We start from the raw sequence: 144,179 nt of genomic DNA on the forward strand, positions 1-144,179 counted from the left end.
TCCCACCCAGTACCCCACAGCCGGCAACTCCCAAGGAAAATCACACACAGGACTCCATAAGATTATAAACTGATTGACCCATTAGGTCAGGCTACTTATTAGCTCTTATAACTTATGTTACCCCATTATCCTTATCTACGTTAGCACATGGCTCAGTACCTTTTCCAGCAGGGCAGCTTACATCTTTCCTCTCCGGTGGTCTGGGCAGAACTGGGAGAGGGAGCTTCCTAGAATACTCCCAGTCTCTTTGCTCCACCTCTACTTCCTGTCTGGCTTTCCTGCCTATACTGCCTGCCTGGCCAATCAGCGTTTTATTAAAATATGATTGACAGAATACAGATAATTCTCCCACACCAGGCCACCAGAACTGTCCTGAGGACCCAATGAGAGGGCACTGGCTAAATAACCATTGGGTTTTGTCTAACCACTGACTGTAGACAGTGAGTCCCAGCTCCTCCAAGGGGAGGGAAGAAAGTGGAAAGTCCAGGGACAGCAGCGAGAGGAGGCCTCCGTTCTGTTTGCCCCTCAGCTGGGCATGGTAGGCCCACAGGGAAGGAGAGCTGTCCACTTGACTGGACCATAGTCTCTTCATCTGTCCTGGTGCCCTCAGCAGTGTGGGAGCACTGTCCTGTCAGAGGCCTGTGCTGGGTTACAGCGTCTCTGGGGTGCCCTTGAGAACACCCCTTTCCTGTCTCCGACGCTTACTGGGTACAACCACGACCATTCCTGAGAAGTTTACCAATCTCCCATAGCAGTAGGTGTCCACTCGTGAGAACCAGCCCAGACACAGTCTCACAAGGTTTACGTATTTATTAATTATTATTTATATTACTATTAGTGTGTGTGTGTGTGTGTGTGTGTGTGTGTGTGTGTGTGTGTGTGTATGTACATGCATGTGAAAACCAAAAGACCAGCTTGGTGTCCCGCGCTACCATCTCGCCAGCAAGAACGATGCGGCACACTTAGGATCCTTCTGCAGAAAAGCTTTAATGCGTCTTGAGAGAGAGAGCATAAGCTTACAAAGCGGAGACCCAGAATGAGGGGAACCCATCCCTTATATAGGAAACAGTCCTCGCTTCGGACGTGTCACTCTTGGATTGGTCCGCTGCCCATCAACCCAGATGATGCCTCGGGAGTAGGCAGGGATGCAGCAGTGGAAAGTTACCAAGCACACGCGCATTAGAGTCCCACTGTCTCTGCCTCCCCAAATTAGAGTCCCAAATGTCTCTGGGATTAAAGGCGTGTGCTACAACACCTTGAACTCACAGAGATCTGTCTCTGCCTCCCAGGCATTGGGATTAAAGGTATGTACTGCCACACCCTGAAGTCACAGAGGTCAATCTGCCTCTGCCCCTTAAAGTAATGGAGAATGTGGTTGCGGCCCTCCACAGCTTGGTGTCCTTCCTTAGGCTCTGTCTACTTTGTTTTTGAGGCAGTGGCTTTCCCTGGCCTACAGGTCACAGATTCAGCTAGGCTGGCTAATAACCCCCAGGCATCCATCTGCCTCTGCCTCCCCAGTGCTCAGATTAAAAGCCTGTGCCACCACATCAGTCACCCCTACCCCTGCCTTAGGTTCTGGGAATTGAACTTGGGTCCTCATAACTTATAGGGCAAGCACATTATTGACTGAGCCATCTTCCCTCACCTTCTCATTCTACTGGATAAAATTACAACCCGTAACTCCTGCCTTACCTTTGCTCTTCTCATTGCTGTGCAAAGAAAACTCACTTGCTAGTGGATACACTAAGGTGGGTCTCTGGGGCATAGCTTCTAAACAGAGATGGAGTGCACACACCATCTTCAGAGCTGGCAGGACCTATGGTCAGGCTAGGTGGTTGGACTGGATGATCCAGAGGAAGACTCATGTTCCAAGCATGCTCCACCCTGTTTTGGTTAAGTGCAGGAATGTGCAGTCAGTTATATAAACCAAAGAGCCTTCTTGTTCCCATTTAAAAGTCGACACCTGGCTCTCTTTGCTATCACGCCGTCCTCAGGATGAGCCTGCAGGTCCATCAGAGTCTGTCGTAAACCACCACTATGCCCAACCCTTCTCTCAATCACCTCCTTTTAAAATCTCACATCCTTTGTGAGACACAGATGGATAAAGTACATCTTGTGAACACAGTCCCCATATCATGGGGCACCCACAGCAGCCTTCCTGGGTCGCTCCACAGCGACCGGGAGGAAAGAAGATGAGCGGTTCTGAAAATGTCACTGCTCCTTTGCACAGAGCGAGGGTCAGGCAGGATGTCACTCACCACTGGAAAAATCTTCAGCTCCAGCAGCAGAAAGAAAAGGCTGCCCTGAAAGCTTTTCAGTGGCGGGAAGAGAACCCTCTCGGCAGCGCACAGAGCCCTCCACCCACTCTCCATGCCCCGGGGCAGGACATGTGAAGTCTGTCTTCCCGACTCTCCATGGGGATGTGTGTGCAGGGACTCTCTTAATGATAGCACAAGGCACATATGACAGGCATCTGGCCTGGGGCGAATGTTTGAACAGAGCCATTGGAGAGAAGAAATGCATGTAATGCAGTCTCCCCTGTATTTGAGGAGGACTCAAATTGAATTTGAAGATGGGTGGGGGAGGAGGAGAAGGAGGAGGTGGTGGAGACAGCGAGCTCTTGGTTCACCCAGCTGTGGTGAACAGGTCTCGCGTTTCTCTGGGGAAATAGACAAGGCTGTGGGAGGCCATATGAGTGCCATCTGCGTAGGTGATTCCGACCACTGTCGTTGTCTCCATTCTGGATCTAATTAGATACTGATTTGTCTTTAACAACTTTGGAATACCCTTTATACCCTGAGAGCTCAAAGCAACTTGCCAGGAAATAGCACATAGCTTATGGGGCCCAGAGAAGATGTTTCAGAGCACAGGCCTGGGTTTCTGTGTTATTACATCTTTTTAACTCTGCTTCTAGCCCCGGCCCCATCTACAAATGACAAGTGAGGAAGATATAATTATTGGGGACACCTGTCTGAAGACAAGTCAGTGACGCTCCAGCCCTCTCTATTTTCTGCTGATGTTTGAGTCATAAGTTTAGCCTTTAGTGGCTGAGCCACCTCTCCAGCTTGTGACAGCAAAACCTGGGGTTATTTTCCTGATCCCCAAAAGGTCTCCTGTCTGGTCACAAGTAGCCTTTGAGCCCATACTCTAGAATCTAGCACCTAAAGTCTAGATACTGACTCAGAATGTCATGATGGGCCTAGGGATCTGCATTTTGACAAGGTTCTCTAAGGCTGCTAATGCTGGGAGTAGGAGGCCCATATCCATCAAGACACCACTATCGGGCTGGTGGTATAAGGCTCACCGGAGTGCTTGTCTAGCATGCATGAATCTCTGGGCTCAGTATTTAACACTGTACACTGAGAATGGTAACACATACTTGTGTGCTTGTAATCCTAGCACTTGAGAGGTAGAGACAGGAAGATCAGAAGTTCAAGGTCAAGATTACCCTGAGCTATGAGACTCTGTCTTAAAATACAAAGCATACAGACACACACACACACACACACACACACACACACACACAGAGAGAGAGAGAGAGAGAGAGAGAGAGAGAGAGAGCGCTTTGGCCTCTGCTATACAGGCAATGATGGGTATATGGACCAAATCAGGCCTAATAAATCACCTCCCCTTCTTCTAAAATCTCTCAGGATTCACACCTTGTGGGGGCTGAGAGTTTCCTTGGCAACAGACGACTAATTTAGAAGTCTCTGTGAACAGGTGGGAGACAAGAAGCGACACATAAGCAGGTGCCACGTTAAAACAACAGGGTCCTGACAGACTCAGGTACACACAATGGAGGCGGGAAGTGGGGGTGGGGGGTTGCTCAGACAGAGACAACCTGGCTGCGGGGCCCAGTGTTCTCTTTGGAAGGAAGGAAGCTAATGAACTCTTAAGAGTGGGTTACCAAAGCCTGCCTCTGGAGCTGGCGGAAGAGAGACGTCTGCTTCCTTGTAGGGTTGTGACCGTATGAAAATTTTGGTAACTGAATCGGGAAGCTGCCATGATGTGGACTTCTAGAAGCAGATAGCTCCAGAGAGAACTTATGTCCAGCAAGCCCAGCCTCGCAGGTTCAAGACCTCAGCTCTCAGCAAGTTCTTTGCAAGCCACATGTACACCCTCGTGACAGCTCTGACTTCCTCTCTGGGACCTCTGCTCCAGCCATACTTACTGCCTAGTATAGGCAGTATGTGTGTGTGTGTGTGTGTGTGTGTGTGTGTGTGTGTGTGTGTGTGTGTGTGTGCGTGTGTGTGTGTGCGTGTGTGTGTACAGGTCAGAGAACAATTTCAGTTGTCGTCCTCAGGAACACCTTCTACCTTCTTTGAGACCCTCCATTGTTTCCCATTTGCCTGGAGCTCACCAATTAGGCTAGACCAGGGTGGCCAGCAATCCCTGGGATCCTCCCGTATCTGCCTCCTCAGCACTGGGATTACAAGCTAAATGTGAGAGTTTATGCTTTCTTGGGGTCATACCACCATGCCTAGCATTGTTGTATATGGGTGCTAGGGATCAAACTCGGGTCCTCCTGCTTGTGGGGGCATCACGTTACTGACTGAGCTATCTCTCTCCAGTTCATTGCCTGTGTCTTGAGAGTGTAGCCCTGCTATTGTGCGTAGTACAGTCTTCCTTGTGCTCACATTCCCAAGGCACACTTCGGTCCCCGACTATGCGTGGCATCCCTAACCACGCCAGCAGAATGTGTTCTCCCTTTCATATTTCTTCTGGTACTGTGAGCTGACCTCAATATCCCTTCAGGGCAAAGATGGGAGCTTCAGAGAGTTTGGAGGATCAGAAGCCTCATGGTGAGGCTACAATCGAGGACTGTATGCTGTTCCATCAGTGGTGGCTACAACAGGCACAAAGATTCCCATCTTTCCCACACATCACAACTTAGGGTTGCTTATCCGTGTTCCAGGTCAACTAAAGCCAAATATCTGTGGGGCAACCAAGTCATTTCAGTTATCAGTCAGGTTACTGTGTGTAACTTATGTGTTCCTGTGTGTACCTTGTGTGTTACTGTGTTTACCGTGTGTGTGATGGATAATTTTAATTGTCATCTTGTCAAGATCTGGAGTTACCTAGGAAGAGTCTTTCAGAGGATTTGTCTAGATCAGGTTGGCCTTTGGGCATGTCTATGGGGTATTGTTTTAAACGTTAATTGATGTGGGAAGACTCAGTCCTCTGTGGGTGGCACCATTCTCTAGTCAGGAGACAGGCGGACTGTATGCAGACAGCAAACTGAGCACTGACAGGCATGAATTATCTTTATTTTTACTCTTGACTGTGGTTGTAACTGGTAGCTTCAAGTTCTTGCTTTGCCTTCCCACAACCATGGGTTATAAGGCCTGGAATTATAAGCCACATAAACTCTTTCTCCCTAATTTCTTTTTGTCAGGATATTTTATCACAGCAACATAAACGAAACTAGGACTCTGCTACACACTGCAGATTGAGTCTCTGCAATGGGCTCTTCTTCATCCTAAGCCATGGGAAGGCCACTGGAGAGTGAAGCCACTTTCACTTATTCTAACACCGCACCATTATTCATTGAGTCTTTTCTCACCTCTGCTCATTGACAATGGCCTAACTGGGTGCAGCGAAATTAGACAAATATCCAGAGATGATTGCCAAGGTTGACAAGTACCTATGCAGACATGCCTTCTGAATGATGCTCTTGACAAGCATCAAGCATTTATATGGAACGCAACTGATTGGAGAGTAACTTCAGTGTACCAACACGTCCTGTCGGTCTTGATCAAGTAGAGTCAGCCTCCTAGTGAAAGCCTGGCAGAAGGGCAGGGATGATGGGATGAAGCTCTGTCCCTAAGGTTTAGTTATGGAGGCCCCACTGCAGATCCTTTTTCTGCCATGGGCTCCTCAGGCCTAACCAGAGGTAGAAGAGGTGGAATGGAAATTCTGAGTTATTTAACATGAGTCGCCTCATTCATCTTCCTTAGAGACTGGCTGTTTCCCACTGGCCCTGGCACTGGTTTAGGGCCAGGAGGGTTACTAAGATATCAACTACCAGCTAAGGATGGCTATATAAGCTTCTAAAGAAGTTAGGCTGTCGGCTTCCTACTCCTTGAACATGTTCTGGAAGTAATCAAACCAATTCTTTCTCTGAATATCTGGGAACCTTCCAGAATTCATTGCTCTAAAAGCCTGACTATCCACTGTGAGTGGGCTGACCCACTTTAGGCTGCTCCCTTTCTAAACTGTCCTCCAAATGTCCTTGATGGCTCTACCTCTGGTCAAGGCTGTCCACTGTCACTGGATTTGCTAGAGCCCGGGCCCTGGCAGTCCTAATGAGCCAGGATCAGCTATTTGTCCTCAACAAGCTAATAAAACAAACAGTAGTGAAAAACCTAGGGGTGGGAATCAGATTTATTCCATGTGGTCACACCGAGAAGAGGAACAAAATGAACCGGTGAGTCCCTCCATCTATAGGGTCCTGATTTGAAGTTTTGGTTTAAGTAGATCAAGCGTGCATAGTTCTGCAGTCCTGGTCAAGGTGTGGTACTGCTCACCACCATCATTAGCTCTCAGGCTCTCCGGCACGATGGTCTGGTAAGCTGCTTGATGTCTCGTTCCCATAGATAAGCTCTCCCTTTGACTGGCACCAGGCTCCAGTCTTTTCTTTCTGTCTCCCGGCATGAGATGTCTGGGCGAACTCCAATTTCATGAAATTCATTGTTTCAGTAGTCTGACAATCAAGGGACAAGCACAAGTGTCTCTTTGGGAAATCTTCGTCCCACACCGCAAGGCGCCAGTCCATGCTGCCCTTCCTCTGGTCCTCCCCAGGCTCTGGTCACACCATCACCGTCTTCTCCTGAATACAGCAACCTTCCATGTCACCGCCCCAGAAAGACCAACCCAACCCCCTGCGTGCATGCAGGCCCCACTCCTATCTGTGCCCTGGACCTATCCCTCCCCTTGATCTCCAGCTGAGCTTGTTTTCCCCTCAGTCACAGCCAGGGGAAACGTATGGCTGCCGGAGCTCCTTGACTCGGGATGGTACTAAACCCTGATAAACTCATGGAAAATGAAGTCGCCCCAGTCAACAGCGGGTCTAATACACCTACCCCAGCAAACAGCACAGACTGGCTGCGCGATCTAGATTGTTGGCCCTCATGAGTATGTGCCCAGTTGGAAGCTGCAGTTCATTACTTCTGCAAGTATCGTTAGAGAGTCCTGCGCTGGATATCACTAGGCCGGGAAGGGGTCAGAATTAGTTGTTTCTACTGAACACGCATTGCCATTGCACCATTAGGAGATTGTAAGTCAAGCTCTCAGAAGCCTGGGGCCTCTGTATTTCTCAGGCATAGTCGGGTGCCGTGTGCTCTGGGCTACTGCTTTAGGGATCTGGTTTTATTTAACAAGAGCAGTTTTAGTTCTTAGATCTCATCATCTGCATTTTATTTTCTTTTCTCTGCGTGCACAGGCCTGAGGTTGATTACAGACGTCTTCCTTAATTACGCTCTGTCACATATTGAGACAGGGTCTCTAGCTGAAAGCCAGCTCTCCGAGTTGGCTGGTCTAGTCATCCCGTTTTCTCTGAGATTCCCCTGTCTCTACTTCCCAAGCTCTGCATTTACAAGGCCACCCACTCACTATTTAATTGTGTGCTGGGGATCTGAACCCAGTCCCCAAAATTTCTAGGCAAGCCCTTTATCCTCTGACCCACCCCACCAGTGCCCCAGCCACATTTTGCTAATGAGGAAAGCGGTCATTTTCACAGTTCAGTGATTGGCCAAGGCAGCAGAGCTGGTCAGCTTCAGAGCCCACATGTTCTCTGAGTTTCCAAGTTCTGTTCTTTCACCTGTTTCTAGTGTTTTCAAGACAGAGTTTCTCCTTGTCTGCCTGGTCCATCAGATGTGACGTCAGCTAGCTTAGAATGACTCGCAGCCCCGATTTCGTCATTCTGTTCTCTCGTCAACTTCATCCACCATCTTGGCCCATTTCTTCACCTGTAAAAGGAACAAAAATAAGACCCATCATGCTTAGGCAAGAGGGGGAGTACATCTCCCTGGGTGTGGCTTTTAGGGTGAGGCCTCATTATTCTACCCTCTGTCCCTCGCAGCGCTAGACAGGCTTCAGGGCCAGCACAATAAATACTCACTAAATCTTTGTGTGCCCTCAAAATGGCTCGGCAAGCAAAGATGCTTGTCACCAAGGCTGAAGACCCGAGTTTGATTCCTGGATCCACTTGCTGAAAGGAGAGCACTTACTCCTGATGGTCCTCTGACCTCTACATGTATGCACACATGCATGGCAAGTGCCTCCTACCCCCAACACACACATTAAGTAAACACGTCCAAAATGCCTTTGAAATTCTGTTCAATGAAATGAATCCAATGAGTCAACAGGTTAGAAAAAAAAATGGAAACATCTCCTTTTTGAGGCCAAATTTGATGGAGTGGGTTGTTGCGGTTCCACTCACTTGTAACTGTTTTCTTATTTGCTTTGTTTAGCAAATTCCTTCACAGAGCTCAGGGGAGGGAGCCTGGGGAGTCAAGGGAAGGGTGTGGGAAGATGCAGGAATCGGAGACGAAGCTGAGATTGTTGGTTGAACATATTGCTGTCTGTGTGGAAAGTGTTCGCAGCAGTTACAACTTGGGATGAATATGCATTAGCGGCGGTGCTGCAATTTGCCTGCGCGCGCCACGCTCCACTTGGAGACTTGGCAAGATGGGTAATTATCTCCACATTATGTGCCTTGTCTCTTTCTCTTCTTAATTAAGTAACTAATCTGGTGGAGGAGAGCTCTGTTTGTGTTTGTTTGGCAGGTGCAGCCTCGTGACAGTTGTCTGGAGAAGTTTCTTGGAAATTTATGAGACTTAAAAAAAAACAAAAAAACAAAGAAACCTAACTGCTCAGAGCTGAGCCGACCTGCTGGTGCCTGGAAGGATGAGAGTCAGGCTTGAAGCACTGGGCAAGGTGGTAGCTACCCATCACACCAGGCTGGGTGCCTCCTGCTAGACAGGCTCACCAGGGGTATAACCTTCTAGATTTTTCTTGGGGTTGTAGGAAACATGTTGCTCCAATGTGTAGGCTTTCCTGGCTCCCTGTGGAATAGGAGACTAGAGAGACCAGGCCCAGTGGTCCTTTCTACCATGACTTCTTCGAGAACTCTGCTTTTGAGTATGCTTTTTTTTTATTTTTTTAAATTTCCTTGGTCCTAAAAGCAATCGGTGAAGGAATTGATTAAACAGGCTAAATGCTGACTTCATAATAAATACCGGTCACATGGTTCACAGACACATTTGCTGACAGGAAGGTATTTGGCTGACTAGATTGAATGACCCCATGTCCCTGTCCAGTGACCCAAGAGGTACTGTGTACTGTGTGCAGCAATATAGTTAGTCAGCAGGGTGCATGGATCATCGCTTTGATGGTTCCTTCATGCGGCACAGTGATAAAAGCTGGCTGTCCCAGGAGGGTGCAGGATGGTGCAGCCTTGTGGAGGTCCATAAATTAGTGGCAAAAGAGGCCTTAGCATGGATGACTCTGACTAGCTAATGGATGCTACAAATCCAGGAAGAGCCATTGAAAAGCCTGTCAAGGAAGGACTCCCAGAGGCCCACCCTGTGGATCACAGATGATGTCATCTGACCAAACGTGAGTTCTTGATGAGGACAGGAAGCTGAGGGCTGCTGATCACAAGCAGCTACCCAGCAGCCCTTGCCTTGATCTGTGAATCCTGTTTTAGATCTGAAACAATGGGAGAGACTTGTCCTCTATGTAACAGTGCCTTTCCTAACATGCACTGGATCAAAGAAACAAGCGATCCAACTCCTAGTGCTCAAGTCGGGGAGATAGAGACTTAATACCTTTCCCAAGATGTCTGTATCCAACTTGCCTCAATCATAAGGAACGCGATGCCACCAAGAAGAGCAAACTTGAGAGTGGGCTTCCTCGGGATTCTCTTCTGAGCAGTCTGCCTGGCCACTCCCTTTCACCTCGGTTGTATCATGCCTGAAGGGGACCCAACAACACTGCTCCAGATTCCTCACTAACAGGCCCCCATGTGCGCGAGTGAACGCTGCTGAAGCCACGTGTGCTGACTGAGCACATCAATGGTAAATGAATGCAGGTGTTCAGCTTCCCCTCTGGGCCCTGAAAAGCGTAAGGTCTCACTGTCATCCTCCCCCCCACCCCGCCCACAGTCGAGGCGTGTAGGGACTTAGATGTGGGTTATACGATGTGGGTCACCTCTTTACCGTACCTCAAATTCACTATGCAGCTGTGCTGGTTAGTATGAAATGGCAACTTCCCACAGCCTAGAATCACCTGGGAAGAGTCTCCATTGAGACATTGTCTAAATTAGGTTGGCCTGTGGGCATGTCTGTGGGCGGTTGTCTTGACTGTTAATTGATCCAGCCCACTATGGGCAGCGCTGTTCCCTAGGCAGGAAACTATTGCCTGAGGTTTTCTGTCCTGCCTGGTTCTCACAGTCATTAGGCCCCAAAGAAAATCACACAGAGGTCTACATAAGTTATAATGATTGGCCCATTAGCTCAGGCTTCTTATTAACTCTTTTAACTTATATTAGCCCATTATTCTAGTATATGTTAGCCACATGGCTCGGTACCTTTTTCAGAGGAAAAGGTCACATCTTCCTTATTCGATGTCTGGACAGGACTACAGAGGGAGCTTCCCTCTTCCCAGAATTCTCCTGTTCTCATTGACCCACCTCTACTTCCTGTCTGGTTGTCCCACCTATACTTCCTGCCTGGCTACTGGCCAATTAGCGTTTATTTAAAACATAATTGACAGAATATAGACAATTTCCTGCACCAGAAAGCCCTGAACTGCAAAAATAAAGAACGCTAGCTGAAAGCAAACAAGCTGGTAACATAGGTGCATGTGTTTCTCTCTGCTCTTGACTGGGGAGGTGGTGTAACCAGCTGCTGAAGTTCCTGCCTTTGACGTCCCTGATGTGATAGACTGTGATGGGCAATTATGAGCCAAATAACCCCTCTCCTACCCTGTGTTGCCTTTTCTGAGTATTTTATTACAGCAGTATAAACTAAACTAGAACAGTGGCCTGGGATGGCCTTGATCCACCTGCCTCTGACTCTGGACACTGGGGTTACAGGCGTACACCATCATGCCCCCTTTACCATTGTTGGTCAAAACCAGGCCTTTTGCGAATGCTCGGCAAACTCTACTGACTGACCTACATCCCCAGAACTGCTTGTTTGTTTTAGCAACTTCAGACAAGTCAGAACCCAAAGTGGGAATGGAAATAAATGTCCTTTCAAGTATGTCACAGCACACATGTTCCTACTGAGGCCACAGATGACATGAAGAAACACTCGGGGAAGGACCAGCTGAAAGCTATAGTAGTTTTCTTTGCCTGGGGTCTCTGGCTTCAAGTTCAAAGGAGGCTTCCTTGGGACTACTCCCGTATTTATACCCCCAACTCAAACCCCTTTCACAGATCCATTGGCTGCAGGAGAGAGGGACCTTCTTCTCTGTGCTCTTTGTTTTCTGTAATTGGGCCCAGCCTAATGCTTTGCCTTGGGCTCTGTTGCTGTCCTCCAAACTCCTGCTTGCCTCATGTGCCACACATCACCATGGGAACTCATGCCCACTGTCTTTACTCCCATTCCCATGTTATCCACCCTGACTACTAACCTAAGGGTTTTAGCTTATTGCCTTCAGGATGCCACAACAATGTACTGGGTGGCTGTAGTAACGGCTTATGTGCTCCCAGCTCTGAAGGCTGGAAGTTCCCGATCAGGCTGCCCCGGGGTGAGTTTAATAAGGTTCTCTTTCTGGCTCACAGTGGTCTCTTTTCTTGCTCCTAAGACAGTGACATTATCTCACATCTATCCCTTCTTAGAAAGACTCTAACCCCTCTCATGAGGCTCTACCCTCATGACCTAATTTCCACCCCACCCCCCAAATTTCACCTTCAAATACCATTGCAAGGAAATTACATTTCAGTATATTAACAACGTTGGGAGATGGAGCGGAGACATTTTGTCCCTAGCGACTTTCCATCTCTCAGGGTTTAGTCACAGCTTATCATTCCAGGATGGCTTCCTGGTATTCCTGCATGCATAAGACTTGCCTTCGGTGGCATGAGAAACACAGTTCAAATTAGCTTGTGAGGAAAGAAAATAGGAACAAGTGGTCCTGACTGTGAAAGTTAAGGTTAACCCAGGCACAGTGGGATCCAGGGCAACTCATGGTGACCTTGGGACTTGGTCTTTCTTTCCCCATCTTTGTTTCATTTCAGAAGTCTTTCCTCGTGTGAGGCTAGAAGTGTGCCCCTGCCCCACCCAGAACCCCAAGCCTGATTCCTGCAACTTGAAAACACTATGGGTTGTAGACTTACAAACACACGTTGTGGTCATTTGAATGTAATTGGTCCACATAAGCTCATAGCGAGTGGCACTATGGGGAGGTGTCGCCTTAAAGTGGGTGTGTCCTTGTTGGAGGAAATGTGTCAAAGTGGGGAAGGCTTTGAGGTCTCTTCTGCTTAAGCTTCTCTCAGTGTCACCGTCCACTTCCTGTTGCCTTCTGATCAAGATGTAGCCAACACTGTCTGCCAACATGCCACCATGCTCCCTTGCCATGGTGATAATGGACTGAGCCTCTGAAACTGTAAGCAAGCCACCCCAATTAAATTTTTTTCCTTGCACAAGTTGTGGTGGTCATGGCGTCTCTTCACAGCAATAGAAACAGTAACTAAGACACGTGTGTTGGGGTGGAGCATGGTGGACCGGTCCAAGGATCTAGACAAGGTGTCTTGGTCTCTGCCGTGTTATCTAGGGACATTTGCTGTGAAAGCCTGTGGCAGGGAAGGGTCATAATGAAGTTCCCTTGGCTAACTCAGCCTGGTGACACCTAGAGGTGGTTAAACTCAATTACCTATCGACTGGCTGGGGAGTCAGCTAAGAGGTCCACCTTTGACTGGGTCTGTGAGGGCATGCCCAGGAAAAACCAACACAGGGAAGAGCCCCTCCCTCAGAGTGGGTGGCATCTTCTGATGGGGGTCCAGATAAAAAGAGGACTCTAGGGAAACATGTTCCTTGCCTACCTGCCTTCCCTTGTCTAGCTGAACTTCCCTAGTAAGTTCAGTTTATAGTCTACCCATTTTCTTCCAGCTGCCAGAGGTCCTTCACTGCCACCAGAACCCAGCTTCTTTGCCTGAAGACTGGTGGTTTTCCAGGAATACTCTAGGCCTTCATCATGAGATTGGAACTGCTGAGATATTCAGAGGGTCTTCAGCCTCTCTGGAAGAAGGACAGCCACTATTAGACTACCCAGCCCCTATCCCCTCAGCCAGTCTGCTAAATCCTCTGGAAAATGTATAATCATTCCTTGGCTCTGTTCCTCTGGAGAAGCCTTCCCCTTGGCTGACTGGGCACCCTCTCCACTGCCAGCCCTGTCGTCGACTCATTGACCCTACTGTGTACTTCTGGCCTTCGGGGCTCACTTCTGCCCACAGCAGTAGATGTTAGGAGAAGAGCCAGTGGGGCTCAGCCCACCATGTCCTCTCCCTTTATACCTCCTTCAGGGCAAAGGGCCCGGGCTTTGTCCACACGGACTTTACCCAGTAGGACTGCTGTGGCCCAGATCCTAACAGTTGATATTCCAGTGGGGGAGATGACAAAATATGGCTTACTAGATTTTGTCCATGAATAATTCTAGACACAAAGCTATAATTTGTGTGTCAGTAGCTTAATATTCCCTACTATTTCTTTCCGAATGTCTCTGGAAACAAAGCCTAACCTCCCTCCGGGCAGACAGTTCCTTAGGGCTGACTGGAAAGGTCACTCCAAGAAAGCAGAGAGCCCACATGTTAACGTTTCAAAGCCTCAGCATGCCAAGCATTCACCCTGTTTCCTTGGCCGCCTCACTTGTTCCCAACAGGTGTCTATGGCACTCAGAGCTATGCCCCCAACTGGGTAGAACCCCACTCTCACAGTAAAATGTGGATCCCCTTATTTCGTAAAGGGACCTTATGCTATTAATGCTAATCTCTCTCTCTCTCTCTCTCTCTCTCTCTCCTCCTCCTCCTCCTCCTCCTCCTCCTCCTCCTCCTCCTTCTCTTTCTCCCCTTGTCTTCTTCTTGAGTCTCCGGTGTCCAGGTTGGACTGAAATTCACTATGTACCAGAGGATCTTGAAGTCCTCACATCCAGTGTGCTGGGATGACAGGCATGTCCACTGTGCTGGTTTATACAGTGCTGGGGGTGGAATCTGGGGGCTTCAACCCAGTCTACCTCCATTTCTTCTGTTTTTAAAATTTTATTTTATAAATTGTATTTATTTGTTGGAGAGGAGGGGAAAGTGGGGAGAATGCCATGTCATTTGCAAGGAGGTCAGAGGACATCATTTCTTTGGCTGGCTAGATACCCAATGCTATTCTGGGAAAAACACAACAATGGATCAAAAACATTAATCATGACCCACAATTCAAACAGCCACCCTACGCTGAAAGGCTCTGGGTAACAAGACATACACAAACGTCTGCATGCACCCCCATGAGTTCCCATCAGCCTCTCCTTCTGCCCTGCTTGTCTTCCAGGATGGCTTAGAATGTCCTGTGATTCTCCAGTGTTCTGAGTCATCCCCTTGTCTCCGCTACAGTGGAGCCTACAAAGACCTCTGTCCCCTGAACATTTACCATGTCATTGCTTGACCACATCCATAAATATCGGTGCCCACACTCCTGACTCCGGGATGCCTAAGGAGGAGGCCACCCTGGAAATGCAGACCAGTGAGCATTTGATGTATTTCTTGGGCTACAGATGAGTGAGAATTCTTAATGGAAGTCACTTCCTTAGTGACCCAGGAAATGTGGAGGGGGCAGAAACTCACTACATCTTTTATTTATTCCTTGATACTTGGGAGGGGCTATCATATAGGCAGTCTGCACTTTCTGGTCACTAAAAGACAATCTGGCCCAGGAATTGATTCTGTCTTTGGGCAACTCACAGAAGCTGAGTCTAAACTGCAGACCCATTGTGACTAAAATAAGCAAATGAGGCTGCAGTAATTTCAGTACAGCAAATGGATGATTGCAAGGTGGCGTGGAAAGATGTCGTTTTCCAGGACGAAGGAAGGGCAAAGGTTTGCTGCAGGGTTTCCCAGAGACCAGTCCACAACTGAGCCCTGAGGAAGACTCATTCCAGCTTCCCCAGCAGAATGGGCCAGAAGGAACACCCAACTTGGACAAACAATTTTGACGATTTTATTTTTATTTTTATATATGTGTGTACGTATGCATGCCAGGGTGGATGCATATGCATTTGAGTACCCATGGAGGCCAGAAGAGGACATTAGATCTCCTGGAGTTTGGTGTTATAGGTAGTTATGAGCCATCTGATGTGGGTGACGGGTCCTGAATGCAAGTCCTCTCCAAGAGTAATATGTACTCTTAGCTTCTGAGCCACCTCTTCAGTCTTTGAAGCAACTGTAATGTGGTCTTGGTGGTGGTGGTGGTGGTGGTAGTGGTGGTGTGTGTGTGTGTGTTTGTTTGTGTGTTTGTTTGTGTGTTTGTGTATGTGTGTGTTTATGTGTGTATGTATATGTATGTATGTATATGTGTGTGTTTGTGTGTGTGTGGGTGTATACATATGTATGTGTGTTTGTGTGTGTAGGTGTGTGTTTGTGTGTGTATGTGTGTGTTTGTATGTATATGTATATGTGTGTATGTGTGTTTGTGTGTGTGTAGGTGTTCTACTGTGTGAACACATGTGGAAGTCAGAGGTTGATAGCAGTTCGCTATCCTCATTCACTTCTCCATCTTGCTTTTGAGACAGGGTCTCTCCCTGAGTTAGGAACTCATCATTCTGCTAGAGTGGCTGCCAAGAGAGTCCCCGGAACCTGACTCTCTCTGTCCCCCAGTGCTGGAGTTACAGTGATGTGACGCCATGCCCTCTTTTTCACATGAGTGAGTTTGGGTTCTCAGGACTGTGCCATGAACTTTATCAGATGAGGCATCTTACCAGGCCTGACTTTAATGTTAGGCCTGTACTCCTGCTGTTTAGTTGTGTGACCTTGGAAAGGGTTCTTCCACCTCAGGCTTCTGCCTCTTCATTGGGAAAGTAAGGTTTCATCTTCATTTTCTTGCTTCCAAAATTCCTTCCAGGTTCCAGAGAATCCGGTTCTGTGATCTGCTTGTGATTTCCTCGCCTTGGCGCTTTTGTGAATCTTATAATTGGCTTGTTGTCAGGGAAACCATCCCCCATGCTCACCTGAGCTCGCAGACAAACTAGCCACTAGGTTGCTCAGGTGCCAGGGATTGGGCAAGATGGGATCTACTGAGCCCTGCCTGGTAAACCCCTGCCAGGTAGAGTTTCTAGCGATATGGCTGGGTAGGTCATGCCCTGTGGGGTGGGCTGGGAGAGTAGTCGTTGTCCTGATCAGAGGGAGGCGAATGTGGTCAGGAGGCTGCGGTCAAATCTCTGGTCCGTGACTGTGTGGTCTCAGATGACCTTTTCTGGACTCTGCATCTTCGTGCAGACAAGAAGCACGGTCTCTGGTCCCTTCCCTCTCTTCTGCCATGCCATGCTGGTGAGGGGCTGACGTCTCACATGTAAGGAAACAAGACTTAGTTTTGTCAATGCTGTCTCCAGCAGCAGAGTTCTGAAGACCTTTGACCTTCCTCTCCCCAAGTGACCAAAACAAATAGCATGTGAGGTCAGGAGCTAATTCTCTGAGCCAGGGATGGGGGTGCTCTGGGTCCTTAGCCTGGTACTAATGACTGAACATAATGAAACTTTTAGTTCTGGCTATTTATTTTCTAATATGCTCCCCCGCTATTTTGCTCACCATTAGCTGGCTGATGGGCATGGAATCAGGCACCTCTTCTGGCCCTCAGGCCCCTGCTGATCAGTTCAGAAGTTCCAACCTGTTCTTCTCTAGGCTGCCCGTGTGGATCTGTGGGTGGGAGATAGAAGTTACTTGAGAGCTTAGGAGTTATAAATCCTAGGCTCAACCCAGAGCTCTGAGCCGGGACCTCCTAATGACACCTAGAATTCTGGTGTGTGTGCGCGCGCACGCACATGTGTGGAGGTGGAGATTGGAAGTTGATATTGTGTGTCTTCTTTTATCTATGCATCTAAGTTTTGGATGTAGGGTCTTTCACTGATCTGTCCAGGCTGTCTGGACAAGTCCCAGGGACCCTCTCATCTCTGCCTCCCAGCTCTGAGGCTACAGGCATGTGCTCTACTATTTCTACAGGGTGCTGGGAATCCAAACTCAGATCCTCAAATTTTCATGGCAAGCTTTTTAAACAATGGAACTATCTCTCTAAACCCCAAACTTCTGTATTACATTTATTTTTAATTGTGTGTATGGGGGGTGGGTGTATGTGAGGTGCCTGCAAAGGTTGGAAGGGGTATTGGGTCCCCTGAAGTTGGAGTTACAAGTAGTTGCAAGATGCCTGGTGGGCGTGATGGGAATCCCACTTGGGTCTTCTGGAAGAACAGTGCAGGCACTTTTCCTTCAGAGCCATTTCTCCAACTCCTATGCTTCTGTGCTTTAGTAAGTTTCTCCTCCTCCTCTTTCCCCTTTCTCATACCACCCCCCCCACACACACACACAAGCATACACATACACACTATACAAAAGTTCTGTATAAGCATAGCAGGCTGGCATGGTCTCTCTCTGTCACTAACTGGACTGGCAGGCCACTCTATCAACAGAGTAACCCCTGATATCCCACCTTAGACTTGGAAGTTGGCCTCTGAGACTCTGCCTCTAAGTAGACGGAGATTTGGGGTGTTTTAGGCATGAGCTGACTTCTTTAATTTGTGCGTAGACAGGCAGCTGGATTACAGAGATGGCCTGAAATAGGGGCTGAGAGAGAAGCAGAAGAGAGGACAGAGTGGGGAATTCTGGGGGCTGTGGACCACAGCCTAGCTTCTCTGAAGCAGCAGCTTGCCTGTGGGCTCTGAGAGGGTCCAGTAGATTTGTGAGTACCGAAGAGCAAGTGACTCACATTGTGTGTGTATGTGTGCACATGTCTGCATGTTCCTCTGTGCGTGTGTATGCACGCACGTGCACACGCGTATGTAAGGGTGCATATGCATGTGTATAGAGGCTGAGGACAACCTCTGGTATCATTCCTCGAGAGCCATGCACCTTGTTTTTAAACACAGTGTCTCTCCTTGATCTGTACTTTCTAAGGAGGCAAATCTGGCTGGCAGAGTCCCAGAGGGGCAGCTGTCTCTGCCTCCCCGGCATGGGATTCTAAACAGGTCCAGGATTCTTGTTGTTGTTGACAGGATTTCACTATGTAGCCCTGGCTGACCTAGAATTCATTAAGTAGCTCGTGCTGAACCCAAACTTACAGAAATGCACCTGCCGTTTCCTCTTGAGCACTGGGATTAAAGGCCTTTGGCACTAAACCTGGCAGTAGAGGCTTATTCTTGTTCTGGTTCTTATTCACCGGCTCTGGGAATCAAACTTAGGTTCTCATGGTTGCAAGGCCAGCATTTTACTGACTGAGCCACCCCCGCCTCCAACTCATGACTCACATCTTTTGCTGAGATAAATCTAATTTCTGGTGCTTGCCCCGTAAACACACATGGCCCGCTTGCCCAGCCAGAGCAGGTGGCAACACCGCTTGCCAAGGAGATGCCATGGCCCCAGCTGACACGTTACAGCAGCTCCCAGCCCTTCTTCCCAGTGCGCCCTCCCCCCACCCCAGCATTCTTTACACAGTTTCACCTTAAAGAAAGAGACACTTCGGCCTCTTTACCCAGTGAACCACTGTGGCTTGGACACGCAATTCAGCCCCTCTCAAACATTCCTTGAGAAAACCACGAAGATGCAGACCTGGATTCAGCAGCCTGGGGCAGGGCCAGAGGGTCTGCATCCTCGGCGTGCTGAATGCTGCTGCCTCAAAGGACCACACTCGGAACAGCAAAGCTTTAGATTTCCCAGGCAAGGAATTAGCAAATGAGTTGTCAACAAAAACCCCAAGATCAGGGGAAAAAAAAAACTCACAAAAACAAAACCTAAAGCAACACACTAGTTTTAATTAATGAAAAATATCTGAATAGGCCATCCTTGTTAAGAAACCCAAAGCTATTCTCTCTTCATCGTACAGGGAGAATAGCCCCACTCTCAGGGAGAAGAAGGAAGGGGTATGCCCACATTGTAATTAGCGTATCAATGGCTCATGATTAAATGGGGCTTTCTAAAGGGCTGGAGGATATCTGGACAGTTTCTCCCCCTCTCAAATTTTCAAGCGTCGAGCTACTTCTGTCTTGTTCCGGCCTACTGGTACTTATTACTTGTGCACAGCCTGTTTTCAAAAGCAGACAGAGTCGCGTCCCTCCCTGCGACATTCACAGCTCCCTCAGCAATGCAGCCCCGTCGCTGGTGCCAGTCTCCTCACCAAAGACGTTGCTTTTGTTTTATTTTTCTCTTTCAAGAAACTGACATCTTAGCGCCTCATATCCATCTTAGTTTAAACAAATGTTTTGATTACATCCAAGCGCGAGCCCAACAAAAGCTGTTGGGACCGAGCTGACGCATTTCCCTATTAGTTTTAGACAATTTGTTCTAATATTGTTGGGAATCGTTCGTTTATACACCCATACAGATTTGATTACTTTACTTGTTTCATTAATCTTTATTTGTTTAATCATCTGTTTAATCTGTTTAATCGTTGGTTTAAGTGGAAAGCTTACATGAAGATGTTTCACGGTGGCTCATCCAGGCATCCTGACGTGGAGCCCAGCGTTCCTTTTTGACTATTTATCACGTTCTTTTATAGGGCTTCATGAGCCACTTGAAAGCCTGTAGGATGCTTCGGGGAATTCAATAATTTAGTAGTTCTTCACCACTGAACATGATGTATTTTTAAAAATGTTATTTAAATAAGCAATATTTGTGGAATAATTTGACTTCCATTCTGGGCTTGCGGTTCCTTCTCTCCCAACCAAATGCAATATTTAAGTTGGCATGGAGACCAGTCTTTAAGAAACTGGGAAGGGAGGTCTGGGAGACTGGGACTGCTCTCAAGGATGAGAGGATCTTGTCTGCTTCAAGTCCAAGTTGGTTTTTGTGTAAAAGCCGAGGCAGTGCCTGGAATCCGACACCACCTTGTCACACTGTCAATGTGAGGTCCTGCCATCTCTCTCCATGCTGTAAATGCGTATCATGTTCCACCGCCGGTCAGATGCAGGACCCTAAATGCAACCAAGACCCCTTGGGAGCCATTTGTGAACGCAATTAGACAGTGGCTTTTGTACCCATGAATCTCTTGATTAGGTCAAGTCATGTCTATGGTGAGACTTTTGTGGGAGGTTCCAACCATGCTGGAAGGTGGGAGGTAAGGGTGCTGACTGTGCAAGCCAAATGTCTCAATGTGGGAACAGCAGGTGCAATTTCAGAGCCAGAGGAAACATCTTGGATTGGGGCAGGAAACTTGTGGGGATACACTGATATTATAAGAAGCACAATAGTCAGAGCCCGCCTCCTCTGCGAATGGAGAAAGAGGCTTGCTCAGGAAAGAGAACCCTGCCTTCATGTCACCCTCCCAAACCCTCAGCATCTTCTGAAGCTCCCAATTACTTGTTACTTCTGTGTCCAGCCCCAAACTGACAGCTACAGAGTCTGAGGCAGAATGGTGGCCGGAAGACACTGGCAAGGAATCCTGTGCCTCAATCCACACCTTTTTGAGTTTTTAGCCCTTTATCAAAAGAGCTGACGTGAGAACAAAAGCAGCCACACTCTGTCTTGCTCTTACTATTTCAATTTTCAGTGCCATGCATGGTTAGATGTCCCTCAGGCCTGTCTGGAGTGTAGCTGGGCTGTCAATCTGCATGTTTATACTGTGCAGCGAGTGATCTTTATGGTTCGAACCTCACCCTTTGGCCTTTCGGGCATGATCATGCAGGGAACAAGGCCCCCCCCCAACATATCTGGGTGTGTTTGGGTTGGTGCCTCCTCTCTCACCAGCCATGTGAGCTTGGGTAAGTTGTTTAAGATGGAAGGACACAGAAGGTTAATAAGTATCTGGTCCAGTGGAAGCCTCTTTCTCTGGAGTCCACTCCCCCCATACTCCTGTTTGGGGCGCTGCTTCCCATTCAGCAGGTGAGAATGACAAGTCCCTTGCCTCACTGCTCACCGGAGGCGTGGCATGACAAAGAAGGTGCCCATGCCTGCCGGGTCTGGTACCTGGTTAGCATGGGCACTGGGGCTGCAGGGGTCCATCTATGGGCATGTGTGCTGTTGTCCTCTGAAGAGGTGAGGGTGGGGGCTCCGGAGGGAGAGAGTCCACAGGGTGAGGTACTTATTGACCTTCTGTGTCCTTCTGTCTGTCCCACTATTATCAGAAAGACTGAGTTGCTTCCTGTCACCAGCGTCTGTCCGTCCTGATGGCCAATTCTTGATCATCCTCCCAGGCACCCCATCCATCCTTATTGTACCTTCAGTCTGAGACTGCTCTTCATTTGGGCCCCAGCAATCTAGTCCCCCGGAGGCCCTTGGCCATATTTTTGAAGGGATTACTTCTTTTTTTTAAATAAAGATTTATTTATTTAATGTACACTGGTGTTTTGCCTGTATATACTCTGTGTGAGGGTATCGGATCCCCTGGAACTAGAATTACAGATAGTTGTGAGCTGCCATGTGGGTGCTGGGAATTGAACCCAGGACCTCTGGAAGAACAGCCAGCGCTCTTAAACCACAGAGCCATCTCTCCAGCCCTGAAGGGATGACTTCTAATCAGGTCTTGTGTGGTATCGAGGGAGATGGATTTATTAATCATCTTCCTCCCAAGCATCTAGATTTTAGTGTCCATAAACCACCAAGTCTAAAAACCACTTAGTCCTGCCTCTGTCTGTACATTTCCATGGTATTCCCACAGTCCTTCTTCTTCAGTATCCCCAGGAGTGTGGTCTGAAGGGGTGGGAAGAGTCTGGAAGGAGCAGTCAGCCAGCACAGCTTGGGACATTAAGCCCTAGCTGGGGCCCTTTTGTCTGTGTTGGGCTAAGGTCATCACTCAGCCTTTCAGCTGAGGAAGAGGGTGTGTGTGGGAGGAGGATCCCTTGGAAGGGTTTACATTCTTCCTTCCTTCCCCTTTCAGCTCAGGACTCACGGAAGTCTGGCGGTGGGAACAGCATACCAGCCACACAACTCAGTTCAGCAAATACTGGTGCTCAGGGCAGTGAATTGCTGTGGTCAGTTACACCTTGTGTCTGTGGAGAAGACAGGGAACAGAGATGCTCTCTATGCAGAAGTCTTTGCTCACTACCATGGGACATTCACTTAGTTAAACAAAGATGCCCTTGGGTTAATGGATGTTCTTCTAGATTCTAGAGTTGGCAATAAACTTTGGAATAGAGACAAAGAATTTTATTTAAGGAGCAAAGGAGAGAAGCCTGTGGACAATATCCAGCGGTCTCCATGGCTAGGGGCCTCACAGGAGGTCTTTAGAAACTCAGAATAGGGGTGAATGGCAGAACAAACTGGGAAGCCTGGCCACACAAACCCCAGGTCATCGCGGTGTGACACTTGGCAGATGCCCATGAAGGCGTGGACTGATTGGGAAGCTATCTCCCATCTCTGACATCTTCACCTTCTGCAGCCACAAGAGCAGGGCTCTCGGTTCCATCATCCCTGCATCGCATCCTTTCTTCTGGCTTCCTCACCTGACGGCTGTGCCTGCACAGCATCAGCGGATAGGAAAGGTGAGGTCAGCCACAACTTGAGGTTGGCAATAGAAAGAGATGAGGAGTTCTGGCAACTCTGTCATTAATATTGGGTGCCCACCATGTGCCAAATCATATGTCAAGTGCTAGGAGTGCAGTATTGAGTCCCTTCACAGGAGGCTGTGAGGATGAAACAAGAGGCGTGAGCGCATCCATGGATACTGAGCAGGCTGCTCCACTGAACCAGAGCACGGAGTACGTTGCCTGCCAAGCTAAGAGCCATGCTCTCATGAGCAGCGATGACTCATAAAGTGGTTTGGGACAAAAGAGTGGGATGAACTGATTTTGTTTTTGAAAATTTTAATTACAAAAATAAATCACACTCATAAAAAAGGATAGAATGGCCTGAAGAAAGCGTGAGATTAAAGTTCTCATGATGTCCCCTCCTTGCAACACTGAAGCTCTCAGTGCATCTGCATGCTTTTGTTGGTTAATTTATTTACTGCATTTTTTAAAAAAACATATGTACTTATTTCACAGAAATAATAACACACTGCCTATCTGTCTGCTTACGTAACAATGGCTATGGTTTCATATGGGTGCATCTAAGTTAATCTTGCTGTTGGGGTGTTATTTTGTGCTCACTTTAAGAAAAGGGGTCACGGGGTAATGGAAAGATGACTCTGCAGTTGAGAGCACCAGCTGTACTTCTGGGGACCCAGGTTCTATTTCCAGCACCCACTTGGTAGCTCACGGCCATCTGGAGTTCCAGTTCCGGAGGATTTGACACCCTCTCTTAGCATCTGTGGGCACCACGCACTCTCATAGTACGCAGACACACATCTGGGCAAAACACCCGTGCACCTCATACACATGGAAAGATTTTTTTTTTAATCACTACTTACTATGTGACATTCTCTTTCAGTCTTTGAATGCTCACTGAGCATCCAAACAGTACATTTTTGTTTTTACTATCTTTTTTTAGATTTATTTGTGGTGTGTGTGTGCATGGGCAAGAGGTGTGTGTCTGTATGTGTGTAGGTCAAAGGACAGCTTCCAAGAGCTGGTTCTCTCCTCCTAGCACGTGAGTCCCAGAGGCGGAGCTTAGGTGGTGGGAGGTGCCTTAGATGGAGGTGCCTTTCTCATCAATCCTTGATTTTTACTTTTAATCAATTATACCTGCACCAAAGAGCACTTCCCACACATCTGCAGTACAACTGTTGACTTTCGACCACGGGTACCACCACATAACTGTCGTCTCTACACCCACACACAAAGCATTTCTCTCCTTGTCAAGTCTCCCCTTTGCTGTCAATCTCTCTCTACTTCCAACTCAAGACACCACCACCAATATAGACTGGGATATTAATCTTGACTGCCAGATTGACTTAGAATAACTCTGGAAACGAAACTGTGTGCACGTCTCGGAGGGAGGGTCTAGATGAAGAGATGAGGAGAAAGGCATACCCTCTGTGTGGGGAATCATTTCACGGGCCGGGGGCCGAGACTAAGTTAAAAAGGAGACTGCAAGGAGCACCAACCGGCATTCCTTCATCTCTGCTTCCGGACTGTGGATGCAGTGTGCCCAGCTGCCTCAAGCGCCTGCTGCCATGCCTTCTCTGCCATGGTGAGCTGTATGAACCCTCAGCGGTGAGCCTGAATAAACCCTTGCTGCTTTTGCCAGGCGTTTTATCAGCACAATGAGAAAAGTGACTTAATACAATGATTTCCATCACTAGTGTGACAGAATTTGGTCTGTTCAAGCTTCAATGTATAAAGACTAATAAAGTATGTATTTTTTTCGTAAATGAATTTTGCTCAGCATGATCTTTTGAGATTCATCAGTGCTGTTACATTTACTAGGGTTTTATTCTTTTTTATTCCCAAACATTCTATTGCATAGATTTATCACAATCTTCTGTTGACTCAACTGTAAGAAGAAATGGGCTTGTTTCCAGTTGGGGCCTATTACAAATAGAACTGTTAGGAACATGCTTGTAAGAGGTCTTTTTGTGAACATATATTTTCATTTCTCAAGTGCTGAATGGCAGAATGGCTGGCTCATGTGACAGGTGTACTGTTGGGTTTATAAGAATCTGTCAAAATGTTTTCCAAAAAGGGTCCTGCCATTTTTCATGTCTATGCGGTACATATTACATTATGTATTATTACGTAGGAGAGTTTTATTTGGTCCATATATTTGTCAACTCTTGGCATTGTCAGTTTCGTTAGCTTTAGCCACACTGGGGAAAGAGAGTATATTATGATCTTAATTTGCATGCTCCCATGACGAATGAGTATGAGCATGTGGTTTCCAAGTGGTTATTAAGTTTTCATATATTTTCTTTAGTACAAGGTTTGTTCAAATATTTAGTTCATTTTTTGCTGTTGTTGCGTGTGTGTGTGTGTGTGTGTGTGTGTGTGTGTGTGTGCAGGGTGTTCAAGGAAGTTAGGAGACACGAGATGTCCTTCTCCCATCATCCTCGGCATTACTCTCCTGAGGAAGAGCCTCTCGCTGAGCCTGGAGCGAGGCTGGCAGGTTGCAAGCCCCAGCAGTCCTCTGGGCTCTGCCTGCCACACGTTGGGGTTGTAACAATGCACAGCCACACCTGGGTTTTTCCATGGCTTCTGGGGATTTGAACTCAGATCCTCATGCTTGTGTAGTATTCACTCAGCCCTGTGCCTTCTCCCCATCTGCTTGCTGTTTTGTTTTTCTGAGACAGGGTCTTGCTGTGTATCCTAAGTCAATCTTAAACTTGCAATTCTTCTGGCTTGGCCTCCTGAGTGCTGGATTACTGGGAAGAGATGACATAATTCCTATATCTAACTGGCTATGTGAGCTTAAGAAACGAATTTAGAAAAAAAATTGTTCTGCTCTCCCCACCCCAGGAACAAGGAGTTGCTAGAAGAATATAAATTGGGAATTTAGACATGAGCTCTATATGAGCACCGTGTGCCCGTGGTACTCTAAGGTGTTGAACGCTCATCTCACCTGTGTCTCATCTACACACAGATACTTCTCTTTTTCCTGTGACTCGATTTCCCTGTTGTCCACCGTCAGCATGAAGTAACCAACCTCAGGACTCCAGAGTTTGTTCTGAAGCAGAAAGGAGGAGTCTCACTCAACAGTTCAGTCACCAGATATCTCCTCAGTCAGAAAGTTAACATTTTTCTTCTCTTCCAGGCTGGAAAACAAATGCCAAAATGAGAGTTCGGAGAAAAAGATCTGGCAGCTAATATATGCAGACTCTCCCGGGGAAGGGGCTTCCTTCCAGGCCTGCTCCAGAATCGCCGAGTCCTGGCCAGGCCTGGGCATTCTCCACAACCTGGACAAAGTGTGGCAGTGGGACACAAAGTGGCCTGCAGACGTGTAGATGTGTTTGCAAGCACAGTGTATGTGTGTGTGTTTGGGCTGTGAGATGGAAATCAGAGGCCAACTTGTGGAAAACAGTTCTCTTCTTCTGCCATCTGGGTCCCAGGGATTGAACTTAGGTTTTTTCTGAGTCTTTACCTGGTCTGGTGGTCTGAACGAGAATGTCCCCCATAGGTTCATGTATTTGAACTCTTGGTCCTAAGCTGGTTGTACTGGTTGGAGGCTTAAGGGCTGTGGCCTTGCAGGAGGAAGTGTGTCACTAGGAGAGGATTTAGGAACTCCATTTGTCATACTCCAACTTTGCTCGACTGCTTTTGTGGCTCAGCATCCAGTTCTCACTGCCATGCCTGCTGCTTGCTGCCATTCTCTCTCACCATGAGTCAAATAAATGCTTTCTTCTAGAATTTGCCTTGGTCAAGGTGTTTACCACAGCAACGGAAAGGTAACTAAGTCCTGGGCATGTGCGATCCTATACTTGGTAGTTTTTCTAGTGCTTCTCTGGGGTACTCCAGGCCTGGCCCAATCCCACATGGCCTACCTGATACCTATAGGTGAGATTATAGCCCCCTGGTCTAGGAGCTGGAAAATAGTAGCCAATGGGTTACTCTTGTCTTTGTTTCTTAATCTCTTATCTTTATTTCTCTATTATGAACTGGTACACTAAGGCAGAAAAGGGAGGTGAAGGTGACTGTATATGCATATATATGTGTCTGTATACACACACACACACACACACACACATACACATATACTTTGTACAGTATAATCTTATTGAAAGAAGCTGCCAGTTTGGCTCTGAGTTTCCCAGTCAGTTTTACAACCCACACTGTCAATAAGTCTAAAATTAAATCGCTTTCTTGGGAGAAGCAAGGTCTTCCCTTAAAAACCAACTTAGACGATGAAAACCGCCTTTGTCTGTTGCCTCTAGACTTGGGAACTTGGAGTTCTCAAATGATCCCAGTCGAAGCTATACAAATAACGCTCAATGCAAAATGCATGTGGAGCAAGCCTGGTGTCCCTGTGAGCTGAAAAGAGAAGGGATGCTGAGTTTGGCACATAGATGTCTTTCTTCCCAGATTGTACACAGCGCTGTTGTTTTCTAAAGAAAAAAAACTCAAGTATTTCAATGATGTATGAAATTACACTGAACTCTGTGCTCAGCTACGAACAAACAGGATCATGAATATTTTAAAATAATTCATTGTACCTTTGGTTTAAAGGTTGAGTCTCATGTAGCCCAGGCTAGCCTTTACTTGCTATGTAGCTGAGGATGGCCTTGAACATCTCTAATCCTTCTGCCTTTACCTTGAGAGCTGGGGATGCTGGTGTGCTTTGCCTTCTGGTGCTTGTGTAGAACCCAAGGGCTTCACACCGAGAGACAAGGGCTCTCCCAGTTGAGCTGAGCCCCAAGCTCTACCTCCTTTTTACTTCTGGTCTGATGGCTGGAAGGGAGGGTCGCTGTGGTTCCAGTACTGTCAGATCTGAACATTTCACAGTATTTGATATACTTGGAGACCTCTGACTACTAGCATGCCTGTATCTCACCCCAGATCCATGGGATCTGAATCTCTGGGGTGGGGCCTTGAGGATTATTTTTGTTTGAAAGACCTTCTGGTCTTACAGAAACAAAAGCAGACTCTACAGTCAGTAAAAAGAAAGAACTACAGGAACTGAAGGGAGGTAGGCTGGGGAGAAGGCTGGGTCAGTCAAGCGATGGTTGAACAAGCATGAGGACCAACTTCCATCCCCAGCACCCATGTAAAAGCTGGGCATGGTAGCACACAGATGTAATCCCAGCTCTGGGGAAGCAGAGATAGGAGTAGCCCTGGAGCTTGCTGACCAAACAGTTTTGCCTAACTGATGAGCCTCAGGTCCCAACAAGTGGCTCTGTCTCAAGAAGGTGGACAGTTGTCCTGTAAGTAGGAAATGTCCAACAGTGTCCTCTGGCCTCTGCATATACCTGCTTGTGTTCTCAGGTGTACCTTTATAGACAGATGCATACCTGTAGACTACCTCACATTCACCACAGAAACAGACAGACAGACAGACAGACACACACACACACACACACACACGAGAGAGAGAGAGAGAGAGAGAGAGAGAGAGAGACTAGCGGGAAGAAGACAGTCACAGGGGCACTATGAGGACCAGGTCATCAACTGAATGAAGAATTCGACTGCTCTTTCACCAGGAGCCTGGCCCCGCAGGCCTGGGGACCTTGACAACTGTCTTCACTTCCCACCTGACAGTGCAACACAGGTAGCCTGAGATGGAGTCAGTCTGTGGCCACTGGATGGATTATTTCTGGGAAGACGAGAGATGAGAACACGGACGTTTCCAGAAGAGACTGGATGTGTCGAGGAGCCCTGATTCCAAAGCTGTGGCACCTGCCCAGCCAGGCCTTGAACTTCCGGGGGACCCCTGACTGTTTCTCAAGGCTGCCACACAGCGCACATCCCAGGGAGGCTAAAGACACTCTGTCTCAAGGAAGACTTTCCCCATATCTGAGTGACAAGGGCTGGAAGTATCTGCTGAAGCCACTGGGTGTCTCGACAGGGGCGCCGGTCTGATGACAAGCAGCCACAGAGAAATGGGTCCCTTGGCCTGCCTCTCCCAGCCCAGCTTGGCTGCCCGGTAGGAGGGTGGATTTCACTCTGTGAGATCGGATAGAAAACGCAGCAGCTCCTCTGTCGGTTCCAGTAATCATCAGCCTCAATCTCTGGTGCGATATTTTATGAATTAATAAAAATGATCACGGGCAGTCCAGGGGGACCCAGGGAAGAATCACATGCGGTAGAATTTTAATGAGCACCATGGGGAATTTCAACCTTCCCTTGCTTTTTATTATTTTTTTTTAAAAAATCTCTCCTTGCTCGCCCACCCCTTTTGAAAAAAAAAAATAGACTGAGCCACTCTAAATGACTATTACAAGAATTAGGTGTCTTTCCCTCCCCGTGTTGTTTGGCCCACCACACAGCCCTCCTGCCCCACACACTCGCCTGGCACACCTGCTCTCTGCCCTAATTGAGCAGATCATCAGCCGATTTGTCAAGCTTAGCCCAGACCTCCAACTGCCACTTCTTCCCCCAGACTGCCAGCCCTGGCCTGCCTGAAACACTCAGCAGATGTACAGCTCCCTGAGTGTGTGTGTGTGTGTGTGTGTGTGTGTGTGTGTGTGTGTGCCTGTGTGTGTGCCTGTGTGTGTGTGTGTGCCTGTGTGTGTGTGTGTGCCTGTGTGTTATGACAGACCTTGTACTCATTATTGAATAATTCATTGTTGCGTTAATGTCTTCAGATAACATCACTCACTTCCTCAGTCTTCGCTCTCATCTGGCTCGCTGGGGAAAACTTGATTATGCCTGCCGCCCTGACGACAGAGTACACAGATAAAAGATAATTGCTTGGCTTGACTCCTCCATTGATATGAAAATAAGATTTAAATTATTCACTCCGGTTTAAAGGTTAGTTGAAGGTTATTACAGGGGATGAAGGGGGAAAAAATCACTCTTCTTACGTTGGGGGCTGAGATAAGACAGGTTTGAAAGGGCCTAATGCACTTTGTGGGCAGAAGCGCCGGCTTGTGAATACATCCAGAGCCCTCTAGAGATTTCAATCTAGGAGAAGTCAATTATTTATAAGCAAATTATGGCCAGCTTCTCGTATACATAAAACACTCTGCGTCACAAATAAGGCTAGGGTGGTGTGCTCCCTTTTCAGCACCCAGTTTTTCTCGGTCTCAAAGCTTGGGCAGAGTTACAATGGGGATTTAATGAGGGGCCTCCATTAGGGAGGTCACCTGCTTGGTGGGGGCTCCTTTTAGTGAATGACAGTGCCATTAAGAATAAAAATGTTCATTTGGCTTCAGGCAGGTTTCTAGCTAGGGATCTGACTCTTACGAGGTGCACAGGAAGTAAACCCTGGGGGGTGTTGCTGAGCCTGCAGCCGGCACTGGTCTGCCCCACACAGCCCTCGGTGTTGGAGGGGAGCTTAGGGACTCTGCATAGGAAGTGATCTCAGGGCTGTTTCTTCCCAGGAGCCACCTCTCCAGCCTGAGGATCAATAATTGATAGGCTTCCATGTTTCTGGAAGCTGGGCGCTGTTTCAGAATGTAGCCAGAATTTTCCACGCCATGCATTAATCATGGGCAGCCATTTTAATCAGAATAAAGACCCTTGGAGCTAGTGTGCTGGGCCCCCAAGGGTCAGCTTGCAAATAGCTCGGGAATGTGCTAGGACCCCTCCCCTAGGGCCCCTCCCCCAGTAAAGCACTTCTAGGTTTCAAGGGGCCTCAAGTCTCCTTGTGTCCCATGTCCACGGTTTTCTGCCTTCCTTATATCAGCAGACAGGACATCTTCTATTCCCCCCCCCCCCACACACACACATTGTTGCCCTCTGAGGCTGATACTGCTACAAAGGGAATTAGTGGGGGTGGGGGCGGGGACAAGAAGCATCTCTTCCGGAAGTCTGGAGGTTCCTTGTAGCCATGATTGGGGCAGGAAAGTTGCCTCTTGAGGATGCAACCAGATATGCTGCCTTCTGCGGCTTCTTCATCAACCCAAGGCCTTCAGCAAGGCTGTAGAGCCTATGACTCTCAGCGCTGCAGTTCCCTATGGGTATCCTGTTGGAAGAGACCCCAGCCTTCACCAGCTTGTGGGGAAGGGCCCAAACAGCCTGGGTTTTCCCCCAACTAAACTGACCTGGTGATGGCGGGACCTGAGCTGGTTAGCCAAGGGCAGCAGAGGAGGTAAGGGCAGCTGGGTGGTGATGCCCATGAGAAGCAAAAGCTAAAGACAGATAGGTCCAAGGTTGGAGGAAGGGGGAGGGATGGGGGGGCAGTGATAATGTTCTAAACAGAAGGACCATGACCCGGTAAACAGAAGCCTAAATTCAGCATTCCTCTGGTATCTCTTAAGGCGGGTTTCTGTTTGCCAGGAAAAGCACTACCTCCCTTATCCACTCCGATGGTCAACTACCTTGGGCAAGGGCACCTAGTTCCCAGTTAATCCAAACAGCCCGCTTCGGCCTGAGATGCCCACTTTGCCGACTATCATCAAATCGGCTGGCCTTCTGGCCAGCCCGCTGTCCTCCATCCTCAAGGCACAGACTGTTCCCCCAGCACGCTTTTCTCTCTACCCACACAGGGGGCCACTTCAATGGTTTCACTGAACCCCTGCTTACAGTGGACATCACTGGGAAGCTTGGATTTGCTGGGCTTAGGGGTCAAACATAAGAGACTGTTCTTTTTCCTTCTTGTCTAGACCTGGAGCCAAGAGCTCTGCAGCAATTCGGCAGACAAAACTAAACCAAAGACACATGACAACCAAAGTCAGAGAGAGAGGGAGAGAGAGAGAGAGAGAGAGAGAGAGAGAGAGAGAGAGAGAGAGTCAGTTAAATGAATACCTGAGTGTACTTGGTTAAATGATTTGTCCAAAGTCCAACAGCAAATGAATGACTGTGTTTAGACCCAACCCCAGCTGTGCTGATACAATAGCTAATGATGTTTTAGGATGGTTTTGGTCTGGAATATCGCAGACCCAGAACGCAGCAAGTATTGCTTCTCGCCTTTGGTGTGGCTTTGTGAAGATGTTGGGAGGACACAGCTTGGTTCTTCACCTGGAGAACTGGACAGAGGCTGCTGGGCTCTTTTATCTCTAAATTCTGTGACTACAAAGTTACTAGAATATTCCTCAAGGAAAACCTGAAGGGTAGGAACCCTGCCTTAGTCGCTGTTGCAGAACAAGGCACACTCCGGGCACTGCAAGGGGACAAGGGTGACAGTGTTGTCAGAAGTCTCCATCAGGGCACAGGAAACAGAGTGAAATGAGAGTGGCCCACGATACAAGTAGGACTGGCATGAAGCGGGGTTAGTGTCACAGGCTTGCACCTGGGAGGGTGTTGTTCAAAACAGACAGGAGGGACAGAATCAGCTGGGCGAGCAGGATTGGTGGCAGCTACAGCTGAGGCCATGTTGCCAGTCTGGGGTTTTAGGAAGGATTTTGATGCTCAGTGGAGTCCCCGGTGGTTCTGAAAGGGAAGGATGAGGTGTGAAAAACAGGGTCTAAAGAAATGAATGAAGAGGCTGTGGAAAGGCATCCCAAGGCTGGTCTAATCCAGGCAGGGACCATGATTAGCCATGGATCAAGCCCCTTCCTTCCTTCCCTCCCTCCTTCCCTCCCTTTCTTCTTCCTTCCTTCCTTCTTTTCTCTCTCCCTCCCTCCCTCCCTCCCTCTCTTCCTCCTTCCCTTTCTCCCTCCCTCCCCCCCTTCCTTCTTCTTTTCATGTACATACACTGGAGACTATAGGACAATTTCGGCTGTTCCTCAGGAGCCATTGCCTTGTTCTCTGAGCCAGGATCTCCCATTGACTCAGAGCTACCCTAGGAATACAGTCCCTGGGACTTGCTCGTCTCTGTTCCCTCATTCCCCAGCTCAGAAATTACAAACTCATGCCACCACACCAGACTTTTTGTTTCGTTTTGTTGTTGTTGTTTTGTTTTATCGAGACAGGGTTTCTCTGTGTAGCTCTGGCTGTCCTGGAATTCACTTTGTAACCTCGAACTCACAGAGATCCGCCTGCCTCTGCCTGCGCAGTGCTGGGATTAAAGGTGTGTGCCACCACCACCCGGCTACACCAGACTTCTTAAAAACTTGTGCTCTGGGTATCAAACTCAGACGCTCATGCTCACATAGCAAGCACATCGCCAACTGAGTCCTCTCTCCAGCCTTCTCTTTGCCTTTTCATTTTTCTTTGCCTTAGAAAAAAAATCTTGGACTAAGCGTTTTCAAAGAAACAAGATACTATCATTGACTGGAGAGATAAGCACCCAAAGGAACATAAAACTAGAGAAGGCAGCGAGCTACCATTGCAAAGAAAAAAAATACTCTTACAAAGCAACTGAAGAGAGGGTTTGTTTTAGCTCATAGGTCAAGGATGACGTCAAGCTGCCAGGAGCTGGTCACACCCCATTTCCAACCAGGAAACAGAGAGCGGATGAATGCGTACCGCTGATTCATCACGTAGGCCAGGATCCCAGTCAGAGGACTGTGCCGCCCATAGTGGGTGATCTTCCCACCTCAGCTCAATCAAGATACCCCCACCCATGTGCTCAGAGGTCTGGCTCCGGGGCGATTCCAGATTGTGTCAAGTTGGCAACCCAAAGCGCCACAAGGAGCTCACTCTGAGACATGTGGGGAAGTTTCACAGGTGGTGGACAGAGGACCAGAAGAGAACTGACCCCGAGGAGACCGCCACATAGGAGGTCTTGGAAGAGACGTGCCTGGAAAACCAGTCCGTCCACAGGGAGTAAGTAGTGCCGGCTCCAGGACCTGAGCCCTGACTGTAGGTCCAGCGCCCTATGCAAGGGAATGCATCAACCCCTAATAGTGGAGAAAGAGGAATGGAGGGGTACAGTGACCATTGGCTTACACCTAGGCTGATTTTCTCAGAAAGGCGGGACGGTTAGACCTGGTAGAAAGGGCAGGTCTGACAGGTCATCCGAACTGTACTCAAGGAGAGCTGAACAGAGACAAACAGTATTTGAATTCTTTCCCATCTTCAGGTCTTGGACACCCCTCAAGAGTTCTGGGACGGAGGCCACTGCGCAAGCACAAATGACTGATTGCCTGTGCAGGGCTGCTAGGCTAATGAGCCTGAGGTCGCTGCAGGGATGGATATCCATCCAATCGGCGCATATTAAAACCCTCCTAATCATTTTTGCTAGCTGGCTCCCTAATGTGATCCGGTGATGTGCCTGGGTTTAAATTCTCATTACCCATTTCCACCCACAGGTAACAGGTCTCGCTCATTCACTGTGGGCAATTTCCTGCCCCATTACCTGTGAAAATCAGAGAGCAGCCGGGCCGTTAGGAGAGCAAAAGAGCCCATTTCCTCCTCTTAAAAAAACCCAGTAAAGCAGGAACCCTGGGTCTTTGTGTTTCCTTGTGCCAGGTCAATGTGCAGCCTACCCACACCCCAGGCTAGACTGTGCCCATTGGAAGCGGGCTGGCACTCGAACACACTTGCTCTTTCCACAAGGCCTGGGTATCACACCACCCTCTGCTTAATCACAACTCTTCACATGGAGTCTGCTTTTCAGAGCAGCTTCTCCACCACCAGGCCCCTGCAAACAGCGATAACACAGTTGACCTGTCCCCTGCACAAAGCGTGGGGACACTGGTTTCTGGCCACCCCTTGCCTATCGTTGCCATCGGTCTACATGTTTTTCTTTCCTCTAAAAGAAGGTTTGAAAGGGCAGAGGTTGCATTGGCATGAGTACCTATCACTGGGTACCAAGTTATCCCCAAGGCATAGAAGCTTAAAGCAACAAGCAAGGGCTGGAGATGAAGTTCACCGTCCTTGTCTGCCTATCATTAACATAGCCCTGGGTTCAATTCCCAGCACCACAGAACAGCACGGAGCGACAGCACGGGGTTCCCAGCATTGTGTCACATCTGGGTGTGAGACTTGTCTACCTGTGTGGCGTGGGCAGCATTTTCTTCAGTGACCTGTGTTGAAAGTGGCCCATGGTGTCAGTCAAGAGTAGCTGAGCCGACCAGGGTGTCCCAAGAGTGTGGCATCCAGATGTCACGCAGGCTTCAATTCTCTGAGGTTTAACCGAGCCACCGGATATACCTAAGTTGGGTTTTACACAGCTGTCAGATGTTGGCCCTGGCAGAAGAACTCAGTCCTGTGTCACATGGAATAGCTCTTCGGACAGCTTGAGTATTCTTACAACACGGCGAATGGCTTCTCCACAACCACTGATGTAGAGAACGGAGATAAAGCAGCTATTCCCCGTGTGAGTTACCCTTAGAAGTCACCCCTGTGTTCTTTCAAACCTTCATTTCCAAAAGTCAGGCTGCTCTGTGGGTGAGGATGACGGCATGAGGTCGGTTCCAGCAGGTGAGGGGACCATCCTGGAGACCGGCTACCACAAGAGCTTTCCCACCATCAGCTCACATCACTTGTGGTAGGTAGGGCTTCCGGAAAGGGAGGGAAAGTCACTGAGCAACCCCCCCCCCCCCCCCCCGCTTGCTAGCTTGCTAATTTAATTCCTGTATCCTAGGGTAGGTTTGGTCTTTCTGATGGAGAGGCAGCTCGGGAAATGGCTGGTTTGAGATTCAGCAGTGAGCAGGTTGTTGATCAGGATTAAGACTCAAGAGAGTGAGCCTATAGTTCAATGATAGAGTGCTTGCCCAGTGTGCCTGAGAACCCATGTTCAAATGATAATAATAAAGACAATGATGATGAAAATGCTTTAAAAAAAGCAAGAGGTTCATTTTTCTTCTTAAAGTTATTTTTAAACATTTATTTTTATTTTATCTGTATGTGTGTGTGTGTGTGTGTGTGTGTGAGGTATGTGCTCATGAGTGCAGTGCCCTCAGAAGCCAGAAGAGAGCGTCAGGCATTCCAGAGCTGGAGTTCCAGGTGGTTGTGAACCATCCAAAGTGGGTGCTAGGAATTGAATTTGGGTTTTCTGGAAGAGCAAGATCCATTTTTAGCTATTGAACTATCTCTCCGACCTCCTTAAAGTTCTAGAAGTCTGCTATGCTGCAAGCCTGGGTTAAGGGTGGATTCTTCTCTTGGAAGGATTTTGTGTCCTAGTTAGGAGGCTGGCAATATGACTGCCTTAGAGTTGAGTAAATCAAGGTCCTGGGAGTTCAGTGGCTCATAACATTTCAGGGCAAAGTAGGACTCAAAACTCAGGCTTTTTTACTTTCCACACTAAAGCCCAAACATGCCTCCAAAGCTCCTCACTAGGCAAGTGACCTTCAACTAGGTGTCTCATTGGGCTGAAAAGGAGCTCAAGGCCTGAGATCGTGGGCGTGGGTCACTAATGAATGACGTCACCTTTTCCTTGTGGTTAGCACTCAAAACCAGGAAGAAATTAGGCAACTGGAAATCAAATATAAACATTCTTTGATAAGTCTGAGTCATTTTTCAGAAGAAGGAAATCATGTTGTCTGATGCAAAAGTAAGCAAGGTGATGCCTGTCTACAGCTCCCAGGTCATCACGGGCATGCTTGGCATCATTGCTTACTTTTCCTCGAAGGCCCTGTGTCCTTCCATTTGTTCGATAATGTGTGACACAGAAAGCAGACTCCATCTTCAGGGGCTTGAGTAAGGTTATAGAGGGTTCACACTCCAGGTTTTGGAACCAACAACCTAGACTTCCTGCCCATGTGACCTTGGAAGTGACTGGTGTTCTCAGGAGTGAAGTACCAAATACCAAGAGGGAGAAATAATTTCCGATTGGTCACTGGGCAGACGTTTTCAGCAGGGTGTAGCTCTGAGTCCCTCTAGATCTCTCTAACCAGATGGGAACCCTGGGTGGAAATTGTTTTCTTTCCAAGACACGAGGCAGATACAGAGATGGGGCCTGGCCCAGTGGGTGGGGAAGGCCATGAGACTGTATGCTAACCTGGTAGCCGGGATTGGTGGGGGGACCTGGCCAAAGTCCTGATCAACCAAAGTGACAGCGAACTTGACCTTTCATGCAAGTCACATCCAGGTTCTCTCCACCTGCCAGAATTCAACCCAGTAAGGCCCGGGGGGTCGTCGTGAGCACATGTCTGCAAGCAGGTGTGTGCATCGCTCTCAGCTCTTCTGAAGCAGGTGTATGCATCGCTCTCAGCTCTTCTGAAGAAACCAACTCTTGGTATGTCAAGTACCTGCTGCATACTATGTCAGTTCAGCCTTCTGGGGCATGCTCCTGCCTCCATTTGCCAGATGAGGCGACTATGGCCTAGGGGAATTAAAGGGCTTGCTTTTCTAGTAGGAAGGGCAGGGCTCGTGTGGGCTACCTCCAGAGCCAAAATGGACCTCCTTCCTGCTCAGGAGACTCATAGCATGGCTCGGTCTCTCCCCATCAGGTTAGTGGAGAGTTTATTAGCTTTCATTTTTGGGTTCCTTGATCCAGAAGCATAATAGAAAAAAAAAAGGTATGATAGAACAAAAAGAAAGAGATTCTTGGAGGGTTGCTGCATTTGGGGGGGGGTGATAAAAGCCTATGTGCACACCTGTATGCAGGCATGCATTAGTACCCCAGCATCTACGGCCCTGTATGTATACACACACACACACACACACACACACACACACACACACACACACGTCTGCCTGCTGACTCTGTCCAACTGTACCTGGATGATTTTGTGTATCAACTTGACACAAGCTAGAGTCATCAGAGGAAGAAACCTGAGTTAAGGAGCTAGATCCATGAGATCCAGATGTAAGGTATTTTCTCAATTAGTGGTCAGTGAGGGTAGGCCCAACACATAGTAAATGATGCCATCCCTGGGCTGGTGGTCCTGGGTTGTATAAGAAAGCAGGCTGAGCAAGACATATGAAGCAAGTCAGTAAGCAGCACCCGTCCATGGCCTCTGCATCAGCTACTGCCCTCCTTGAGTTCTTGTCCTGATTTCCTTCAGTGATGAACAGCAGTGTTGAAGTGTAAGCTGAATAAACTCCTCCCCAACTCACTTTTTGGTCATGGTGTTTGTTATTCTTTTGGTCTCTGGTTCCTTTGAGGGGCAAGCCACGCCCACTCCCGGCGACCCCTGACCTCTCCCCACTATCTTGGAACACACATTCTTACTGCTTTCTTCTGGGGGCTGCACACATCTCCCCATCTCTCTCTCTTTCTCTCTGTCTCTTTCTTTCTCTCCCTCTCCTTCTCCCTCTCCCTTTCTCTCTCTGCCCCCTCCCTTTCTCCTCCATAACCCCCTGAATAAATATTTCAATCTCACTGTACATGTCCGTGTCTCTGTCTCCTGCCCACCTGCCATATGTCTGCTTGCCACCACACTGGCTGCTCCCAGCGCCCGTGATGCCTGCTCTCTCTCCTGGGACACGGGAACCATCCAGGGATCTCAGGCAGGGTGCTGGGGGGCATGCCAGCATTTTAGGCCTGACCACGTTTTTCTTTGGAGTAATGTGGCTTTGGGATTTTGGATTAGAAAAACAGCTGGATGCTTTAAGTGAGGCTTAATGAGTTGCCCTAGTAGAAACATAGAAGATAGGGGTGCTGGGGGTGATTTGAACTGTGGGGCCTGGCTCAAGAAGTTTCGGAGAGAAAAATATTAGTCTGTGGCCTAGAGACTGTTCTTGTGATATTTTGGCAAAGGAGTGTGGCTTTTTTTTCCCCTTGTCCAAAATGTGTGCCTGAGGTTAAATGGAAGAGTTTTGGGTTAGTTGAGTTGACAGAGGAAATCTCAAAACAGCCTTGAATAGACCTTGTCCTGTGGTTGTTAGTGTTCACTCTATAAAGATCTAGAATAAAAAGGAGCAAGCTGAGAAAGGAAAGATACAAAATGTACAGTTTGAGGGAAAATGAGCTAAATCCACCGTATTTAAGGAGATAGACAGATTTAAAAGATGCCTAATGTTAAATGGAATAAATGGGATGGTGACCTCAAGGTAAGAGCCCACCCAGCTAAGCTTTCAAATTGTGAAAAGGGATTATGGAAAAGCTCAAAACCAGGCATACACCTTTAATCCCACCCGGAGGCAGAGGCAGAAGGATCTCTGAGTTCAAGGCCATCTTGGTCCACCGACCAGGTTTCTGGACGTCCAAGTTTAGTAGGTGAAGGAAATCATTGAGAAGAGAAAGCTGGTCAAGATGTTACAAAAGGGTGACCTGTTCCAGCCCCCAGTAAGCTGCAGAACTTGGCAGCTTCAGCCACGTCATTCTGGCTTTAGAGTTAAGGATAAAAGAAAAGGGTTATGGAATCTTTCTCTGAGACTAAGAAAAGTCTTTAAAGCCAGGCATGTATCAGGGGTGCATGAAGGTCTAGACCTGCATGAAGGTCTAGACCTGCATGAAGGTCTAGAGAGGCCACATGTGAAGCTGTGAAGATGAAGTTTGGATTGCCTTGGAGACCCCAAATGTTGGAGATGCCAGAGCTGCTAGCAGGGAGTGGAACCAGTACAAGAGAAAGGAGTGTGTTACAGTCAACAAAGCTGAAAGGAGTTGGAGAACTCAAGAGTGCTTGGACAGATGTCAGGTATCAGATGAAGTTTGACCACCTGGTTTTCAGTCTTACTTTGGTCCAGTATTTCCTCACTATGCTCCTTTCCCCACAGTTGGAATGGTAATGTATATCCTGTGTCATTTTATGTTGTAAGTTTGTGATCTGTTTTTTATTTTTATTTTATAGAGGATTACAATTAAGAAATTGCATGAAGAGACTTTGACTTTGGACTTTTAAACAGTATTGAGACTGTGATAGGCTATGGGGACTTTTTAAGTTGGACTAATGCATTTTGCACTATATTATGACTATAAGCCTATGGGGTCAGGGAGTGGAATATGGTGATTTGAATAGGTATGGCCTCTGTTATGGTTTGAGTAAAATGGCGCTGTTCCCTGAGTGGCCTGTGGGCCATGAGGTGCAGCACGCCCCAGACAGGGAACCGCATCATAGGCACGCCATGCAAAGTGAGGTTGGATATTTATTTAGTGGGTTATGGAAGGGAAGGGGAAAGGGGAGAAGGGGGAAAAGTAGAGGGGGGGGGACCAGAGAGAGGGGAGGAAGGAGAGAAGTGGGGAGGAGGGAGCGAGGCAGAAGCTGCCTCTTTGGAGAGAGATGGAAAGGGAGGGGCCTGGGTAGTAGACAGGGGAGGAAGTGGAAGTGAGCGGGGCTTGTCTCTTAAAGGGACAGGACAGACCATTACAGCCTCCATAGATTCATGTATTTGAATGCTTGGCCCTTAGAGAATGTCACTATTAGGAGGTGTGGCTTGTTAGAGTAGATGTGGCTTAAGTATGTCACTATGGGAGTAGGCTTTGGAGTCTCATATATGTTCAAGCAATGTCCAGTGTGGGACACAGTCTGCTTTTTTTCCCTGTGGGTCAAGATGTAGAACTCTCAGCTCCTTTTCCAGCACCATGTCAGCCTGCATACTGCCATAGAGATAATGGACTAAACTTCTGAAACGGTAAGCCAGCCCCAATAAAGTGTTTTCCTTTATAAGAGTTGCCATGGTCATGGTGTCTCTTGACAACAATAGAAACTCTAACTAAGACACAAACTATGCTCAGGGGTACAGTTTCTTGTCCTGTTCATACCTACATATAATAGTGTACCCCCAAATGTACTGTCTCACTCACACACTCTTATTGAACACAAATGTGCTCATCTCTGGACTCTTCAATCTTGCACAAGTCTCCAGTTGCCCTCTGTAATGGCCTCCTCTGCAACTAGGAACTATGGAATGGCAGCAACTCCCATGCATTTCCCTTTCTTTCCTGGATTCGAATTCCCACAGTGCCCAGAGAGAACACTCCCATCTCCCCCATCCATCTCTAGACATTTTTCTCTTATCCTTTGGCTTCTGTTGGTTTTGGAGCCAGCCATAGGGAACAAAGAACTGCGGAGAGCAGAGGGGCACTGTGGAGGTGAACCCTGGTACTGGGGTTGTTCAGCAGGCTGGGTCTCCCACACTGTCTCTAGACTCCTGCTCTGCCCAGAAGCCTTCTGGTTGGAGACAGACCATTGGTATTGATTGTGACAAGATGGTGTGCGATCGGGAGCTTCTCAGAGCCAACCCATCTGTTGTCACTTTGAGACGGGTCTTACTACATAGTCCTGACTGGCCTGGAACTTGATATGTAGAGCAGGCTGGCATTGAACTCACAAAGATCTGTTTGCCTCTGCCTCTTGAGCGCTGGCTTTTAAAGGCATGCGCCACCACGCCCAGCCCCCAACTGGCATATTAAGCAATCATTTCTAGAGCAGATGACATAACTCCCCCGGCATCGGTTTGTCCTAATGGGCTTGGTATTACTCATGTGCTAATTGATTGGGCATGCAGGGAAGAAAAACTAAATTCACTTGCGAGGCGATTTTATGGCAGAACTCATCACAGGGGTAATTTGCTGAAAATGTTCGGTCTGCTCTGGTTATGTAAGATCGCCCCTGCTCCTGGGTTTTATCTCGGGCTGGCTGAGCATGCTGGAGGTAGACTCCCTCAGGACCTTGGAGGCCCTGCCTCCCCCTGCCTCCTCCTGCCTCCCCCTGCCTCCCTCTGCCTGTCCACTGCCTTGCCTGTCAGGCAGTTGCCCTTGGGAGTGCTGACAATTAGTGCCTTATGCACAACTTTCTCGCCTCAGGGGCGGCTTTCAAAATATCTCAGCTTCTCCTGTGAAAAAACCGCCTCTGTCTGAGGGCAAAACAGTTATTTTCGGATCAGCCATCTAGTGTTACAAAGCTCCTGCTCGGAGAGGAAAAGGAGAAAGGCGGAGGATGTGTGTGTGCACACGTGACAGGCATGTGTGTATGTGTGTGTGTGTTTGCCTGTGGATGCATGTGTGTGTGTGTTTAAAAGACAGAATATTTTGCTTGGAAGAGGAGGGGTGGGAGGCTGAAAGAGGCTGGAGAGCTTCCTTCCTTCCCACTCCTCCCTCTTTTCCTCCCCCTCTCCCACCCTATCTTCCTGATCTTTATTCTCTCCTCCCTCTGCTCCTCCCTCTTCCTTCTCCTTTCTCTTCTCCCTTCACTTCTCTCCCTCCTCCCCCCACTCCCTCTCCTCCTCCCTTTCTACCCCACTCCCTCTCCCCTATTCCTCCTCCCCCACCCCCCTTACTTCTCAGCCTCCTCTCTCTGCCTCATCTCCCTCCTCCCCCTCCTTCCTGCCTCTTGCTTCTCTCCTTCATATTCATCTTCCTCCCCTTCCCTTCTCTCCTTCCTCCCTCTCTGATCTGACTCCTTCCTTTCTTGTCTCTCTTTTCTCCCTGCCACCTCCCCCCCCCCCCGCATCCCTGCACTACTCTCTAAACTCCCTGTCTTACCAGTGAATCTAAAAGAGTCCGAAACCTCAGTTGGTCTTTGTTTTCCGAAGTGGCAATGCCATCATATGGCCTGTTGTCACACCAGGGGGACGGAATGAGTCCCATCAATCATCAAGGACCCCTAAGTCCCCAGGACTCCTTCAGATGTGTGTAGCTGGATGGGCTCCCTGGCCATGGACTGCTGCTGGCTAGTTTAATCATCTCTCAGGGCTCCTGAGGGCCTTGACCACTGACAGGCTTCTTCAGTCCTGGGCTATGGTGTGAGGTTGTATGGCCTCTGCTTTCTGCAGCTAGATGGGGAGCTGTAGGTGAGAAGGCTGCAGCTGTGGGAGCAAGAGCCAGATTGGGACCTCTAGGAGACTGTGGGGAGGGGGCCTGTGGGAACTGCTGCCTGATTGGCTGTTGGCAGCCTCCACCTCACCTAGCAAGGCCCACCCTGCTTCTGAGGTTGGGTACTGACCTGGAGGCTCTGCTGGGAGCAAGAGACATGACAGGGAACAAGATACACCCTAGGGACCAGGACGGGAATGTGGAGGCAGGAGCAGAGGGTGCTGTATTCTACCCAGATGTCCCTGTCCTTGCTTATCCTGTGCTCATGAATAGGACTTGCAGATTTACAAGGGAGCCAAGATGAGGAGAAAACACGGAGTGGGCTTCACTGGGCAGTGGAAGGGACCTCCTGCAGGGGAGCCTGTGAGGACCCTGGGATGACTCTGTCCCCTTAGAAAAACACTTTGCTCTCCCACACTTGCCGGAAATTCTCCCTCCAGCAACAAACCACCTGGATCTAAAAATCTGAGCACTCCCAAGCACAGATAGAACCTCAGCTATCTCCAGTGACAAATTTGGGGGGGTTTCTAAGCGGCAATGGAAGACTGAAGATGTTCCCAAGGACTTCCGGAAGGAAGGTTGGGAGGCAGAGGTGGAAGAAAAGCTTGAGCCTAGAGACCAGACAAAGCCATAGTGTTTTAGCTATGCTATGCCCCTCTTGGGGGAAATGGAGTTGTAAAAACTCCTTCTTAACTGGGCTGTTGGGAAGAGCAAAATGCTGAGGCTTCTGGGGGCTTAGCCCTGAGTCCCCAGGGTGCTGGGAAGAAGTGCTCAACAGATGCAAGTTGTTAAAAGTTGGGGACTAGGGAATGGGATGCTGTCTAGTGATACAAGAAGCCCACTGGACTTCAAAGGCAACCTAGCTTCAGGGAGTCAAACCATACAGCTTGATAAACAGAGACAAGAGAATAGGCATTAGCTTCTCAGGGTCAGTTCAGCTCCCGCAGAGAGAGCAGGTGGGGAGGCAGTGGGCAGGTGGAGTGGAGCAGTGAGCAGAATAGGGGAAGAACCAGAAAAGAGTACCGGTAAAGCTGATATTGGGGATGGGGAGAGAGTCCTGGGGCTTGGGCTGCTTGGTCAACCTTTATAGCTCCAGCAGGCATATCCCGCCTGTGACCTGTAGGCCAGATGCACCCTGGGAAGTCTGTGACTGCTGCCCAACACAGAATTGTGAAGCTACTTAACACAGTGTGTTTGCAGTTTGCTTTTGTAACTTGATTGCCTGGTTCTCAAACATGAACTTTAGGCTTCATGTTCAGAAGTTGCCCCCCCTACCCCCGCCATCCCGCAAGGTCCACCAGTGGATGTAGGCAGAAAGAAGAAAACCTGTGCTTCTGAATTTGGCTAGTAGACTGTGTATGGCCAGATAGCTTTCCTTTTTAAAAGTGTAAGAAGTACTAATTGTGTGTGTTTGGAGACACAGGCAGCTCGGGCTGTGTCTTCTGGTTCTCCCACTTCCACCTCCACGGGCCTGGGGCAGCAAGTGTGTGCCAGGCTGCTTTCCAGTGGAACTGTCCTCTGCTGCTGTGGGACAATGGTCTTTTATCCTGTCATTTGTATTATTTTTAAATAAAATACTGATTGGCCAGTAGCCAGGCAAGAAGTAGAGGCGGGGCAACAAGAGTGCTGGGAAGAGGGCAACACAGTCTGCAGTTGTGACCCAGCCGCAGAGCAAGCAAGATGTGAAAAAGCCATGTGGCTAACATAGACAAGAATAATGGTCTAATATAAGTTATAAGAGTTAAGAAGAAGCCTGAGCTAATGGGCCAATCAGTTTATAACTAATGTAGACCTCTGTGTGATTTCTTTGGGACTTAACGGCTGCAGGACCAGGTGGGACAGAAAACCTCAGTCAACACTCTACACAGACACAAGTCCCACGAGCATGGGGATTTTCTTCTTTCCATGGCTATAGACCTGAATGAAGCCTTCGTGAACTATAGTAAGTGTGGGTCCCACAGGGTGGTCTCAGTGGCTTTGTGGTTGCCATAGAGAGTCTGGCCAGGATACCTTCTACTTGCAGGAGCCTGGCCCAGCATTCACCCAGGTGATGGACAGGCTTGTGTCCCAGCTGGATTCCCCTCCTCCCCACTGGCTGTAGGTGGAGAGCTCGTTGATGTCACCTATGGTCCGCATCTTGGGCCACTTGCCCACACAGCTCTCTGAGAGTCAAACTCCTCTCTGGGAGGCAGGTCTCCTTTCCAACCTGCTGTTGGGAAGTTGGAAGTAGAAGGGTTGATTTCTGAGGAGTCCCTGTCTGCAACTTACCTCTGGTTCTTTACCTTCCTACGAGGAGGACTCCCTACTCCCCCCTCACTACCACATGATGGAGTGTCCCTTCTACAGCAGCTCATGCCCCTGGGCTATGTTCTGGGCAGAGAGGCCTCAGGCAGGGCTGCAGGCTGCCTGACTCAGAGCTCCAACCGTGCACTGTGTAAACTGTTTATTCAATCTCTCTGTTTGCGTGCTTTCCTGGTACCCCCTCAGGACCTTCCTGCTTCAGGGAGCATTTCTGGGGCTGCAGGTCAGCCCTGCTGCATTTACTGGGCTGTTTCCACTGTGGGCATTTCAGGATTAAGAACCTGGATTGGAATCTGTCTTGGAGCCTGGAGCACCAGAATGACTCAGGGGAAACTGGCTGAGGGGCCTAGTAGTTGCACTAACACATGTGTGCATGTGTGTGTGTGTGTGTGTGTGTGTGTGTGTGTGTGCGCGCGTACCTGCGGGTACATGCATGCATGAATGCAGATGTGGAGGCCAGAGGTCAATATTAAGTGTCTTTCTAATCACTTTTTTCTTCTTTTTTTTCTTTGACAGCGTCTCCCAGTAAACCTACAGTGCACTGACTGAACAGACTCTCTGGCCAGGGAAGTCCTGGAATTCAGCTGTCTCCACTCTTTTCCACAAGCCAGTACTTGGGTTAAAGATGAACTCTGCCATGTGCCTGCTGGGGATCCTCCTTTAGGACAGAAACTTTACCAACTAAGCCATCCTGTCCCCAGTACTAGCTTGAGACATCTGTGGAGCACCGGCCTCCCTCAGATTCCAACAGCTATGTCCACCCTGCTTGGGACCCTCTGTACCTGTCAGGTCTCTGCTTGCCCACCACCTTTTCCTACTCTAACCATCCTGGCATTTGGTTTACCATCTGAGGGCCTGTGCTTTTGGTGGGAAAGGACTTTGTAAGCCGGCATCGCTACGGCGGTGTGGAAAACACTATGATCCCTCAGGAGCTCTATGTTCACCACCCTGGCCCTCTGGTCTAGATTTCAGTAAGAACCTTACCTCTGACTGGAGGGCGGTCTCTTATAAGGCTGATGGAGAGGTGAGGCTGCCTTCCAGAATCTCTCACTTCAGGGACCCGAGGGGAACTCTGCTTAGGAGCTCAGGATCGAGCCCTGATCTAGCCTCTCAGTGGTTGTGTGACATCGGACAGGTCTCCTTCCCTCTCAGGCCTTGCATCTTCAAGTGGTACCTGGCTGGGGAAGGCAGACCTTGGTCCCACTGGGCAGCTTCTCAATCACAGTCATGTTTAGAAGGTCAGATCCAGGATGTGGGTCCATCCCTTCTGCCTTGATTGATTAAGACCCCCACGTCTTAATTGATTGACCAAGTCCCCAAACATCATTTCCCTAAACGGGGACAATGCTGAGACTGTGGCTGTCTGTAGGCAAGGCACAGACTGATGTCCTAAGACAGAAGCCTGTGGGCCCCGGCATGAGCTCAGGGGGTGGAGCAGAGCCAAGGGAGACGTGAAACCCGTGGCAAGCTAGGGCTTGGCGGCTCTGGGGGTGGTACCCAGAGGGTCTTGGAACCCTGCCCAGGGAGTGGGCCCTACTGCTCAGGCCCATTCCATCCCAGCCCCCTGAGAACCTTCGAGGGTGTTTTTTATCACTCCTGCTGCCAACCTGGGCCACTGTGCTCAACCCTTCATAGGAACATGCTCTGCCATGCCTCTGTTGGCTGGGACACTGCCCTCTCCTCCCAGCTGTGAGAATCGCTTGCAGGTCCTCCTACAGAAGCAAGGTAACTCTCTGTGTCCCGATGTGGCAGGACTGTCTGCCCGGGAGCTCCCCAGGCAAGGCAGTCTCTCTGCCCACATCCACCTCTCTCTGTCTCTAATGACTGCTTTACTACCCTGGGATTTAGGTCATGTGATGCTTACATACGCTGAGGGCGGCCTCTTTGCAATGGCGGAGACCCTGCAGTTTTACTGGGCATCTCAGAGGCTCTGGCATGCAGGAAACATGCAGAGCAGGGATAGGGGCCTGCCAGGTAGTCAGGGTGGCTGCAGGGCTGTCACAGATGGTGAGGACTGGCAGGTCAAAGATTCCCTTGCCCTCACAGCAGGACTGGGGCAGGAACCTTGGGCCTTCTGTCTGATAACAATGAGGAGCAGCACCACTTTCCTGGGGCAAAGGGACAGCTCGATGCTCCTGCAGCCAGGCTTGCTCTGCAAAGGCTTCTTCCCAGATGAGGATTTTGTTGCTGTTTAATTAAAAATAACAAACAAACAAACAACAGCACCAACCAACAAACAAAAAACAGAAAGCTGGATGTGGGGCTGGGGAGATAACTTCGTGGGTAAAAACACTTACCCCTCAAATGTGAAGGCCTGTGTGCTGGTCCCCAGAACCCATGTAAAGCTGGATACAACAGTACAGTGTTTGTAACCCTGGCGCCTATGGTGAGGTGGGGAGCAGAGATGGGCGAATCCCCAGAAGCTCTGCGGGCAGGCTAAATGGGTGTATGCAAGAGCAAACAGTCCCTGTCTCATAGAAGCTGAAAGGTGAGGACCAATTCGGATGCTGTCGTCTGACTTCAACGTGTATGCTGTGACACACGCACATATGCAGGTGCATGACACCTGAGGAACCATACCTGACATTGTCCTCTGACCTCCACACCCAAGCTGTGGGTGTGTGCAGCAGAACTCAAATGAATATGCATCCATGTGCACCACACACACACACACACACACACACACACACACACACACAAAGCTGGGTCTGGCAGTGTCCACCTATAACCCCAGCACCTGATAGATGATGGGGCCAGTTTGGGGCACATGTTGGGGGCACATGTTGAGATCACATCTTGAAAATAAAAAAGAGAGGAGAGGAGAGGAGAGAAAAGTGAACCTCCTCAGAGAGTTTCCAGGGCTTTCGTTTTAAAGATAATATATTTATGTTGAAATGGTGTAAAGTAAGATGTGTTCACCCTCCTTGGTGACTTCAGTCAACGTCTTTTGTTTTGTTTTGTTGCTGCTGTTGTTCTCTTCCTGGAGTGAAAAGAAAACTCTTACAGTCTCCGCTGCCGCGGTGCTGTTCTGAGGAAGCGTGCTGTATGACGCGCATTTCTGTGGTTAAACAGGGCAGCACCACACCATACACTCGGTGAAGCATCACATTCCTCAGACATCTGTTTGCGGTTCTGGGTATTTGCTTAATTCTCTGTCCATGTCCCAGTATTCCCAGCTGCCTCTTTTTGTCAGGGGCTGCATGGTAGTGCCTTGTGTGAGGCTGTGTGTGTGTGTGTGTGTGTGTGTGTGTGTGTGTGTGTGTGTGTGTTAGCTTGTTTATTTCACATCCCACTTTGTGTGAAACAGAGTCTCTGATTTGCCAGGCTAGCTGGCCTCTGTACTCCCTGAGAGTGCTGGGATTTTAGACCAATGCAGGCTATGTCCAGCTATTTTTGTATGGATTCTGGAGATTTGAACTCAGGGCCTCACATTTGTATGGCAAGTGCTTTTAAGCCAGCGAACCTCTTCCCAACCCTGAAGTATTTTAAAATGGACTCTGTAATGGTCACAAGATCCTTTGAATATCCCTTGAATCATACCCTTTGAAAGAATACATAAATTGTGTTTAATAGATAAAAACAAAATGATCATAGGGAGTGACGTCACACCTGTAACCCTAGCTACCCAGGAGGCAGCCGTAGGAGTTCCAGGCCAGCCCATGCTGTAGAGTAAAACTGTCTTTTCAAAGATGTTTTTAGTTTTGTTTGTTTGTTTGGACAGGGTCTCTCTACATAGCCCTGGCTGTTCTGGAACTTACTACGTAGACCAGGCTGACCTCCAGTTCACAGAGGCGGGCCTGCTTTTCCCTCCCAAGTGCTGGAATGAAAGGTCTGAGCCATATCTTAAAAGCAAGATACCCCAGGGCTGTGGCCACGGCTATCAGGACCTCTACACCTGGCTTGTTCCGCCTGACCCAGGGCAGCCCTTGCAGCTGCTCTTCCACCCAGGTCCATACTCTAGTACCCTTTGTCCCTTATCCTGTCACCTCCCTTCCTCTAGAAGCAACTGCTTCTGTCCAGAGCTTCTCCCCATCTGTCTGGCTTGCCTTGTCTCCACTGTTCATCTCAACAGCGACCTCCTCCCTCCACTGGGGCTAGAGCAGGAGGCACTGCTGTTCTGGCCTGAGAGCAGCCTGCTAAGCCTCTGCCTGGGCTATGGGTGCTCACACCACCTGTGCCCATTCTTGGCTGTGCAGACGTCACAGTGTACTTATCTAGACCATGGCTCTGAGACACAGGTTGTGAGCCCTGATTCTGCTCCTTCCTGGACGGGTGGGCTGAATGACTGCCCTAGCTCATACATTACAGTTCTCGCGCCCTCTGTGAGAACGTGACCGTGTTTGGAGATGCAAGTCAGTTCTTAAGTTCCACCTCGAGGCAGGTCTCTTGTAGTTTCGGCTTTGTATACTCCAGGCTAGGGCTGCTGGGATTGCAGCAACATGCCACTGCATCCAGCATTCATTCATTCTTTTTGTTTGTTTGTTTGTTTTGTTTTTGTGAGACAGATTCTCTCTGCAGCCCTGGCTGTCCTGGAACTCACCATGTAGACCAGACTGACCTCAAACTCACCAAAATCTGCCTGAGTGCTGGGATTAAAGGTGTGCACTATAACGCCTTGCATCAGGTTTTTATGTGGGCTCTGGGTCCGGAATTAAGCTTGTTCCCTAAGAGTTTTTTACCCACCAGGCCATCTAGTTGGCCTTGCCCATATGATCTTGATAGAGTTACTGACAGTCTACCCAGTGGGAAAGACAGGGATCAAGGGCCAGGGGGAGACATGATGTGTGTGCATGAGGTCAGGACTTTCCAAGATTAACCTTGCCAGTGTAATGCCTTGACAGGTAGTTTCATGCCAGCCAAAGGCCTCTTGTTAATTAAAAGAGGCAAGAAAAGGTCAAATACCAGGCAGGCTGCCATAATGTGGGAGTTGCCTACTCCCAGTGTTTCCCCACTATGCCCCCGCCATGGGAACCCTTCAGCTTAGGCTCCAACTGGCTCTGAGTAGACCCGATGATGGCTCTACAAGGGAGTGGTAAAGTGGGGGCGAGGTGGTGATGATAGGGCTCCCCGGATCTTAAAAATCCTTTGCAGGCCTCTGCACTCCGACACTCTTAAGTTCTAATTAGAGGCCAGGCTCTCCACGCATAAGCCAGGGGAGAGAGACCCACACACCAGGTAGCAGTGGGCAAGCATCAAGGCCTGGGGAGAGGGGTGGAGGTGAGAACAAAGACAGGACCCTCCTCAAGTGGGCGGGGGTCCGTGCCTGGTCTGTCCCTCAGCCCTCGCTGGATCTGGCCGGCAGCAGTGCCCGCCATCTTTTCCCAGTTCTGCTCAGTTCTCACGTAAACCAAATCAAAAGAAGCACATCCCTCAAAACACAGACAAAACAAAACCCATAATGACCAGACAGGCAATACTTGTTCTGTCCCCCTCTGCTTACCCCTCACCCCAGCACCTACCAATAACTACACAGCAGGGCATCTCCGGTACACATACTGACATCCTGCGGACAGATCTGATGCCAAGCCTGGTTTTTGCCCTCGTCAAGCTGTGCACACTTGGAAGTCTGAATCTCCCTTTCTGAGCCTCATACCTTCACTTTGACAGGGGGCATGCCAACCTCGGTCTTAGAGGAGTCGGGGCAGCCCCCTGACAAGCTACCTGGGTGATGTCTGGCTCCCACCACACACAGCAATTCTTCTCACCCACTCTCTTGTCTCTCCTTTCTCTGTTTCTCCTCTCTGTCATTTGCCCTGATCCACCCCTACTCTCCAACTATCTTGGACACACATGGTACTTGCTAGATGATTAGCCCATGACTGCCAACACCCGGGGTGGGGCGGAGTGGGGAGGGGGGTAGAAGACACATCTCCTGTCGAATTCATTGTGGTTCAATTTTTCTTCCTTGGAAAAACCAGTGAGATCTTCCCTCTGACTCCTTCTGGAATCCAGTGGGGAAGGCCCTGCTCCCTCTCCCATGATGCTCACCGACAGGCAGAGGGCCTCTCAGAGGCTCCTTCTCCCACACATTCTCCTACTGAATAATGAAGATGCCCTCAGACCCTAGCTCCCTCCCTCCCAGCTCCCAGCCTCTGATATATTTGATCCCAGATAGCATAATTTTTCACTTAAATGTGAATGTATTTGTGAATTGATAGAAAATAGTTCTCACTCGGGTGATATAATACAGGGGCTGCCCCATCCCGGCTGCTATTTTGATTGTGACTTAAATGGATGAGGCCATCAATAATTATTTTATTGAACAGGCACATAAAAAATGATGCTGAGCTGAAGTAATTTCCCAGGCGAAGACAAGCTAATGCATTGGGGCGTAGGCTACCTTTGCAGCCCCGAGCCTGCTGCAGAATGCTGGGCGGGGGCAGGGGGGATCTTTCTGTACCTGCTGGTCCCTTCCCTAAAGGAGAACTTCCCTGCAGGGAATCTCGGTTATGGAGGGGTGACCTGAAGACCCATAAGGAGTCCCTGAAGCACTTCCTGGGTCATCTTGCTTTCTGCTTTGAAACCTGGGGTCTCGCAGGAGGAGAGGGCCTCTCTGACAGGCTGAGGGCTGCATGGATGCCCCAGTTCCTCTAGCTAGTGACTTGGGTGGGGATGAGGGGGCTCGCAACTCGGCACAGCCAGGTTTCAGAGTCATCTCAGAAGTCTTTACACTCATACCCTTGTGCCCCCGAGTTGTGTTTTCCCGGAAGTTGGGGGCTCACTGTCACTTCATTGGTGTCTGCTGGAGTGAGCCTAGGTTAAGGTGCTAGGCAGGGCAGGGTGCAATCTGCCAACCCACAGTCCAGCTGTGGAGACATACCGCCGTCTGGTTAGCAGTTTCCCAACTCTACACTTTTAGGTGTCACCCTTCTAAGCTTACTGACATGCCACCTGGATAGTGATTTATTTTATTTCCTTAAGCTGGCATTTTAATTTAGCCCTATCTGTGGCAATAAATTCACTAAACCATTTTTTGATATATTCTCTCTGTTTCTCTGTCTGTCTTTTTGTCTTTTCCTTTTTTTTTTTTCCTTTCTTTTTGAGACAAGGTCTCATGTAGCACAGATTAGCCTCAAATTCCCTGTGTAACCAAGGACAACGTGAACCTCTCATCTTCCTGCCTCCATCTGCTAAGTGCTGGGATCACAGGAGGCTCCATACCTGGTTTATGCGGTGCTGGGGATCAAACCCAGGACTTCGTGTATGCTAGTCAAGCATTCTCCCAACTGAGCTGGACCCACACTTCCCTCCCCTAACCCATCTTTGTCAATACCTACCCCATGTCTGGCTTCAAAAACCTAATCTCCTCACCTCAATCACCCTAGTGCTGGGATTATAAACACGGACCACCACCATGCTTGCCTGCCTGCAAATGCTCATCAGAAATAAAAGCCTCACCGAAGTAGAACATCTACATCCATATAACAAGAGGCATCTGGCAAGCGGGGGGCGGGGGTGAACCCAGAGAGGCTTGTCTCCAGGGGGAGGCAGAGGGGAGAGAGGGGAGCTGGAAGGGGATGGTTCATCTCATCTTGACCATCACCCATTCCCCTGCTAGCCTGGATACATCAGTGGGGTCACAAAGGTCTGCAGGAGTCTGCTCATCCCAGGGCAGGGAGGCCTGGAGATCCCCTACGGACGGCCTCCTTTTTCCCGTGGGGCTTCAGCTGACTCCTTAAACCCACTACCGCCCCCAGAATGTACCTATATCTTCTTCAAGTCAGATTCTGGAAGCCAAGCACACAGGCTTTTCTTCGCGTTTGGAGCTTAGGTGACTCATTTTCCTAGGGAAATGGCCAGAGGGTCAGCGGCCTGGAAAGCAGGAACTCCGGGGGTTGCTGATCCCAGGGAAGCCAATGCCTTGGACTCCGCGTCCCCGCCCTCCTGTACAGGTTAGTTTCCAGTGGAGAGCTGAACAGGCTTCTTTGGATCTTCCCTGTGCCTGCTCTCCTTTCGCCCCTTGCTCCACTCATGAATGACCTTCATCCCCAGAGGTCATTCCCCTGGGGAAGCAGACCCCAAGGCTTAGCTAAGAGCTGCCCTGGCCCAGTGGCTGCCCATCTGCTTGAGGGTGCCAAACTCACATGCCCTCCACAATGTCTCCAGAGACAAAGTGTCCTGGTTAGTCTTATGTCAACTTGACACAAGCTGGAGTCTTCAGGGAAGGAAGCCTCAAGTGAGAGAATGCCTCACTAGGTCAGGCTGTGAACAGGCTTTAGGACCTTTTCTTAATTAGTGATTGATGGAGAGGGCCCAGTCCATTGTCGGTGATGCCATCCTGGGCTGGTGGTCCGGGGTTCTCTAATAAAGCAGACTGAGCAATCCATGAGGAGTAAGCCAGAAAGCAACAATCCTCCATGGCCTCCGCATCAACTCTTGCTTCTGGGTTCCTACCCTGCTTGAGTTCTGGTCCTGTCTTCCTTCGAGGATGAACTATAACACAGAAGCATATCCTCCCCAAGTTGTTTTGGTCACGGAGTTTCATCACAGCAGTAGAAGCCCTAACTTAGAGACCAAGGGACCTGCCTGAAGCCATTTGGTCCTTCCTGAATATGAATCAACTCCAGCACGTGTGGAATTAGGAGGGCAAGAGAGAATGAGGGACAGAGTGAGCAAAAGGGAGAGAATTGACTGAGCTATAGATTGCATTCTATGGGTCAGATTCAGCCAGTCTGTGTCCCAGGCCTAGTCAGACCACGTAGACACCTTATAGGTTACTTTCTTATCAGCTGCTATTCAGCTCTCTATCCCTGGGCATTTGACATCTTTTCTCCTCAAACACGAATCCTTGTCAATATCGGATGAAGCCTTCTGCCTGTGTTGTCTGAATTTGTTCACTGGTTCTGCCAGAGATCTCCAGAAACCTGAGGTTTGGTGTGGGCTTAGCAGCTCAGGAGCTCACACTTGACCTCCATCTGAATTGATTGACAGAACACCCAGCTGGGCCTCTGCAGAGTCTGAGAAAGGCAAGCGGCAGGGTAGGGGAGAATTCGCACATGGAACCCGCTTCCCAGCAGTGCTGGCACTTGCTGAGGACCACCCTGGAGCATTGCTGCTATGAAGGAGGAGTGTGGGCTGGAGGATGACTCAGTCCATAAAGAGCTCACCTTGGAAGCACTGAGCTAATAATCCTCAGAGCCTATGTCTAAAGCTAAGCGCAGAGGCTTGGTGGCCCATGTTTGCAATGCCAGTCCTGGGAGGCAGAGGTGGGAGGAATCCCTAGGGCTCACAGGCCAGACGTCCTCGCCTAATTGGTGAGCTCCAGACCAAGGAGACCTTGTCACAAAACAGAAGGTGGGTGGCTCCTAAGGGACAATACTCAATGTCCTATGGCCTCCACATGCACACAGACGCCTGTGCAAACATGTACAGGCGTACGTGTGCATGTGAAAGCAGGCTTTGATTCCTCTCTCAGGCAGACGGGGAAGGTGATCTCTGCAGGCTCGCGAGCACGCGCACACGCGCACCCCTTGCGCATCGGGCTGGGACGCCTGTGCCCCGTGTGATGAATAGCATTCATTTAGGCGGTGTGGAAAGCACTGCTCTACAGATCTATCGGGTTTTTATTAACTGTTTTGCTGTCACACTTTCAAAAATCAATCACGCCAGGCTGCCCCTTGGAGACTTCCTGGGGTTTCAGGCCTGGCTTCCTGGTCTAAATGTGGCCCAGGCTTGGCCAGGCCAATAGGACTGGAGGCCTGGAATGGGGGCGGTGGAAGCACAAGGGTGACTGAATTCTTTCTTGCCCCCTCATGAACGGCCTGCTCTGTGCACTCCCTCCTCCCCCCGGCCCCCGCCTAAACCTCAAACTCTCAACTGCACATTCCGTGCCAGAGCTCACTACGCGCCCACCCGTTTCTTGATTCTTGAGCCAGGCCCCAGTGTGAATGTCTCTTGTGACTCACTTTACCAACCAATAAAGCAGGTGGGGCTAGGGAAAGCCCCTCAGCAGCCTGGTGTGAAGCGGAAGGGAGTTTAGAAGTGCCAAAGCCTTTAAGGGAAAACAAGCCGTCCAAAGCTCTCAAGCTGACGCAGGTCAATATTTCAGTTGGTCAGGCTCCTGGTCTGACGCCGGCAGGCCCAGGTGTGGGGAGCTGGCTCCGCGGTGCAGAGAAACAGGGGGGTCTCTGTGTTGAGTGGACCACCCCGCGGAGCCCTGTCCCGGGTAGGCCTCCAACTGCCCTGGCACGGTTGCAGGAGGCAATCTGGCTGTTGACCTGGCAGACCCCACAGGAGTGAGTGGGCCTGGAGTCTCTGACTCTGCAGAGAACACAGCTCTGAGACTTTCTGGAGGGGCCCCGTGGTGACACTGACTTGAAGGCAGCCCTCAGCAGAGAGTTAGAGAAAGGATCTTGTCAGAGAAACGGGAGTGGATAAGGAAATCAGGATGAAGACCCAGGGTTTCTGGGGCTTCCTGGCCCTCTGTGGGTCTGTGCTTTGTGTCTCTGAATGTGTCATGGAAAGAGCCCTCCTAGTTTGGAAGCCACATATACTCCAGCCCCAGAACTTGGGTTCACCCTTGTTTTTGTGTGGTCTCGGTGCTGGCTAGTTTATGTCTACTTGACACAAGCTGGAGTCATCTGAGAGAAGGAAACCTCAGCTTAGAAAATGCTTCTATAAAATCTGGCTGTAGGCAAACCAATAAGACATTTTCTTTCTTTTGGTTTCTTTTCTGTTTTGTTTTGTGGTGTGAGTGTGTGTGTGTGTGTGTGTGTGTGTGTGTGTGTGTGTGTGTGTTGAGACAAGATTTCTCAGTATCTATGGAGTCAGTCCTAGAACTCACTCTGTAAACCAGGCTGGCCTCGAACTCACAGAGATCCACCTGCCTCTGCTTCCAGAGTGCTGGGATCAAAGGTGTGTGCCACCACCAGCAAGGCATTTTCTTAATTATTGATGGGGGTAACCTATTATGTGTGGGGCTACCCCGCCCCGGGCTGGTGGTCCTGGGTTCTATAAAAAAGCAGGCTGAGCAAGCCACCATGATCAAGCCAGTCAGCAGCACCTCTCCAAGGCCTCTGCATCAGCTCCTGCCTCCAGGTTTCTGCCCTGCTTGAGTTCCTGTCCTGACTTCCTTCAGTGGTAATGGTGATGTGGAAGTGTAAACCGAATAAACCTTCTTCCTCCCCAGGTTACTTTTGGTCATAGTGTTTCATCCTAGCAATAGTAACCCTAACTAAGATGGTCTCCTCTTCCCTGATAATCCCTCGCCTTAGCCTTGCACTCAGACCCCTATTCTCGAAGACTGGACATCTCCCCTTCTACTCAAGTATGGGATGAGTATTTCTACCTGCTCTCTGATTTGCCCCATAGTTCTGATGGAAGTGGAGCTGTGGTGAAGTCTTCTCAGCGTAGGGACTCGTTCTTAGCTGCATCAGAATCAATCTCTCCCTTCCCTCTTTGAACTTCATCCACATTTGCCTCTACTTACCTACCTGGCCACAGGGAAGCCCTTGGCCAAAAGTAGAATGGGCCCAATCTTCTTTTCTAATTATTTCTTCTATGTTTGAGATTATAATATATCACACACTTTCTCTTCCCTCTCCTCCCTCCAAACCCTCTCACGTGCCCCTCTCTGCTCTCTCTCAAATTCACAGCCTCCTTTTTCATTAGTTGTTATATGCATATATGCTGTTCACTCTCATTATATGTGTATATGTATATACATATATATTCCTAAGTAAAACTGCTTGATCTATATATGTATATTTCCAAGGCTGAATGTTTGGTATTGGATAACCAACTGATGTGGTTTTACCTGGGTGAGACTATTTGTTTCCAATCTTCTTTTTTTTTTTAATTAAGAGGGGCTGAGTGGAATATTAGTCAGCTGTATAAAGGAATGAAGCACTAGCCCATGTTGCAGCGTGTGTGAACCTCAAAAGCATATGCTGAATGAGAGACACCATGCACCAAAGGCCATGCGATACATAGCATTCCTTCTGAACGAAAGGTCCGAGTTAGGGAAGTTCACCAAGCCATAGAGCAATGTTGGTAGCAGGGCTGAGGGGACAGAGAATGGGGAGGATTAGGTGTGAAGAGAACGAGATAGAAATAGTTGCACAATGTCCTGAATATGCTCACTGGCTCTGGATGCTGACCCTAAAAATGGCTCATTTTATAAGAAGTGAACTGGGAATTAAACACACAGTACTGATGCTCCTGCACCTTGAGTGCTACCAAGGCCTGGAAATACCAAAGTTCTAAGAACTTACATGTTCAGGTGTGAAGCCAGCAGGGTTGGCCCGTGGCCTCAGAAGACAATGGCCAATGTGCTTGTGACTTGAGGCATGGGGCCTTCCCTGGCCCTTGTGGTCACGTGTTCCAGCTTAGAAGACTCAGAGGGAGTTGACTGAGGAGGAAAGATCAAGAGGACTGAGGCACCTGAGTGTGAGAGCTGGAGGAGGGGGTGAGAATGGGGAGGGGTCAGGGGCGGTGTAAGGACTGAGGGCATCTGGGCTCACTGGACTCTGGTCTGTATTAGCATGCAGCAGCCCCAAATCCCATTGCAACCTCACAGGTTTTAGCTCTGCAGAGGAGCCAATAGGATAATACGACAAGCAGACAGCCCGTGGCTACTTGGTAAGAAAGCGGGTCTGCTTCAAGGGCTGCACTTTTCAGCCCTACAGGCAGGGCCATGGTGATGGTGACAGACAGGGCCATGGTGATAGTGACATCGTTCAGGGCCATGGTGAAGGTGACAGGCAGAGAAGGAAAGAGGTGTACCCGGCTTTGATTCCCTCTGGCTGGAAAGTCTTGCAGGGGAGCAGTGTTGGGCAGAGCAATAGTGGCACATGACCAAAGGGTCGAGAATGCTGCCTGGAGCTTTGTGGGGACTGGGACTGACCCACAGCAGTGGGAAGAAGAGACAGGGGACACAGTCTGGGTCCTGTGGTGTCTGCAGCCTGTGAGGCTGTGAAGGCGAGGTACAGGTGGGGATCTGAGGCGATCGCTGGGTGCCAGGCTCTGCTTGTTACTGGCTGTGTGACGGTCAGCAAGTCACATGACTTCTCTGTGACTCTGTTCTCATCATTGAGGAAGCAGGCATAGATCCTTGGGGGAGAGGGGTTGTGAGGACAATGTCAGACCTATCAGGACAGTGGCTGGACACAGGAAGTACTCAATGTGTATTGGCCATTGTTTCCACTCTGTGGTCTTGTCCTGTTGGGTAGGCAGGGCTAAGGGAAGGTTCTCCTGGGAGCTGCCTCCCCATTCTGGGCCTGGAGTCCTTAGTAGAATGAAGATTTGCCAGCAGCTCCTGATAATCCCCCCAGCTTAACACTGCAGGGGGCCAGAACACAAGAGGAAAGCAGAGGACAGAGCCCTGTGTGTGCCCCGAGAGACCCCTGGGCAGCTGCTGTGCGTCTTTCCTGTCTTCCAGTGGGACGATACTGTCCACCTCACGGATAAGGACCACTGTTTCTGTTTTTTGGTTTAGTCTATTATACTTTTTAACTTATTGGGTAAATACACTGGAGAATCAACTACTATTCTGCAAAAAATTTTAATTTAGGAGCTGGCAAGATGGTTCAGTGAGTAAAGGCATTTGCTGAGCAAGGCCCTTGGGACCCACCTAAAGGTAGATAGAGAGAACCACAAGGTTCTCTTCTGACCTCCACACATGCACCATGGTTCACCTGCCACACACACACAGACACACTAATAAATAATTAATATCAAACATTTAATTTGGGTGGCTGAGGAGATGGTGCAGCCATTAAAGGATGAGTAAAACACAAGGACTTGAGTTTGAGCCCGAAACCCACGAACTTAATCTGGGCACACTTCTTATTCCAGTGTTGGAGAAAACGGGGGCAGGTGGATCCAAAGGGCTCTCTGGCTGGCCAGCCCTGGCTACTTGGTAAGTTCCAGGCCAATGAGAGATGGTCTTTAAAACCAATGTGGATAACACCCGAGGAACGACAGCCGAGGTGGGCTGCTGGCTTGCACATGCTCGTGCACACATGGGCGCCTGCACACACATGCAAAAAGGCATATGCACAGACGTGTCACTGGTTTCAATTTCATGTACACTTCTTCTAGTTCTTTTCCTTGATCCCTGCTGCATGCACTTTTGGAAGCAGGACTTCCTGAGGTGCTCAGCATGATTCTTCAAATAGAGCTGGGCTATGGAAACAGATGGAAATAAAAACCAGGTCCGAGACAAGGCAGAGCAAGTAAAACATTTTCTTTTCTTGGTCCAAGATCAATGACGCTGATATGGAATTTTCTGGGGTTGCTCTCTGGGAACCAGCAACTGACCCCTTGGTCTGCCCTTCTCAATCTGGTGAAGAAGCAATGTTGTCACAAAGTTATGGGGTCATACTTATACACAGGTGTGCAAGAGAGCGGCAGATGAGGGTGCAAGAGCGTGAGTTCAAGGCCAGCTATGCTGGCTGGTTCTTTTTGTCACCTTGACACAGCTGGAGTCTGCGGGGAAGAGGGATGCTCAGTTGAGAAAATGCCTGCAACAGATACTGGCCTGTAGGCAAATCTATAGGGTATTTTTAAAAAAATCATTGGTGAGGGATGTCCCAACTCACTGTGGGTGGCACCAGCCCTGGGAAGGTGGGTTTGGGTTCTGTAAGAAAGCAGGCTGAGGGCCATAGAAAACAAGCCAAAAAGCAGCAGCCCTCCATGGTCCCTGCTTTAGTTCCTGTCCCCAGGTTCCTGCCTTGAGTTCCTTCATGATTATTTATAAACCATAAGATTAAATAAATCCTTTCCTTTCCATGCTGTTTTTGGTCATGGTGTTTATCAATAGAGACTGATAAATTTAGCCATAGAAAGCAAACTCAGATACCAACCTTGGCTACATAAGAAGTTGGAAGCCAGCCAGGCTATGTGAGTCCTTGTCTCAAAAGTGCAAGGTGCAAAGTGGTTGAGTCTTTGTCAACTTTTATCCTACACACACACACGCACACACACGAGAGAGAGAGAGAGAGAGAGAGAGAGAGAGAGAGAGAGAGAGAGAAACAGTGAGAGAGACACAGAGAGAGCTAAAACAGGAGGAAGATGAAGACGAAGACAAAGACTAGAATGAGGCCCATAGTTCCAGCAGGACTGAAATCAACAGGCCTATACCTTGCTTAGACTTCAGTCAACCATGCTGGGTATGCTCCCAAATCTGAGCCAGCTGGCGCCAAAGGCAGAAGGGTAAGCAGAGGATAGACACCCATGGAAGCTGCTTCATAAACATTTGGTACTTTCACAGCCCAATGGTCCAACCAGGACAAAGTGAGTTAAAGGCTGGGTCAACTTCAGTCTAAAGCTCATTGGCCATGTCTCCTTGCCCCTGAGCACAATGGGTCAGCTTCTCCTTCTGGTGAGTGCAAATATCGTACCAGGGCTGTGTGTCTGTGTGTGTGTGTCTCTGTGTGTGTGTGTGTGAGAGAGAGAGAGAGCGAGCGAGAGAGCTGAGAGACTGAGAGAAGGTAACAGCAGGTGTTTCAATGTCAGGCTGGAAGAGACTTAACATCGCCTCCCCTTACCTTACAAAGACACAAACCTTATCTGGTCTCATTGGTTTGTGGTGAAGGCAGTACAGGACCCAAGTTCTCTACCACCCTCCTGGGATGGAGACTTCCATAACCCTGCAGTCTGCACTAGAGGGCTATCCAGCAAGGATGAAGTGGGACCTGGGTGGAGTGGGAGTTGGCTCTGGTTTAGGTTCAAAGACTTGACAGCCTAAGTACAGGATGAGGGAGGTTGGCACACAGACGGTCTGTTTAAGATGTGTGTGTGTGTGTGTGTGTGTGTGTGTGTGTGTGTGTGTGTGTAGCAAGATCAATAAAGGCCATAGTATGACCCAGCTGCTAAACCAAAGAGGCCTGCCTGCCTCTGGGTGGCTTAGCTAAGAACAGGCACCTCCAGAGTCAGTGAGTGACAGCCTTGTTTTGGCCTGTGTTGTTTGGCTGCTTTCCAGCATTTTCCCTTATTTCTAGGTGTCACAGACTAAAAGGCACATCAAGGTTTGAAGAGTGTAGAGAGGAGACCGGCTGAGCTGCCGAAGGCCTGGGGAGCCTGCCAGAGACCCTGTTAGAGTGGTAAAGACCTTTGCCTGGGAAAAGACGGCAAGTATTGGAGGCGTGAGTGGCATCTTGGGTTTATGAGGGTGTTGTTGTGAGATAAAAGGCTTGTTCAGTGGTCAGAATGGGCAAGACTGAGACTCAGCAGCGAGGGTTGGCCTTAAAAGAGCCGTGGGGGGGGGCGGCATCATATAAGAATAGGAGTGTGTGTGTGGTATACCCTAATGTCTACCGGAGATTCAGAGCTATATCCTGGTGCATGTCCTATGTACATGTATATGATTTATAGACATAGCTATCACTATGTCTATATATAGCTATCACTATGTCCATGGACAAATCCAAAACCACAAAAGGGCTTAGCTTTGCCCAAGGCCCTTGATTAAGAGTGAGAGTCTGGTGTTGGACTGGCTACAGGGAAGTACAACTGATAGCCAGGGCACCAGCCCCCACGAAGCCTTATTAGCAGCCTTTTTCAGAAACACCAGTACAGTGGACAGTCAGTCAGGCTGTTTCTCCAGTGGGCTAGAAATAGTCTGTATGTGAGCAGAGCATGTTGTGCTCATAGGGAAGTCTGGGATGCCGGGAGAAAGCAAAGTGGTCCCTCTGTGAAATGGACTAGAGCACACAAAACCTGTACCTGCTTGTAGATGGCCTGTGGTGTACACACCAGGGCCAGTGAGGCTCCACCTCCCAAGGCCAATTAGGGACAAATTTGTCTTGTTTGTTTGTTTGTTTTGTAAAGTCTTCCAGAGCAATTCTATACAGGGTGAACTTATGTACCTATAAACAAACATAAGATGAGCATTTTATTTATTTGTTATTGTTTATATATATCATATTATTTGTAAATTACATTATATATATAATCACAGGATTATTTTCATAGATATGAGGGTCTTCTGTGCCATAGGCCCTGTTTAACACAGCAATGTGCCTCAGCACACAAAGTGCTGGTGTGTGTTTGATTGGCGGCATGGCGCTTTGTCCTTTTGATGCCTGTGATTTACTAAAGTGTCCTATTAGTGGACATTAAGATGTTTCTAGTCTCCTGGTGGCAGTGAATATTCTCCTGTACAAGTCATTTTGCAGTCTCAGGAGCTGATCAGCTAGGCTAAGGCACATGAGAGAGCTGGGCAGAAAGGGCTGTGCTCTTCTGTGTGTTCTGATCTGAGTCGCCACCCTGCCCCTCACAGCGATGCCAGAGCTGCCTGCCTACCCTGTCCTCACCAGCATAGAATTAGCCCCCTTCTAATGTTTGCCCATGTGAAAGCGGAGTGTGGTATTTCTGCTTGTGTGACCCAGCGTTCATGAAGTTAAGAATGACTTTTTTCTTTCTTTTTCCTTCTTTCTTTCCTTTTTTTTTTTTTTTTTTTTTTTTTTTTTTAGCATTTGGAGCCTCTCCTGGAACTTGCTCTGTAGACCAGGCTGGCCTTGAACTCACAGAGATCTGCCCATCTCTTCCTTCCGAGTGCTGGGATTAAAGGCGTGTGCCACTGGGGCCCAGCTGCACTCAGCCTTCATAAGCAAAGACCTATCTGCCATGTGATCCAGAGCCTTGCTTAGCCATTACATTATGTCTCACAGGACTTGTTTAGACCCCCCAAAATGTCCAGGCCCCAACTTCTCAGAAAGCTAGGCATTGATTTTGTTGTCCCCATTTTTGCCCATTGTGGTTGGCTATAAAGATGATAAGTGGGGCTGAGCATCTCTCTCTCTCTCTCTCTCTCTCTCTCTCTCACACACACACACACACACACCTACACTTCCTCTCTAGGCTCCCATCATTGCTCAGAGCCAGATGTGAACTTGCTGTCAGTGTGAATGGTCAAATCAAAACTGATGATGACAATAAATTTTTCAGAGTTCTAAGTGTGGGTAACTCTGCAAAGGACTCTGGGGAGACAACCTTGTGTCATTGTCAATCACAAACAATATCATGGAGGTAGGTTACCATCACCTCTAGTAAACCAGTGTGTGTATGTGTATAGTGGGTGTGTGCATGCGTGCATTTGTGTTCATGTGTATACACTGTGTGCATGCATGTGTGTGTTTGTGTGTGGAGGCATGAGGTTGATGCCAGGTGTCCTCCTTGGTTGTTCTTATGTTCAAAACAGGGTCTTTTATGGCATAGAGAGCTCATGGGCTCAGTCAGTCCAGCCAGCTGCCTGAGCTAGAATTCGTCTGTCTCTGTCTCCTGAATGCTAGAATTACAGGCAGCCACCATGCTCACCAGACATTCACATGAGTGCTGAGGATCTGAACTTTCCCAGCAAGCCCTGAATGCAAGGAGTTCTCCCAAGCCCAGCCCATCACCTCTATTTTGCAGAAGAAGCTGCGGCTAAGGGAAACCTGGTCCTGTGAGGTCCTGCAGTCACTGAGTGGTGGAGGCTTGAACTCTGGTGTCAGGGCTCACACTGCATCATCCCATACACCTGGCCAGATGGATGAGCCAGGTGGCCCCTGTCTAGCAGATGCCAACACGTGTGCTCGTGCTCTGGAATTGCCAGGTGGTGGGCAGCAACAGTGACACCAGCCCAGCTCTCACCCAGCACTGTAAGAATGACCCCTGGATACTGGTAGCCTTGAATTAGGGTCCTTGGATCTAGTCCTCTGTCTCTTCCCTTGCTCCCCTCCCGGAAGGAGTCACTTAAGGCTGAGGCCAGAGAGCATCCCAGTTTGCGGAGTTGACAGTTGCTTTGGGCAAGCTGCAAGCAAACAGCTGTGACTCCAGTCCCCAAAGCTCCTCCCTACTCCTTACCTGTGTCAACATTTTTATTTTTTTCAAAGCAATACAGCCAAGGTGGGGGCTGGGAGTGGGCACTGGGGAGGGAGGGAGCCAGGGCCCTTATCAGCACTGGGGTCCTTGCATATGTAACACTGTCGTATAATTAACAGTGAAGATCATTTACATTGTCGCTTAGCTAATTTTCATAATGTTTTCTTTATTATCAGAGGAAGAAATTAACCCAAGAATTTATTTACATAGCAGCCTCAAACAGTAACAGCTTGCTAATTGCCTGTTAGGTGATTAATAAGCTTACAGCAGATGCTAATGCGTCGTGGGCTCCCGTTTCAAAGGTGCTCTTCCTGCACGCCTGTGTTTTTGGCAGCTTAATTAGTGCAATAATTATGTACTTGTTGCTCCTTCTTTCGAGCAAATACTGTCAAATGCTTAAAAGATTAAAGTGAATTATATCCTGAGAACTCACACACTGGAGGATGCCCGTCCGTACTAACTTCTCTGCTAGTGCAAAAATAGACAATAATAAATAAGAGCGGTGTCTGATGAGCTGCAATGAGCTACAGACCCAGCTGATACCTGGTCCTGACTTTGTCCCTTGCTATTGGAAAGACTTAGAAGGGACCACCCATTGACGTGAAGTGAGAGAGGGGAAACGGAAATCTGAGAGATTCGGGGACTCTGCCTTCACTGTGATCGATACATCTCATTTGGTTATTTCTTTAAAAGATTCATTCAATTCGTACATGTGTATGTGCATGCATGTGTATGTGAGTGTATTCACACATGTGTGTGCAGGCACAGGGAGAGTCCAGAAGGTGGCATCGGGTCCCATGCTGTTACAGGCATTGTGGGCCCTCTAGTATGGATCTGAACTCAGATCATGACTGAGCAGCAAGCTCTCTTAACTGCTGGGCCAACTCTCCAGCACCCTCACTCCATTCCTGATTAGAAGAAATCCATTGTCAAGAGGTGTTACTGAGATGGCCAGAGAAATTTAATTCTGGGTTGGGTAGCAGAAGTATTCGGAAGCCGTGATTTGATGAAGTGTGATGGGGATTTCCTCCGAGCGAGTGGGAGCCCACCTGGTCTTGGTCTGTCTTGCCAAGCCACCGACCCTTTGCATGTTCTCAGTCAGGCCCGAGTTCTCCTACCTGGGAGAAGAGGGGTGGAGACAGTCTAAATGCCCAGTGCTTATTATAACGAGTCTCTAGGTCCCGTGGGGTCCCAGGTCCCAAACAAACCAAGACAGAACATGGAATGGGCAGTTGGTCTGCCACTGCAACAGATGGCACATGGACGAGAGATGACCCTCGGGTCTCTGTTTCCCTCCCTCTTACCAATACATCTCCAGGTTCCAACTTCCCACCGAATGCCACAAAACAGGGCTGCTACCTGGGAACCAGACCTGGGGGAACTTGGTCCAGTGAAGGCGTTTCAGAGCACAGAATCACATTCACCCCTCTCAGGCTATCTCTGAGGATGTCTGTTTGTGACAACAGTTTTGTCGTCTGTAGTGGAAGTCACAGACTTTATAAGGTTAGGGGGAGGAAGGCCCAGGCTGGGGCATGCTGAGTCCTCAGACACAGGACCCTCCCTCCACCATGCCTCTGCTGAGCATTGAGAGTTCTCTTTTGAGAGTACTCTGTCATGCATAGTATCACCTTTCAAGACTCTCTTCTGGGGAGTTCCCAGAGTGGCCTGCTGATGACAGGTCATTTGTGTCTTGTGCTTCTATCTATAATGAAGAAGATGGCAAGTTGTTTTGTTACCTGACATCTGTTTTGTATCGAGCTGGCCTGTCCCTAGGCAAGAGGGAGGGTCTTATGTGGGAATGGATCGTGGGAGATAAGGAGATAAGATAGACAGTGTTGGAAACCCAAGTGTGTTCTGAAAGTTGTCTTTGGTTCTCTCTCTCTCTCTCTCTCTCTCTCTCTCTCTCTCTCTCTCTCTCTTTCTCTGATACAGGTATGGATACATGACTGTGTGCATGCACACATGTGTACACATTTTTACACTGATTAAATGTAGAAGGAGAGAGCTGTTTGTTGGTTGCCAGCCACTTAGCCCCAAAATAATCACACAGAAACTGTATTAGTTAAATCACTGCTTGGCTCATTAGCTCTAACTTCTTATTGGCTAACTCTTACATATTAATTTAATCCATTTCTATTAATCTGTATATGGTCACATGGCTATGACTTACTGGCTAAAGTTCCCGTGTCTGTCTTCAGAGGGGCTACAATGGCTTCTCTCAGACCCTGTCCTCTTTCTCCCAGCATTTCATTTACCGCCCCCCCCCCCAGCTCTGTTCCCCTATAGCTCGGCTACAGGCCCAAAGCAGTTCCTTTATTCACCAATGATATTCACAGCATACAGAGGGGAATCTCACAACAATTAAGCTGATTCTCCAATGAGTCCCAGGGATCCTCGTGGGCCCACTTCCCCATTGCCAGAATTACAGATGTGCATCAGCACATCTGGATTTTTTATGTCGGTGCTGGGACTGAGCTCGCCCTTTGTGAGTATAGCCAGCACTTTAGTGACTGAGTTGTCTCCCCAGCCCCTGTACAACAGCTCATTTTTACAGCCAGCCTACCACACACCAGTAGGACAAAGGGAAAGCAGGCTATTTGCTTACAGCAGGAGTGGGTTGCTGTTGTGCGCACTCATAGGAACGCATAGCGATGAAGGTCCCTCTTCACAGGGGCAGCGTGGGCCACCTTCCGAGGCTTCCTTCCTTTGCTTATGAGATGTGATGAGCACTGAGTGTGGACATCAAGGGGCGCGTGAGTGTGTGTATAGCAGTCCTTGTCCTATAGCAGGAGTCCTTGAACTTTTGGCCAGCAGAAGTGCCTGGAAAGTGTCCACCAGACACTTCAGTTGGAGCGGAGGGGCTGAGAGTGTGATTGTCTAGTCTTAACAAGTTTTCTCAAGAAGATGACTGGATAGAACCACTCTTGAGGATCCCCACACCCACCCAAGATCTTTCCAGCACCCACACGGGCAGGTGCAGCAGAGCCAGACACGTGCTTATGAGGCTGTGGCTTCTTGGTGTCTACTTCCCTTTCACACTCTGCTGTCTTTTCTTTATATTGATTCTTTGGGAATTATATGTCGTGTCTCCCAATCCCACTCATTTCCCAGGCCTTTCATATCCACCCTCCATCCTGTAACCTTCCCCTCAAAATAAAATAAAAAAATAAAAATTAAGATTCAAAAAAAAAAAAAAAGCTGGGCAGTGGTGGCGCACACCTTTAATCCCAGCACTTCGGAGGCAGAGGCAGGCGGATCTCTGAGTTTGAGGCCAGTTTGGTCTATAGAGCAAGTTCCATGACAGCCAAGGCTACACAGGAAAACCCTGTCTTGAAAACCAACCAACCAAACAACAGAAAAACGAGCATTCTCTCCCAGCAGTCCCAGCTGTGGCTGCACTTGTGGCGCTCTACTCCTCCATCTTGTCCACCTCTCCCTCACGTGTTCGTCTGTCATAGTGGCACTGGGTGCTGCCATGTGTCTTGCGGCATACCCTTTGGCCAAACAACTTTCATTGTGTCGAGTCATTGGTCTGGTTTAGAGCCTCTGGCTTCTGCTACAACATTGATGCTGGACTCTAGGTGAGAATCCTCTCAGATACCCTGTTGTTGCCCAGAGTCATAGAGATCCTGTGGCTATGGTTCTGCGGGCCTGGCCCCTTCCCCTGCTCCAGCAGCTCATAGACATGTAAGGGTTGGGGTGGGCCAACTCAAGGCCCTGTCTGAGCCTAGTTGGTAGGGGAGTCTGTTGGTCAGCCCTGATTCACACTCCCCAGCAGTGACTGGTGAGGGGTGGGACCAGTTTGCCTGTGCTCATGATGTCATCAGGGCCAGCTCTTCCACACCTCCTCAGAGAGGGGTGGGACCAGCTCACACTGCCTATACCCCTGTGCAACAGCTGGTGAGGACCTAGGCCACCTCTCCCAAGGTGGTGGCTGCTGAGGGGCGGGGCTATCATTCCAGCAGCTGGAAAGGTGCAGGGTCAACTCTCTGTGCCACTGCCTAGTGAGAAGCAGGAATAGCTCCCCTGAGTGTGATGGCTGGTAAGGGCAGGTTCAGCATGGTACCCGGACATCACTGGCCTGGATGTCGCTGTGGTCTCCATTCAAATCAGTATGGCTTCCAGCAACAGCACAGCCCTCAGACTGTGACATGGCCTCAGGAGGCAGCCCAGACCGTGGATATCCACATGGCCTTTGGTGCTAACTTGGATCAGGGACATCAAGAACAAACCCCTTGGTGGCAGCCTGGGTCTGGACATCACAACGGCCCCAGATGGTTGCTCAGGGTCCTCACCACCCTTATCTCACCCAGGATGGGTGTTTGGGTCTCTGGTGTCCCTTTGAGGCACTACTCCTCCATCACTCTTGGCCTCAGCTCCCATCTGGCTGTGGTGTCAAGTGGTCATGTGTCCTAAGGGTGTCTGTGGCGGTTTAAATAAGAATTGTCCCCCTAGGCTCAGGTATTTGAACACTTGGTCCCTAGGGTTAGTGAAGCCATTTGGAGATGTTATGAAACCTTTAGGACATAGAGCCTTGAGGAAGAAGTCCATCACTGGGTGGGAGTTGGGGCGGATTTGGAGGGTTTCTAGTCTGCCTGGCTTCCTGCTTGCTCTCTGGCCTTCCCGCGTGTGGTTTATATATGATCTCTCAGATCGCTGCTGCCTTTGCTCACAAACTAGCAACAGACCCTATTACACTGGAACGGTAAGCCAAAATAAACCCTTCCTTCTATAAGTCATTCTCCCATGTGACATTTCAGCACATACAACAGGAAATTAGCCAGTGCGTCATCCAATCAGGACTGCTTTTAGGCATCCATCCAATCACATGGCTCTCACTGTCAAATCATGTTTAAATCCTAGGCTCTTGGAAGGAGGAAGCCACGTGACTTCATGAGGTCTGGCTAGTATCATCTCACCTCAATGCTTCTGGAGCCTCTGATATTGAAGCTAGCAGGAGAAAAAGAGAGTGGAAGAGAAGGCACTCGTCAATGCTCCTGGATGTAGCCAAGCCTGAACCCTACAACATCTTCCTGGCTTGGAAGTTCCGTGCACCCACACTCAACCTCTTTCTGCTTCAGCCACAGTTTGGAGGGGAATTTTCTCACACATGACAGCAAGCTTCCTACAAGACTCATTGCTCCAGAAAACGTGAGGCAGTGGTACCTTGTAGGTCAGGGAGCTTTACAGAGAGTCATCTGCAAGGACATTCACAGAGAGAGGAGGATAAAGGTCACAGCGTAGACAAGAAAGGCTGGTTGCTGGTACCCCGGGGAAGCCTCCAGAAGCAGTGAGTCCAATAGGAAGAGGGACATCTCACCATTCCAAGCAGAAAGCCCTTTGCCTTTCACGGTCCCCTTTCCCAGAAGAGGTTACCATGGTGGTAAAGGTCCCCAGAGTCTGTTGGCCCCGTGAATGCAGACTTTCTGGCCAGACGGTGCTGCTGGGATGAGGTCATGACTGAGGAGAGTCTTCTACCCTGCTTCTGGGCTGCTGCTTTCAGTAGCGATCGCTGTGTTGCTTAATCTTTGAATTATCTGATTGTCACAGTCGAGTTTTCCACATTAGGCAGTGAGCCAGCAAGTCACTTAACCTATAATTGCCCTTTAATGAAGCCCATCTTCAAAACTGAATTGTCAAAGGGAAACTTGTAAACATACAGTGAGCTCCAAAACCAAGCTGGCCCCAGACGTCGCAGCCAGGCCCTTGACTCCTCTCTGGCGTCGGACACATTTGTCTGAGTTATTGGGGCTTTAGCTTCAGCTGCCACCCACAGCAGAGAGGAGCCTGGTGTGCGTAGCTTTCCCAGAAGCAGGTCAAGCCTTTTAAAGGCAAGCTTGGGGTGCTTGGCTTGGGTCCACACCGTCCTCTTTGCCACGTGTCCCCGGGGGCTACAAGGTAAAGCCGGCTTCATGACTTGAATTATGTGATCTCAAGCCTCAGTGAGGTCAGGTGGTGGAGGGTGGTCCATGATATAGAAAGAGTAGGGCGAGGGAGTCTGATGTTAAAGATGGCTCCCAGTAACAGCTCTGTGCTGAATGTTTGTGGGGCAGTGGGTCTATCTTCCACAGCATTGCCTCTGTATGTTTGTGTGTGTTTGTGTACACATGTATGCAGGAACCCGTGCATGGGTATGCACACTAATGTGAAGGTCAGAGGACAGTGTTGGAGGTTGTTCCTCAGGAATCATCCACCCTGCTTTTTGGAGGCAAGATATCCCATCAGCCCAGGACTCACCATTAGGCCAGCCTGGCTGGCCAGTGGGTCTCAGGCATCTGCCTTGTCTGAGCTTCTGCAGGCTGGAATTACAAGCAGCATCACAGTAATGTGACTTCTGGGGATTGAACTCAGGTCATTATACTCGCAAGTACTTTCCTGGCTGAACCTTCTCTCCAGCCCCTTCTCATTACATCTCATTACACGCCAGAGATAACGTGTGACCATTAGCCCGAGGTTGTTTTGCAGGACCTTTAGATCCAGCCAGAACACACCGAGACCAGGGAAGAAAGCGCTCACTTGGTGACAGGATTCTTGCTGGGCGCTGTGCAGACTCTCACACAGTCACAGGGACAGTGCCAGGAGTTCGGTCCTGGCCTTTCTCGAACTGTAAGGGCTGTGAGGCCCGGAGAGGCGGAGGGACTAGCCTGATGCTCTGCAGCTTCTGATGTGGAGAAGCAAAACTGGAACTTTGATTTCTCAGACATCCAGGCCGCTCGGTGCCTCTGAGACTCCCTGGTAGCTCCCATCTCAGCAGCATGCTGGCCCCCAGTCAAAGAAAAGTGCAGACAAAGAAGTTGTGGCATCGTGAATAAATCTTGGATCTGTTTCAAAACAGCAGCAGGATTTAGTGGGAAGCAGGAAGAAATGGGCAGGTGTCTGCTGGGGGGATGGGCTTGGACAAGGTCATTATACAGTTTTGCCTGACTCTATATGTATTTGGAAGATTTTTTTTTAACCAAATGTTTTTTCAAAAGGAAGACCTTCTGTAGAAGTAGTGACCCTTTCTAACACCCCTGGCCACCCATATACATCTTTCACACTGCCCCCAACCCCTCACTGACACACAGTCACCTTTCCAGTTGTCTGTGTCGCTTCAAAACTGCACACTCTTCGAGTGTAAAGACAGTGTCTCTCTGGTTCACCCAATAAACGTTTGTAGAATGAGCACACAGAAAACAGTCTCATACACAATAGGCACTTTAGTAAATGCTTGTTGAATGAATGAAAAATCCAAACACACAGGCCCTAAAGGCTGATCCAGTTTGGATAAGCACAGAGGTTATAGATTGGGCAAGCTTAGCTGGAGACTGGCTTGGCCAGAGGCCTGAGCAGCAAGAAGTCAAGGTCAGAGTTGTAAGGAGAGAAAGGCCCAGCCAAGTCTGAAGCTGCAGCTAGCGGTGCCGAATGCACGGCTTGGGCAAGCTGGTGTGGCTGCTTTTCCATATGGCCTGCTTTGTAGACATAGCACTGTCATCATGTATGTTTTATTACCGTGGCAGGGTCACTCTCACACCAGAACTGTGGAGAGCAAGGCTCTCTGTTTCTATCTCAGCTCATGAACGGGAGAGTTGGCCAGTGTGCACCCTGCAGACGTGGCTGGAAGATGGCGACACGTTTTTGAAGACTTGAAAGAAACAAATAAACAACAAAATCAGTTAATAAGGGGACAGCCTGGAGTTCCAGTTGAGAACATAGATTCTAATATGGGAGGGACAGAGAGAGGGAGGGAGGGAGGGAGGGAGGGAGGGAGGGAGGGAGGGAGGGAGGGAGGGAGGGAAGGGGGAGAGACAGAGAGAAACAAAGAAAGAGAAGGCAAAAGATTGCCCTCATTCCCCTCCCCAGGCCCTGCCAAGGCATGGTGCCTCCTGAAAACCGGCTGTATGGTCAGTGCAGGAGTCCAAGGCTCCCACCAGGGCCCCACCAGATCCCTTGTGTCCTAAGGGCTTGCAGGCTCTACCATGTCTGGTCTCCCACCAGATTTTCTGATCAAAAGGACACTCTGCTGCTGACTCAGAGTAAGGATGAAGGAGGCATGCAGGCCTGAGGATGCCTTCGAAGGCCTTCCTGCACAAGAGGACCCTCCCCATCAAAGCTCAGGAAACACAGAGGTGACAACAGCTACTGCGATCTAAACCTTTGACTTGAAGCCCTTAAGGGTTACCCCCTCCCCCAAAAAAAGGTTTCCCCATCAGCTTCCAACAGCTACTGGAGAGGGAATGGGGCCTCAGAGACCCAGGCTGAGGGAAGAGATGTCAGTGTGCCCAACACTATGAAGCAGGGCAGGGTCCCCTCTCATCTGGAGTGTGGTCCTTTTCAGAGCCCTTGGGCTTAGACCCATGGACTTTACACGAGTCACCCCACCCCCCAGCTCCTGTGGCCTACCGTGGCACCTGTCACCAGGATCCCTCAAACCCAGCTGCTGAGAACAGCCATGGCTGCCATGGTCTCCTGGAAACATCAAGGACTCCCTCCCTCACAAGTTGCTGGTCTCTCTTGATGGATCCTTCTGGAATATTAATCAGCCCACAAGGGCTGGAGCAACAGATTTCTCTTAGGAGAGAAGGCCCAATGAACAGAAATATGTCTGGGCTAATGATTCCGTCTGTCATAACACCCTGCGTTTCTCCAAGGGCCTCTGCTTCCGCTGCTTGTCTGAAAGAAGCTGTGACCTTGCGAGCTGCCTACTGCGATTAAGATCGCCCTTCTTCCTCACAGGAAGGGAGGGAGCTGCCAGCACTTTGCATCTGGCCAAAATCCTTGCTTCCTACGCTTTCCCCTTCCTTAGAAGGAATGTCTTGGAGATGGTGTTTTGGGGAAACTCTCCCTTCGATTTTTAAGAAACAGATCCTATTATAGGGTAGTAAACACCCTGCCTGCTCTTTATTCTCTGTCTGAAATGTGACTCGTCCCTCTCCTCCATGCTAGTTTGCTTCTACCTCTGTGCTGAAACATTCTGACCAAAGGCCCCTTAGGAAAGGAATGGGTTTATCTCCTCTTAAAGGCCAAAGTCTACCATTGAGTGAAGTCAGGGCAGGAATTTGAAGCCAAAACCATGGAGGAACATCACTTCCTGACTCACTCAGAGGAAATAGATGTGAACCAACAATCCTGTTTTAAATTGGCCCATGTGTGTGCGCTCACACAGGTGTTCACATAGATGCGTGTGCATGCAGGTGCATGCTATGTTCATGCAGGTGAAAGCCAGGGGACAACCCTGGGTATTGTCCCTCAGATGCAACCCCCGCCTTTATTGAGAGAGCATCTCTCCCTGGAACTTTCCCAGTAGGCTACCAATGAGCTTCGGGAGTCCTTGATCTCTCCTCCCAGCGCTGGTATTACCAGAGTACTAACCCACCCAGCTTTTTATCTCTCAATTTTATTAGTTATTTGAGAATTCTGTACAATGTGTTTTGATCACATCTCTCCCTTCCTATCCCTTCCAGTTTCATCCCTCTTTCCCTGTCCAACCAACTTTGTATGTTTTTTTTTTTAACCCATCAATTAGAGTTTCAGCTGCCCATGTATTTTTAGACATGTGGCCTTCAGTGGAACGTGGTTAACCCGTCCAGGGACTGCACCCTTAAAGAAAACCGACTTTCTGTTTCCCAGCAGCTATTAATTGCCAATAGCCCTGTGGACAGGGTGGGGCTTCATGCTCACCTCTGTTTCCATGCTGGAATCTGGTCTGACTTAAGCGTGTGCAGGTCTTATGCATCCTGAACCAAAGGCTGCGATTTTATCTGTGCGACTGAGCTGCTGGGTCCAGAAACGCTTTTCCCTGAAGTCATCCATGGCCTCTCACGTTCCTTCTGTCTACTTGTCTTGGGAGGAGTGGGTGTGAGACAGATGACCCGTCTAGGCCAGAGCACGCTGCAGCATCTCATTCTCGGTGCCTGACCAGTCGTAGGTCTGTCAACTGCTGTCCCTGCACAAAGGAGCTCCTGTGCTTAGGGTGACAGCTGTTCTGAGGATCAAACTAGAAACTGAGCCATCTCTCCAGCACCCTAAATTCCTTGTAAATGGAAAATTTGCCTATTTACAATCTAGCAAGTCCATTAGCAGCTATTTACCCAAGAGACGTGAAAATAAATGTCTACGCAGGCAGTTCGTGAACGACCATCGTGGCTTTACTCATGACCGTCAATACTCGGGAACAGCCGCAACATTGGTGAACAGAGAGGCTCTGGGTAGGGAAGGTCACACTCTGGCGCGGCACTCCACAGAGTGCTGAGAACAGCGTGTGTGGAGCAGATGAACCTCGCAGGTGTGTGGAGCGAAAAGAGCAGCGCAGAAAACAAACACAGTATGCTGTGGTGTGTACAGAATCCTAGGACAACTCTGGTGAGAGAAATCACAGGAATGGTTGTTTCTGGAGAGGAATGACCAGAAATGGTGTGTGTGTGTGTGTGTGTGTGTGTGTGTGTGTGTGTGTGTGTGTAAGAGCCTGTGTGTTGAGTGATGTGGTGTGGCTATGCTGCTTATCAGAAGAAAGAGGTGTGTTTTATTGTGTGTAAATTTTGTCTCAATTAAAAGAACAAAACAGAGGTTAGGCATGGTGGCACACAGTTTTAAGCTCAGTCTCACTTGGGAGGCAAGGCAGGTGAGTCTCTGTGAGTTCCAGGCAAGCCAGGGCTACATAGTGAGACCTTGTCTTAAAAAAAGGGGAAAGCGGGAGGAGGAGAAGGAGGAGGAAGAGGAAGAAGAGGAAGAGGAAGAGGAAGAGGAAGAGGAAGAAGAGGAAGAAGAAGAGGAAGAAGAAGAAGAAGAAGAAGAAGAAGAAGAAGAAGAAGAAGAAGAAGAAGAAGAAGAAGAAGAAGAAGAAGAAGAAGAAGAAGAAGAAGAAGAAGAAATTAATACAGGTCAGTGGGTAGAGACTGCAAGTAACCCTCTGACCTTCATATGGGTGCTATGGCACATATGGGTCCATGAAATCAGAAAGAAAATAAATAAATAAATGTAAAAGAGAAACATTAACGAATTTAAACAGATTCCTAGGAGCCTGTTACTGCAGGCACCGAGCAAGGGCTGAGTCACATGGGGCTATGCCCAGTGCTTCTCTTTCTCTGCCTCAGCGGCTGCGGGGTACAAAAAGACCTGCAGAGCCAGAGGGTGGTCCTGGCCTGCTCCTAAATGCCTGAGCAAGTGGCTTCAGCCTGAGAAGCGTGTATAAATTACTCTTGAAGACTGTGCGAGACCTGTTGCACTCTGGTCTTCTCTGAGTCTCTGTATTTTATTTTAAGCCTCCCACTCCATGGCTGTGGCCATCAGGAAAAATAAGCGTTCCCCTGGGTGATGTGTGACCCCAGTCAGAGGGTAAACTGTCTGGCCAACTTGGGCAGCCGACAGAGGAAGGTGTCCTGGAGGTCTGCACCACCAGTTGGATCTGAAAAGATGAATGCTTTCCTGCAGTTTCCTGGCCAAGCAAAGGGAGGGAGGCCAGACAACCTGGAAAAAAACAGTTTCCCAGAGACGCCTCCACGAGTCCAGGTCATTACTTCAGGGAACCCAGGCTCTCCTCCAGTGCCAACATCACTTGTGCTAACTCCCTTGGAGCGTCCAGCCATTGGAAGTCAGACAGATGAGGTGCCCACAGGGCAAAGAGGATGGGAGAGGGTGGACCAAGGAGATGGAATGAGAGGGAAGAAGGGGGAGAGATGCTGAGGAGGATAAGGAAAAGAAAAGGCCGACGGGTAAAAGAACAATCTGATGAAGTAATAATCTAATCCCTTTGCAGAGGGTCTGAAACTGACACCAAGGGTGAGCTGGCCCAGCATCAGGGTTGTCAGCATGAATCTGGGTCAGGAGGGCACCAGACGAGGTTTGCAGCTTATAGCATGGCGAGGGACAGAAACAATTTATTAAGAAAGCGCTTCCCTACAAAGTTAGAACTCAGCAGCGTCATGATCCTTTATGGGTCATTCTCATAGAACCACCATCTCTGGGAGGAGTTTTCAGACTTTCTGCTGATCGGCTTCTCTCATACGCTGTAGCTCTGCCCTCTCTGTCCACTCTCTTGCCGCACTAAGACCCTCTTTAACAGGGGACAAATCAGAGACTGCAGAGTTCGGGCATTTGCTCAAGTTTACTCAGCTAGTCAAAGAACAGAGTGGAACCTAGCCCGAGTCCCCGCCTCCCAGTCCCTCCGAGTGTTTACATGGGACACCATTTGGCACTGAATCCCCAGAGCCCCAGGGGATGCTGTCTGTGGGGCATCCTAATGCCCACTGGTGAGGAAGCTGGGCCTCCTACCATTACCTTTTTAGGAAATGTAGCTCTGCAGGAAACACTAGGCTTTGATGGGAAGGAGTAAAGCGGGTCCACTAATTAGAGGCCATTCTTACTTTTTATTTTTATTTAGCTTTAAAAACAGAGTAGGTGTATCTCATTCCGTTTGACCGCAGTTGCTGGGCGTCCGCATGAAGAAGTTCGGAGCACTGGGAGCCGAGTCTGTTGGACACTGAACCATCCTTGGATTTTCTTGGCGTTGTTTTCTTTCTCTCTGGTTTTGTTTTGATTTTGGTGCTGTTCTTGTTGCTTTAAAAATACACACACTCTGGAGTCGGATACTTCGACTTCTTTGATGCTTGGGAAGCCAACCATGCACTCCTAAAGTTAGACAGAATGGAGTTGACCTTGGCAGGAACTCGACCACAGCCTCGGCAGTCTCTGACCATGGGCCTGGCCCACAGCCGGTGCGGTCAGCAGCATGTCATTAAGTTCTCTGGAGAAAAGGAGAGCCCAGAGACCTGCTGCTTCCACCACCACTGGCATCCTGCCCCCGTGCAGTCAGTACCAAGTGCTAAAGGGAGTTGAACTTGTCCGGCTGTAGCTTGGTGGTGGGGCCCCCAGAATGCTTCCCAAGTTTCCAAGAGATGCCTCCCCTCCAGAAATCACACCGTAAGGACCCCTGCCAGTGAATTTCACTGGCCTACTTTACCTGCCTGGCTGTGAAGACTCTTCTGGTTTGGGCTTTGAAGACAGCTGTCTTAGAAAAAAACCTAATAATCACAGGGTCCTGAGTGGGATCTCCAAAATCCATGCCAAGTGGTGGAAGGTGTGGTAGAGCCCGCTTATAATCCCAGCACCACGGATGCAAAGACAGGAGAGTCTCTGGGGCTCACTGGCCTGGCCTAGCCTCATTAGAGAGCCAGGCCAATGAAAGACCCTGAATCAAGGGAGGTAGCTAGCATCCCTGAGATGATGTCTGAAGTTGTCCTTCTGTATCCAAGTACATGCACACAGGTGTACCAACTTGTACTCACACACACGTGCATTAAATAAACAAGACTCCTGACCTAAGACTGTCTAATCACAATACCCCATTTTTACCCAACCTTGGTGATTGGGTCTATCATGGACACGTGACTATAGCCAGGCCAATCACATGCATTCTTTCCTTCTGCTCTGAGTTTATAAATTAACTGTTGTTTGATAGGGCTTCCATTCTGCGAGATAGAAACACTCTAATGAGGCAGGCAGTGTTCAAATTCCTATGCTACAATCTGAGCTCCTGGAGGCAGCAGCACTGGAAGGCCGCTTACTTCTATTGGCAGTAATGGTAATGGTATAACCGTTTTGTATTTTATTCCTGCGAGCTGTAACCAACAGGCGATCACAAGCCAAGAGTGTGTCTCACTCAACTTGGAGTTTCAAGCACCTGCAACAAGGCAGGCTTCTTAAATGGATGTTTAAACTTCCTTAGCAAGGGGAGAGAGAATTGGGGTTGGTGAGGAACACGGCATGTTGGGTACCTGCCAGACCTCACATAACTAGATGTAACTTACTCAGTGAAATAGTCCATCCCAAATTGTGGTATCAGGACAATTACCTTGATTGGGAAGACAGGTAAAGCGAGGCACAAGGGAGGCTGATGAGGTAAGCGTGCAGGCTCTAACACTTTAGAGGTTGGACAGCTGTATCTCCTCCCCAAGGCGGCCTGATTCCTAGCGCCCAGTTCTCTGGGAAAGCCTGTACCAATTAACGAAGGAAAGGGGTCTATAGCCAGACGTCTTAGACTCCATCGTCCCTTGCTACTCCATACCCCATGGCGCAGCCCACACAGCTTTCTCCAAATTCCCGCCCTACATTTCAGTTGCTCTGTGGCGCTAAGGTCAGGCCCAAGTGAACCTTTTCTGGACAGAGCTGTGAGCTCTGGAATCTGGCATAGTGTTTCATGCAGGTGAAGGCAGAAGGGACAGCCCTCAGATGGAGGAACATGCCAGGGAGCCCAAACTCTGACATGAGCTTGGGATCTGCATCTTCCCTGAGTGACAGGACGGGAAGAACCTCAGAAATCATTTTGCCAGATGGAGCAAAGGGCCGCTATGCTTGTTACCATGACCCACCTTGCTAACCAATCAGAACGGCCTTTCCTGTGAGGGGTCACCATCCACTCCTTCCCACACAGCCCTGAGGCAGCCTCACAGCAGGGGGTGATGGGTACAAAGCTAACTCACTTGCCCTAATACCTGATACGAGACCCTTAACTTTGCAGCTGTGAGAATGGAGGTCTAGAGAGGAAAAAAAAAAAAAAAGACTCATCTATGGTCACACGGCCTCGCCAGGAATTGAACCAGAGCTTGTGATACCACTGAGTCGGCCGCCCTGTCTATCACATGGGCTGACTGGGTCACATTAGTGCATGGCAAGAGATCACTCGAGTTCAAGCCGTCTGTATACTTAACTGGGAAATAAACCATTCATATGGATACAGCTTGATGCTGTGGGAAGAACACGGAGATAGGATGTTATGTAACAAGCTGTGTGACCTCAAGCACATCAATTAACCTCTCTCTGAGTTGGTTCCCTTATCTGCTAATTGTGCATGCTGGTGTGTGTGTGCATGTCTGTGTGTGTGTGTGTGTGTGTGTGTGTGTGTAGAGAGAGAGAGAGAGAGAGAGAGAGAGAGAGAGAGAGAGAGGTCTATGATGGGTGCTTTTCACTGATCTCTCTCCATCTTTATTTTTTGAAACAGGATCTCTCTCTCTCTCTCTCTCTCTCTCTCTCTCTCTCTCTCTCTCTCTCTCTCTCTCTCTCTCTCTCTCTCACACACACACACACACACACACACACACACTGAGCCTGAATCTCATTGATCTGACTAGGCTGTTGACCAATGAGCTTCAGGGCTCTGCTTGTCTGCCACTCTAGCATCCAGATTGCAAACACATACTGCCAAGCCTGGTACTTTACATGGGGTCTGAGGATCCAGACTCAAGCCCTGGCCCTTTTTCCAACTAAGCTATCTCTCCAGGCCCCTCTAAGACACCTTTGAATGCTAATAACCCATGAGTTTATGTACCCAGCATTGTATCAGAAAAAAAATCAAACTTATAAAGAAATAGAAGAAACAACTGTTCAATACAAGGAGCAACAAAAATATTCAGTACAGTCTTCAATTTATATAATTACAGGGCAAGTGTGGCTCCTGCAGGGCCCTCCTGCTGGGCACAAGTTCTGAATGGGAGGAAGAATGCCTCTGGAAAACTACACTAAATGTGTCTTGAAGGATGCAGGTGGGAGAGGAGGCCACTGCACTACAAGCAATAGAAGATGGAGAAGCAAAGGTGAAGGCTGGGGCATGTTAGGAACAGCCCGACTGGAGCAGAGGAGTCAGAGGTCAGCCTGGGGACTGATCTCGCCCTGAAAGAAACGAATAGAGGTCTGGCTATACGGAGGGGTGCAGAAGAATCTCTTGCTCCAGGCAGCGCTCCACACTCAAGAGTTCTGAGAGGCAGAGAAGTGGTAGGCAGGCGCAGAGGCTTTGGAATGCTCTCATGTCTCTCCAATCCACTCAGGGCTTCTTGGAGGGTCTCCGTGTTTGGGGCAAAGGAGAGAGTCAAGACCCACTGAATCGGTTTATGTATTCACTCACACAACCCAAAAACTGAGGGTCACCTTAACTACAGCAGGATGCAGGGGCTCTAAGAGGCCTAGGTGGAGAGTTTGTTCTTCTCTGTTAATACTTTGGTGCAGCCCCTTCCCAAGCATCCTTACCCCACTAGGGATGAGACAGCGCCCCGGCAGCTCCTAACTTAGACTTGCCACTTAAGGCCAGAGAAATGAGATGTCTGTACCGCTGGTTCCTGCAACATGGTGGGTAAACGCTCACTGGCTCAGATTGGTCCTCTTCTCCAAACATCAAGGCCTGGACTGTACGCCCATCTTTAAAACTAGAAAATGGGTCCTACGGTGAAAGGCACCATAGAAACAGACAGAAGGGACAGAAGGCAGGGATGCTGGTCACTAGAGAAAAGGCACCTACACCTAGGCAATTGCACGCCCTCCCCATTAGCAGAGAAGGAAACGGGTTCATACGGGTTGACAACCTTTCTAAGATTTCACTGGAATGAAGATAGGACATGTCTACTAGACAGGTGCAATGGGCGATCTTAATCCCTACTGTGACAGAGCTTAGAATCACCATGGAAACAAACCTCTGAGGATAGCTGCCAGGGTGTTTCTAGGTTCAAGAAGACCCACTCAGAATGTAGGCAGCACCATTCCTGTGGGCTGGGACCCCGGACTAAATAAAAAGGAGAAAAGTGAGCTGAGTACCTGCGCTCATCTTCCTCTGGCTCCTGACTGCGGATGCCGTGTGGCCAACTGCTTCCAGGGCAGGGCCATGCCTTCCCCTGAGCAACGGACTGTATCGGACCATGTGAACTGTGAGCCCTGGCAAACCTTCCCTTCCTTACACAGCTTTTTTCAGGAATTTTGTCACAACCCCACAGAAAGTAACACAGCAAGGACACAGCTTTCTCATTTCATGTTGGCCATTGTGAAACCCTGACATGAGGTCATTGAATCCCTCCCATCCCCCCTCCCAAGAGCTCTGCAGCCTGAGGTGCAGGGGACTGGACAGACAGCCTCAGGGAACTTCTCATCTTTCCTCAATTAATACTTCTTGGAGAGTCTCAGCAGCAGGGCAGGAATTTGTTAAATTACATAAACATCATTGTGACCCGTAAAATTCAATGAATCTCGGCCTGTTTACCCGCGGCTGGCTTTAATGTTTGCACAGTGTAATTTAATGTGTCAATTTGCTCTCAAATAAAAAACATCTGGCCCTCTGACATGCCAAAGAAACTGGAGAGCTGATGTTCAAAATCAGTGCAAAGCTCCAATGGGAGGCGGTGCTCTGGGAGGGAAGGAAAGCACGGGGCTGGGGAAGGGAGCCTGTGCCATTCCCATCCTCTCCTGGCCTCCTGACAAGCCCCTGTTTGCAAGTCTGGAAGAGGCAGTAGATTTCATCCTAATTAGAATTAAGAAAAGCCAGGAAGAACCCATACCATCTTTAACTGGCACCCGTTGTGCAATTAAATTTCCTGCGGCTGTCCCTGCCAATATTGACGTTCATATGATTGGATTTTTAACAATCTTATTATTTTGTAATTGAGAGGAGCAGGAAGAAATGACACTTTTCTGTGGTGATGAGCCTCGCAGCTGAAACACGGCTCCCCACAGCCGCCGTGCCTGCCTGGCCTGAACTCCTGCCTCTGTTCCCTGTGCATTCCCAGGTTGGAGCCCGAGGAGGGGACCCTGAGCCGGTGCTTTCCCAGTGAGGTCATACCTTCCACACAACTTGGTTCTGCTCCACCAGAACCCACACTGCTTGTGCTACAGGCAGAGGTAGACTTGCCAAGGCATGGCTAAATTGGAAGCCTGACCTACATAGGCTAGCTCAGGGAACGTGGTCGTCTTCTGAGAGACAAGTGTGGTCCAAGACCTTGGAAGGGGCTCCTCCAGAACCTGGGGACTGATAGATTCTGCTATGAGCTCTTCCCTGGGTTATGGGATGCCTCCTCCACTTCCGTCTCTTGCAATGCCCTTTCTTTCCCAGTATCTCAGGGAAACTGGGAGGGATGGTTTCCACTCCCTGATTTCTCACCCCTATAAACACTTGAGACACCCTGATGAAAAAGGGCCCGGCATGGAGCCCTGGCAGACACCCTACTGGAAAGAGCCGAGTCTGCTTTCCTGGCTGTGGAAGGACGAGGTCACCATGAGTTCAGCCCTGCCTAAACTGAGTCGAAGGCAAGTCCTCTCCTTAAGAGAGTCCTCGAGTGTGGTTTGGTCTAAGCAGCAGGCAGACTTCCTCATCAGAAGGGAGTAGGTGGGCTGCTCTGGAAACACTGAAGATCCTCCTGCTCCCTCCAGGACAGCCAAGCCTCTTCCTTCAGGTCCTCGGAGAGTGGGCTCGCACCAGTCAAGGCCGTGGCATTTCCACGAGGCTGGAGGAGTCGTATGTTTTCCATGATTGAACCCTCAGTAATTACATGTTTTCCTAAATGATTGCTGTTTTCCGAACCCAAACCTTTTTGGGTGGAGGGGAGTAGGAAAATGAACCGTCTGTCCGACATGTGAGGGAGGGAAGGCAGACCTGTGGAGGCTGAGAGCGGAGCGTTGTCTGCGTTCATGCTCACGCACATGCGTGGAGGCACGAGGTTGACGTCATCTGTCTTTCTCAGCCACTCTGGATTTTCAATTATTTTATTTCATGATCATTTTTGTTGTTCATTTTCTGAGACAGTGTCTCATTCTGTAGAACTAGGCTGCCTTTGAACTTCTGCCTTTAGTGCTAGGCATCAAATATGTGTACCGTCACACCTGGCCTTCAGCTTAGTCTTTGAGACAGGGTCTCGCTGAACCCGGAGCTCGCTGATGGGGCTGGACTGACTGACCACCAAGCCCCAGCAATCCTCCTGTCTCTGTTTCCCCGTGGTTGGGATAATTGGTGCACCACGGGACCTGGCTTCCTATGTGGATGCTGGAGATCTGAACGCAGGTCCTTATGTGGGCGTGCAAGCATTTACCAACTTGAGAAGCCTCTCCTAGGACAGCAGTGTAGCTCTGGAGGTGGAAAAAAGCCTACCTGAGTTAGAGCTTCCAGTTGTCCTCCTGAGACTGCCCGACAGCAACTCTGAGGACCCCATTTCTCCATTCAGTGGCAGTTTCTGGAGCTTTTGCCAGGCGCCAGACACTGGGCTAGCCACTACGGACAGAACTGAGGAGCTCACGAATCTACTTGGAGGGTGCCCTCATGCAGGCTGCTGGTTACAACAAAACGTACTGAAACAATTGTCGCTCCATCCTAAGGTAGAGAGAAAAACAAGCAAACGGCTGAAGCTTTGGAGAGGACAAGGCAGGCTTCACAGGCTTCACCGGGGTGACTCGGGACTTCAGGGGATGGATAGGAGTTAGCTAGCCTCATAGAATCGCTACAGAAACAGACCCTGGTGTGGTGCCAAAGACCCCTTATTCTGCATCTGAAAGTTACCAGAGCCCTCTGAGGTAACATTTATCTCCAAGGGATGGAGCTAGAGTGCAGAGAGAACTTTCTGGCGTGTGGGAAAAAGACATACCACTGAGGACATAGGAGGAGTTCTCTAGGGAGATGGGGAGAGGCGTCAGTGGAGGGGCCGAGGGGCTAATGTGGAGCAAACAGGAAACACTTAATCAAAAGCATTCTGTAGAGCCAGGAGAAATGGCTCAGACTTCCAGAGGACCCAAGTTCAGTTCCCGGCACCCTTATCAGGGGATGCATATCCACCTGTAACTCCAGCCCCGGGAAATCCAGCACCTCTGTGAGCTGTGCTCATAAGCACATACCACACATACACAAATTAAAGTCGAAAATATTTTTGTCATTGTTGTTGTTTTGAGACAGGATTTCTCTGTGTAGCCCTGGCTGTCCTTGAAATCACTCTGTAGACCAGGCTGGTCTCGAACTCATAGAGATCTGCCTGCCTCTGCCTCTCAAGTGTTGGGATTAAAGGCTTGTGCCACCAAATGCCTGGCAAAATATATTTTAAAAGTAAAACAAAGCACGCCATACTTCTCAGAAAATATAAAGAATCCCTTCCTACTTTACACCCCAAACTGTATTATCATCTCCCCAGTCTCCCCGACGTCAGGTCCTGGGGTCACCCACATGATTCACCAAGAAGCCCTCCTAACCCATAGGTAGAGAACTAGCCAAACTCAGGGCTGTTACCTTCCTGCAGGGAGGAGTTTCCTTCCAATTCCCATTCCCTGCCTTCACTGCAAAAACCCCAGGACAGAATGTTGAAGACCCTACAGCTGGACCTTCTCCTCCCGGGGGAGGGGCTCTGCTCTGACATCTGTGGCCACAGAGAGGAAGTGAGGAAGTGCCCTTGACTTGACTGCTTGGCTTCTGCTTTCTCACATGGTTATTTGTATCTCTTCCTCCTCAACAGTCCACACACACACACACACACACACACACACACACGGTGGGGGGGGGGAGAGAGAGAGAGAGAGAGAACAGCTTGTGTCCACTCCAAACGCAGATGACAAGGAGTCTCAGAAAGGCAGCCTAAAGAAACACTGCACAAACTATTTCCTGAACAGGCCTGTCGCTGTGACCCTTGTAAGCCAAGAGCTCACTTTATAACTTGGGAATTGTACAAATGTTTACAGTTGTGGGGAAGGGAGCCAACAGCTGCTAGAGGGTCCCAGAATTGGAAGGGAACTGAGGTCTGCCTAGCCAGCCTCACCCGCCCAGTTAGAACGCCCCATAGAATCCCCTGTACACGATCACCAGCCACCCTGAACTCTGCTCCTAGTTTGGGGTCTCTAGGGCCTCACAGTAGGGTACCGCCTTCCCTACCTTCTTGGAAAGGCTTGGCCTCAACCTTCTGTCTCCTCTCATTCTTGGGCTCCTTGACTCCAGGGTCATCTTCCTTTGATATGCCGGCACAGCCTAGCTGGCCAATGTTCATCTCAAACTAAGACCTGCAAATCTGTCCCCATGCTACAGTTGGTGATTTGTTGTGCTCTGCCTATAATTCTGTGCCCTAAGACCCAGCTTGTTCTCCATGCAGAGTAAACAGGTGAGAGGGGGGAGTAGAGCTGTCTGGAGTGCCTGCCACAGTGAGCACTATTCTAGATCTCCCCTAAACCAGCGGGGTCAGAACAACCCCAGGGCGAAGACACTCTTCTCATTTCATTGTGGGAACTTGGTCTTCTGACATAGAACTGAAAATAAGGAAATCAAATGAGTGTTTGGAGCATCTGGGCAGAAGTTAGAGTCTCTCCGGTCCCAGTGACTCTTTATGTTCCGTCTCCTTATTGACTTGGTATCAGGGGAACTGATTTGAAAGCCATTCTTTGTGTAATTAACTTCTCTAAGCCTATCTCAGTTTGCCTAGTTTTAAACTGCTGTGTGCGTGTGTGTGTGTGTGGGGGGGGGGTGGTGTGTAATATGTAGAGGACCACCCCAGGTGTCACTTCACAGGTACCATCCATCTTGCTTTTCGAGTCAGGATCTTTCGTTGGCCTGGAACTAACCAAGCAGGCTAGGCCGGCTGTCCAGCAGGCCCAAGGACTCTTCTTGTGTCTGCTGCCCCAGTGCCAGGATTACAGGCATGTGTGGTTATGGCACACAGGGAATTGAACACAGAACTTCATACTTCCATAGCAAGCACTTAAGGACTAAGGTGGCCCCTTGACCCCCGAACCATTTTTTTTGCTTTGTTTTGTTTTGTTTATTTGTTTGTTTTACTCAATGGTAAGTCCTATGTTTTGAGAAAGCACTCGTTCTGGGCAAGTGAATCCAGTTGGTCCCCCTTTAAAACTAATTTTCTCATTATGAAATGAGAATAATAATGAAGTTTCTGTGACGTTTCACAGAGACAGTATCCGCCCCAAGCCTGCCATGATCCCAGTATATGCATACATAACATATACATACATATGTCTATACATGTATCAGGCACTCAACTTACGTTTTATTAAATTAAGAACCTAGTTCATCGTAGCAAGCTGGAAAGACACAGGGGCTAAGGAGTGGGCTTGAGTGGTTTATGTGAGGAACAAGTTCAAAGACATCTAAGAAATACGCAAATACCCAGCAGAGGGTTTCGGAGTTCTCTAGTGTGACCACCCCATTGAGTTCAGTTAGGCCTGGGGACTGCGCTCCGGGGGGTGAGATTTCCTGTAGCACAGGAAGGCTTCATCCTTTGTGCTCTTACAATGGAGGAAACAGCAGGTGAAATCCCTCTGTGAACAGAGCCCCCGGAAACGACTTAGAACCCTGGTCTTCGGAGTTAGCATCTGACCACCCTGTGGCATTGGCTTTCGCCCAGGAGACAGGACAAAGGCGCACAGATGAGAGGGTCCCAAGAGAGCCTGAGTCTGCAGTTCACCCACTGGGACTGCAGACACATTGTCCTCACAGTTCCGGTCCGGTGTCTGCATCGGTAAAATGGGGAAGAGAAAGTAGACAAGGTGTCTATCAGAAAGACAGCAAAGAGGTCAAGAGTTAGACCAGTGACCTTGGGGCTGTTACTCGACTTCATAGGGTGTTGGTGGCATGAATTAAAGTGCTTCTTGGTGCGTGATCAATTCTTAGTAAGCATCACTCATATTGGTGTTCCGCTACCCTCTGGGCCTGACCCGGTGGTAGACCATGCCATCCTTCTTTCTCTGCATCACCAAAGGATGGCGCATTATCAGCATTTATTCAGGGATTTGGTTGGGTTTCTTTTCCCTCCCCAGCCTGCCCTATCACTCTGTTGGCTCATGTTGAACTTGAGGCCGACTTTAAAGCCTCTTGATCTTTTTTATGTGAGCTGCAGGCGAGCCAGGTCTCCCTTGTACTGCCCTTGTGCAATTTCGCTTTGGAAACCGTGTTCAAGCCATTAGATTTATTGATGCAGAGTTTCATCTGCTTGCTTTTGACCCAGCATTCTCCGCTGTCGAGATCATCTCGGACTCTAAATCTGTCAGCTCCTCCAGCTTTGAGTCATCTGCAAATTTGATGCACATGTTCCCCACATCTTCATCCAAACTCTCAGCTTGAAACAACTGTTTTATAGATAAAAATAGACAGAGGTACAGAGCACTCCGCAGATCAGAGGGCCCTGTGCGCAAGGCTGAGAGCGGTGATCTTACCATGTGGGAAGAAGGGACTTAGGACCCCAGATCAGATTTAAGCCTTTTCCGTACATATGTCACTTACATCTGCTGATGTTTTCTCCGCTGATTCCAGAATGTTCTCAGTGATGACAAGGAGAGTTCACTTCAAGGCCACCTGCGACCATTTCCAGCTCTCCTAAACCTGAGTCCACCAGCATGTTGAGTCTGCTGGCCGCAAAGGCAGCCGCCAAGGCCAAGGACTCCCTTCCACTCTCCTACTGTTTCTCTAGCCAAGGATACCTGCTACTCATCCAAGAACTGGAGTTTTGCTGGCTCAGAAAGGCACGAGCTGAGATGACTTAACATGTCACTCAGGGCCCCGGGGAGCCTGAGTCACACCAAGATAGAGCTATGCTGGGTCTTCTGTTTGTCACCTGGAGCTGCCATGGTTCCAACCACAGCCAGCCCAGGTTCTATGGGCATCTTGTGTTAAGGTAGAGTGTGGTCAGCATGGCTCACAGACACGATTTTAAGTCAGTGTTATGGAAAAGAGTTCTGGCAAAACTGCGGAAGAAAGCTAGGGGAAAATATTCTATACAGAATTTCCATAGAAAATGGTTTAAAATGCATTAACAGTAACAAGTACTATTTCTCCAGATAATGTGGCAACTCTCTCTGGCTAAGTAGCCCCTGCTTATGGTCTTTTCAAAGCCGTATGCTCACCCTCAGCCTCCACACAGTGACAGACAGCTTTTGAGATGTCCCTATCCAAGGACAGCCGTGTACCCTTGGTGGCCTGACCTTCTCTTTTGCTTTTCTCTTTCATTAGTAAGTGTGTAGCCTGTGTTCGGGGGTACATCCATTCACACGTGTGGAGGCCATGTGTGTGCTGTGTGTGAAGGCTAGAGGCTGTTTCCTTGAGTCTTCTACGTGTGCTTCTGTCCCTTATCCATTGAGAAAGGGCTGCCAATATGGTTGGTCATGCTAAACGGTTTGTTCCAGGCATCCCCTGTCTGTCTTCCAAGCACTGGAATTACAAGAAGCCACCGTGCCCATCGGGCATTTACGTGCGTTCTGGAGACCTGAACTCTGGTCCTCACACTGGCTGCTTACACAGCAATGTTTTAACTGCTGAGCCATCTCCCTGGCCTAAGGACCTTCCCCTCCTTTTGCAGGGAAGAGGATGATAAAGATGATAGTGGTAGCATCGGTGAGCACCATTACCCGTGACTGCCTGCTATGAGCCAGGCCTTGGGCTGGACCTTCTCATCAACCATCTCTCACCCCTTGAGAGGCAGATGTTTCAATTTTGCCATCTTAGGGGGAGTGAACTGAAGCCCACAGAGATAAAAAGAATCTTGCCTGTGACTTTGGGAAGACAGACCTACAATTAGAACTCCCACCACAGTTGTCCATGACAGCCGTCCAGGGCAACACAGTTCTGCCTCTTCAGTAACCTCCAGGTTACTTTCTCTGCACTCAAGCAGCCTCTGAGGAGACGATGGGAAGCTGAGGTCCACAGATCTTGTGTGTCACTGAGCCGTGTGCTACATGAGCCAGAGGCCCAGGTTCACTGGGGGTGGGCAGAGCAGATCTGTGACCTAACCATTTGATGAATATGACAACAAAATTCATTGCCCCTGGATGGTGACTCTAATCAGGAGCAAGCCTTGGACGGACAAGAGAGGAAGCCTATGGGAAGAAGAAGTTGGCAGTGGTCCTAAGGAGAGGTCCCAGTCACATGTGTTCTACACAGAGAGAGCTGGGTTCCCAGGACTCCCGGTTTCCTAGTTCTGTGCATTGGGCAGCCAGTTCCCCATTTGTAAATGAATACTTTTCAGTGTGTTGTATGTGTGTGGGTACATGTGCCTACCTGTGCGAGAAGGTCAGAGATTAAAGTCAGATACTGTCTACAATTGCTCTCTACCTTAATTCTGAGACAGAGTCTCTCACTCAATTAGGAGTACACTCGTTTGGCTTGAATGGCAGACCAGAGAGCTCAGGGATTCTCCTGCCTCTGCTGGGATGCTGACAAACCTGGCTTTTTTTTTTAATGTAGGTTCTGGGACATCAAACTCTAGTCCTCATGCTTGTGTGGTGTTTTATCAAATGAGCCATTCTCATGGATCCCAGTATGGTTTTTTAAAAAAAATAGGTTTATTCATTTTATCTTATGTACGAGTATTTTGTCTGCATATTAAGTCAGTGTACCATGTTTGTGTCTGGAGTAAATGAGGTCTGAGGAGACGCTGGATTCCAGGGAGCTGGAGTTATAGATGCTTGTGAGTTACCATGGAGGTGCTAAGAACTGAACCAGGTCCTCCAAGAAAGTGGCAAACGTTCTGTGGTAAAGACTTAGGCCCCAGTGCCACAGCATTTGGAGGTAACTGGATCACATGCGCTTTGAACCCTTGGAGGGATCAATCTGTTAATGGATTCTTAGCTTAGTGGATTTTAGGAAAGGGGCTTTGTTATATAAATGCAAGCATCCTTTCTGTTGCCTGGCTACCATGAGTGAGCAGCTTTCCTTCACCCTGGGAAATCCACCGATGACTTTCTGTCCCACCACAGATCAATATTGCCAAGTGAACAAGATCTGAGCCCTTTGAGATCGTGAGCCAAAAATCTTTCCTCGTTTTCATTGATTGCATGGAGGTGTTTTGTCTCAGTGACAGAAACACAGGGATGTTAACTGTGCCTCACCAAAACACCTAGACTTAAGGATGAAACTCCACCAAGCTGTCTTAGGCACTAACTTGCTTCTGCTCTTCCTAGAGTTTTCCATCTCCCTCCATCACGGGGTGCCTCTCACTCATCCCCTTTTCCATGAACTGCCCCCCTGCTATGTGGAGACATGACTGTCCCACTTCTACAGCCTGTAAGAATGATTTGTCCAGTAGGTATTGAGTTGAGCCAGGCCTTGAGTGTCCAAGGCCACAGTGACTCCCTGTTCCTACACACTACCACTGTGGATTTCACGTGAGTTCAGAGTCCCAGCATCTGTCAAACATTGGTGTAAGTCACCAATAAGTCCTCTGACAACCTTCAGGCTCTGGTTGAATGGGGACTGAATAGGGTACGGCTCTTCATTTGTAGCAGCCTTCCTGTTTTTCTAAACCAGCTCAAGGGTCCCTGACAAGCCAGAAGGCAACCTTTGAGCAAAGTAAGGACCTCAGAACGATATTGTAGTTTCCTTGTATTACCATAACAAATACAGATATTGAAGTTGCTAGTCTACCTAATTAGCTTTAATTGCCAACTTGACACAGCCTAGACTCTAGACCCCAGAGTCACTCAAGAGTGGTGTGGGAAGTCCTTCTGTATATGTGTTGCTTTTATTGGTTAATGAATAAAGTAGCTCCTTTGGCCTATGATAGGGCAGAATAGAGCTAGATGGGGAAAACTAAACTGAATGCTGGGAGAAAGAAGGCAGAGTCAGAGAGAAACCATGTAGCTGACCTCAGGAGACAGATGGACCGAAATCTTGCCGGTAAACCACAGCCAATGACAATACACAGATTAATAGAAATGGGTTGATTACTCATTTAATAGATATGAGTAAGCCAGAAATATGCTTAAGCTATTGGTCAAACAGTATTGCAAATAATATAGTTTTTGCGTGATTATTTCATGGTCTGGACAGCCGGGAACGAATAAGCGACCTCCCCCAACACGAGAAGAAAGCCTAGATTGAGGAATTACCTAGATCAGATTGTCCTGTGGGCGTGTCTGTAGGCCATTGCCTTGAATATTAATTTTTGTAGGGGAACCCAGATCACTGTGAACAGCACCATTCCTGGGCACATGGTCCTGGGCTATATAAGAAAACTAGCTATGCATGAGCCTGTGGGCAAGCCAGAAAGTAGTGTTCCTCCTTGGTTTATGCTTCATAGTCCTGCCTTGAGTTCCTGCTCTGACTTCCCTCGATGTATAAAGAAATAAATCCTCTCTTCCCCTTAGTTGTCTTTAGTCACCATATTTGTTATGGTAACACAAGGAAGCTACAGTATTGTTCTGAGAGCCTCACTTTGCTCAAAGGTTGCCCTCTGGCTCATCAGGGACCCTTGAGCTGGTTTAGAAAACCAAGCAGCTAACCCTGAGGTCCCTGGGACTGGAATCACCAGAAGTCCTTCAAATTGGCTTAGAAAGAAGGGTCTCTGTGTTGGAGGCTCTATGGTCTCCATGTCTCCAGAGGGGCTCCTTAAGGAACCATTCTAAAGGGAGATGGGACTCCAGGCTCCCTCCCAGCAGGGTGTCTAGGACTGGACCACCTTTTCCTTTTGCTCTCCTCCTTGCTTCCTTCTGGCTGCATCTGTCAGAGCCTGACAGATAGACTAAGCATTACTGCTCCCTACGCCCAGCCTGCGCTATGCTCTGGGCAACTCCCGAACAGCCTGTGGAGAGAGAACTGACATTTGTCTTAATTGGAGTTACCCATGTAAATCCCACTGTCCCCTCCCCGAACTCTCAGCCTTTGATAGGTGAGGGACTCTGAGCAGAGGGAGGCCCCTCATCTCCCCGGGGATATGTCAGTATTATTAGTGCAGGGCTGGAAGGGGGTGTTCTGACTCGTCAGCAGGGAAAGTGAGCTGGAGGTGAATTTGAAAAGAAAAGATAAAAAGAAAAAAGAAAAAGAGCCGAGACAGCAACTGTGGAGGGAAGCAGAGCTCTTGGGAATACTCATTCAGCCTCCAGGGCAAATACTGTCCCTGTCTTGCCCACAAGTCTTTTTAGCCCACAGGTCTTCAAGCTCAGCTGCCAATAGAGTTGTTCAGAGAAGTTTCTTTAAATGACTGATACCTAGTCCCTACCACTAGAAGCCTTTATTCCATTGGCTCCAGGAGTCACCTGTGGACAGTTACGTGTTAGTCTCCAGGTGAGTCTAAGGTTCAGTGGGACTACAGAACTGCTTCTTCAGGCTTGCCAGCTCCAGGACTCCTTGACTGAAGCAACACCATCCACAGGCCAGCAGGAATACTCTCTGCTGTCCCGGGGTGGTGTGAGAGGTCCTTCTGCCTATGTGTTGCTTTAATTGGTTAATGAATAATTGAACTGCTTTGGCCTGTTGATAGGGCAAAACTTAGATAGGTGGGGAAGGCTAAACTAAATGCTGAAAAAAAAAAAAGAAGGGCAGAGTCAGGAAAAAGCCATGTAGCCCTGCTGGAGACAGACACCGGAACTTTACCCGGTAAGTCACAATGTGGCAATACACAAACTACTGAAAGCGGGTTAAAGTAAGATATAAGAGTTAGCCAATAAAAAGCTAGAACTAATGGGCCAAACAACATTTTAAATAATATAATTTCTATATGATCCTTTCGGGTCTGAGCAGCCAAAAACCAACAAGCGTCTCCCTCTTACAACACTAGGGTAACTTAACAACTTTTACAGCCCTATAGACCTGGTGTGTCTACACTGATGGAGGAGAGCAAGCAGACCCCACCAACACACACGCACATAAACACACATACACATCAGTGAGTGTGGACTGGTCAGAGAAGACACACACGGATACAGTCAATTCTCACTTCTTTACACTTTAGTGTCTAGTGAGCAAGGATGTGGGGCTGCTACCCAGCCACAGGCTGGTCCCACTCAGTCATGGAAACAGCATTTACAGAGCAGCTCGTAGGGGCAGAGCATGGGAGACTCAGTGGGTATGTAGGACGGACACTGCACTTCTCTCAGATGTACCCAGGAAGGACAGAGTGGATAGGACCAGACACAACAACACCTGTGCAGTGGGGAAATTAAAGATCGCAGAAATGGAACCCGTATCCTTGAGGGGCCAGGCAGTGTCCAAGTCTACTTCGGAACATTCTCTCACCAGATGTTGGCAACAGTCCTACAGAAGATGTGGTACTGATCCCAATTTGCTGGTGAACAAACCCAAACCTCAGAGCAAGCACTGCTAGGATGCTGGAAGCCTGACTGCAAAAGAGGAATAAGAACATTCGAGTATAGCAGGGTGGGGATCCTGTTAAAGGAGTCTGAGAGACACTTTGGAGGTTCCAGGACATCACTACATTAGCCCACCACCACTGCACATGTGTCCTCCTTGGCTTTCTATTGCTGTGATAAAACACTCTGACAGAAGCAACTCAGGGAGGAAGGGACTTATTTTGTCTTACAATTTCTAAGTCAGGGCAGGAACTTGATGGAGCAGGAATCTGAAGCAGGAACCACGGAGATACACTGCTTAAGGGCTTGTTCTCCGACTCATGTTCAGTTGTGAGCTTTACCCTTCAATTGCTGAGCTGTCTCTCCATCTCATTGGTGGTCTTTTTTTTTTTAAATACAGCCTAGGTCTACCTGCCTAGAAATGGTACAGCTCACACTAAGCTGGACCTCCAACATCAATTAGCAATCGAGAAAATGCCCCCCAACTCAGATAAGCCAACAAGCAACCTAACCCCATGGAGGAAACTCTTCAACCAATTATCTCTCTTTGCTACTTGGGGACAAGTTGGAAGCCAAGATTAAACATTAGCACATGGCTCTCAGAGGAAGTTACCCAGTAGGAAACACACTTCAGGAAAGACAGGGATGGCAGGAGAAGTCTGAAGCATGAACAGAGGTCCTGATGATTTTGAAGCAAGAGAGCTGGAATGCCGGGGAAGGCTTGGCAGGGAGATTGAAAGCGGATTTTTCAAGGGTGTGAAGTTCAAAGTATGTAGGGCATGGATGGTGGAATGGAGACTTGTGCTTCAGCACTGACTAAATAGCCCCAAGAGTTCCTGCCTTGAGTGGGTGGGTCCTAGCTGAGGTGATGGCTGACTGCAGACCCTATTGATGTAGGGCTTGATTGAAGGTCAATACACAAACCACTCAGAAGATCCCTTGGGCAGGCAGGTGAGATGGGTGAGGGTCTGCAACTCTTTCTGACATTCATGTTTTACCTGTGATGTATAGTCAAGGTTTCCTCACACCTGCCGCAGGGCAAACAAGAGCCCAGGTGATTTCTCTCTGTCTTGGGAGAGATACTAATTGCTGTACTTTTGGGGAAATATGATCTTAAGAAATCTGAGCATCAGTTGGAATGGGGGTAGCAGTAGTGGTGGTGATGATGAAGATGATAGTAATTATGATAGTGCTGGGGGAGGAGTTGATAGAAGGGTCAGCGGTTGTCATGATATGGAGATGGGGTGAGGATGATGATGGTGAGATGATTCGATGGTATTGATGATGCTGGTGAGGGTGGTCATAGTTGTGGTGGTGTTGTGTTGGTGATGACGGTGGTAATGATGATTGTGGTGATGATGGCAGTATTGATGGTAGTGATGACGGTACTGATGTAGTGATGGTGGTAATGATGTTGACTGTGGTGATGGTGGTGATGATGGTACTGATGTAACAATGGTGGTAATGATGGTATTGATGTAGCGGTGGTGGTAACAATGATGACTGTAGTGATTGTGGTGGTGATGGTACTGATGTAGCAATGGTGGTAATGATGTTAACTGTGGTGATGGTGGTGATTATGGCAGTGTTGATGTTGGTGATGATGGTACTGATATAGTGATGGTGGTACTGATGTAGTGATGTTGACAATGATGATAATTATGATGGTGGCAATGAAGGTGTTGATTATAGTGGTGGTGCTATAGTAATGATGATGGACTGATGGTGGTAATGATGATGGTGATTGTTATGGTACTGGTTGTATATGAATGACTGATACCTGAATAACTGCCATCTCTTTCCTTGCCTCTGACTCACATTTTTACCTCCTCATGGCCACCCTCTCCACATCCTTCAGGTCTATCACACTATGCATACCCACACTGAAACCTTCTACTTTTCTGGTTGCCAACCTCTGCTTCCTCCTGTATTTCCTAGTCTGGGAATAACCCCATTAGCTAGTCAGCCCTCAGGCTGTGAACCTAAAGGGAGTCTTGACACCTCAAGTCTTCTCAGCACTGCACTACTTCATTACCAAGCTAAACCAAATCTGGAAGCTCACAGGCTCATCCCTGCCTCCCCTTCTCTTACCCTATTGGAGACTCCATCCCTTTCGCCTGGGACAGAGAAAACAGCATCCTGATGGACAACTCGAGCTCTGCTTGGCTTTTGACCAGGTCACCCTTCATCTCACCGCCAGAGGCAACATTTCTGTAGGTGTAACCTGCCTTGCCGTACCCACATCACACCCCATTGGTAGATCAGAATCCAAGAGCATAACTGGCGGGTACAGGCAGGTGCAGGGTGACCCCAAGCAGCTTCAAAGCTCTAGTCCTGGAGCTTTAGGCAAACGCTGCTTTGCCTTTTCCATCCTTGGTCCTCTCTGTCTTAAACACCCTTCTTTCCTCTTCTGACCGGCGCCATCCTACCCAGCTCCCCTGAAGCCCTCCTCTGCCTATCCTGCAGGATCTCGTTGATGTCTCCCTCTCCCATGCTCTTGGATGCAGTCTTCAGTTTTTATCAGTCTCATCTGCCCTGACACAAACATTCGCTGGGGAAGAGACATGGCTTTACCATTTCTGAATCTTACGGACCTAGCCCAGTCTTTGGCGCTTCCTGAGGTGCAGACTAGAGATGGCAGTCCCAGATACCTCACTGGTGCCTGAAACTATGCAGAGGGTTGTATCTCCCTGCCATCACCTTTGAACCTCCTCCCCCTCCTCCTTCTTCTTCTTCCTCTCTCTCTCTCTCTCTCTCTCTCTCTCTCTCTCTCTCTCTCTGCACAGCTGGCATTTGCATTCTTTTTTTTTCTCGTACATATATTTTGATTCAGCAAACAAGGTGAAATGTCCTGTTCCAAAATGCCCAGAGGATGCTGGGCAAGTCGGTCTGCGTTTCAGGTGTGGTGAGTTCATTGCGGGAACCATATACTGCTTTGGAAACAGGACCTTATCTGCCTCCGAGAGCTGCTGTGGCTGAGGAGTGACTCCTGCCAGCTATTAGCATGGGATGCCTGCTTCTGGGGAGGGATCAAGGGCTTTGTGTTTCGAGGTGAAGACAAAGACTGAAGACAAGCATCTAGAAGGCACAAAGCCACAAGGATCAGGAATGTGAGAGAAAATGTGTCACAGTATTGTAGGTAGCAAGCAGCGGAGTGGCTATCAACTCAGCGGGAGAAATAAGAAGGACCCTTCAGTCGGTATCAGGAAACTCTGAGAGACGACTTGAAGGGAACTACAGAATCCTCCAAAGCTTCGGGAGCTGACACCAGCGTGTGCAGCGGAAGGAGGTGAAGAGACGGGTCAAAAATAAGGGTGACTGAGTGAGAGCAATTCACTGAGAGGCAATTAAAATCTAGGTGTCTGCCTTTCCTTCATCCTGCAGGCAGTCACACACCTCCACAGGGCTGGACCCTGAAGATGAAATGCAGTCTGTGTGCTGAGATGAAGGGTATGAGGCCCAGCTGAGGGCGGAGGTCAGCGCCGACGCATACAACAAAGAATGAACAGACGTCTGCCTAAGATTCTCTAGCTGTCTTCTCGGGGGTGTCCCCAGATATAGTCTGTACACTGGGGACCTGTTCTGGGGGGTGGGCAGTGAAATCTACTGTGCTCAAGTGTTTACTTCTGTTCGTGTTGGTCAGAAAGTGTCTGAAGACTACAGACACCGATAAAAATGAGAGAGGGGATTAAGAAAAATAAAGGCATGGAGCCAGCATATCTGGTTCAATCCCAGGACTGAGGAAATTGAAGGGAGGATTGGATTTCTGTGAGCTCGAGGCTAGTCTGGGCTACAAAGTGAGTTTTAGGCTAGCCAGAGCTGCAGAGTAAGACTCTGTCTCTAGATGGGAAAAAAAGAGAAGAAAAGAAAGAAGGGAGGAAGAGAGGAAAGAAAGGGGAAAGAGAAAGGTTGTGAGGGGGAGGCAAAAAGGGAGGGAGAGAGAGAAGGAAGAAAAAGAACAAAAGGAAAAAATGTAAAACAGATACAAAAGGAGTCTCCAAATCTGCAAAATACTAATTATGGGAGAACCCAGGTTGACAGTCAGGACCCAAGCAGACACCATGATCAGTCTCAAGTAGAGAAAAAGCCCAAAAATTCCATGAGGTGCAAGCACATAAAGATGGAACCTACAGCATGCTGGATGTGCACTATGATGGCTGGTAGCTGTTAGGGACAGGCAATCATTTTCAACAGAAAATTAACAGGTTAGCAGAACACTAGGGGACAAGGAAAAGAGAAGGAAAGATCCACCCCGAAGAGAACAGAGAGTGCAGTAAAGGGATCAGGAATCGAGGTCACTCCGAATCAGCTATGCACGGCTGACCCTCGGTCATGATACTGTCACCCCTGCCTCTTGGTGAAGCTCATTACCTACTATATGCTCGTCTTGGGAGGGTGGAGACTGGGACATGCATGTGTGAACTAGATATGTTTGAGTGAGAGACGGGAGAGCTAAAGCCCACTTCCCTGTAGTAGAATGTCAACAAGCAATGCCTAAAATAGGTTTTTTTTAATCGTCCAGATTATGTGAACATGTATTCAATAAATTTATTTAGAAAGTTATAAGTAATTTTTTATGAAGAAGAGAAGCAAATTAAGGCTACTTTCTTCAAACATTGCAAAGCACAGTCTACTACATGTTTATATCTCTTTAACTTTCAAAAAGTTCAGAGTAAGTACCTAACAAGACAGCAACACGGTGTTGGAATCCGGCACCGTTTCTCAACTGCAGCTGCAAACCAGCTGAGTTATCTCCGGGCCTCGGTTTCATCATTTGTAAAATAAGGACAGAGGGGAAAGAATGATGGATGACTCAGCGGTTAAGAGCCCTGGCTGCTCTTTCAGGGCCCTGGGTTCCATCTCCGGCATGTCCATGGTGGCTCACAATCATCTGTAACTCAAGTTCCAGAGGATCTGATGCTCTCTTGTGACCTCCAAGGGCACTGCCCACACGTGGTACACAGACACACATGCAGGCAAAGCACTCATACACACAAAGTAATAAAATAAAATGATTTTTAAGACGAGGGATTCTGTATTCCTTTGTTGATTCTTGCTCTGTTGTTATGAGTCCCCTACCTCTTCTCCGCAAGGCACACAGGTTCCTGTGTCCACCATGAGAAGTGAGAAGGAGCTGACTCAAGTTTCCTCCCCACATCTCATAGATGGAAGGGTTTCTTCTTGTCTGGGTTTCTAATTCTGTGTCTCCCTCAACCCACTCTCGCACCTCATCTTCCATTTCCAGCCTTCTCCATCACTCCCCACTGACCCATCCTTTTCCCCTGACTTACGCCCCTTCCCTCTCTCCTTCCCACCCCTCAGATGTATTGGCTTTATTTTACATGTATGGCTGTTTTGCCTGCATATGTATCTATGTATCACTCATGTGTATGCCTGGTGACTGATTCAGAGGTCAGAAGGAGGTGTCACATTCCCTGCAATTGAAGTTAAAATTGATTCTGAGCCTCCATGTGGGTGTTGGGAACCACTAGCTCACAAGCCCACGTTGGGGAGACAGCAGTCTAGAGCAGCCTGGATGGGGATTCCTGAGAAAGAAGCTAACTTTTCTCACTGGCCCTTTGGGGTTGCCTTTGCTGCCCAGAAACATTGGCAAGTCATGGGGGAAACAAAGTCAAGAGAATGAGGGCCCCTTGCTGCCATCCTTGAAGCTTTTTGAGAACCTGAAACAGTTTCGAGGAAGGGTTACGTAAATGACTTAGTGATGTTAGTACATGTGGAAAAATAAAAGGCCTGTGCTGGGACTGGTGAGAGTAGAGGTAGGGAAAGGCACACTGGGTACACAGAACAGTGCCAACCAGTGTGTGCAGCAAGTGCTGGGATCAGAACACATGCTTTGGTTAATCCCACAACAGCCTCTAGTCAGGAATAATCAATGTGTAGTAAAATCAGGGACAAAGTGTGCAGATCTCAAATGTTTTCTCACGAGATAATTGTGTTTTGTGTTTATGAGTGTGTGCGTTATTGTGTGTGTGATGTGTTTCCATATGTGGGGGTGCATTTGCCCTTATGTGGGTGTGTAGAGGCTGGAGGTTGACATCAGGTGACTTCTTCTATTGCCCTCCTGGGTCTCTCGTTGAGCCTGGAGCTCATCCATTTGGCTGGACCGCCTGGCCAGTACTTTATACCCAGCTGTCTCTCCAGCCCCGATTCTGCCCCACAAAGGGAGGGAGGGACTTTATAGTGAAGAGACTTGGCAACTCCCCCTCCCCCAGCTAAGCAATCAAGTCACCATCCCTATAAAGGGACGCATCACTCTTGGGTCCTTGCCCATTGGTTGTTCCAAGAAAGGGCAGCTGGCCAAACTTGTGTAATCTGAATCTAACCTAGAGGCATGACGCCACACAGACTTCAGATGAGAGAGTCCTACAGAGTAAGGGGTGGGAGCGCTTCAACAGGAGAAACAAAGACTGCTTCCCCTTAGAGCTAAAACATGCTAAGTACTCGGAGGCAGAAAGACTGAAGTCCACGATCAACTCCAGAAAACTAATACACACCTGTATGCATGTATGTATCATGCAAACATTCGTGTATCTATCTAGAACACATATGTGTAAAAAGAGGGGGAAATATAAGGCAAATATGTCAGCATATAAACATTTGGGAATTTCTTGTGTATTTTTGGAATAGTTTTTACAATCGAGGAGTATTTTTAATGCAGTTTAAAACATAAAAACCAATAAGGGAAGTGTTGCTGAAACTTTCCACATATTAGCCAGCTCCGCTCCTGTCTACATGAGGGTTTGCAGCCGGCTTTGTGTTCATTTTCTCACGAAGGCTGTGCACCTGGAATGACAGTGTCGCCACGGGTCTTCTGGATGAGAGATGATCAACAGCATGTCCCCCTTGCCCCTTTAGTGGGCTATGGAAAGTCAAGGCCAGCTCTAGCCAGGTCTGGGTAGAAGAGATTTCTGGGTTGCCCCATTCTGCTTCAGTGACTGTTCTTTTTAGAGGAAATGGAGGCTTCGTAGGACTCGGGCGGCCTAGAAAGTCAGAGATCTCTCCCTGTGGGTCACGACACGCATAGCCAAGGTAGAGAGTGCCATCAGAGACTTGGACTGAAGCTCGGACAGGGATGTGGGGTCAGCGTGGTTCCTTCTGCTTCTCAGAGGAAGCGGCTGAGGGTTGTGGTGGATAGGGCCTCCACTGCCCTTGCTTGGCTCACTACTTATCACTCAACTCAGAACAAGGAGTGAAGCAGTCTGATCTCCGCTCCATTTTGAGTTAGCTGGATGGCCATAAGCAAAACCCCAGCACTTTCAGAGGTAAGTTTCCTCGTGCAACAAGTATGACTAGTAACTTACTTATTCATTCTTTTGTTGTTTGTTTGTTTTCTTTTCAAGACAGGGTTTCTCTGTGTAACAGCCCTGATTGTCCTAAAGCCAGCTCTTGTAGACCAGACTGGCTTTGACCTCTCAGAGATCCACCTGTCTCTGCCTCCCAAGTGCTGAGATTAAAGAGACGCACCACCACTATCCGACTCAATCATTTTTTTTTATTAAAAATTTCCACCTCCTCCCACTTCCCTCCCTTCCCCTCCCCCTACTCCTCCTCCCCCTCCTTCTTCAGGCCAAAGAGCAGTCAGGGTTCCCTACCCTATGGGAAGTCCAAGGTCCTCCCCGCTCCCCCCAGGTTCAGGAAGGTGAGCATCCAAACAGACAAGGCTCCCACAAAGCCTGTCCATGCAGTAGAATCAAAGCCCAGCGCCATTGTTCTTGGCTTCTCAGTCAGCCTCCACCGTCAGTTACATTCAGAGAGTCTGGTTTGATCACATGCTCCATCAGTCCCATTCCAACTGGCCTTGGTGATCTCCCATTAGATCTGTCCCACCGTCTCAGTGGGTGACAGAAGAAGTTCGAATGGCCAAAAGACACTTAAGGTCTTGCTCAACCTCCTTATCGATCAGAGAAATGCAAATCAAAACAACTCTGAGATACCATCTTACACCTGTCAAAATGGCTAAAATCAAAAATACCAATGATAGCCTATGCTGGAGAGGATGTGGAGTAAGGGGAACACTCATCCATTGCTGGTGGGTATGCAAACTTGTGCAACCACTTTGAAAATCAGTGTGGCGGCTTCTCAGGAAACTGGGAGTCAACCTACCTCAGGACCTAGCAATTCCACTCTTGGAAATATACCCAAGAGATGCCCAATCATACTACAAAAGCATTTGTTCAACTATGTTCATAGCAGCACTATTTGTAATAGCCAGAACCTGGAAACAGCCTAGGTACCCCTCAATAGAAAAATGGATAAAGAAGGTGTGGGTCATTCACTTTTTAAAGAAAGGATCTCACTGCACAGCCAAGGCTGGCCTGGAGCTTTCAATTCTCTTGCCTCAGCTACTTGTGCTAGAATCACGGGTGTTTGTCTTGTCAGTGTGCTTGGCTTCCCTTAAAGGGAGCTGAAGTAGAGGCCACAGAGGGGTGCTGCTTACTGACTTGCTCAGTCTGCTTTCTTATAGAACCCAGGACCACCAGCCCAGGGTTACAGCACCCACAATGGGCTGGGCTTTCCCCTGTTGATCACTAATAACAGACTACCTTACTGTCAGATCTTATAGAAGCGTTTTCTCAGTCGAGGCTCCCTCCCCTCTGACGACTTTAGTTTGTGTCGTTGACAGCAAACTTGTCAGTACAACTGACCCCTTGTCAACAATACACAAACTACATCATTTTTAATTAGAACCTTTCCTTTCACATTTATCCCCAGGATGGCTCATTAACATTAATATCACAACATAAAGCATAAATAACCTTAAAAGTCCCACAGTTCTCTCAAATTTAAACACATTAAAGTTTCAGTCTCCTTAACTTATGCTATTTCTCTAAAGGTACACAATCTCTTTTAAAAGTTCAAAGTCTCTCAGCTGTGGGTTCCTGTAAAAAGCATCAAAATTAAACACCTTCTCACCTAGAGAAGAACCAGGGCACAGTCACAGTCCGCACAAAGCAAAATCAAACTCCAACGGTGTAAATTACTCAACGTTCCGTGTCTGGGATCCACTCAGGATATTCTGGGCTACTTCAAGGGCTTGGGTCCCGTCTCTGGCTCTGCCCTGGGCAGCACACTGAGCTTGTCTTCTCAGTGTGGGCAGACTCCACTCCAGCACGGCTGCTGTTCCCCATGGTCATCCTACATTACCGACATCTCCAGAAGATCTGGGGGCCCTGCTGCACCTGGGCTGCGCTTTCGCCTGTAGCCTGTCTTTATGGTACCGAGGCTCAGCTTCTCGGCATGACCCCTTCAGTCCTGGGCCTTCAGCTGCCACTGAGGCTGCACCTTCACCAACAGCCTCGCCTGGTCTCTCAGTGCCAAGCCTCAGCTGCTCTCCATGGCCCCCTTCATGCCTTCAAAACCAGTACCACATGGATGACTCCTACATTATAAAGTTCAGCTGCCAGCACAAGGTACAACCATGGCCACCTCTGAAGCACAGCTTCCATGTGCTGACTCTCAGGAGACACTTCCCAGAAGATTTCACCTCAGTGATGCTGGTCTCTCCTTAGTCACTGCTAGCTTCTCAGCTCCAGTAGGCCAGCATCAAGGATCCCAGCAAAACCTTCAGTAGTTCTGCTGTCTTGCTAATCGCATCTGATTCCTAAGCCCCAGTTAACCAGGCCACAGAATCGTAATTCAAAACAAATGGCACTGAGCAGCATGGTCAGGCCTGTGACCACAAGACCCAAGAGCCCTAGTATCTTTGTTAGGGAAACACCATGGTCAAAGAAACTTGGGGAGGAAAGGGTTTAATTCAGCTTACACTTCCACATCATAGTTCATCACCAAGGGAAGTAAGGACAAGAACTCAAGCAGGGCAGGGACCTGGCGGCAGGAGCTGATGCAGAGGCATGGAGGGGTGCTGCTTACTGGCTTGTTCCCCATGGCTTGTTCAGCTGCTTTTTTTACAGAACCCAGGACCTCCAGCCCAGGAATGGTGCCACCCACAATGGGCAGGGCCCTCCCCCGTAATCACTAGTTAAGAAAACATACTACAGAGGCTTGCCTACAACCCAGTCTTACAGAGGCATTTTCTCAATTGAGGCTCCCTCCTCTTTGGTGACTCTAGCTTGTGTCAAGTTGGCATCACACTCGCCAGTACAGTGTCCGTTCTTTCATTCTCCTAGCATCTAGCCACCTGCGTATCCACCCATCCCTCTTACTCTGTCATCCCTGCACCCATCCATCCGTCAGCACCTACTCACCTACTCAATATCCACCCCCCTCTATTCAGCTCTCTCATTCTGTTATCCCTGAATCCATCATCCATCCATCCATCTCACTCATCCGTTTGTCAATATCGAGTCACAGTCATCCATTTAGCCGGCTCGCTCTGTCTTCCCTACATGCGTCCAGCCATCAGCCATCCATTCGACATCCATTCGTCCCTCTGTCCACCTTCTCCTTCACCAGTTGCTTGAGCTCTGGTTGGTGGCAGATGGTGGGACAGGCTCTAGGGGTCAATGAAAAACAACACCAAATGTCAGCTCAAGGGATATAAATGAGCGCAGAAGTCAAAGCAATTCTCTAAGAACTCTGTGAGGAGCAGGTGCCATTGAAAGCAGAGAGCGGGGAAGTGACACCATTGAATACAGTGACCCAAAGGGAAAGCCATAAGGGAAAGAAAAGGTTGTGGGACAGACCAAGGACCAGGAGCTGTAGCATGATTAATAAAAAGCCAGAGACAGATATTGGGGTTCAACCTGAAGGTCAGAAAAGCAAAACAGCCGACCACTGCTTCTTACCTCTACCTCAGCTCGAAATGGCGATCTGGAATTCAGTAATCCTCAGAATGAAACAAACTGAGAGCTCTCTCCTCTCGCCTTATATTCCTCTCCAGTGCTGGGATTAAAGGTGTGCACCTCTACTGCCTGGTTTCTATGACAAACTAGTGTGGCTACTGGGATTAAAGGTGTGTGTCACCACTGCCTGGTCTGTAAGGCTAACCAGGGTGACTGTTTTACTCTCTGATCTTCAGGCAACTTTATTTATTAAAATACAAATGAAACATGAATACAAGGAGCTGATGTTAAAAAGAACAGTGTAGAGGCTGGGGTGAGTGGGGCAGTGGGAGGAGTCTGTGAAGGAACAGAAAGACTGGTGAGGTAACCAGCTCTACTATAGCAGGGCCTTGGGGGACCCTATAGGTAGGGCACTGCCCCACACTGCTGGTGAGGTAACCAGCTCTACCATAGCAGGGCCTTGGGGGACCCTATAGACAGGGCACTGCCCCACACTGCTTGTGAGGTAACCAGTTATACCATAGCAGGACCGTGGAGGACACTATAGGCAGGGCACTGCCCCAGAACTGTCTTTTCAGGCAGCCTCTAACCCTCAAGGAACAGAGTTTGGCTCTAACCACCCCTAATTGTGCCCTCCCCCAACAAGTCAGAACTCAATTGCACTCTGTGCTTGTCAGGTCTTGAGGGAGTGGAGGCCTAGGCTGCCCAAGTCCAAGTTGGAAAGTAGAAGCCACCACGCTGCCTGCTGGGTCAGGCTAGGGTGGGGTTGGTCATCAGGGGTGGTATCCAGGACTGTGGGTGGCCCATTAGAATCTGTGGGAGTGCTCTGCCTTGGGAAAACCACTCTTGCTCCTTTCTGGCTACAGCAGGACCAGGCTGGGCCCACATCCCAGGAAAGTGGGAGCTGGCACACTGTCTCTGTGGCTTCCTAACCCTGGCTATCACTAGCTTTGAGTCCCTCTACCGTGAGGGGAAAAGGAGAAGGGGCTGAGCCAGTAGGCAGTTCTTGCTCTGGTGTTTTCTAGGGGACCCGCACTTTTGTGCAAGCATGTTTTGCGTTCCGGATCTTTCTCCCACACAGTGCCAGGCATCCCACCACTCGGGGATTTGAACTTCTGTCTCCTCACACGGTTCCCTTCTGAGCTTCAGATCTCTGAGGAAATGGCGACAGCTCAAACCACAAGCGTTGATTGGTGTATTCTGCACACCTGTGCAGCTCTGGGAGGCCTTTGCTGATCAGGCCTAAAGCTGCAGCTGGGACCAGAGCCCAGGGAGGCTGAGGTGAGGAGGTCTCAGAGCTGCAGGGGAGGGAATGATGGCTTCTGTGGGGACATCAGAGGAGCCAGAGGCACACTTTGCAGGTGCCACAGCTATGCTGGGAGTCTGCCCGGGTCCTAGGATGTAGGCTTTGGGATTTGGGCTTGATCTCCTGGGTTTATGTTAAACCCTGCTACCTGCTGAGGCAGCAAATGAAAGTTGCACAAGTCTCCCTCGGTAGCTAAGGAAACCATCACCTCAGCCTCCCACCTATCCATCTGCCACACTCAAATCTTTTGTCTGACACCTCTAACCACTTCACTTTCCGGCTATCACCTCTCACCACAGAGCCTTGTGACCTGGTTCCCCCCTAAAGGGGCCCCCACAGGCCCTGACTAGTCAGAGTCGGTTTCTATCCACTATGCTGGGATCCTGCTGGGTCCCGGAGCCTCAGACTCCGCCCACCTTTTTTTCTCTCTCTACTGTCTCAGGGCAGAGCCTAGGGTGATCCTACAGCACATCCTGGTTGGTACCTGGGGCAAACTTTGGTCATATAAGAACGGTAGTAGATCATACGAGTTACTTTTCTTATTTCTGTGTCAGAAAAAGTGAGGAGAGTAACTTAAGGGCCAGGGAAACTCTCATCAGGCAAAGGTGCTTGCTGCTATGTGTGATCCCTAGAGTCTGATCCCTGGGACCCCATGGCAGATAGAGAAAAGCGACTCACGCAAGTTATCCTCTGACCTACACATGCATGGTGGGAAGTGCACATGTATGCATGCGCGCACACACACACACACACACACACACACACGCCATGTAAATAATGCAATTCAAAAGCACTTTACATCAACTTACGAGAGGAAGGAAGGGTGTGTTCTGGCTCATCGTTTGGGCATGCAACCCCTCAGGGTGCGAAAGTCACAGGGCAGAAGTTGGGGGCAGCTGACCACATTGCAGCTGCAGTCAGGAAGTAGAGGGAGGTGGAAACTGGTGCTCAGCTGACTTTCTCCTTTGTGTTCATTCTGAGAGCCCAGCTGGTGAATGGATGCTGCCCACGCTTTGGGTGGGTCTTCACACCCCGGTTAACATAATCCTTTGTCGTGCGGCCCAGAGCTCTGTTTCCATGGTGATTCCTAATCACATCAACTTTACAATCAATATTAGCCATCAGGAGGGTTGCTAACCCTCAGCCCTGCCTCTAAGGACCCTGAGAGGTCGCTTGCATTGTCCCTACCTTTGAATATCAGCGTTCTGCAGCGACGTGTCCAGGCTGGGTACTCCACTTGAACCCTAGCCTCCTCACTGCTGGGGATGTGGGTTAACGTCTGAGACCACTTGGCCGCCTGAGAAAAAAAGTCTTAGCCCCTGTAAGGGGGTGGGCCTCGTCTGACCAACTGAAAGACTTAAAAACGAAATGAATGCTTTCTCTGAAGGTGAGTAATTTCTACCTGCAACACGAGCTGTGGTCTGTGGGCCCTGCAAACGGCAGAGTTGCTGGTCTGATCTTCCACACCATCCGTTACGGGTCCTCCTGCTTCATTGACTGTCCTACCTTAGCAGCTTCTGCGCCAGTGTCTCGTGGGGGGCAGTCCGTTTCTGAGCACAGCTTCTTAATCTCTAGACCAGGGTGACTTCAGCTTTTTCCACACGGGACCTCTGTTCACTCAAGAAATGTTTGCGCAACCCCAGGAGTATGTGTATCAGACAGGTGTGCAGATCACACACTTACTGATAGTAAATCATGAAGAAATTTATTTTAAAATACTTCTTTGGTGTGCAGATAATTTTATCATTTATTAAAGACTAGCAAGCTGGTATGCTAGTGAGGTGGGCGTGTTTTGTTTACATAAATGGTTAAACCTCCACCCAGTGTTTGATGCTTCAGGCCACAGCGCATCATCGATATTGCTCAGAGTTGATCAATATTTTGATTATAGTCATCAGTGGTGAGAATGTCACTTCACATAAATACATCCTTACAAAATGGCAGAAGTATGTTTAGGGCCATTTCAGAAATCTTTAGAAATTCTATCTTAATTCAATGCCAAAATTCATTCAGTTTTTTTTTTTAATGAAACTGGAGTCAGCAATGCAAACAGCAGTTTTAAAAACCAATAACATGGACAAAGATATACTAGTTTGATAGTTACAAGCCGAGCAACGGAGGTAGGGAAATAGTAGAGGTGTTTGTCTTCTGCAATTAATCTGCCAGGTTTCTAGAAGAGCGGAAAACTTCCGTGTGCAGTAGAATTTGGCACTTCACTGTCCTCAGACATCTGGAGCTGGAGCTGAGGCTCAGGCAGGGTATGATTTGCACACCTGTCTGATAGGTCTAACGCCATGCCCAACTTTCCTATATGAGTTCTGAGGATGCACTCAGACCCTCAGCATGGTGGTATGTTTGGTGTATAGCGAGTACTGTATGCTAGTACTGTATGGGGCCGTAGTGAAGACTCCCAATATGATACAGGTGAATCTTCCAGGAATATATCAGATTCATTCTGAGTTTGATTTGGGGGTTAATTTTGGGCCATTGAGTGTCTGGAAACTTTTTACTGTTGCCAGAATTCATATTAACTCCACACCCAGTTACACAGACCCATGGGGAGATGGCTCCGTCAGTTGTGTTTACGATACAAGTCTGAGGATCTGAGCTTGAGGCCCCAGAACCTGTGTTTGCCTTTGTGTTAGGTGTGCCTGAAACCTCAGTGCAGGAGAGATGGACACAGGGGGAGCTCTGCGCAGTTGGTCTAGCCAAATTGGCAAGTTCTGGGTTCAGTGAGAGACCCTGTCTCAGAAAATGAGGGTGGTGGGTAGGAGGATGGCTTGGTAATTAAAGCGCATGCTATGCAAGAAAGAGAAGTGGGGTCTCGAGCCCAGAACCAGGAAAGTGCTGATGGGCACAGCTGCTCATCTGTAATGCCAGCCCCAGAAGACAGAAGTGGGATCCCCAGAGCAACCAGCTAGTGAGACGAGCCATTCCAGTGAATTCAGGGTTTGACGGAGAGACCCTGCCTCAAAAGAACAAGGTGGGAAAGTGAATGGGGAAGATTCCCCAAATCAGCCATTGGCCTCCAAATGCACATTAACACAGTGCATAAACGCATATGTGCATGCATATCTGCACACACACACACACACACACACACACACACAGTCTGGCCCACCCTGTTGTGAGGTCATTCCCCTTAGACTTTTACTAACTCTGCTCTGTGAGTACCTGCGCCCTGCATGTTGCCATTTTCAGACAAAGTTCTTGAGCACTGAGACCATGAGACAAGGTTCTCAAGCACTGGGACCGTAAGCCATTGCTCATTCATCATTTTAACACCACAGCACCCAGCTCGCAGGACTCAGGAAGAGTCTCCTGATGCAATGCACAGGACTGAGGTTTCCCATGTTTTCAGAGCTGGAAGAAACTGCAGGGCTGAAGCTGGAGTCAGCACAAGGCTGATGGGACAGAGGTCTAAAAGAACAAGATGCCATGAGAAAGGAGCTGCCAGTATCTGAGAGAGCGTCTAAGGACTCAGATTATCATGGATGGAAAACACAATGACGATTTGTAGTCTGGAGGCAAGAAAACCCTCCTTTTGCAATACAAGAGAAAGTCAGCATCACTTTAGAGGTTCATGAACAACAGAAATACCAGAAGATAAAGAAGATGGTGGAGAGAAAGTTAGCATAGCAATAATCACATTTGAGCAGCCCCAGAGCCAAACATGCGTCTTTACACTGCAGAGCTAAGACACCAAGTAGACAGGAAAATGGGAGATTTTAAAACATACTTGGAAGAAGTCCCTATACATTTCTATAAAAAAAAGTATATAACTTTGTGTGTGTGTGTGTGTGTGTGTGTGTGTGTGAGAGAGAGAGAGAGAGAGAGAATGTTTGCATGCACCCATGCATGCATGTGTATTGGTCAGAAACTGACATCATGCATATTCTTTAACTGTGTTCCACCTTATTTGGGGGGAACAGAGTCTCTTACTGAACCTGCAGCCCACTGACTGATTAGACTAGCTGGCCTGTGAGCCCCAGGGATCCTCCTGTCTCCATTGCCCAGCACTGATACTACATGCACATGATGCCATGCCCAACTTTCCCATCTGAGTTCTGAGGATGCACTCAGATCCTCTCACTTGCACGGCAAGCATCTACCTCCGGAGCCATGTTGGCATCCCACCCTAACTTCTTTGACTAACCAGCTTGCAGATGCCAGAAGTGCATCCCAGTTCTCACTAGAAGCAATGGAGGCCAGATAACAACAATCAGCATTTCCACGGTACTGACTGTGAACTGACTGATGCTAACTCATGAGCACCGTCAGCATGGACACTGGTTGGTTAATCATCACCGCCACTCCGTGAGCTAGGTGCTACTGTTCGCTCAGCTTAAAGACGAGAAAACAGAGGAGCAGATCCAGAGTCTTGCTGGACTGGATAAATGCAGAATTAACAGTTGAACCGTGGACTGTGAAGATTCCTCAGTCAGTAAAGTACTTGCCTAAGCATTTAATCCCCAGCAACACACACACACACACACACACACACACACACACACACACAGTCTCATGCCAAACATAGGACTTTAAATCTCTTCACTGCACTCTGTCTCTAGCAGATAAGTTCAAATAGTTTTAAACCTGGAATTCTATATCCAGTCAAACTGTCAATCAAGAGAGAAGGAAAAGAGAAATCACATTTAGAGAAAGACTGACATTTATTTCCTGTGCCTCCTCTTTGAGAAATTATTTGAATATATATTTCAGCACAGTTGACTTGGAACCCACAAAGACTGTAGTCAAGGGGAATTAAAAAATTAATTAGGGTTCTAATGTAAGGAAGCCCAGAGTGATCCATGTGGGGCTGGCCTAGGAAAGAAGAATGGAGAATCAGAGGCCCAAGTAGGATTACACTGGGCAGAAGAAAGACTGATCCCAAGGAACATAGGAAAGGAGCTGAAAGACTTTAGGAGTCAGGAAGAGGCGTGTGTTTGCCGCAGGGAGAGCAGGTGTAACACACCAGTGGTTGTTACAGTTGTAAGAGCCCAAGATTCTGATGTACTCTCTAACAGTGGGATAGTCAGGCAATAGCGTTTCAAAGAAACATAAAAACAGTGTTTCAAAGAGCTGGGAGGAAGGGGCTTTGCTAGGTTTTCAACATAAAGAAATGTCAAATGTTTGAAGAAATAGGATTAACCCAATTTAGACATTAGTGCTTGGAAACCATGTGGTACTCATGAGCATGCAGAACTGTTTTGCTTTTATGCACCAATTAAAAACAATATCCATGCATACATATGAACAATTTATATATTTGTATATATAATTTGTTTTATATGTTTGCATGCACATACATACCAGGAACAGCAATTTTATTTTTCTTCTGCTTTCATCTCCTGAGTCTGTATCTCTGGAAAGGTGCTCTGCTTTTAAAGACCTATGACACTAGGTTTGATTTATTAGAATAATTTGGGCTATCAGAATGGCTCAGTAGGTAAAGGTGCTCGCCACTAAGCCTGATGACCAAGGTTTGGTCTCCAAACTCTTACAGTAGAAGGAGACGACCTATTCCTGTAGGATGTCCCCGTCCTCTGCCTGCACCGCACCACACACACACACACACACACACACACACACACACACACTGTAAAATGATTCTGAGAATGACCTGCTCCTCTAAAGGACCTTACTCACGTCCACAGAGTTCCTCCACATTCTGGGCTTTAGGACGTAAGGTGGGCACTGAGGCCATTTTAGCTCTTTGGGCTTCAGCTTGGGTTTCCTTTGGCTCAGACTCAATTACTTCCAACATCAGAGATGGTGAACTCACTCCTCTCAGAAAACCCTTCCCCTCTGAGACCACAGAGACAGACTTGAATTCCAGTCATAGGCCTAGCATGGGAAGGCTGCTGAGACACGATTCAGGGCAGTGGTCTCTGCTGGACATCAGCTGCCTTGGAAACTGGAGCAGCAGCCCTGGACCCTTCCAGGCTCTGGGTCTCCAGGCTCATGAGTCCTCCCAGAGGGTGCTAAACTAGGGTCCCCTTGGCCTGTATCCAAGGATCAGTATATAGGGAACCATATGGGCTTCCCAGTGCTTAGATGAGGCATTTTCTCTCTGCACATCTCAGTTTCTTCACCAGTATACTGGGAATAATATTCAGAGCCTGGGTTTATGGCAAGACAAGGGCAGCTCCCAGATGAACTTCCTGGCGGAGTTCCCATTCTGTAGAAAAGGCACTGTCATGGTGCAGCTGACCAAGACCTCGGGTCGCCTTCCAAGCTTGACCTAGCAGCTCTCTCATGCGCAGCTTAGTTCTCCATGTTCCTGGCCCTTCTTGACCAGATTCCTCCTGGGGATTTTGTTTTCATTGCAGTCTGCCAGTCTTCCTAGGGGCAACAGCCTTTCTTTTCCAGATGTATTCCCACTTCTGGATATTTACTGAGCACGAAAGGTCCTTGGGAATCATCCCCGCCCCTAGACCACTTTCCTGAGACACCCAACACCTTCACACTCACCTGTCTTGTTTTCACTGCTGTGATTAAAAAAAAAAAATACTCCAATGAAAAGCAACTTAAAGGAGAAAGGGGTTTATTTAAGCTTAGAATTCCAGGGTGCATTCCATCATTGCTGGGAAATCAAGGCTGGAACTTCAGTCCCATCCACAGCCAAGAGCAGAGGAGAAATGTGTGCGCACACGCTCAATGGCTTGCTTCTTTATGCTCAGCTCGGTTTCTCGTCTCTTACATAGTTCAGGTCACCCAGCCTAGGAAATGTTGTCGCACACACACAGTGAGCTGAAACTTTCTTACACTGATTAACTTAACCGAGACAATCTGCAACACACGTGCCCACAGGCCAGCCTGAAATTGACAATCCCTAGTTAGGATTCTCTTCTTCAGATCGTTCTGGTTTGCATGAAGTTGACAATTAAAGTTAATAAAAAAAATAATAAAGTTCATAAAGTTCACCTCAGCACCCCTCTCCCTTGGGCCCCTTCTTCACTCTTTGTAGCAGCTCTGACTGTGCCCATTTCATGGATGAACGAACTCAGAATGCAGAAACCGTGGAAATCTGGAGGCACCTGAGCCCCTGGCTTTACCCCTCCCCAGACCCCTTCCTGAGACCAAAGGGTAGGCATGGTACTCTGATGTCAGAACTGATCCCAAAGAATGTGACACCTTCACCTTCTCGGTGCTCTCCTGGAGCCTGCACCCCTGGCCCTGGCTTTGATGAGTTCATATTCTCCGAATCAAGGGTGGGGCTCCTGCACAGGGAGCAGAATCCTTCCAGCAGGGGCAAACCTGACACTCCTTTATGTTACAGAGTTGGGTACAGAAGAGAGAAGAAATATAAGGGAGGGGAGTCAAGGGCTGCTTTGGCCCTCTCTGATGCCACACTTTCCTGTTTGGTCACTCAGTAAATGACAGAGTAGACATTGCTCATGCTGGCGTGAGTACTCTCCAGGTTCCGCTCTTGTTCAGGTCTCCTTCTTTGTCTCCTCCCACTCGATGAGAAGCTGAGACTGTTTTCTAACCCCCTCATCCCCCTCTTTCTCTTTATCCCTCCTCTCCTGCACAATCTGTCCCCCACCAGCCTTATCCTTAGGGATCTGCTGGCACCCAGTTGGGAACCCCTCTCCAGCCTTCCTAGAAGATCTTTCTGCTTTACAAGGCAGTGTGAACCGTGGAGGAATTTGGAATGTGTTGATAGTGGTGGAATTCTGGGCATCTGAGGGTCAGACTTGTCAGTGGCATCTGGCCTCCCAGACTCCACCAGACTAAAGATTTGGCATGTTCAGAAGGCTGTAGATTTACTCGCAGTTCTTGGAGCCTGGTATCAGTCTCGTGGGCAGCATACATGCCTACCTTCTTCTTAGCTCATTGAAAACTAGCTGGGACCAGAATTGGCAGAAGTGGTCAGGACCTCAGTACAGTGGGCAGAGTGCAACAACTCCCGTGTTCCAAGAGTCAGACCTTGTCCGTTCTGCCGCCAGCCTTGTTGGTGCTGGCAGTGGACGGAAGAGCAGGCACCTTGGTCGTTAATGTTTTCTAACAAAGGTGAATGTTGCTGCCTTTGGCGGGGGAAAGTGAACAGGCTAGAAGGGTACTGGGTAGAGGTGGGCGTGGGGGGCTAAAGTAATTCAAAGGACCATCAATACCATGGACCTCTAGTGGACCGTTCACCCGCCTCTGCCAATGCCTAAGGGGTTCCTTTCTCTTGGGGTTTCATTGAGCTAACCCTTCCTTCCCAACAGCAGTGACCTCACTTGGCAGATGAGGAAAATGGAACTTCGCAGGCTTACAAAGTTTCCCAGTGGCATTTCTGGCAGTGACTTCCACGAGGTGGCTTGGCCTAGACAAAGGTCTCTGCCTTTATTCTTCACTTGTTAGAGAATGTGTCAACCATCAGTACCATGAGCAGGGTCCTCATTCAAACTGTGGCCCCTCCCCTAACCCTGCATATCCAAGACTCACCCTCCATGAGAGACGTGAGAGAGCGTTTCTGTGTATCATAAACGGCAATGTAGCCACCGTGAGGAGAAGGGCACAAACGACTCTGACACTATCTGATTGGGTGACAGCCTTCCCAGTCTACCCCAGCAGCAGTCAGAGAAAAAAAGGGCTAGTCCTGCAGTAACTGCCTCAGAGTCCGTGCCTCGGCTTTGCCACCCCAAGCCTCTGGAGCCCCGACTAGCCTCTTTACTTCAGTGTACCACTGTGGGAATAACTGCTAGCATCTCGCCGGCCTCTGCATGCTGCACAGCTGCTCAAACATTCAGCATTCACTGCGCGCTCCTAGGAAGTAGGTGCAGTCAGTCGGCATTCCGCTTTGAAAAGCAAGGAGACAGCACAGCCTGTACGGCCACAGAATTCGGAAGCTAAACAGATCCAAACCAAAAAAAAAAAAAAAAAAAGTGGAGCCAGGAAGATGGTACAGCGGGTAAAGTGCTTCGGTGCAAGCATGAGGACCCCAGTTCTCTCCCCAGAAATCCATGCAAAAACAGAAATGCCAGGCATGGTGGAGTGTACTTGTAATCTCAGGGCAAGGGAGATGGAGACAGGTGGATCCTGGGGTTTTCTGGCAGGCAGCCTAGCCTAATCAGCCAGCTCCAGATCAATGAACTCAACAAACAAACAGACAAACAAACAAACAAGCAAACAAAAAACAAACACAAAAGATGCAACAAATCAGGATGGGTGGTGCCCGAAGAAGACACCCAAAGTTGACTTCTGGCCTACACACAAATATTTACTCATATCCACATGAACATGCACACACACACACACACACGCACACACATTACATATATGCAATATACATATATATAAATACATATAGGTTTAAGTCTCTTACTTTTACTGGCTTATGTCACATTGCACAGTTAAAAAGGAATTCCATTATATTCAAGAAGCCCTATTGATTGGTATCTTACTCTTTTTCCAGCCTTTGTTCTTTATTGTTGGAACAATAAACTCAGCAGACCTATGTTACCCTCCATGTGGAGATATATTCACAGAGGAAAGTTCTTAAGAAATGAAATTGTAAACCCAGTATAACAGCACCCGCCTTTAATCCCAGCGCTCGGAAGCAGAGGCAGGCAGATCTCTGTGAGTTCAAGGCCAGTCTGGTCTATGTAGTGAGTTCCAGGACAGTCAGAGCTATCTAGTGAGACCCAGTCTTGAACATAAATAAATAAGTAAATAAATAAATAAAATTTTAAAGTAAAATTGTAAAGTCAAGAGATGTATGTGGTTTTATTGCGTTTATTATTTTTTAAAACTTTTTACTGCATTGATTTATTTTTGTCTGTGTATCGGCCTGTGTGGGCCTTACTGTGTGTGTGCTGCTCGGCAAGGGATGGGCTAGTGCGCGCTCTTTCCAGCCCCACTCCTGCCTCAGCCCCACAGATGCCTGCCTGCTGAGCTGATTTACTAATCTGACCTCCATCCCACGGATGGGTTTTTCCTTGTTCTGAGCTTTGTATGACTAGAATCATAAAGAACGTGAGCACTTTGTGCGTGGCTTCTGCTCCAGTGTGTCTCCGGGTGTCACTGTGGTCAGCTGCCCCTCTTTCATTTGCATTGCAGGTGTGTGCAGCAGTGTAAGGACACACAACAATTCACTTCCCTGTTTAGGTAGGGATAGGCATTTGCATCCTTCCCAGTCTTTGGTCAATGTTAATTATCTTGATGCAAACAGCCACTGGGGAAGGGGTGGGCATCAAGCTCACTTCTAGCAGTCATATGTCTAGGGGTAGAATTGGTATGTATATCTCCTCTGTTTTGTGGGTACTGCCAAACCGTTCTCCGTGAAAGTGCGTCAATGCAAGGAAGGGCCCATTCCATCACTCTGTATGCAAAGTACCAGGCTTAGCATGGTGCCTGGGATAAAGCCCAGTTCAACCACAAAGCCTCAGCTCCAGTAGTGATAAAGTTTGGTTTGTGACCCTCCAGCCCCATTCCCAGAAAGACACTGTGATCTCTCCCCGGATGATCAGGTGACGGCAAGGAGGAATAAGTGAATCTTTCCACCTCAGAGAAACATCTTTAGTGGCTAAAGAGTAGCCGTTCTGTTGACCTCAGTGAAAAGTTTCTGCACCCTAATAAGCCCCTCGGATGATGCAATGATTCAAATCAGACTGAATCAAACCAAATTAGAAAAAAAGCCCAGGATTAATGGATACCATTAATGGAGCCATGCTCGTCAATGGCTTTCTAGCCCTTCAGAGAGGAGCTGGGGAAGGAAGATGGGAAAACCTTGTGTTTGATCTCTGGGTTGCAGTTTAAATACCCTATGGGAGTGGTCTTGAGCATCTCTGGAGAGGCGTCATTGTTTGGCGGGTTTTCTCAGGGGTGGAGTCTGGACTGAGGCAACTCCGGGGTTTGGGGTTAGGATGGAACTTCCACTGGAACACTCTCTCCTGGGCCTTTCTAAAGCCCTTGGACATAAATCAACAGTTCTTAAGCTCAAGTTCAGTGCAGATGCTCTGGGGGAACTTTCCAGAACTACCAACCTCAGCACTCTACTCCCAGGTCTCTTACTGAATTAGGGATGGGGTAGAGTCTGGGTATGGGTGTCTTAGGAGTGTCCCAGGGAGCTCCAGGGGCAAGCCAGGCCAGGATGCACTGAAGACACCATTGCATGCCACATTCAGAGTAACCCTGTGTGGGAAAAGATGGAATGAGGCTGACCTGGGGCTCTTCTAGTATTTGCAGCATAGTGATGGTGCTTAGTTCCTGCCCGCGGCTATGAGAGAGCCTTGTGAGGGAGCCTTAGGACCACCCTGTGCAACCAGAGGCATAGCCAAGGGCTGTGCCTGGCAGACCCTAGCCTACGATGGCCCCAAACTCAGCAAGCTCAGTGCAGCAAGGACCCACAGACCCCGCTACATCAGGCTGAGAAAAGGGATCAGAAGGAAACTGAAGGCAATGTTAGCAGCAGACATGTTTGCTGGGGGGTGATGTCCCCAGACCTTTCAGCATTCTCCAAGTGTCTCCCGGTGAACGACACTTGCAATTTCAAGTTATTGACACAAGCCTTTCAAGTTGTTGAAATTAACAGCGCCTCCATTTTCTGGAGAAGCAAACTGAGTCCCAGAGAATCTGAAGAAGGTGAGTGACAGAATCAGGACCACTTCTGTCTCCCAAGTTCCATGAAATACTTGAGGCTTCTCAGGAGACAGGGCAGTCTTGGCCTCTGCCTACAGAATGGAGCTAGGGAAGTAGGCAGAGGAAAAGTCCCAGCGGAACAAGAATTATTTTAGTTGGATTGTCTGTCCTCTTATAGGGTAACCAGGAACATAAAAGAAAACGGAAGTGAAGTAACCCCAAATCTCATCACCCCGATGTAAACAGCAGGGATTTGGGGGCTACTCTTGCAGCATAACCTTTGTCCATCACCATTCATACAGGTCCAGGTAAGTGTGATTTTCCATCCATGCATCATGCTGCTTGGCCACCTTCCTTTCTCCTTACTAATGTGTTGAGGAGCCACGTGTCAGGCTTAGTATGGCAGCCTAGTGTCCTGAAGATGGACCATACAGTCAGCAGACTTCTGTTGTTGCTGCTTTTTTGAAAAGTCTATCTATCTATCTATCTATCTATCTATCTATCTATCTATCTATCTATCTATCACACACGAGTGCAGATGCCCCTCAGAGGCCAAAACAGGATATCAGTTATTCTGAAGCCAGAGGAGCCAGAGGACTAGGAGGCTGTGAGCTGCCAGATAAGGGTGCTGGGAGTTGAACTCCAGTCCTTTGGAAGAACAGCGTGGTGATTTGAAACAAAACTACCCGCATAGGGAGTGGCACTATTAGGAGGTGTAACTGTTGGAGGAAGCGTGTCACTGTGGGGTTGGCCCCCAGTATCACAGTTGCTTCTGCTCCCTGCAGATCAAGATGAAAACCCCTCAGCTTCTTCTCCAGCACCATGTCTGCCTGCATGCTGCCATTTTCCCTGCCAAGATGACAATGGACCATACCTCTGAAACTACAAGCCAGCCTCAGTGAAATGTTTCTCTTTATAAAAGTTGCCTTGGTCATGGTCTTGCCTTGGTCTCTTCACAGCAATAGAAACCCTAACTAGGAGAGACAGTTTGGGCTCTTAACCACTGAGCCATCTCTCCAGCCTCCTAACTGAGTGGAGAATGAGGATTTAAATATAGTTCTGTGAGAAGCTTAGGCGTAAATAGGAGGGGTTTATAAGATAAACAGTGGTTAATGCAAATGTGTGTTTGTGTGAGTGTGTGTGTGTGTGTGTGGTGTGAATGTGGGTCTTCATGGTCTGACATTGACATAAATAGTTTCATTTAACACCACAGAGATCTCGTCCCTCACTCTTACTCTTGGTCTCTGTTTCAGTCTCTCTGTGTCTTTGATTCTTTGTGTATATCTCTCTCTCCCTCCCTCCCTCCTTCCCTGTCTCCCCTTCTCCACTCTTTCAAACACACACCCCATTTGCTGACGAGTATTGCAAACCCCCTTTAGCAGAGCTGGTCATAGCTGGAAGGTGAGACCACACAGCCGACAGCCAAGGTTGGATGCTGGCCTGACAGTCTCAGCTGACTCCAGTTTGCTCCAGTTCACCTCCTGTGAACAACGACTGGATGCACACACTGCAGTGTGCACGCGCACTGGCAGATTTCACTCTCCCTTCCTCTACTCCCAGGGTGCTGGGGCAGGAATGGAAGCCGCATGTCCAGAGGTAGGCATAATTGAATAGCTGAAGGCATTACCTCCTTGATTAAACTGGTTGTTCGTTTGAAGGGCCAATTAACCCAGCTAATACTCCAGGCCAGCCCAGCAGGTCCAACCCATCAAAGGATATATTAAGCCAATAATGAAGTGGCTGCATTACCCTTACTGAGGAGAATGGAGCTCTGCCTTATCCCAGGTCAGGCTGGGGTCATGGACACTTCCCAGCAATGAGACTCGAGTCTACTCAGCTGGTGTGACTTCTCTGAGCTTGACTTTAAGGATGAATGTGTTGCTGCATCCTAGGAAGATCTCTCTCGGGGGTGACATGGCTTCTTCCTATGGCGATTTCCCACACCTATGTAAGCCTCCTGCAATGCCACGGCTACTTTGTGACAGCAGAGGGCCATCGCCGGCTCTGCCTTTCCTCTGGATCTTTTACTTTCTCACGGGTCCTTACTTATGGTTTGAATCAGTTAGGTTGATTCCAAAGCACACTCGGGTAGAGTCTGGGGCCACACTCTGACTGAGGGGGCTCAATCTCCCCATGCCACCCAGAGAGGGTTTATAAAGCTATCCTCTGGAGTCTGAACTCCTTTGGAATGTTCTGGGTCAAGAAAGCACAGCCCCAGGCTGGGTTTGAGTTTAGCTCCATATGCTGGTTGTGTGGCTTTGAAGCAAAGAAAACAACCCTCCTCCAGGGCCTCATTGATTTCTCTACAGAATTAAAAGGCCCTGTGTGTTCTTCACATGGGTGGTAGGAACATAAAAATAAACACTTTTCCTAAAAAGCTCTGTAAATACCAGTGTTCTAGGCACTGTAACCCATTTTCCCCATACTTGAACAAGTGGCCTCCTTTTGATGTGAACGGCAAGTCTCAGACAAGGGCCATCTTCAAAGACTTATTTGTCACATATTGTAGGCCCCTCTGAGGAACCCCGACAGCCTCATGTATGCCTGTGTGACAGGCCTCTCTGGGGAGGAAGGGAAGCCAGGTTTAGCTAACAGACTGAGGTCACACAGCTCTGGTTCAGAGTCATGCCTGACACCAATGGCTGCCAGCTGTGCTGGATCTTATGTAAGGCCAGGTCTTTTCTGAGTTTTTTATTGCTTGTCCATTCGTTAGAAGGGCACCAGGCAGGGGTGACATTTCTTCCATGTGTGAGTCTCTAGTGGCCCTGACTGGAACAGCTTTTGAGGGTCAGAGAGAAGCTAGTTCTCCCATATGACTCATGGCAGAGGGTCACAAAGCCCTTGCCCTGCATCTCCCATGGGTCCGCTTTCCTGTTAATGGTTCGGTTCAACAAGGCTTGTTTTACAGGGACCGTCTCAGAAGAAAGAGGAGCCCTCTACTGCAGACTAGCTCTTGGCCTTGAAGATGCTCACAGTGGGCTTTCTGGAAGACAAACATTGTTAGCCTTCTGATGGTTTTAACTTTAAAATCCCGCCCTCTCTCCCTTCCTCCTTCCCCCTCCCTCTCTTCCCCTCCCTCTCCTCTCCCTCCCTCTCCCTCTCTAAAACAGTGTTAACCTTCTGATGGCTTTAATTTTAAAAGATCTCTCTCTCTCTCCCTCTTTTTTAAAAAAATTCTGTATATATGGGTCTATGCACACATGTTTGCAGGTGCTCTCCAAAAGTCCAGAAGAAGGGGTCAGAACCCCTGAAGTCAGAGTTACAGGCCCTTGTGAGCTGTCAGATGTGGGTTCTGGGAACTGAACTCAGGTTCTCTACAAGAGCAATATAGGCTCTTAACAGCTGAGCCGGCTCTCCAGCCCTTGGCTCTGACTTCTAAACCTGTTCTATCTACGAGCTCCAGAACTTTCTTTGACCTTTAGGTCCCTGGGGGTTCCCTTCTCGTAGCAAATGAAGGGAACCTCCTGTGCCTGTTCTGTGTCACCTGCTGGTGTCATTCCCGGTGCCAAACACCTTACCTGCTGGTCTCCCAGGAAATGCAGCATAAGGCCGCAGGGGCAAAAATAAGTTGTTTAATTAAACCTTAGACGCCGAAGTTAAAAATACACAGCTCCAAATAATTGTTACCCATTCCTCAGTAAAATTTAAAGTCTGCATCTCTGGCATCTTATGCAAACAGACAGACAGACACACACACACACAGAGCAAGGTGTATGTGGGTTACAGGAGCCTATGAAAAAATATATATAGGCAGATTCTGTACGCACTAGAAGAAGTGTACATATATCTAAGCATGCATGTTCTAGTGGATCCACACATATGTACACCTCTGTCCACTAATGTGGACAGGGCAAATTCACAGAGTTGCGTTTCTGAGGATATGGGTACATCCTTGTGGGAAGGAGCCCATGTTGTCCCATCAGCTGAGTGGAACAGGAGCTCTATGGGGTGGGGGCTAGAGTGTTGAGCCATGTAAGCAAGTTCCTAGGAGAACCACTCACAAGACAAGCCGCACTGATTTAGAAGGGAGCTTCCTGTTCCAGCAGAATCTATAGACTGACTGACAAAGCTTGTTTTCAAGGGGCAAGGGTGGCCATTTTACGATGAGGTAAAAGCGGATCTTCATTTATCTCTATTAAAGGCTTTACAAATGATGTATTGATTATAACGAATAGGAAGAAAAACCACCCTACCATCTCATGTCAACTGCAAATCATCTGATATTAAGGATTAGGATATCCTGAGCAAGAATTGTGGTTTAAAAATGCAGAAATACATTTTTTAATACTGAAGAATCAATAAACTACACTCAGGTTGAGATGCGAAGCTGTATGTAAAAGGGAAATTGGGGTCATAGATGTATACAGAGCTGTGTGTTTATTTGTGTGTGTGGTCACTGTTTTATGTGTCCAGTAAAGCATGTCTGTGTGTCAGTAAGAAAGTATGTGTATCTATGCATCATCTATATGTATATGTATGTATTATACATGTGCATGCTAAATTTTCTTTGTGTTTTTAAAGTGTGTGTCTATGTCTCTGTGTGCATGTGAGTGTGTATATATGTCTATATTATTTAACTATGTGCATGAGAGAGTTTGTGTAACCCTGGATGGACACACACACACACACACACACACACACACACCTGGGCCTCAATGTAACTTCTGGTGTCCTCCTCTCCTCCCCCTCCTCCCCTTCTCCTCCTCCCTCTTCCTCTGAAAGTTCACACACTGACATCTCAGGCTCTGTTCCCCTAAGACCCCCTCAAGTTCAGTCTTCCCTGCTGCCCACACAGTGTTCCAGACTCACAAGCAAATCTAGGAGAGTCGCCTCTGCCATGTCCTCAGCCATTTCTGGCTCTTAAGACTGCAACTTTGAGACAGTTCCTCCTCCTGGACTCCAGTCAGAAAAATCAGACAGCAGGAGACTCCTCTAGCTTAGTTATCTGCAACCTGAAGATGCCCTGCTCCTGGTAAGCTGGTGAGTGAGCTGGTGAGCCAGTGGGAGCTGGAAAGTGCTCTATAAGCCCAGAGATGCTCAAACAAATTTCTCCAGATTAAACACCTGGGAGGGGGGGGAGAAACATGGTAGTGTCTCAGTGTTCAGCACAGAGCTTAGCAGGAAAAATATGTCAGGTGTGTGTGTGTGTGTGTGTGTGTGTGTGTGTGTGTGTGTGTGTAAAGAGGGCTGTGTGGAACAGGCAAGTCTGAGGCAGCAGAGTCTGCCCTTGGAGTCTCCCACTCCACACCCCCTCCACTGCCACATACACCTTGGCTACACCACACTATTGCTTATGAGGACTTAGGTGTCACAGTACATAGTTCTCCAGAGCTAATGAGACGAGACTGCAGCAAACCACCTGCATTTGCAGTGTCCCGGGAGGTCCTTGGGTGTGGTGCAAGGCCAGCTGACCACCTCTGCTTGGAGGCCGCTCACCCTGCAGCTGTCCTGATGAAAATCTCTCCCAGAAGGCAGCTCCGGGGCCTTCTGCCTTGCCTGCTTCTGAGCGTCTTATAGATTGTAGCGCTGCACGTCCCCAGTGCCTCTGGTTCCGGAGGGCTGGGACTGGGCTTGGAAGTCACAGAGAGAACCAGCACCCAGGTACTGGCCCTGATGCAGTTGGTGCTTGGCCTTGGATGAACCCAACCCCAGGACGCTGCAGCAACAGCCTTGCCTATGTGTGCCGGGCTTCCCAAGGCCCAGCCAACAACTGTGCTCAAATAACCATGGACCATATGAAGAATTCCTAGCTTTCCCTGGGACAACCTCATCTTTCAGGTTGACTCTAAGACCCAATCTAGAAGTCAGCCCCGGTGGTATGGGCCTGTAATCCCAGCTACTTCAGGAGCTTGAGGCAGAGGGATCCTGAGTTCAAGGTCTGCCTAGGCTACAGAGAAGCTCAGACAAGTCAATTTTGACACTGTCTCAAAATAAAAGCAATAAAAAGGGCTTCGGTTGTAACTCAGTCTTAGAAACTTGCCTAGGACAAATAAGGTGTGGGAGAAAAGTGAAGGAGAGAGGGAGGGAAAGAGGGAGGGAGGGAAGACAAAAAAGGAAGGAAAGGAGGGAAAAAGAGGAGGGAGAAGGAGGAAGTAGGAAGGAAGGAAGGACCTGATTGTGACCTTTCTTCACCCAAGGCTTCTCATTGCCTTTATCACAGCTCCCTAGTGCTACATGGGAGCCCTCCAGCCCAGGCCAGGCCAGGCCAGGCCAGCCTCTTCTGTCTGCAGCCTTCACTCTCAACCTCTACTGGAGAGCCCCTTCTGAGGCGCTCTTCCTGCTCCCATCTACTCCCTCCCCCTGGGCCAACTGAACACTTCTCAAGGTTCTGACCTCTCAGAAGCCCAGCCCGTCCCCTCCCCCCGTCATTCCCCTCCTCCAGGAGTGCAGTGGTTGAATTGGTCTGGCTCGCCCTTCGGTGCTGTAACCTGTGTGTCTACCTGGGGCTGGCTATGTAATAGGTGCTCAATAAATATTTGTCGAGTAAATGAGACAATGCACACTTTCCCAGCCTCGGGAATTCTGTTTAAATCTTCGTGATCAGTGAGTCAGCAGGCTGGGTCAGGGCTAGTGGTCTGTTCATTGAGAATGGACAGAAAAGGCAAGGCAGTCCTTCATGCCTGTAGCATGTGTGTAACACGTGTGCAGCATATGCCTGTCTGTTCAGTGCTAGTGCTGTGGGAAAGTCAGAGGCTGCCTTGATTTTGGACTTGGAGCCATGTTGGCCTGTAGCCCTTATTAACATCTTGGCATGACTCCTAAGAACCTGGTTTTTTTCCTATTAAGGCCCCCTACAGAGGTCCATTCTAGATGGCACAGGCTAGAAACTTGAATGGCCAGCCATAGAATATGGGACAAGGACCCTCAATTGTTGAGGTTTTGAGGTTTGGCTAGGAGATGGTCATAAAGAGCCTGGCTCCTCAATCTAACCATGATGTCCCATCCATGAGCTGGCCCTCACCAGCTGGTGACCTTGGGCCAGCTCCTTCTTGTCCTCGGGTATAAGAGAGCAAGGCTGGTGAGTCTTGGGGCAGGGGGTGTTCGGAACAGCAGAACCAGCTGGTGATACACTGTCCTCTGCCTTCTCTTCCTGGGGGACACTTTCTTTAAGTTCCCATCTCCATTCCCTTGATTCCTACAAGCACCCAGCACAGGACTGATCTACAATGCTTCATTACATCAGGTGGTCCCTCATGAGCCCAAAAATGCGCGCCGAGGAGGGATGCAATAGCTCCCGTTCCTCCCACTAATCTGTGCTAGCCTGAGGATGCTGGAGTCTACCTCTAGACCTGGGGGTATGTGCACCCCCAGTCCTACCAGCAAACGCATTGCAGAGAGGCTGGGATCTGCGCTGTTTGCCATTCCTGGTCACGTGAGAGGAGTGTAGCCGGCAGCGCTGGTGCTGAGGGAGGTGCAGGCTGGCAGCGTGCAGCAGGCGTTCCTTCCCAGAGAAGGGGAACAAGCTGTTCTTTCCCTACCTACCTCAACAGCCGCTCCTTCAATTGAGCTGTTCCCAGGCTTTCGCCCTAAGCTACGAGGAGTAGATTGGATGAAAATTATCAAGCCTCCTCGTCTAGAATAAATATTCTTGAAATGGAGCAAATTATAAATAAGCAAGCAGCAATATCCTGTGTTATGAATATATAATTTCCATCTTTAATAGCTGACTAGGCCTCAGGGACTGTCTGAAAATGGCCTGTCTGGCCTTGATATTTTATATTTTAAAAAGGCTCCCTAACTTTTGTTTCTCAGCCCTTGGACAAAGATGTCTCTAGGGAAATGGTGAGAGGTCCAAGTCTCGGTGAGGCCATGTGCAAGGGTAGGTGCTTTTTTTACTCTCTGAAGATTCCAGAAGCTGCAGAGGTTTATATGGAACTGGAGTCAGGACTTGGAAGGGCCAAGCTCCTCTTGCCCCACCCTTCCTTCCACAGACTATGCACCAGAAGCCAGAGAAGAAGAGTGACCGCGGCTGTCCCTCACTGAACCCCTGGCTTGAATAAGCCCAGAGACAGTGTGCTTGGTCATCTTACCTTGCAAAGACAGTGACTCTTCCCCAACCTCCAAAGATGTCACATGCAGGGCCAGCAGCCCAAGGTGCTTGTTCAACTGCCTACCCAATGTTAAGCAGTTTGCGACACTTAGAAAAACGCTACGCACTGACTGAGCTGGGAGAAGAGGCACATTGTTGTAGTCCCGGCACTCAGGAGGCAGAGGCATGAGGTCAAGGTCAGAGGCTAGCCTGGTCTACATAGGGTGATTCTGTCTCAAAAAAAAAATGCCCGGCCAGGTGGAGAAAGTAAGAAAGGCAGTCTGGGGATGTAGCTGAGGGGGTAGAACACTCCTTTAGCATGCACAAGGCTCCCTGGGTTCGATCACCAATGCTTCCTAAACCTGGCATGTCGAGGCTCACGTGTGATCTCAGCCCTTGGGAGGTAGAAGCTGGAGTATCAGAAAGTCAAGGTCATCTTTGGGTTCAGGTAAATTCCAGGTCAGCCTGGGACGCACTGGGATCCCATCTCAGGAAGGGAAGGCGAGAGGGAGTGAACACTGTCTCAGAAGCTTTAGTATAACCCTAGAAGATGGCTCTGCCCCCATTTTAAAGATGAGAATAGTGATTTTTGCCGAGGCAATTAGATAATGTGCCCACAGAGGGAGGAGCATCAAAGCAAAGACCCTCTCAGGGGAAGCCTCTTTTCAGGGCTCCTTGTTGCTTTCTTGAAGGATGACCCGCTTTCCTAGGATCAGAGTAAGTTGGCAAGCATATGAGTTCAGCCGCAGGTCTCCCGATGATGGGGGGTGGGGGGTGTTATTGCCTGTGCAGTGTGCATGTTAAAATGTAAATGTCCTCTCCTGCGATTCCCAAGGTACACTCGTAATTATGAACCAGCGTCTGAGGTTCTGATTTTGATGGCATTAGCTTTAATGGCCTTCTTTTTTTTTTTTTTTTGAAGTCGTTTAATTACTAATCAGTGCTGCCTTGCAAGCTAATGTGGTCCACGTGCTTTTCTTCTGGGAGGAGGACTCCCTAGGCAGGGCAGCTGAGGAACCTACCAGGGCCGTCTGCTGGGCCAGCTGCTCTCTGCCACAGTGGGAGTCTTCCACCTCTAATCGCCAGGCCTCCCTGCCACTTCACACTCTAAAAGTATAGGATCATCTTTGGAAGGCTCCTTAGCAATTGGTTAGCTCGACCTTACAAAAAGGGGAAACTGAGGCTCTGGGAGGTGCCACGGATTTCTAGGACGAGAATATGTGGGGCTTTTTTTTCTCTTCTCGCTAATTTCTATCACATAAACTCAATTAAATTTCCAATTTCCATAGTTTAAAACTTTCCAATGTTAAAAACCCCATTTTCAGAAACTAATTTGGGCCTCATTCTCATTAACAGCTTGGCAACAGTCACGCAGCGCAGATCTCTCTCGGGTTAAAGAAAGAGGCTTGGCTGGAAAATAGGGATGCCTGTGGGCCCCTGCTTTGCGTCTCTGGACAAGTGGAGTCACCCCGCTGGTTGTGATTGCTTTCCCTCTACAAGCTAATGAAAGGGATGGCGTTAACTGGGTCTCACTCCAAACACTGCTCTGTCAAGCCCTCTATAGGGCACAGGGTGTAGCAAGGTGGAAATGGTTTCTGTTTCGGGGAAGGGGGCGGTTCAAAAGGTCACATGGTCAAATGTGGTGGTTTGAATGAAAACAAGCCGCATAAGTGTAGATGTTTGGATGTTGGGCACAGGTTGGGGGAACTGTTTGGGAAGGATTAGGAGGTGTGTGACCTTGTTTGAGGAGTTGTGGCCTTTTTGTAAAAGGTGTGTCAGTGGGGATGGGATTTGAGCTTTCAAAGATTCTCCATCCCCAGTGTCTGTCTCTGGCTCCAGCTTTCAGATCAGCGTGCGCTCTCAGCTGCTCCTACAGCCACGCCTTTGCCTGCCTTGCGGACTCCAGCCCCCTAAAGCTGAAAGCCTAACGAGATGCTTGCCTGTCGAAGTCGCCTTGGTCAGGGTGCTTTGTCACAGCAATGGAGAAATAACTAAGACATCAGGTCCTCTGGCCAACATGTGAGTTTGAGCCTTTGTTACATACAGCACCTGTAAGCCTCTAGGAAGAGGCCATTTTTTTTAATGCCACTCATACCAATATGCATTGAAGCACAAGCATTCCTAATAAGAAACAAATGGCATAGTCAGGTTCTCGGTGCCCTCTACATTGCCCTTTGGTCCTTCAAAAGGCTGAAGCTACAGTTGGTAGAGTGCTCGCCCAGCACGCATGAAGCCCTGGGCTCCACCCCAGCGCCCTCACCAACTGGGCCCACCTGTGACTCCAGCACTTAGAAAACAGAGGCAAGAAGATCAGATTGGTCAACTTTGAATATTTAGGGAGTTCAAGTTCAGCCTGGGCTATAGGAAACTCTGTCTCAAAAAAAAGAAAGAAAGAAAGATTAAGGAATAACAGTGACAGTTTTGAGACACCTAGTACTTACATATGCTCATTGTTTAAAAAGATTAGCATGGGTTGTGTGTGAGTAGGGGCGGGGTGCAAACAAAAGGCACAGTGCTTATGTGGAGGTCAGAGGACAACTTGAGAGAGTCAGTGTTCTCCTTCCACTGTGGTCCTGGGGATCAAATCAGGTATCAGCTGATAGCAGGCAGCTTTATTCACACAGTCGTCTTGCCAGCCATCTCCCCATGCTTTTGTTGAGAGCAACTTCAGACTGCTACTCTGTGGAGACCTCCATTTTACCATCCCTATCTAGAACACCGGTGCCTGCCACACCAAAACTCACCGTCCCCTTCTGTGCCCTACCAAACTTTGCTCTTGGCAGGCCAGAAGACACTTGCCAGGGAAGCCTTGTCCTCCTCATTCCCGATAGCCCTCCCTTACAGCCCTGCCTTTCAGAGTCTCCAGGCCTTCGACTAACCCCAGGCTAACCTCAGCGTCATCTGCAAGTGCTGTCTTCGCACCAGCCTTGCAGTGTGCCTGAATCAAACACTGGGATCCCTGCAGCCTCTCTGAATGCAGAAACAGAAGTCTGATTGTGGGGTACCACTGAGGTCCAGGTAAAGGCTAAAGGAGCCTTGCGTTTCACCTTAGCCCAAGCGCCCTAGAAAGCCAGACCAACTTGGGGAGTAACACTGGAAGTTAAGAGTGAAGCTGGAGACAGGGAAAGAAAGTAGGGGACAAGAATCTACCAGCCACCTGTCTGTGTCTGGAAAGACATTCAGCTGGGGTGATGACATTGTTCTCAGGAGGTCATACAGGAGGCTGGGGATCTGGCTCGGTTGCTTAGATGATGTGGGATTTCCCTCTGTATGCTGTGAATATCATTGGTTAATAAAGGAACTGCTCTGAGCCTCTAGCAGAGCAGGGTGGGGCTGATCAGAGCTAGGTGGGGAGGACTGGACTGAATGCTGGGAGAAAGAAGGGTGGAGTTAGAGAGAAGTCTTGTAGCCCTGCTGGAGACAGATGCCAGAACTTTAGCCGGTAAGCCACAGCCACGTGGTGATACACAGACTAATAGAAATGGATTAAATTAATATGTAAGAGTTAGCCAATAAGGAGCTGGAGCTAATGGGCCAAGAGGTGATTTAATTAATACAGTTTCTGTGTGATGATTTTGGGGCTAAGTGGCCAGGGACAAACAAGCGACCTTCCTCCTACACGAAGATGCTTGCTGTGAGAGCATGGGGATCTGAATGAGTTCAGAGCCTCCCCCCCTGCACTCCCCCTCCCCGGTGCCCTCATGAGATCACTAGGCACAGCAGTGTGCACTTCCTTTAATCAGGGCATGAGGGCGGCAGAGACAAAAGGAGCCCTTGGACTTGCTGGCCAAATCAGTGAGCTACAGGTTCAGTGAGAGACCTTATCTAAAAAGTTAAGGTAGAGATTGTTTGAAGAAGCTATCCTTGGCTTCCACAGGCACATGCAACAGGTCCACATGCCTGCACACATGCACACGCGCACACACACGCACACACACATACACACACACACACACACACACACACACACACACACACACAGACTGCCTACTGGAGAATGCCCCACTAGCATTTTTCATCCCCATCTCCTGTTTGCACAGATGAGTCCTGAGAAAGTCTGACCGTCAGGAGAAAAGTCCCAATCCAGGAGGGACATGCCAGCAGCACAGACGAGAGAGTAAACATCCTAGCGTCCTACACACATCCCTGAAATCAGAAACACACAGCTGGCCCTGCAGTGGAATGTGGTCCAGAGAAACACCTAAGATCCAGGCAACAAAGCAGGGCGAGCATTGCAGTGTCTCCATCACTCCTCACGTGCCTGCTTCTGCATGTGGACTCTTGTCATCTCTAGTCTCTCGTTACAGTTTAGGGACTCATTCACGTTGTGCTCATGAGAATATTCTAATACAATATTTTATTAATTCTTTGAGAATTTCCTACATGCATACCACAGATCCTGGTCACACACAGACACACACACACACACACACACACACACACCTCCCCACAACTCCTTCAGGATATACCTCCATCCACACCTGTCACCCAATTTCATGTCTTTTTTTTTTCTTTTTTCTTTCTTCTTTTAGTAGACCACTGAGTCCAAATTGTGCTGCTCGTCCAGGCCTAGGCATGGAGCTATCCCTGAAGCATGGTTTACTTACCAGGCCCACACCCTAAAGAAAACCGATTCTCTTCCCATCGCAGCCATTGACTGCCAATGGCTCCTCAGCTAGGGACTGGGGACGCCTGAGTCCCTTCCTGATCCATGCTGGAACGTTGACTGGTTGGACCTGTGCTGCTCCTGTGTAGGCCGCCACAGTTCCTATGAGTTCATCATTCCTGTCATAGGGTCTTATTTTTGTTTTTAAAAAGGAGGGGTCCCTTCCTTTTCCCATAAAGACCAATGACTACAGAGTCTCCCCTAAAACTCTGAGAAGACATAAGATGGATAGTGCAAGCCATACTCCCTCTCTGGTCCCAGCTCTCCAGAACAGCCAGTGGCACCTCTCTCTTCAGGCTCCCTACTTGTAATAGCCCCCTGGCTACTTTGCTTTGCTCACGGGGCACAGAACGCTGGACCACCATCCCGATGAGATCCGAGTCCTTGGCTTGAACTGCGCTTGGGAGCTGTACTTCCAGCAATTGTTCATTTGTAAACTCTGGATACTGGGCAGAGGGGTGCCTGTGTTCCCAGAGAACCCCCATCCCTATTGGGAGAGGGACCCTAGACAGGCAGCTCACACCACAGTGTGGGTGTGTAGCAGTGGCTTCTCCTGAGCACAGGATGTCACTTTTCCTTGGATAAGTGCAACTTACAACATCTACGGTAATGCTGGCATTGATTTTGAGACTTTCTTAAAACTAAAATTTGAATACATAAAGCAATAGCTCGTTCCAAAATTAAAGGTAAAAAACCAGTCTCCTAATTCCTGTCCGGTAGGAAGATGGCTAATTTCTCGTGAATTCTTACAGAGAGATTATATGCTCTTGCAGGAAATTGTATGTGTGCATGTGTTTGTGCATGTATGTGTGTGTGTATTTCTTCTACTTCCCAGAATTTCAATTTTTCAAAGATTTATTTTTTTTATTTTATGTCTATGTGTGTGTGTGTGTGTGTGTGTGTGTGTGTGTGTGTTGGTACACCAGGCACGTGCTTGAAGCGGACATCTGATCCCCTGGAACTGGGTGCTTAGAAGGATGTTTATAAGCTGCCATGTGGGTGCTAGGAACAAAACCTGTGTCCTCAGCGAGAGCAGTAAGTGCTTTTAACTGCTAAGCCATCTCTCCAGTCTTCCTCCCAGCACTTTTTTATGATTCTGTCTCTTGTGTTTTTAACTTGGCAGAGTATTCTGCTCATCCATCTTCACAGAGCCACATCCAAGAGGTCCCCCCTGTATGTCATAGCTACCTGGGCTTCTGCAGGGCAGATGCACCATCCCTGACCTTTCTCTCCCCCGTGGGAGAGAATTTAGGTTGCTTCATCTCTGAAGTTACAGAGAGTCCCCGAAACGAGTACATGAGGCACAGCTTCCCGGGAGGAGCCCTTTTGCCATTTTAAGGGATGTTCCATTTGGAAGCTGTACCAATTCACACTTCCGTCAGTGATCTGGAAGTCTGCTCAGTTCTTTTCACACTACCACTCTCAGTATGTGTTTAAATCTTCCACAGTCTGCTTGGCGAAAGATGCTATTTCAATGTGGCTGAATTTACTTAGAGATTACTGCATCGAGCTTGGGTGTGTTTATGCCTCAGTTACCAACCAGAGATAAAGCTACTGGGGCTTTTGCAGGTTGTGGGTCTTATATCTTGATGTGTAATTGCAGAAATGAGGAGGGAAGCGAGAACCAAGGCTATCTTGCTTATTCATGCCTCCTTAGTTCCAGGAGCAGTGTGTGTGCCTCATAGATGCTCAATAAACATGCCTTTCCCTTTTATCTTTATCTTTCTTTTTCTTTAGGGGGGTGGGAGACTATGGTGTTGTACTATGTCACCCGAACTGCCTGGAACATAATTAGTTCAGTCTGACCTTGAGTTCCAGAAATCCTTCTGAGGCCTCCTGAATGCTAGGATTACAGTTCAGAGTTTAAAAAATGCAGGGAGGGGGACACCCATGTGCCACAGTGCATACATGGAGGTCAGAGGACACCCTCAGGAGTCAGCCTTTGTCTTCTGTTGTGTTGAATGAAGGGTCTTTTGCTATTTTCTGCTGTGTATTTTTGTGTAACTGACCTCTGCGTTCCCAGGGGTTGTCCTGTCTCTACCACCCATATCACTGGAGAAGAGCTGGAATTACAGATGTGTGAGCTACTCTCCCAGCTGTAGATGGGTACTGAGGATCTGAACTCAGGTTGTCACACCAAAGCCCGATGCAGTAACGTACTGCTAGTACTTTACCCGCCAAACCACTCCCCACTTTAAGAAATGGGTAAACAGGTAGATGGTTGGATAGGTAGATGAACGTGGATGTATGGAAGGGTGGATGAATATGGATGAATGGATGGGTGGGTGGGTGAATGGATGCATGGGCGTGTGGGTGTGTGGATGGATGGATGGATGGATGGATGGATGGATGGATGGGTGGATGAATGGATGGATGGGTGGATGGATGGATGAATGCATACATGCATGCAGAATGAATACATGGGTGCATGGGTGGATGAGTGGATGGATGAATGCATGGGTGCATGGATGGGTGAATGAATGGATGGATGGATCAAACATGCTACTTATCCCATCTGTATATCCATTGATAGACCACAGAATTCTTTTCCGTCAAGTCCTTCCTCCCCATAGTGCAAAGGAGGGGTACGAAGGGGCTGATGGTACTCATCACAAATCTTTGTTGAGGGATAATGCCACCCATGGAAATCCTAACAAGAGCCTGTAGTTGTTTCAACCTATAGAGTTCTTTGTGCTCCTGGCTGTCCATAACTACCAAGTGACTGGGCCAAAAGATAGGTACCTGGCACAAAGGTTTCTTAGTTGTAGTCTGATCGGCAACCTATGATCTGTGGGGATGACTGGAGGAGATGGGCTGAGGCCATTAGAACTGAGTATTGGGCCTCTGAGAGTTGACATAAGGCTAAAGAGTCGAAAGGTGAATTTGGGTTCTAGCAATTTCATAGGTGATGAGGAGTCATGAGCTGGGAATCAGGATTAGGGAGGCTTTAAATGAGCAAAGGAATCTTTATAGCAGAAAGAGATACCCCAAGAGACAAATAAACCTCTGGGGAGAAGTAGTTTGAGTTATTTGGTCACCCAGCAGAGTCTCCCAGATTCCCGAAATGGATTTAGGAATCCATTGTTGGATTCCACGGGGTCCTTGAGTCTCTTAACAATGAACATTACTCTAGCATGCATATAACTCCCACACATATACACATAATTAAAAACAATAAAGATATATCTTTTTTAAAAGAGCCCCAACTGAATCCCATCTTACAGTCATGGAGACTGGCTCTGAGCTTGGAGAAATAGGAATAGGAGCTGTCCCATCTCTTAGCTCAAGGCCTTGTATCATAGAAGGTTGTCAGCACATATTTGGCAATTGCTTGATTAGATGATTGATTTCTCAGTAGCTTAATTAAAACAACAGCTCTTGTAACAAGATGTGATTTCCAAGATGGTGGTGACAGGAATGCCCACCCCATGTGCTTTTCTGCAATGTGACTTTACCCCATTCAATCAAGAAATGGAGTTTAACTTGTCCCTCTTGAATGAGAATTGGCTGCAGTCAGTAGTTTATAGCCAATAGAAACAATCCTGCCTTGACTTCCAAGGTTAGGTCCTGGGGAAGCTTGGAGCCCTTCCTTCAACTCCTGAAATGCTGGCTTTGTGGAGAAAGTTCTCTCTCTCATCCTCCCTTGCTGAGATCTCAACAGGTCAGCTGTACATATAGACTTTGAAATATCCCAACCCAAGCACCAGGTGAAGAAAGCTCTGGGTGACTATGTGAATCTTCGAGGCTGGGGCTCCAGGCCCAGTGTGGCAGAGACAAAACATTGCCAACGGCTCTCCAGGAATCCTCCAAGAACTCCAGTGCCAGTTTGGGACAGCCTCATGGACTGAACAACTACTGGATTCTTGGCCTTTCCATCATGAACCAGCTATTATTGGACAACTGCAAACTCAGTCTGATAAGCCACTCTAATAAATCTCACATATATTCAGTCTGTCAGTTCAGTTCCTCTGGAGATCCCTGACTAATACAGTTAGATAATAAATAGATAAAGTAATATCTGGAATGGATGTCTTTGCTCTAGAACCTCGACTTCCAACCCACAATTCAGGTTTCCTTACAGATGAATTACTAATTCCGATAGACCTTCCTCCAACTGAAGCTGGTAAACCAAGCCGGAGCTTTTCTGGCACCAAGGTCATCTATAAAAAGAAAGTCTTTGATTTACACCCAAGGGAGTTGTGTTCCTTAAAAACTGTAGAAAGAAACTTCCTGATACATGAAGAGCTACATCTGGGTTTTTGGTTAAACACACACACGCGCACACACACACACACACACACACACACGCAAACTGGCTTCCTGTGCAGACAATGTGGGCTCCGTTTTCCGGAAAATAGTTCTGCAGTTAGGAAACTCTCCAGTGGAGAAAGTCCAGGCTCTGGGGAGGACACTCTGAGCACAGAGTGTCCTAGAGGAGAAAGTGGGGCTGGGGAGCAGTCTACATGCCAGCTCTTCCCTCGGGCTTCCCATGCAGAACTGGAGACCAGCCAGGAGCCCTGCATACCATCTCCATGCTGCCTTCTTAAGCAAGTCACAGCTCCTGCATCTTGCGTGATGTTTGGAAGCTAACGGTCTCATCCAACATGTAGCTGCTAGCCTGGAGCTTGGGAAGGGAAGGATCTGGTGACATTGTGAGGAAGCAGGTGTCCCCTGCATCCTGCCCAGCTGAGGCAGGGACCCACACATCGCTCCTTAGCCATCACGTCCCTTTACAGTTTGCACACACCTTCGAGCCTCTCTCGTCGCAAAGGCCTTCTTATTTCTCGATGGTTAGTGTAAACCTCAAACCTAAAGACTAAAGGACATGGTCTCAGGAGGAGACCCAGAGGTCCAGGAGACTGGCTGCCTTTATTCTGGTCCAGGAGCCTTTGGGCTGGTCTCCTGGTCATTCTCTCCTCAGGTACAGAACCCTTCAGTGTTGCCAGATGACGTCACATGCAAGGGTATCTTTAAAGCCTGCAAGCTCCCTGTTGTACCCATGTTTTATAGGTAAGGACCTGTGCCTGTGAGACTTGGGCATCCACAGAGGAGCAAGGGACAAGCTGAGTTCAGAACCAGGTTTCATGGCTGGACCCTTCTGCCCAATTGCCTCTCAACGCAGGGTAACAAAGCTGGGGTATTTTCAGGGGTCTCTATCACTTTCCTCAAGACACATGTGTGACACCAGAAGGGACGGTGACTGGCCGTAGCCTTTTGGTGGCGATATTCCTGAGATTGGTCACCTCATGTCAAGCGCTAACTGTGAATCTAACCACTGCCCACCCCATTGCTCCTGCTTCTGACTCACATGATACTAGCAGACGGTCGTGACTTGGGAACCAAAGGGCCATGCACACCAGCACCAGGCCTTCACAGTGACCACTGCCCTTTCCCAGACTCAGGAATACCCCGGAATACCCCGAGCCTCAACCCCACATTGGAAGGTCATGACCTTCTCTTTCAGGTGCAGTCCACCACCCCAACGGGGAAAGGAGAAGTCCTCAGGGCAGAGGCCTGATTAAATTCTCTGCGGTGAGAAAGTGATACTGTGAGCTGATTCGTACCAGTAAATATGTGATTTACATTTAATTCCGAGTAACCTTTCTGGGCTCGCCGAGGTGTGAAGGAATCTGATGGGACCAGCTCTGCGGAGGAGGAGGCAGCCATTCATATTCATTAAGACCTCCACATTAGCCTGCTGAAGGGTGACAGCTTTGCCTGCCCTCCTCCTCCCGCCTGCCAGGGTCACAGCTCTGGGCAAGCCAACAGTCCCTATGCCTGGCTGGCACTTGGAGAGTAGTGTGGGGTAACAATGAGGGCTGGAAGCCCAGAGAGAGAGGAAATAGAGGAACCCATGGACCCAGCGACAGCCTGCCATGAACAGCGGGTACTTCAGATAGCTGTCTTCATAGATCATCAGAGATGGCAAGACAGGGGTATGGACTGGAGAGGTGGCAGCTCCCAGAGGCCCTCCCATCCCCTTTGTGCATATTTATAAGGTGCCAGGAAGTCATCTCTGGTCCCTGAAGTCTGATATGCATATGGAATAGCCAGGGAAGATGGGCTGGGGTCTCAGGGTGGGTCAGGATAGCGTTCTCGGTCCCTTGAGGTATCGGTTAATTTTGACTGACAGAGTTGTGGCCCCAGCAGGTGCTCATGACCCACTGACCTGGGGACATCAAAGAAGTGAACTGAGGTAGAGAGCTTCAAGTTTCTCCCATGCATGATGTCCCAATTTCATTTCCATAGCTGTGATAGAATGTCCTGGAAAAGAGAAGCGTAGGGTAGACACGCTTTGTCTTAGCTTACAGTCCAGGGTACCGTTCTGTGCTGTGGGGAAGTCTCTGAAGCAGGAGCCTGAGACAGCTGGTCACGGCACACCCTCCATGAAGAGCAGAGGAAGAAAGAGTGCTTGCATGCTTAGTACCATGCTTTCTGTGCGTGTATAGTCTCGGCCCAAATCCAGGGACCCTACCCATTTTCAGGATGGGTCTCCCCATATCAGTTAAGGCCGTCAAGACCATCTCCCACAGACATGCTCACAGGGCAGCCTATGTGGCTAACCCCTCTCTTCCCATCACACACAGGCAGCCAGGATGCCTGCAGCGCTCACGATGGCACTTTCTCTGATCCTGAGCAGCAGAGTCAGAGCCGACAGTGACGGCAGCACACTGACGTGGCTCACAGAACAAGCTGTCCTTTCAGCACATTCCTTTAGAGTCCTTATGCCAAGTCCAATAGGTCCTTCCTGAGTCAACACCAGTCTCAGGAAGGGAGAGCATAGTGCCGCTCAGTTCTGTGCATAGATGGGGCTCCTGATGACATGTCTGGGGCATGGCCACCCGGGCCATGAAGGTGGACAGTGTCATGGCCTTCACTGGACCACATCTGACTGACTCCAAAGCCCTTTTCCCAGCTACACAACTGTCAGAGCCTCTCGTTCACTCCGTCAGCCATTGGCTCATCCAAAGTGAATTCATCGAGTAGATGATACTTCACCTGCAGTGTCCCTCAGATAAAGTATTTGGCTCCAAGGGAAGGGGAGACAGGACAAAGGCTGAAAACTTTATAAGACCAACAAAGGGAATGATGCCGGAAGACTGGAGAGGCTTGAAATGCTGGTGCTCAGAAGCCAGAAGGGAGGCAGGGAGCAGTGGGTAAGAGTCTGGTAGAGCGAGTGGGTCCCTGCGGAGGTATCGATCTCATGGGAGAAGGGCTGATGTCAAGGGGAAGTAAGAAGGGCAGAGATGATGGGTATGAAGGTACTCGTGAGTCTGGGTGATAAGGCCAGGAGGGCTCTGGAGGGAAGCTGAATCTGGGTGAGAGACGGAGCCCGAGTGGGAGGCCCCAGGTGAGCCTCCATCGTCGTCTAGTTCCTTTTCCCTTTCTCAGGCAGACGACTTCCTCACCTTTCCAACCCCACCCTATATCCCAGGGAGAAAGAAAATAAGAAAGGGTGTTGCCTTGTGGGTCCCCACCATGCTGGCAAGACTGGCAGAGCTGGGGAGAGAAGCAAAGGAGTCCGAGAGAAGACTGAAACTTGGGAGGAAGAGATCACAACTGAAACAGAAGCCAGAACTGGAGTAAGGCCCTGCCCTAGAGTCAGGGTGGAATCGGGTGTGGTGGGTCCCCAGAACCTACTTGCATGTCCCAAGTTTGTGTGCACACCTCTGTTCGGGTGGGTTGGCGGGAAGAAGGAAGTGGGTGAGGCTCACGCAACCAAGATGGAGGCAGTTGCCTCTGCAGAGAACATGTAACTAGCGGTTGAGTAATTAGTCACAGTAATCTCGGGGCAGACTGACTTTTAATCGGTGCTCACATCTGTTCTCCCCCCTCCATCACAGAACCAATCCAGGCCATTACCACATCAATAGGTCTCCCTATGTCACCCTGGCTATACCACCCTCTTCCTTCTGCCTGTCCCTCTTCCTCTTGTTCTGAATGGGGTTTCTTTCCTTCTTCAGGTGTCTCCAAGGCAAACAGGGAGATAAGACAAATGGCCACATGGAGAGACTGGGGTCCAGGCTTGGTTTAGTGTGTTTACCAGGGTAGGCTTCTCCACCCTGAGTGCCTTGTCCCCAAGTCCCATCAGCTCCAGAAAGAGTTGCTGCGATCCACGCAACACACTCCAATTTATTTCTGTCTTTTCCTTTCACAACATATGCTGGAGAGAGGGGGTTGGGGCTTAGGGGATGGGAAAGGGGGAGGCCTCATTTAATTTTCATGAGCGTTCTGCTCTCTCGGAGAGACAGAAGACAGAGGCAGACAAGATCACCGGGGAAATTCGTGTGCTGTGTTTACTGCTCTAAGACAGCTGGGAAGGGGCCCACAAGATGACTCAGGAGGTGAAGGCACTTGCTACCAAGCCTAAAGACCTGAGTTCAATTCCCAGAACTCGCGTGGTAGAAGGAGAAAAATAAAGACCCTTGGGCCAGGCATGGTATAAACACCTTTAATTCCAACACTCAGGAAGTAGAAGCAGATGGATCGCTGTGAGTTCAAGGCCAGCCTGGTCTACCTAGAAAGTTTTAGGTCAGCTAAGGCTACATAGAAGGATCCTATTCCCGCAAAAAAAAAAAAAAAAAAAAAAAAAAGCCAAACAAACAAACAGAGAAACCCACTTGGGTTCAGGAAACTGAAAGCCACCCTGACCAAGACCAGTGTTACGATGAGTCCCAGGCTCTGTGTTGAGAGATCCATGTGTCTGTCCCCAGTCAAATGGGCCAGGGTGACCTCCAAAGACAGAGATGGGTATGTGACAAGAGCCTCCATGTTCTTTCCAGGGGTGGCGCAGGGTTGGAATTACAGGACTGTTTTAATTGCCAGGGCTCCTGGAGGGAGCAGGGAACAGAAGGGGATGGAGTCAGAGGAAGGAGACAGCACAGGGAAGAGCCAGAGGCTGAGCGTGGAGGTCACAGCCCCACCTGAGGGCCCTGGGGACTGTCTTCCAGCTTTCCCACGTGAGATTGCTAATGAGTTACTTCCCTTTCTTGTGCCTCAGTTTCCTCATCTGACAAGTCAAGAGGAAGGAAGGAGACTATGGATTCAGAGGGATTCTTATGTCTGCCACTCACAGGTTCTACAACTTTGGAGTACCTTAAGCCGATTGGTCCCTGCTCCTGGCCTAGTCTCCTGCCCCTCCTTCTCTGTCCACTGTCCCTGCTTCACTCAAACAAGCCCCCGCTCCTTCTCTAATGTAAGACAGGCGGGGAAGCTCCATATCAGCATGGAAATTATAACCCGAGGCGTCTGACTCACCAAGGAGGGCACCTCACTCCTCCTCCTTTATTTTTAGCCCTGTTATGTTGGCAAGGAGGCCTGAGCTCGTTAACCTGTCTCACCAGAGCAGAGCCACTGAGGCCACAGAGGAGTTAGCCTGGCCCCAACCTGGCCCTCCCATCCCAGAGGGTTATTTATAGCCTTCCTTCCCTCTGGCGAATTAATTAACTAGTAATGGTGGCCTCCACACTGTTGTCTTTAGCTGGGTGTCCCCACTGAGGCAGTGTGGGAGTCAGTGGAGGGATGGGGAAGGCAGGGAGGTGAGCTGCTAACTGCCCAGCTTCAGCGCTGAGCAGCCCATAAAACCATCCCGCTTTTTCAGGGCAGTATTCCACATCTACTTCTTAGGTGCTTGTGTATCCGAGACCCTCTGTGGATAAAGCGCTTGCCAATCAAGCGTAAGGATTGGAGTTCAGATCCCCAGCACCTACATACAAAGCCAGTGGGCATAGAGGCCCACCAATACTTCCAGCTCTCAGGAACCCCCAGGCTGGCTAGACTAGCCTTCCAGCAAGCTCGGGTTCATGGAGAGACCTTGTTTCAGTAAATAAAGAGCAAACCCACAGAAAACCCCTGACATCATCCTCTGACTTCACATACATGTACACACACAGACATGTGAGTACAGGCACGCGTGTGCACGTGTGCATGTGTACCACACACGTATGTTTCAGAGTTTGACCAGGTATTAGTTCAAAAGCAAATCCGAAATCTTTTCCCTTGCCTCAGCAGGGAAGCAAAAGACAGGCAGGAGCCTGTAGGCTGGCTTCTCTGGCCAGCGGAGTGCCAGTGTCCAGGAAGCAGGCACCTTGGAGGACTGGAGAGTGGGGAGGACTGGAGAGCTTCAGTGGGTGGCTTGGGCACCCTGCCAGTAGAGACAGGAAGAAGAGCTGCGCAGGGGAGTATAAAAGGCCCTGGCAGCACAGATTTCCCATCTGCAAGGTGCAAAGGACTTCAAGGCCAGCCTCCTCCACTCCCAGATGGAGAAACTGAGGCTCAGAGTACGGTAACATCCTGCACATCCACTAAGCCTTTGAACACAATGCCTGATCTCCCCAGTGGGAGGCTGGCTCCGGATCTGGATTGGCTGTCCTCTGTCGCTGCACCTCCGCTGTCTGACTCTGTCTATGGCACTAAAGCACACATTGTCCTCTGATTTGTCCTTTCTGCACCCTCAGCACTGCCTTCAATTATCTTGTGGGAACCTCTTTGTGGCAGGTTACTTGGAAGTAACTACACTGGGGATGAGGGTCTACAACCAGTATAGCAATCACCTCCCCCCAACTCTCCATCTGTTCCCTTGGGGCTCCCCCAAATATATCCGCATTATATAAAACAATACAGCTCTAAAGCCAATCTCCCAGAAAATCCCACACCTGTCCCCACTCCTCCATCCTGGATAGAATCCAGGTTTCTGACCCCAGGGCAGACTCCTGGACAAATGCACACAGGAGTCATTCCCTCACCACCACCCACAAACCTCCTCAAGTCCAAGGCTCCACGCACCCACTATTATCCACGCCTACAACCACCCACTGTCAAGGGAGATATCTGGGAGAATAGGAGATCACACATTTCCCTAGGAGAGTGCAGCACCGACTCACAGGAGGACGGCTGGAGGAGGCTGAGAAGCCCAGGCCCTGTGTTAGTGACTTGTCTCTTGGTTTCAACAAAATACCTGATGAAGCCAGTTTAAGGGTTTCTTCAGGCTCAGGGTTCAGGGTTCCGTCCATCACGGTTGGGAAGTCACGATGGCGGGAACTTGAAGCATCTGGTCACACTGCACCAGCAGTCAAGAAGAAGAGAGAAGCCAGTCCGAGGGCTCAGTTAGTCTCTCTCTAACATTCTGACTGGGACCCCGTCAGTGAATGGTGCTGCCCACAGTTAAGATGGATTTTTCACACTTTAGTTAACCCAGTCTAGAAAATCCCTCATAGGCTTGCCCAGAAGCTGATCTTCTCGATGATTCTAGACCCTATCCACCTGGCAGTACTGTCACAGGTCCACCAAGGAAACCCAGCAGCGTTTTCCTTCCAGGCCACCCTACACCTCTGCTCACAAAGGCCCCAAGCTATTGAGCACAGCCGGCTTTAGGCCTATTCTGGGGTTCTACCTTGTACCCTAGAAATGCCCTCCATCAGACTAGGCATGGGTTCCAGCTTACCATGGCAGCCCAGGAAGGGTGTGGATTGGGCTGCTGCCCTCTGAGCACCTTGAGCGACCTTGCTGAGCACCGATGGGTGATTAGCTCTCATCAGCGCTAGCGTTAATATGAAAATCACTACAATTAAAGCTGCCAGCTTGGCCTGGTTCTGTGCTGAAGAGGCTGTGCATAGCTCCAGGAAAACACCCCGAACTGCCGCCCACCCCACCTGATAGAAGAGCTTCATGCCCCACATACACTCTCACCATCCCTGGCCTCCCCTCTCCCCTCTCCAGAGTGGGGGTGCTAAGGCCAAGATCTCTGGGCACAGTTGAGTGAGTTCATTTTTGGTGGTGGTAGTGGTTTGGATTGGTTTCTTTTTTCTTTTTTTGCTTTGTGTGTGTGTGTGTGTGTGTGTGTGTGTGTGAGAGAGAGAGAGAGAGAGAGAGAGAGAGAGAGAGAGCGAGAGAGAAAGAGAAAGAGAGAGAGTAATTTACCATTTGCACCTTCAAAATAGAGAGCAACTGGCTAATTGCCATGGCAATTAGGTAATTGCAGGTGCAATTAGCATCTCTCTAGCAAGGCAGGAAGGGGAGAGGAGGGAACAAGGAAAGGAATAGAAGGCAGCAGCAAGAGCCTGCAAGACAGGTGAATGGAGGAGAAGACAAAAGCACACCAGCAAAAGAACCAGGACGTCAGAAACAAGAAAGAGACGTACACAAAGCAGAAATGAACCAGTTGACCTAGCCCCTTCCTGGAGGAAACAAAGAGGCCCATAGCATAGCTGGGTGAAGCAGGGCAGCTGTGAGCTTCCCTGGAGAAGGAGGGATTTGCTGGCTGAGCCTGGAGAAAGCTTCCACAGCAGATGCAGAGAGCCCTGTATCCTGTAAGTCTTAGAGCATCAGCAAAGGTCAGGGAGGTGGGAGAGGCAGATATCCATAGAGGTGCCTGCTGTGATAGGACCATTCTCAGGCCACAGAGTTTAATACCGGAGCTGCCAGACACACATGGCATGTCTATTCCAATTAAGAAGCTGGAGGTTTAATGTTATTGTGTTGGATGTGTTTAACTGACAACTACACACGACCTAGAAGAGCCTATGAGAGCCTCAAAGAGAGATTATCTAGATCAAGTTGGTCTGTGAGCACATCAACTAGGATATATATATATATATATATATATATATATATATATATATATATGAAGTGGGATTTCCTTCTGTATGCTGTGAATATCATTGGTTAATAAAGGAATTGCTTTGGACCTATAGCAGAGCTATAGGGGAACAGAGCTGGATCTAGGCAGGGAAAACTAAACTGAAAACTGGGAGAAAGAAGGGCGGAGAAAGAGAGAAGCCATGTAGCCCTACTGGAGCTGGATGGAACTTTACCTGGTAAGCCACAGCCATGTGGCAATACACAGATTAATGGAAATGGATTAAATTAATATGTAAGAGTTAGCCAATAAGAAACTAGAGCTAATGGACCAAGCAGTGATTTACTTAATACAGTTTCTGTGTCATTATTTCGGGGCTAAGCAGCTGGGAACCAACAAGCAGCCTCCTTTATATATATATATATATATAGAGAGAGAGAGAGAGAGAGAGAGAGAGAGAGAGACTAAAGAAACTGAATTGAGCACAAGCAAGCAGAAGGCATACATGCATTAATGTTTCTCTGCTCCTGACTGTTGATATGATGTGAGCAGCTTTCTCAGGCTGTGACATTCCTGCCGTGCTGGCCTGGAACCCGGACTGGAAGCTGGAACCGTAAGCAAAAATCAATCCTTTAAGTTGCTTGTTGTCAGAGTGTTTAATCCCAGCAACAGAACTACAGCTAAAACAATTATTGCTGACGCTGAGCTTTCAAGTGCTACCTAGACTACTATAATAGAGCCACACAGGCCTCTGGAGCAAGGAGATGAGGCTCAGAAGACAGGCAAGGCCTCCAAGACAGCTGCCTTTCTCCCGGCATGAGTCCCTGGGAACATAGCACCAGATATAGGGAACCTGGCGGAGAGTTGGAAGGAATGGGCAGAGCACTGTGGGCTTCCGCATAGACTTCTCAGTAAAGTGCACTCAGTGAAGGGCTCAGTTCATCACTGCAAAAATAAGGCCTGAGTCCCTGGCCTCAGACTTAAAGCCAACCCAGGACCCCATCTGCCTTCACAGTAAGACAAGCTTTCAGAAGGACCACATGGGTCAATAGTGCTACTGTACTCCGGCTCAAATAAAGTCATACTCTGACACACAAGTACATGCGGGGGTCCCACAATCACCTTTGGAAGCCCACATATCACACACTCATCCTCAAGCACACATGCATGTATTCAGGCACACACTCACATCACAGACACGCATCTCACACACGCATGATGTTAGGCAGCTATGTGGTCGTGGTGTGATAGAGACGAGGGGCGCTGTCTGGATGCCTGCAGATACAGGAAGGAGGCTATGGGAATCAAGGTCACCCTCGGTACCAGGGAATCTCAAGCACTGTCTTAGTAACTTTCCTCGCTGTGCCAAAATGCCCGGCCAAAGCAACTACAGAAAGGAGGGACTGATTCGTTGACAAAGAATATTGACGAGCCCATGACAAAGCCCCAAGACAAAGCCAAGAGCAGTCAGTGACTCCTAATCCTGTCTCCACTCTGGACTGGAAAGGCTGTAGCCAAGCTAGAGCTGGGAGCATCAGACGGAGTGTGGGGAGTGTTAGGACCCCATCCTGGCCATGGAGACCCCACCTCCCTCCTTTCCCCACCTCCCATCCACCCTTTGACTTGCATGCCCAGTCTGCCTGATCTCTGTCGCCACTGTCTTCCTCTCCCCTCCCTTGTTCCAGCTTTCTCTTTCCCTCCGTTGGGTCCTAGAAGGTCTTCCCCTAACAGTACCTGACTTCCCCTTTCACCCTGCTGTGTTACAGAAACCGAACCTTCTGACCACATGGAAACCCAAATCAAGGAATTCCCAAAGGGGCCTTTAACTGTGGGTCTTTGATGGTGACACCAGGATGTCATGGTCCCCAACAGATGCCTGGGCAGGTTTTGTGAGTGGTGAAGGGTGAAAGTCCTCTAGGAGGCATGATCAACCCATGGCCCATGTGTCAAATGGGGTGCAGGATAGGTATGAATGCAGCCCAACACAAAATCATAAGCTTAAATCATGAGATTTTTCACCTCAATTGAGCAGTTCTCAAGCATGACCTTTGATATTATCATGGTGATATTCACAGGCCAGACTCTGGAGCAGATCGTCGGCACAGCAGGTAAAGACACTTGCCACCTCACAATGCAAGCCTAATGACCCGAATCTGGTTCCTGGAACCCACACAAAGGTAGAAGGTGAGGGGCTAGGGAGATGGCTCAGTGGTTAATAGCACTGACTGCTCTTCCAGAGGACCCGGGTTCAATTCCCAGCAACCACATAGCAGCTCACAACTGTCTGTAATTCTAGTTCCAGGAGATCCAACACTCATGGCAAAACACCAATTGTAAAATATAAATAAGTAAATATTTTTTTTAAAAAAGGTAGAAGGTGAGAACCTACTCCACTCACTCTCTGACTTCTACACATATACTAACTATGTCATGGGTCCCCACCTCACATATACACTAATAAAGAAAATACCATGATGGGAGTACTCCATATACACATACATGCAAGTGTGTGTGTGTGTGTGTGTGTGTGTGTGTGTGTGTGTGTGCCCTCACACAAATGCTTTCTAGCCTGGAGACTAGAGGGGACTGTGAGAGTGTCATCTCCCTGTCTGGACTGCGGGTGTCCTTCACTGTCTAGTTTCAGGATGCAGAAGCCTGGGGAGATGCTCAGAGCAGTTAGCCTTCAGTTAGGCTGCCCACAGTCTTACTGGGGACAGGGCACTGTGGCTAACCCCAAGGCATGGGCAGAGGTCCCCTCCTTCCCCCTGGAATCTTGTAAGGCCACAAGTTCTCCAGGGTCTTCTGTGCTTCCCCTACAGGGCTAGATACAGATGTGGACACAAGGGTCATGCCCCACCGAAGAGTTCTGGAGATGGCCTTAAGGTCAGTCCATCTGACTATCCCCTCTGGGTGGTCTATGCAAGGCCAGACAGACGAGTGTCACAAACCTGAGACACCAGGACAAGGAGGGGGAGAGAAAGAGAGCAGGTGACAGGAAGAACATGGTGTCACGCCTTCAATACCAAATCTGCTTGCCTCTGAGACTGTCCCACCTCTCACACTCCAGTCTTAAGGTGAACATCCTTTTTCTGTGCCCCCACACACACACAGAGAGAGAAAATTAATTCTCTCTGATGAGAAGAGGATTTTGTAAAGGCCTTCCAATTGATCCCATAATCAGCCTCTGCGTGAATAAGAGACTCAAACCTGGAGGGTCCACAGTCAGAACTCAGTTCTAAAGACACCCTCCGCGACTGACCAT

The 144,179-nt window shown here is 48.8% G+C and overlaps 1 long non-coding RNA gene and 1 pseudogene across 1 annotated transcript; both read right to left on the reverse strand.

The window, feature by feature from the left end:
- Positions 1 to 7,916: 7,916 nt before the first annotated feature.
- Positions 7,917 to 83,970, reverse strand: LOC148122204 (uncharacterized; annotated as a pseudogene).
- Positions 83,971 to 118,266: 34,296 nt separating this feature from the next.
- Positions 118,267 to 121,940, reverse strand: LOC125393570 (uncharacterized). The gene is made up of 3 exons (XR_007229858.3): positions 121,082 to 121,940; positions 120,455 to 120,709; positions 118,267 to 118,628 (listed from the first exon to the last, which is right to left on the reverse strand). It is a non-coding gene; the product is annotated as an uncharacterized LOC125393570 (long non-coding RNA).
- Positions 121,941 to 144,179: the final 22,239 nt, after the last annotated feature.

This window comes from Myodes glareolus, chromosome 4 (genome assembly GCF_982192425.1).
Source record: "Myodes glareolus chromosome 4, mMyoGla1.1, whole genome shotgun sequence".
Lineage (NCBI taxonomy): Eukaryota > Metazoa > Chordata > Mammalia > Rodentia > Cricetidae > Myodes > Myodes glareolus.